Consider the following 109,038-nt stretch of genomic DNA (forward strand, 5'->3'; position numbering starts at 1 on the left):
CTACAAGCCAACCATTACTTCAATTCAGGAATTTTTAATTTGCTACACTCACGATCACACAATTAAGCACCAGGGATGCCATCTTCCCAAAGTTCCATTTCTAAAATTTTCCATAACAAACCACAACACTCTACAGTCTTGGAAAAAACAATACTACCAAATCCCCCATCCCAATTTTATATTTTCTTGCTATGAAAATGCACTGTTGAATTTTTATAAGCGGAGCGATTTTAGGGATTTGTGGTTTTACTCTGATCCTTGTGATTTTACTGTAAATTAATATGAATTTATCCTTGTGAATTTATGCACCCATAGCTTCTTTTTCCTAGGATGATTATATCCGACCATGTAGTAATTTCACATGTATGGGACAAGACTTAACTTAAAAATTGGGTGATTTGTTCAGGTGTTGGAATGACTAAAACTTAGTCTTAGACAATAATGTAAAATTATGGCATTTAATTGCAGAAAAGTACTAAGAATACTTCATTAAACTATCAGAAATGTCTTTTAAAATATTTTAGATGGTGAGAATGGAATTGTTGGTAAACAAAGTGATTTGTCACCATTAATCACTCACAGAACTCAATACATTACCATAAAAGTTAGTTTGTAATGTGCAGAACAGAAAATTGACTATATCTCAGGAATGCATAAAGATATTAAGCTGAAATTTTAACACAAGATAGATGAGCATCCAGTTCCTCGTTTAAGCTACAAAACAGAAAATTGACCAATGTGCCAAAAAGGTAAGTTTTTCAAGATCAGGTCAGTCCGTAAATTTTCCTGCAGCATGAAATCCTTAGTGCACGCAAAGAGCGTATTACCTATTTGTTTGATTTTGTTCACTGTAATTCGTGAATTACAAGATTCAATATTACTATGACCCTAAGTACAATCAACCTCCATGGCATACATCATTGTGTGTATCATCATTCTAGAACAACATTTGTTCTTTTGTACTCAACTTCATGGGAAGTATTCACACCTTGAGTGTGTGGCACATTCCATAGTAAAAAGTAAAACACGCTTAAACTACAGAACTAATAATTTATGAATGAAATATCTTACTGGTAGAATCCGACTGACTCAGACATTTAATATCTGTGCTCTACCATGGTACAAGACTTCAGCTTTGTTTTTTAAAAAATCCAAAAAATATTAGTCACATGAATCTACTTGAGATGTCAAAGGACTGACTTTCCAAAGGATTCCCTTGAATACATAGTATATTAAAAATTATAAATTTAATAATGAAGTAGGGATCCAAGTGATAAAAAGTAATGAAACAAGAGATGAACGATGGTAGCTATTACAGCATACTTCAATGAGAAATTCCTACTTTGGCATGATATAGCAATTAATCTGTGTTCAATGCCAAAGTAGGGATTTCCCACCGAACTATGCTGTAATAGCTACCATCGTTCATCTCTTGTTTCACTACTTTTATCGCTTGGATCCCTACTTCATTTTTAAATTTATATACTAGTTAGTTTAGTTTTTGTTATTAAAAGCATACAGCTAGCTATAAACATGTGATTGTTCTAATAGGGTGACTGCTGTATTAGAGTATCTCGAGTCAGCTAGCCTGCAAAGATGTTCGCTTGAAAAGGGTGTGGTCATCTCATCATGGTTTCGATTGATTATTAGAACATCCCGAGTCAGCCTACCAACTTGAAGGTGTGTGGTCACTAGCTATTCTGTAGCTAGCGTAAAAGGGGTGTGGTCATTGTGGTTTTAATTGATAATGTGTAGAATGGGCGTGATCCTGTGACCTATCATGAAGATACAGGTGGCTATCTAGTACCGGTATCTCCGTACCATATAGTAGTGTGTAAGCGCCTTAAATAATCTTGTGGTGTCTATTATGCTGCTTAAAGAAAGTGTTGATACGGAAAAGTAATGCCTCGATATGGTTTCGTTGAATGAAGAAGAGGACAAGCAGCCTGATTGAAGATAAAAGAAAAGACAAGGCACAGAGGGCACACACTCGTCAGAACCCCAAAAGGCACGCCCTACTGGTGAGTTTGTTATTGTGGCATAAAATGGTGGCAGTATACACTGCTTCGTTTGGCCTCTAGGCTTGCGACTGTGGTCAGTCAGTCTAAAATTTGAGTTTTGGCGATTTAAAAAAATTCTATATCCAGCCACCTGTAAGTATTTTGTTATATTTAATGTTGTATTATGTATTATATGGACTAGTACTATTCCGTAAAGGTGATTTTCGTCTCACAATGTCTCTAGGATGGTTGACTGCCCTTTCTCATTCTTCTGGCACCAGTAGTGGCTGGCTTAAAGCTATTCCTCTTGGTTTAGCTATCCCAGGTCCAGAGTTTATTGTTAGTTTGTGTCTATGGCTTGGAGTTTCACTGTTTCCCATTTCCCCATTGCGTACATGCCTCTCTTCCATAGATTGCTTTGGTGACCATCTTTTAGGCTGTTCCCATGGTCCTATGAGAATCTGCTGCCATGGTGCCTTAGTTAACATCCTTCATCATGCCATATTACAAGACCATCCAGGAGTTCTTAAAGAGCAATGTGCCTCTTTTGATGACAGTTCATGTCCAGGAGACATTTTCCATCCTGATTATCAACTTGGTCGTCCTGCCTATTTTGATGTCTCTGTCTGCAGCATTACTCAGCCTGCTCAAATTTCTTCCTCCACTTCCTGTGTGGGGTGGCTGCTGCAGCTGGAGAGGTGGCTAAGGATGCGAAGCACCTTGCTACTGTGGAGAGGGCAGGAGGTGATTTCATTCCACCAGTTGTGGAAAGTTTTGGGGTATGGACACCTTTTGCATTGTCAGTTCTTAATTCTATTGCTGATCATACCACCACCCGTAGTGGCTTTTCACCTAAAGTGGCCAGAAGAAATCTACTTCAACAACTCTCTGTTTGTTTATGGGTGAATAATGCTCGAATGATTTTAAGGTATTGGGCTCTGCAAAGTAGTGATGATGACTTCCCCTTTCCCAGTAGTTGTATTTTATTTCATTGTGGTTATATAGTTTGTTTTGTAGATTCTAAAAAAATCTAGAATGGTTTTCAAAGGCAGAATTTTTGGTGGCGCACGAAATTTTCACCAGGATCCCTACTTAAACAATACAACTATACCATTTGATCATGTGATGACAATCAACTGGACTATGGCCTTTGTTGAACTTGTTCATAGTCATTACTCAACAAGTGACGTGTGCACTATTATAGTATAACTGTCACAAGATTGTTTGTATGCTGCTATTTATACTAACTACGTGTGGTGGTTGGGTAAAAGTTGAAGATGGCCAAACAAGGAACTGTGATGGTTGGGCAAATACATGCTCATGCCCACCCTCGGCTATATCTATGTGACAAGATTTTGGTATGTATATGAAATTTATGCCTCAGTGTGTTACCTTACAGAACATTACAAACAGCTACTTTTATCCCACCATATAAAGAAATTGATGAATTATATGAGTGGAATACTATCCCAACTGCTCAAAAGGGAAGTGGGGTAGCAAGAGAAGACTTCAAAATGGAGAGGCACCATGATTAAACTTGAGCACAAGGTTATAATGGACAATACTGGCTTCTTAGTGGCTGATATGCAACAGAATCAGCACCAAAAGTATTTAGCAAATTGTATCAAGCCATCCCATAGTGCACCACTGATTCTCAGATCCTTACCAACATTTGCCACACATCCCAGAAAAGACAACTCTTAACTTGGTCTTGAGTAATCTGAGCAATGCTAAGGCATAGTGTGGTAGTGTACAATGTAGCTAGCTGCCACTATTATGTGCGATTTGGACCATTTTTTGAAACATCTTGGTCACATTTGTTATTGTTATTCTGTATGCGATAGGACACCAAAGGGTTTACCAGTGGTTTCAGGAAAGCCCTTTGGAATTTTGCAATGGACACAACTAAAATATGAAAGGACTGGAAAATAGACTTACAAACAAGCTGAGAGGAACTTGCCTGAGAGCATTTATTTTCCATAATAACTCACTGTATAGCTGCTAGGGGAATACTAATTGCAACAATCGTCTGATGTAAACTTTTGAGAAAAATGTTACATCATGCCCAACCTGATATTAGCCCTGCAATTAAAACTAGTCTCTTATTTCTTTTGTGATTAATGAAATGTGCACACTTTGTATTATACATTACACATGTGAAGAATACAATACACAAGCTTTAGGGCTGTTGTTGCTTGGATTTTGTGTTCAGGTTAATTTGTTGTGAATACTTAGTGTAGTTTGGTGCACATTTTCAGGTGACAGGTAGTGATGGGTAGGCTTAACAGTATGTTGTAGTTAATCAGCCAGCAAGGTGCTTGCTACTACAAATACAATTATGTCATTTTGTTGATTTACACTTATGTACAGTACCAAAAGAGACAACTTCAATATCAATTGTACTTTATTAAAGACTTGTTTTAAGCTCATGGTTTAATATTGGCTTGACCAGTTTTTGTAACTACACTTCCTGTCACATATGGAGGTTGGTGCAAGATGTTTGTTTTGGCTGTTATACTACAGCAAGCCCAAATTTAGGCTATTGTGTTTGATAGTCTGTGAGTCCTTATGTTTTTGTCATATCCATTAACAAATTACTACTTGGAAAATTTGAAATTTCAGGTTTTTCTTACATCTAGGATTTGTCGTGAAATACAATGCAACAATAGCCTTTATCTTAGTTAATCATGGTTATAACAGCAACATCAGATATTAGTGTATTGTTATTATAATCATCTAGGTACTCTATTGAAGCAGTCAGTTATTATAATAAAACACTTTACTACAGTACCGCTTAAATGTAACATCATTTTGCAAGAGCATGAGCAATTAAATACTTGCTAAATAAAGGGCATGGCACCCTTTAGCTTGTAAGTACTCATCCTGTTTCATTTGGGATGAATACTTGTAAGAGAAACAGGTGCCACGCCTTTTAATTTGCAAGTTTTTTAATTACTCGCACTCTAACAAGATGATGTTATATTTGAACAGTACTGTAGAATATCCAATTAATTACTTTTAGTGGAAACTCCTTTTCAGAATTCCAATATTCACCCATGGTATATATTTCACTACATCGTCATTACATCACAATGATATAGATACACTAAATTCCCTGGGTAATGACATTTAATGTTGCTAGTGTAGTTGCTTGGCCTGCAAATGATTTATTTGTGCTGATGTATGTATACATTGTAAAAGTCTCTTCATAACATGTTAATCATTTGTTACTCACAGGACTGGACAGCACTACATTTGGCTGCTTATAACAACAAACTGAATATGGTACAGCTACTTGTAGAACTTGGTGCAGACATAACAGTGAAGGATACTGTAAGTCACTGCTGTGTTTAGTACTACTACTGTAGATATTAAGTGTGCTAGTCAATGTGTAAACACAATCACAAAACCTATACTCTCAATTGTGTACATTATTGTATAACTGCTAGTACAAAACATACAAGTCTTATTCAGTTATGTTTCTTTCATCTTGTTATATTATTGTGCTTTTCATTGCTATATCCAATCATCATTAATTTAACCCTTCAAACCCAGAATTAATTTTGGGCATGAAGTAATGTGTAAGTGCAAACTATAGGCAGAGTGTCAGGTTTCTATTATATTACTACAAGTATAAGGAAACATTATTTGATTATGGATCATAGAAATAAAAAGTAGGAAAACAAGGTGGTCACTTACACCTGCAGATATACTAGTGGACATTGTCAATCCCTATTTCAGCCTATACTCATGACTGAATTAGGAATTAAATGTCCACTGGTATATCTGCAGGTGTAAGTGATCTCTCTTGTTTCCCTACTTTTTATTTCTATGATCCCTAATTGAACTTAAAATTCCTCATACTTGTTTGTTTACATTTTTACTAACGTTATAGTAAACCCACGCATACTGCATCAAAAAAAAGGATGGCCTCAGAGTTGATGTTTTCATCTGAACATGTGTCCCAGGTATCAATTACTAACTTGAAAATGACATAGTCATTACGCTTTGCTATAAGCTATGTTCACCCCATTATACAGCATTATAGATGAAGAACAGTAGGAAAAGCACCTCTGCAATCAATCCAATCACCATGAAAAGACAGACAATTGGCAAGCCCTAAACTACTCGAGATTAAACAGTGGCCATTATGCTTCAGTGTCACTTATTTCAATCTGTTACACAGTGTTGCAAATAAAGAACATTAGGAGAAGCATATCTGCAATCAATCCAGTTGCTGTGGAAAACATGAGTGAGATACCAACACAGCCAAAGTGAAGCCACATGAATTGACTGCTTGCCAGCATTGTCAGGAATAAGAACTAGTATGTAAAAGAGGACAAAGGCAAGTCCATGATGCGTGTATTGTACTGTACGTACTGCGGTTGGTGAAAGGCACTTCTTGGGATGAAGCGACGTTGAACAGTGAAGAAATCTAGCCTGTAGTTATATCCATTGTCGAGCTATGCTTGGCTGAAGGCATCAGTTAGTCAGAATAAAAATAATTCTGTTAATTTTTTTTTTTAATTCCATGGAAATATTTTGGAAGGGTTTGAGGTAGGGACCCATCGATTTCGCCATCAAAATTTTTGGCATAATGGTTGGGTAAAAGCAATGAGCAAAATGCTGGCATAATAGGTGCAACTTTTGTGGAGTGGACATAAAAATTGCACAGAAGATCAAGATACTCTAATAGAACAGTCAGACATGCTAAAATATCGACAATGCATAGCTAATTGTTACAGGAACAACAAGTGACAATCGAGATACCCTAATAAAACAGTCACACATGTTAAGCAATATTAGCTGGCTTCTTGCTTTACATGTTAAAAGTAATTTCTGATCGAGATACTCTAATAGAACTTTAAGGTGAAACTGTAGCTTTACACTTGGAAATATTCAATTAACAAAGATCAGTGCTGAGCAAAATTTATAATTCTTGAGCAAAATATGGAGCATAATAGGTGAAAAATAAAAGAATTGCTGGAAAGAAAAATAGTTAGAAAAAAAAAAGCAAAATAGACTGGTCCCTAGTTTGAGGTTAGTCTAAAGACGTTTTTGGGCTTGGCTGTGCCTGACCAATACTGCCAAGGTGTCTTGAAGACAAATTGAGGCTGGTTTTAGGGCAATATTTTTTTGCTGGAAAAACCGAGTTCTGCATGATCCCTATTATACAGTACCACCATACTGTATGATATAACAGGATATTCTTATACATGAAATAAAACCTAATTTCCTACCTTATGTATATCCAACACTAAAGATTACTTTTAAAATGAAGCAATGAATGGAAGACACAGGTGAGTATAAAGAGTGGACTCAGGACCAGGGATCCAAGGACCCTGGGACCGGTGAAGACCCAACTTTCATGGGGATTTTGCAATGTTTATATACATTCTGTACTTTTACTAGACACTTCTGCTAGTCACAGTGGCTAATCTCTCATGGTCAAACCACTTTCTGTCTGTTGCAATTGTTTACACTATGTTTAATTCAATTACAAATAACATATAAGCACCACTGAAAGTTGCCTGCATTGAATACTAGGCTACTGTGCTACACAAAGAGCACACTAGCCTAACATGTCACCAGTTAATAAAGTTCAATGACATGAAAATGGCTTCAGTGAAGCGATTACTGCAAGGTACACCAGCAGCTCGATAAACAATCTTTGTGCAACGTAGCTAGCACATAAAGACAATGACCTGTTACCCTTTTAGAATAAGCCCCTGATTAATACATTTACTGAAGGCGTGAAGAATGAGTGGCCTACATACAAGGCACTTATAATTTCTAGGCAATGTACAAAGAGCAGTCCACAGGACAGAGAAAGAGTGGTCTAGGCTATTTCAGACTGGCCATAAAGGTATCTCAGTAGTACCAGGATAGAAAGTAAGTATGTAAATTTCCTAAAAATTCCACAAAAATGTTGGGTTCCCACAGGTCCTTGGAGTCCCTGAGTCCACTGTTTATACCTACCCTCTTTAGGCTCCCTTTCCTTGTGCTTTTATCTAATCCAAACTTCATTATGGTCAATAAGCTACAAGTCACATGATCAATTTGTGCTGTCCAGACAATGGAGGTACCTGGATAATAGAGGTTTGGATAAGGGAGATTCCACTGTACGTGCATGTTACTGTACATAGGCTAGTCCCTACTAAACTTTATCACATGGTTTCAGTGATCAGCCAGTCCACCTTCAATAAACTCAATTAAAATAGAAATTCAGTACAGTAAATAAACAGCCTTTACTCATTGAATAAATGTTTATTTTCTGTCATCATTGCTGGAATGTAATCTGTTGTATACCACTGGGCAATTGGAAACAGTGGAAATGGAAAGTGGAAATGGAAAACGGAAATGGTCAAATCGTCATATAAATGTATCCTAGAGTGAAACCCTTATTTAGTGGCCACTTCTTAAATTTCACCTTCTTATAAAGACCACCTCTGTACAGAGACCACTTTATAATTAGATCTTCATGGCATACTGACCACTTCATGGTCACCTTTTATAAAGATCACCTCTTTGCAAAGACCACCTCTTCACATTGCAATAATAGCTAGGTTCCAAACATCTTATGTCAGACCGCTTTATCAAAACAGGTAAAAGACTATATAGGCTCTTTGTTGATACAGTATATTTTAGTGTACTAGCTACATTTCACTTGCATGGAATATTTTTGTATGACACATTCAGTACCATAGTATTATCTATGCTGGTACAAACTAAGCGATGATGGTATATGACTTGAGTGAAGTGTGGACAAAGAGATGACATTGATTTGAGCCATGAAATACTGGGTAAGATAAAGTTTTACACATAAAGCAAAATATCAGTACAAATTTTAGTGTGTATGTGATAAATGTTCACTGAGCTTTCATCAATTATTTGCATACAAAAGACAGATCGTTTGTAATGCCTTCAGGGTAAACTAATTAGAATATTGAGTTAATACTCAGATTGTAAATGGAATAGCCGTCATAAAAGTCTCTGGTAATTTTCAATAATAGCCATGCAGTTTTAATGAAGCCAAACATGTGTGTCAGGCACACAATTATGACTACCAGATAAAATGCAATTAGGAATTAGTGTAGTTGGTACATGTTCACCTGAGACCCTGCCAAATATAGTAGTATCAAAGAGGTCAACATGTGTTCACTCCCAATAGTTTTGTACTGTAACAAGCATGTTTTATGTTTTAAACATGTTTGTATACCTGAATTGTACATACTCTATGTATGGGATATTTTTAAAGCCTCACAACTCACTTGTTCTTGCCTGTATCAAAGCACTTTTTTAGTTGGCTTCACAGTGCTACTAAATGTTTGGGCAGCTGGCCCTTGTAACAAGAGTTAGTAACAAGAAACAAGGGCTAGGTTAAGGTGAACAGACTATAGTAGATGTGTTAATTAAAACCATCTCACCATCAAATTTGTAGAGCTTCCAATATACTGCTTCTAAACTGCTATTACTTGTAGACCATACAATATGTTATACGTAGTTAAAGCACCGATGCACATGTGTATGAAAAATACAGTGTGAGGGTGTGTGTCAAGATGCTTATATAGTACAATGCAAAGCCAAGTGCTGTATTTGTCTCGAGACACCCCAAGTACTGTATTTTTCAAATACACAAGCATGGGTACTGCTTTAAGTATTTTATTGCACTTCCTGGCTGCATTTGGTGTATAAGACTAAAAATTTGTAAGGGTGATGAGCACCACAGGTACTACAAACACACCAAGTTTAATCAAAATCCGAGAGGTGACCCTAAATTCTTTGTTGATTTAACACAAAATGACTCCCATCATAATGCCACACATGTAGCACTCTTTTTGTTGTTTAAACTTCTCACTGCATGGGCTCCGAGAAAATATTTGAACAACAGATATCACATGCAAGGGCCAGGCTTGCATCGATTATGCTGGCATAAGTTTGAGCATAATAAGGAATGAAAAACCTAAAGCATAATGGTGGAATAATGGAGCATAATTGCAACATATGGGGTAAATTTCTGCCACAGTGAGTATAACTTCTGCTATAATAGTCACAAATTCAACAAGGGATAATTTGTTTTGAACAGTGAAATTATTCCTGACAACTAGTAGAAACAATGCACTATAGTCTTGCTGCAAGTTTACACTTGACAGAATGAATGCTTATCATTGTGGGTTTAGTTTTATAGGACACATGCAGTCATGTGCCAACTAGCACAAAGGCATGGCATTTCAATTTAGTTGAGCTTCATTCATTGAATTCTAACATGTAGCACCATCTGAACTTTGATATGATGATTATGATTATTGAAAGACAATAGTTATGATGGAAGCTCTTATCTAGTGAATGTCTGGACATTGAGTCTTTGCAAGTCTGCAGTGAGACTGAGATTAACGAATGTGACCGAATTTTGAAAACTGTCGATCTATACACTACTACTTTTGCAATAAAATGCATTTAAACACAATGGCTAAAACAAGTTCCAGAAAAAAATTTTGCAAGTTTTTATTACCTCACTGGTTGGTGAATTGAGACTCCAATGGATAAATCCTGCACATCATATTTTTCTGTTCATAGGGAGTTCAAAAATGTTTGTTTCATCTCCATACAAGGAAGGGTTTCTAAGTTACAAATGTTTGTTTATGTTGTGGGGACGAAAGAACTTACCGACGATCGTTCTTCAGTTAATTCGCCTTACTTCTCAAATACAGAAGTATCTCTTGGGAAAACACTATACCGTAGTGGATTGACAAATTCATGACAAACACAATGAGCCAAGATTCAACTCCGTATGCCATTGTGTCAGTAAGTTATGTAGGTTTATGTAAGTGCCTGTAGATTATTTTCTTGATGGCTTCTGTACATATTGATTTATTTGCTCGTCTGGCTGTCTACTGCTGTAATTCCCACACTGCTCAACTTATGAAGCTGAAACCTATCTGTCCCTATAGACAACAAAGAACAAGTGAAATGAATGTTGGAAAATGTGTGGATATTGATGGTTTTCTAAAATTAGATCACAAATAAAGATCAAGATTCTCTAATAGAACAGTCAAACACTCTAATAAAATAGTTATCGTACATGAAAGATAAAATGAGAACAATTTAATCCAGGATATTAATATGTTCTTGGCATGGTGCTGCAAATGCCAGATACAGATTGTACTTAGCAATTTTGCTGTCCTTTGAATACCAATTGCTACAACTCAAACAATTGATCAGAATTATTAAGAATCCATATTTACACACAAAATTACCATGATATAATGCCTAGAGCTTCTGAAGGACTGCTCATATGCCCACAGATCTCCTGCTCTAATATGCCTACTAATTCTGGAATACATTCCCTTTTCAAGCTTTTGCTACTATTTTGTGTGCTGCAGTTAAAGTGACACTTCTCCATTCACATTAATTTTATTATAATTATGAGGAATTTCTCTGCACAAAATTCAACAAACACATAAAATAAAAGCATAATGCATTTATGATAATCACAAAAACAGGCATAGTAGGTAGAAAATTGGGAAATTCCTAAAAGCATATTAGGTAAAGTTTGGAGAATAAGCCTAGCAAGGACTAAACAGCAATAAAATTATAGGTGCTTCTGGGTTTAATACAGTGAATGGTTTGATAGTTGCAGTTCACAAGAGACATTGCTGTTGCATGATGGTTTCATGGCTTCTCATGTGAAGGTATGTATTTCTGTGCGTGTAGCTTTGGCTGAAAGTTTCAACATGATCTTAAAAGTGGGTACTCCCACCCCCTAGTTCAGATGCCATTGACCCTTCCTGTGCCTGGACAATACAATCTTGGTTGGCCCCTCAAGGTTACTATATAAATCACTTTGTTTTCTTGCACTTGGCATCTAGTAACTACTTTGTGATTAGTAACTACTTTGTGATTAAACCAGAATACTTCATAATTTTCTGTAATTTAGTACAGCACATACTACTTCCAAATTAAGTGGATTACAGACACACTTCATCTACTGTTCTCTGTAACTAAGGTATGTAAGGCCATGTAACAAGCATAGCATAGCTGAAACTGCTAACGTAAAGTGATACATTGCTTGTGCATAATAATCCTCAGTATATACGTAGAATTAGTAATTTAATCACTTTGTTTCTCGAAGAGAAATTATCTGTAACTACAAGTTTTTTTTTGTTTTAATTTTTTATACTATTACAATTACAAACAACTATTACAACTACATAAACTACAGCTAGCTACAAGGGGAAAACTATTACTTAGGGGAAAAGGGGATTGTCATCATCATCCGAGCCCTGAAAGGCCCAGTACCTCAAGATCATCTTAGCAGGTTGCATGGGATGAATGTGTTTTGTATGTAGTGACTAGTTCTGTTTAATGACCACAACTCTTTGAGTTTGTAGAACATCATCTCTTAACTGTAGAGATATCAGCTGGATACATGTTACTTTATAGGGATCAGCTATAAACAAATCAACCTGTAGAAATATGTGTTGGAAACAAAATCATCTTTCATTGTTAAACATACAAATATTTTTAAACAGACAAAAAACTGCACACAACACTTCTTCCTTTGTTCCAATATTCCTGCAGAAAACAAAAAAAAAAACAAGTTAGAAGGAAGCACCAAAGCCAGTTAATGGCTGGCTTTGTGGCTTGCAATACAAAAAGAAGTGATATCTAAACCAAAACAGCCAAGCTGTAAAAAAAAGAGTGCGGCCCCCAAAAAGGCCAGGATGAAAAAAGATATGAAATCCAAGATGGCGGCCAAGAAATCGCTGTGATGGTAGGTTAATGGAAAAATTTTAATTACGACAATTCTGGTGAATTTGCGTTGCCTCCTCCTAGTTGGTTTAGATTTCATTAACAAATCATACAGTAAATTAAATTTCAAATGTACAACCATACATAAGGGTATCAAATCAATACAGTAATGAAATAAAAAAGAATCTTAAAATTCCATGTCTCTCCCTTTAATATGATATTTGTATTCTGTATTGTTTGCAAGTGTAATCATCCACTTTTATCATTTGTAGAGGGGTTGGACTCCCTTAAAATTGGCTGCAGAGAATAACCACATTGACGTGGTCTATTACTTTATAAGGAGCTGTAAACAAAACATTTCACAATTTTCACAGGTAAGGAATGTCTACAGCAACGTGTTACAATTGTGACATGTCTCTGAGGTAGCAGATTTGGGTGCATTTAAGTGTGACTACTGTTACTACATTAATGAATTATTGTGTAGTATTATCCATAGGGTTGGTTCTTACTAAGGCTGGAACAATATTCATATTATCTGATATCCTGATATTACTTCAGTATCCAGATAATAGTTTGAAGCCAGTTGTCAATAATTTAATTAAAACAATTTCTTGTTAACCTTTCTTGCTTTCATGTTAATCATAGCTACATGCAAATTTGATTACTACAGAAATGTTATGTTTGTTTCTGATCTAAAGTGTTGGAAAACACACGTGCTCATTCATAGCGTGATGTCACTATTCATATAGTACCATAGTACTGTATATTAGGGATCATGTAGCTGTGGGCTTCTTGGCTTTCAAAATCGCATGGAAAATATCCTAAATTTACCTTCAAAACAGCTTTGCAGTATTGGTTAAGCATAACTAAGCCCAAAAATTTCTTCAGAGCAACCACCGCCATTCCAACAAGTTTCTATGGAATTAAAAAAAAAATTCTATTTAAGTAAAATTTCTACTGACTAACTGATGCCTTCAGCCAAGCATAAATCAACAATGTGCAAGGCTGCAGGCTTGAGTTTTGTACTGTTCAATGTTTCATCCAGAGACTACCTTGTGTATTGTATAGCTACAGTGGGTTGTATAGTGTAGAAGGTTCTTCTTAGGTATTTATTAGGAATTATGGCTTATTTATCATGTAATATTTACCTGGTAGAATGTTTACAAAGTATTCTGATCACAACACTCAGCCATGGTGTTCAGTAAATAGAAAATGAATAATAGCGAGATAACTTGTACAATGTATATAGTGTCCACTATAGGTACAGTATAACAGGCCGGATCAGTAGTCCATGACTTGCTTGGCTACACATGAGCATCCCAACTTCAATAGCGGTATTGCTACTGTGAGTGGCTACATAATATTTTAGCTGTGCCCCTGTAAACATTTCTTGATGAAATGAAAAGCTGAAGCATTGTACATTAATAGTTTAGCAACATAATTATTATCGCGTAGAAACTCTGCTGTACATTATGAATGCCTGATGAGTTTTGCAGCAACTCTACTGGCTACAGTTAGCTATCTACATACCTATCTTCAATAGCAAACTAATACAGTACTAGTCTGGCATCTGTACATTAACATGCTACAAATTGTGCGTGCTTCCTGTGGCATAATTACTATTGTAAAGCAGACGTAACTGAAGTAGCCACGAATAAACTAACATAGTGAATACAACACTAATAGCCAAAAGTAATCATCAAAGTGCCACACCCAGTGCTATACATGACATCACTCCAGGTGTCTATCATCAATGAAACAGTAATATAAAACAGAAACACAAGTTCATTTGATGTTTTAAGTGTACTAAAGTACCGTATATGACCGTATAGAAGCTCTGGCGTTTATTTCCTATAAATCATTTTTGACCTGGCGTTTAAACGAGACCAACGTTAATTTGGACCCGGGCGTTTATTTCTTACTAGCCAGTCGTTGAGAATGGCAGGTGCCCGTACAAGTACCTACGAAATACGAAATCCATAGCCTATCACATACATAAACCCATTTGGACTCCTCTGCTGGGTGAAACATTGGAAGTCGGGCGGAAAGATGACAATGACCACGATAAATACACTATGGCCATCACCAGAAGAGAAAGCATAGTCGAACAAGACAAGACATCATAAGACTGGTGACGAGACATCACTGTATAGTTAGCAGCTGACACGAGTTTAGAACTCTTTTCAGTGCATATCATTAGCACCCTGGCATTTAAATGAGCCCCGGCATTTATTATGACAGTGCCCTAGCTGTACCCGGCATGTATTTGAGCCCAGCTTTAATACGGTCATATACGGTACTTACTTTACTAGCCATTAGTATACAATGCTAATGGCCAAAGTACCACCCAAGTGCTATACATGACATCGTACCAGGTATATAGTGTCAACCAAAAAAGCAAATTATATAATTATATCATTGGAACAACTCCTTGGAAAAGGCCTTGTGAGTCCAAAGTTGCTTAGATAAATTGTGACGCAGTCTGAGAAAACTGATCTTATTGCCTGTTTAAAAGTATCAAGAAGTGCTAACTATAAGTATTCAGTGTGATGGAGCTCGCCAATGGATGAAGCTATATATACCAAATTTTCACATGTTTTATGCTATATTCCTCATCTTCCAGAGCATCCACTGTACAAGTACCAAACAGCTAAGTGCAAGTAGCTGTTTATAGAAATTTAAGAGGAAGGCATATGGATGGATTAGATTTAAAATTGAAGGACATTTACAACACAGGTCTGTATTCAACACTGCAGAGCTGTACAGCCACATACAGCCATCCCCAGGCTGGCCAGAACTCCATTAGAGCCCCAGAGTGCTTGTACAGATCACCACTGTGCTTGGTAAAAGTAGTCAGCAAAAGCAGACCACTCAAGTCTAGCTGATTTTGATTATGAAATTTGATAGTTTATTTTTGTAGCTTTGTGTTCTGGGTGAAAATCAAATCTGTAGTCATGGGCAATAAAATCGGTTTTCCAAAACCAGTCACAATTAACCAGCTCAGAAAAATTACTTGAAAAACGTTTTGTACAGGGGGTTTGGGGCTCAGCACTCTGGAGAGGCTTAATTCCTCTAAAAATATCTCTAACTGTGATTGAGCAAGTATGCTTGCCTAACAGCTAATGCTTACTTAACTGCAGTTCCAACGATTCAACTAGAGTCCAGGATGTGATGACAAGATATATCTACTGGATGATTAATAATTTTATAAAACATTACTGCTAAAGTTAATTCATGTAATCAGATTTCCATTGTTTGCCAATCAAGTTGAGATAACATAGATGTAACACTGAAGTATTTGGAGTAATCACTAATTACAAATCTAGTGGCTTTCCTTTATACCATCTCTATTTGTTGTATGTTAAATTGTGTGTAAGGGGACTAAACGACTGCTGGATACTTGAGAATGGGGCATGTATATGTTTAATAGTATTCGGGTTATACATCTTGTGCATACTGTCCAATATGTCTCTGAAAAAATTCCAGAGTTGAATTTGTTTTACCAATGACTTTAGAGATGTGTGTAGAGCAAGACAAATTCTGAGAAATAATCAAGCCAAGATATTTTGTAGATGGTACTTTCTGACCTTTCAACAGATAGTGATACTCAGAAGGGGGAGGCTTGTTTGTAACTATACTATTAGATGTTCGCGCTTTGTAAAAGTCAAAGGTAACTACCAGATCTTTGACCACAGAGCTAATTTAATAATGTAATTTTGCAAGGTTTGGGCTGTTAATGTTTTCATAAATCAATACATTATCACCATAAAGCTTCAGTACAGAGTTAATATTGATGAATAGAAGTAATTATAGAAGGGGGGCCCAGCAAAGACCCTGGGGTAGACTAGAGGGCACAAGAGATGGTACACTAAACTTGTTGTCTACAGGTACTTAGCTTGTTGAGTTCTATTGGTGAGAAAGTCACATTCTAAACATGCTCCAGAAATTCCATAATATCCAGTTTCTGACATGGGGTACTTTGTCAAAGGCCTTTGAAGAGTCCAGAAAAAGAATATCACCTTGGTCCCCAGAATTGAGACATATGGCTATGTCATGTATAGTTGTTAATGAGCTGTGTCTTGCATGAGCAATTCTTCCTGAATCCATGTTGGGAATCACATAAGATAGAGTTTGTCTCAAGGTGTTTGTACACTGAACTACTGTACATACTATGTACTCAATGATCTTACATGGTATACTTGTTAGGGATATCAGCCTGTAGTTAGCAAGATTTTTATGTGATCCTTTCTTAAAGATTGGAGTGATACTGGCAGTTTTCCAGTCACTGGGAAGATGATGTTGATGTAGTTATACTTTAAAGCCATCTTATAAGCAGTCCATTTGGGATCTAAAGGCTCTATAGCTTTGTAGCTCAATTTAACCACACCATTCACCATGTGATAATAGTATTGTATGGGGATGCCCCTAGGTCTGGTAGAGTAAAGGCATCCTCCTCAGTAAAGACAGATAAAAAGTGTTTGTTGATAGTGTCAGTCTTCTCTTGTGAGTCACTTACTGCTGACCCATTGATTTCCAGTGGTGACTTATGTAGGAAATCTCATGACAATGTCAAACTTCTAAATACCAGGAAATCAACAGCTTGGCAGAGGAAATGTCCAGACACATGAAATGTTAGGAAATGTCACAACATGTGTTATTTACAGTATACTGGTTTACTTCAGGTCTGATATACAGTGGAATCTAAGCCAGTCACCTTTGGGCCAAGATTTCTTGGCCTTAATAGGCAGGTGGCTGCTTTAACAGGTGGATTAGGGTATACACTTCTCACTAGGGTAATTTAAAGCTGGTCTTTTAAAAGAGGTGGCCTTTCTTTACAGGTGGCCACTAAGGCAGGTTCCGCTGTAGCAATAAAAAGAATATGACTGGAAAATTCAACACTGACAATTCCTGTACATTTCCATACTGATATTTGGTCCAGAAATCTCACCTTTTTTCCTATTGATTCTAGGTTAAGGAAGTAGGAGAGAAAGTGGTAAACTGTGTGTGCTATAACACTGGGATTTATCTTTAAGTTGAGTTGATTGTGTCTGTGTCTGTGCCACTGCACAGACATGACACTCATAACTGTTGCATGACTATAGTACCAGTATCAAGTAGTTACTATGTTGAGCTAAAAAGACGCTCGTTCTGTCCAGAAAGTAAGCTATTAAGAAGCAAGTTATGAGTGCTAGCATTGAGATTTATCCTTCGAGTGTTTTGTGTCAGTGCCACACCATGTCAGACATTGGTACTGGACACCTAGCTGAATGCTAACAATGCCTGTCTTATCCAGAAAGTAAGTTAATAGTAAGGACATTTTGTTTTTGGCTTTGTTTGATAAATGTAGTAAGCAACCACCAGCGAGACCACAGGTTACTAATGATTTAGTAACCCAGCCACAAGTTTCTATTGGATTTAGTAACCTCTGACATCAAAGGAAATAATATGTAAATTTTCTAATGGAATTAGAAATAATCAGTCATGGGTACAGAATCAAGTATAGTGATTAGATGTCCACTAGTACATTTGCAGGTGTAGACAACCTTCCACAATGTACTTTTAATTCTATGACCTTAATGAACCATAAACCATAACATACAATGTACTACATCTGTGTGTTTGCTTTTAGTCATGACTAGAATAATGAGTAATAACCACCTACCTAATCAGTTTTCAAAAATATGAACAAGAATCTTTTAATAAAGTTTCGTTGACCTAAGTTCAAAAGTTCCATTTGCTGTTTTGGATGAGTACACTTGATAATCTATTTTGCTAGCCATCAGTGAACTAAGATCAACCTGCTATGCTAATTATAATACTTATCATCATAACACAAAAATTTATTATAAAATACCATTAAAGCAGTTTCTCCTGTAAGCTGAATTAAAGCAGTATAAACTGTTATTATGGTACAGATATTAAAGGAATTTTGTTAATGTGTGTTCTTTGTACTCTTAATAAATTAGAGAAGTTCCTATTAAAGTTGTGACAGTTTAATAAACCACCACCTCTATTATTTTAGTACAAACAAGTATACATAGGTAGAGTTAAACATTATATAGAACTTTCTGAGTTGTCTTCTTTGGAGCATTTTCTGAAGTATACTTGAACTACTTCAGTTATCATTCCTCAGACCATTACTAAAAGTGTTCATATAATGTTGTTTCTAGTTGTAGGACTAGCAAATAAGATTAGTTTGGCTAGTTTTGATGTTTTAAAGTGTGTTGTATGTGATTAAGCTAGCTATATATCTGTAATTACTAGAGTTGTACTGATAATCGGATTGGTAATCAGTAGAAGCTGATAAAATTAGCTGTAATTACCATAATTGGAAATTGGTTGTAATGGGCTTAGGCCAGCAGATTATGGGCATCTGGATTCAGCGGAATGGAATGGTGGACTGGAATGGACGGGAATAGAATGGTGGAATGGACTGGAATGGTGGACTGGAATGGAATGGTGGAATGGAACAGTACTTTGGTAATTTCAATTGGTGGTCACCTCTTTATAAAGACCACCTCTTTATAAAGACCGTTTTACTTTAATGTTTAAAGTGCTGCTATCTGGTTGTTTTAGAGTGTATCCCCATAGAATGGTCTTATTGATCAGTTGTGCGCCACATGCCTAGAGTGATATCTGATTGTAATATAGCAATATACCCCATGCAAAAACAGTTTGGCTGTATGAAGTGATGTCCCCATCAAACTAAAAGTAACTGACAACTAAAGGAGCTATTATTTGGGTGAGGCCAAGAAATACTGACAAATAACTTGCTATAATTTATAAAAATTTGGTCCATCATCATTCACTCATACAGTCTTGCTGCATTCCTAATTAATTCCCTGTAACTCTAATTGGCTAGTAATTTATTATTATCAGCACTTTACAGTGACCAGCACTGAAGGTCTGACAGCAACATGTGCTGCAGCCTTAGGATTACCTTTACCTAATTCAAGGACTTAGAACTAGCTGCCTTTTTTCTCCTCTACAACACCGAATTATTGAGAAAGGTACCAATTTACTAGCCAATTAAATTTACAGGGAATTAATTCAGTCAGACTGCACAAGTCAATGATAAAGGACCAAGATTATTGTAAATTATACTTAGTTGCCAGTATATATTGACATTCATTTCTAGATATTAGCTCCTTTAGTTGCCAGTTGCTTTTAGTTTTGTGGACACATATTTTTCTGTATAGTCAAGCTGTTTTTTGTATGGGGTATATAGCATGTATTGTATCATAAATCAGATATCACTGGCTTTTCTAGGGGACACAACATGTGACACACAATTCATTAATAAGACTGTCTTATATGGCTCTAAAACAACAATTCAGATATTAAAGTAAAGTGGTCTTGGTAAAGAGGTGGTCTTTGTTAGAAGGTGGTCTTTTAAAAGAGGTGACCACTAATTGAAATTACCTAAGTACCGTTCCATTCCACTGTTCCATTCCATTCCACCATTCCAGTCCATTCCACCATTCCAGTCCATTCCACCATTCCAGTCCACCATTCCATTCCACTGAATCCAGACGCCCGCAGATTATTAGTCTATTCAGCTTCAGCAGCTGCAATACCACTGGAGGGCTGGTGTCAAAGGCTCTGGTATGTACTTGGGCAATTTGTTTATGTTTTGTGGTGACCACAATAGTAAACAGTGGTGGTTCAAGCCCTAGCCCACTTGTCTCACTAACAACTTTAATTGAGATAAGTGTGCAATTTCACAGAGTTGGCTTTACTAGTTCTACTTTTAGTGAGGTGTGCACAAGTATAATTGTAGAGACCTACAATCGGGTATCGGTTAACTATCAGTAAAACGGGGTAAAAATATATCGGATATCGGTTTTCCCTAAAAAGTGGGAATCGGTACAACTCTAGTAATTACTGTACTGTATCCACCACATAACTGTTCTTTCTTAGTTATAGAGTATTAGAGCCCTCACTACTTTATGGCTATTTAAAGGCATTATTCACGTCTTTTAATCTTCCTACAGTGGAACCTCTCTTATCTGGGCAGTCTGGTGGATACTACTGTCTGTATCTCAGAAATATCTGTAACTAATAAGTGGTTGCTAATATGCTGAAGTAACTGTTGTAAATTATTATTATTGCTGTCAGTTTGTATTATACAGTTTGTTGGGTAGAAGTCACTACAGAGCATTTATGGTCACTCCCCTTGGCTGTAAAAAATGTTTTATCACCTAGCAACCAATTATCAGTACAATAAACAAGCCACCGAACAGGTAAACCACCACCTTTAGGCTTCCTCCTTGTGCTTTCATCTAACCCAAACTTCATTATTGTCAATAGATTACCAGCAACATCACTATTTTGGGCTGTCTGGACAACACAGGTGCCCACATAATATAAGGGAAAACAAAAATCAAATACTCATTATGGAACAAGGAATTTGATTATTTGGTTGTTGTTTACACAACTGTAACCACAAATCCATTATTTTAAAGTGCAAAAATCAGCCTATGTGAAACTGCATAATTATGAAATTTTATAGCTGTTCAGTCTAGTATTGTTTATAATAACAAATAAACATTGCTCACCTGTTAGTAGTTGAAATGATTATCTCCAAGTCTGGTTTTCAGGTATTTGACTAAGCGTGCATTTGCATATACACTCAGTGGCGGATACAGAGGGGTTGCAATGGTTTCAGCTGAAACCCACTCTGAGAATAGTGCGCGCCCCAAATTTATTAGTGGGTGATAAAATCACCACGAGTTATACGTAGTGTGTTACAGTAGGGCCGAAACTTTCACTTTTTCCTTTGAAATCACAATTATGGCGTTGAAGAGCAGCAGGTTGTGACCTTTTTTTTTTGGTCTTCGACTTACAGTAGGCTGAAGTTGAATGGAATCTGAAACCCCCTCTGAAAATTTCTAGATCTGCCACTGACACTACTGATTTGAGATGTACAAAAGAAACAACACGTCACTCTAAAATAACAGTATAATCTGTCTCCTTATTGTTTCTCTTCAGTACAGTGTCATTATCACTACAAAATCAAATCATCTACAGTGCTTATTGTCAACCACCAAAAAAATTTGTGATGGTGTCATCTCATCTGCAATAATGTGCAAGGATACCACATGTGCCAAGTAGTGTTGTTCCAGTTCTCAGTACTGGAGCTATATAAAAGTAATTCCAGTACCAGTAATTTTATTCTACATGTAATTCCAGGTATAGAACTAGAACTTGAGCTATAAAGAAAATTAATAAACTACTGGAACTGATTCCTAATAATGTGATTTGTTTATGTGATAACTGTTTGGCACTTTGATACTCCTACTCTAAGTACCATAATTTTGATAACTCTGTATCCCATAATTGAAATTTTAGATCATCACAACAATTGTACATAAATTCTTTACTATGATCCTACAAAGCATGGCACAGTTTAATGGTGGTAATTTTATTTATTTGGCTAGCAAATTGTACTATTCTTTTTATTAGGACTGTTATCTGCTAGCATTATTCCAGTATAATGATTATTGGTGACAATCATGGTAACATACATAATAGATTAAACCTAGTGATGAAGTAGCTTTCATTAGCTGTTCCTACAGTAGTCAGCAATAAAATGTTGTGTAAAGCATTAATAAATGTGACCAGGCCTGCAAAAATAAGGCATGTGAACATGAACTACACTCCATCACATAACAGATCATACAGTATCTCAATACTGGAATGGTAATATCTGCATTCTACAACTGGTATTGTGTAACTAGTTAACTGTTTAATAAGTGATGAAAATTACATGGACTAGCATAATGACATAATAAGTTATGAATCATGAAAGTTTTAATTTTATATGCCCACATGCCCTAATTTCTCAGGCTCAGTCACAAACAAAGTTACACTTTAAATTATATGTACAGTATGACATTAGTAATGGTCATAGTACCTGTGTGCTGTATTATTGTTGGTGTATATTTAATACAGAGAGATCAAGCCAAAATCAATCACATGGTAGCTGAATATGAGAGAGCTCATCCTGAAGTAGTAAAAGGTAAGATCGAACCTCCTCCATAATCACAAAGTATAATATTGCAGTTCCTTTAAAATGTTCACACCACTGTCACTAATCACCATTTGCTTGTCCAATGCTCCCTTCAATACCTCACTGTTTACATAGCAATATTAATGCTAGAATGAGTAAGATCAAGCCACACAGTATAGTATGTCATGAGGCTCAAGAAGCCAGCACACCACACTGTGGGTATATAGACAGTAAGAAACCACAATTTTCACACATATGTAGCTCTATGATTCCAATTTTACTGTAGGGATGCCCACCAGCAGAAGCTCATAATCGTCATTGCTTATAAGCCTCTACCATTACGTAAGGGAGTCCACATACTAATTTTGAAGGAAATCTACCTAGCCGTTCCAAGATATGTACAAGCAACCAAAGTTTTTTGTTTTACTTCTTTCCATAAATTTGGTTCATTAATACAAATCTCAGTACCAATTTTGGTTGAAATATGATCAAGGTTCGTTATGACCAATTATTTGTATAAAATAATATCAAACTTTTCCAAGTGTACAGAGTAAACTACTTTGAGAATCAGTTGAAAAATGGTCTGTAGCTAGTTAGATTAACCTTTATAGGTGTGTCTTTAGTAACCTGAAAGAAGCCAACATTAAAATCACCAAGATACATCTCAAAAACCAACAGTGTGTAACTATGAGATAATATCATGTGAGTAGGTCTGGAAAAACTGGTCTTGTCACCCATGACAGCAGATTTGATTATTCACCAAGAATAAAGATATGTGTGTGTGTGTTTGACATGCTGGCTTGTTTAACTCTAGTTTCGTCTGTTGTTCTACTACTTTTTTGCTATGATCCCCATCAAACTCTAATTTTTCCTTGTACTTGTTTAATATACATATAGTTTTTATACAATTATATTGTATAGCTTTTATGACTTATAACAGTTTAGAAGCAGTCTCTATAAATTTGGTGTGAGAGTTAACTAGACCTGCATAAAATATGTGAAAAGGGGTCTTATAACCTATTCAAGTTTGACGAGTCATACCCCATCATGTGTTTAATCCACTGACTTACAATTACATCCAGGAATAGTGCTACAGTAGGAGTGTAAGGTAACCATATTTCAGGTTGGTACCAAACACACAAGTCACGTTATGGATTCCCAAGTACATACATGCAATTGGAAAGGTGATAAGACCCCATTTTGAAGATCCGGTCAGAAATGTAGTTTTAGGTCTCTGTTGGACTAAGTTGAATTATACTCTGGCTGCTTGTGTGAGCATGTGCATGTTTACAAATACACATCAATTAAGGAATCCGCACTGTGCCTATACACTTGAAAATGTGAGTGTAAGCAGTCAAAAGGCTCTGTGTTGAACAGATGCTAACCACATACATAATTCAGAACACACTATAGAAGTATAGCAAAGCTGAAAAGATACTGTTCTGATTACACATTTCATATTTTATTACTAAGAGGTTATTAATTACCATTTATGTAATAAGCGTATACCGTATAGCGAGTTATTTTTGAAATAGAAAATTCCGTACAAGAAGCAAACTCTGAATTGTGGTGTCACAAATTATGAAGATGCGTGAATGTTTGCCAAAAACTGACTTACTGATAGAATAATTTCCATCCCTGTACACTGGAGAGAGAAGACTGAGGGAATCTCAAGTGGAGTAAGTTTACTGGCTCGATCATGCTTGATTGTAGCTAGCTAGCTATAGCCATATTGTAGACTTATAGAGCAGACAGCATCAATTCCCATTCTGGATCAATCACCTGCTTTCTGGTTATTGACATAGTAATGATACAATTTACCCATTGTCGTCAGGAATAGTGAGCTAAAACTCGAGGAATACACAAGTGAATTGCCGAAAGTTGGATTGTTACTTTCACTTGTGGGAATTTATTTTTGAAGAATAACCGGACATGGGAATTTATTTTCAAAAAGGAGGACCTCTTCAAAATATCCGAAAATAAAAACCTTTCGAAAATTACTAGCTATACGGTATACAAGTTAGACTCCTATATTTCTAATAAATATGGCATTATTTTGTTGAAGAGATTTGAAGAAATTGTTTATTTAATCATTATTAACTTAATTCATATTGCAAAAGAGGTACTTTAGTGCTGTACAATGCAATGACTTCTGCCCAGAATTTTACATGTCTGAGTTTTTCAACTATTGAAACTTCTACACATTACAAATGAAATGGCTATCTCATAGCCATTTCGCTTGCAATGTGCAACCATTTGTCTTGTACCTAGTATAACGTTTGTAAAATCATTTACAGTAGCACATGATTCTAACTTTGTTACTAATGCTGAGACACAACATTGCTAGAATCATACAGTAAGTCAGTACAATTGGATTATCCAAACACCTGTATGCCAGTTCAATCATAAAGGTGTTCAGATAACTGAATTTTTTGGATAAATGAAGCCCATTCATTTATATAGAGAGTTCTGTTCAACTACTCTAATAGAATGTATTCCTCTGCTGAAGAATATAATACATACTTCAGCAGGCAGCTTGTGTTACCATCTCCTGTTCATACAGGATATTTAATGCTTGGGCTTCAGCATCATGGGTTGTACATTGATATAATTGTTTAGTTTTATATAAGTAGCTAGCTACAATTTTTTTCTTCTTTTGTCTTACCAGGGCTGCAGTTATTATTACTTTTTTAATAACTTGGTAACCCTGAGACCCCTTTGTAATTCTATTGTACATGTAATGATCAAATTATGACATCATCATCATCATCACTTACGTATGCTGTTTGGATAATTAAGGCCCTACTGTAGTATATATATTAATATTTGGACTTTTCTAGCTAAACGTATCACAGCCCCACGATACCTTCATGGCATCTTTGAGTATTAGTTAGGTACAACTAAGCCCAAAATGCCTTTAATATAACCTGAAATGCTTCCAATAGGATACTACAATTTTTTAAAGTTATCCTGTGGAGTTTTCTACTGACTGGCTGACTACCTGACTCACTACCTGAGTGATATACATTGTACCTTCAGACAAAAATAGCCTAATAATGGCTAAGACAAATGGGCTTAATTCTTTTAATGTTCAACGTCACTTCAGTCTATGAAATTCTTTTTGGGACAACCCAGTTCATACAATGCATGCTTCATTGTCTCTTTCTTTGCCCCATTTATCTTTGCCAAATGTATTTAGTGGTAGGTTCACATGATGGCTTCCCTGCACTTATAATGGAAATTGTCTGAGGTTTCCATTACAGAGGTACTCGTCATAGTGTTTTTATATTTACGTATTGCTGTGTAATGGGCTGAACATAGTTAAAACAAAGTGTAATAACCACTTCAATATTTCAGTATTTCATAATTATGACATGTGTTCAGATGAAAACAATAAACCTAGTGCTATTGTTTCTTGTATGCACAGCCATAACAATGTTCAGTGACAGATCTAGGATTATAAAAAGAAGGTTTCTGAAAGTTGGCATAGCTGAAAAATAAGGCATCTGAGGACAGAAATTTTTAAGGCTTTAGAAGCACTGAGATTGGATTGTAGGCTGCTATTAGTTAACAAGCACAATAAAACACTAACCTATAAATACTATAGCTAACTGTTGGGTAAAAACGTTGTGACTATGCTGTAGCTTTGATTGCTCAATTAGAGTAGATACTTGGCTGTTCTATTAGAGTATCTTGATTATTTTTAATGCAGTGGGAGGTGATAAGTAGAGTGTTGCTGAGGGTTTAATAGCTATAAATGGTGTTAGTTAAGTGCAACTGCATGCGTGCTGTTGAAATACAGTGGTTTATAGTTGTTTTCTATGACAAATTGTCAATACAAAAATAATGAAGCTAGTAAGACTGCTACTGAGCTAAACTTTAAAGGGGGTTTCTGTTGAAACCACAAAAACTATCTAGATCCACAACTGCTGTTACAAATAAGTACAAAGAAAATTAAGTTCAGTTAGGGAGGAAAGAAAAAAAGAAGTGAGGGGGACATTGGAAACAGTGGAAATTGAAAACTGAAACTGAAAAACTGAAACTGAAAAACTAAAATTGGTCATATTAACAGGTACCTCTTAACAAAGACTACCTCTGTAATAAGACCACCCGTATAATAAGACCGCCTCTAATAAGACCACCTCATTATAGCAGTTATGTCAAGTAGGTCCAACAAAAAGGCTATAAGGTGTACTCATAATGTAATAAAGTATCAATCAATCAGACAGTACTTAAAAGTTAAAATGACAGCTGCAGGGTTGTACATAAGGATATACTATCTTACCATGCAAAGACCTAAAGTCCATGGTCATGTCACAATGAAAATGGGGTAATTGCATGCATAATTTACTCTGCTGATACTGGATTTAATAATGGATTTCTCATGAATTGTGCATGATTTAAGAGTTGCATAGTTAAATTAATGATCTTGGACTTTGTGTCTTGGTAATAGTTAGACACTCGTGATAGGCATCTTCAAGGATTTAAAAACCTGAGGTGATGTCAATAATTACCTATGCCTCAGTAATTACTGATGTCACCTAAATCTTCGAAGATGCTTATTATGAGTGCAGACACAAAGTCCAAGATCATTAATGTTGATTTTGTAACTATTCAACTACTAAATCATGTACAATAATATTCATGAGAAATCCATTATCAAATCCAGTATCAGCAGAGTAAATTATGCATGCAATTACCCCATTTTCATTGTGACATGACCATGGACTTTAGTCTTGGCATGGTAAAATAGTACATCCTTTTGTACAACCCTGCAGCTGTCACTTTAACTCTTAAGTACTGTCTGATTGATTGATACTTTATTACATTATGAGTACACCTTAGCTACTTGACATAACTACTATAATGAGGTGGTCTTATTTTTAGAGGCGGTCTTATTATGCAGGTGGTCTTATTATAGAGGTGGTCTTTGTTAAGAGGTACCTGTTAATATAAAATTTTGAACAACTTTAGTTTTTCAGTTTCAGTTTTTCAGTTTTCAATTTCCACTGTTTCCAATGTCCCGAAGTGAGGTTGTCTACAGAATTCAGACTGTCTACATATCTTCAAAATCCTTCATAGTTATGTGAAAATTTTCAAATCTAGCAATAGTAATCTGTGACTTTTACATCAATTTTTTAAAATGAAAAGAAAGACTAAGAGACATTCCTGAAATTTAAAATGCGAAAATTTAAAATGTGAGAATCCTGAAAAAGTGCATAATTGTGAAATATACATACCATAAAACTTCCTGGGTATACATATGAGTCATGAGAGGTTGAAAAGGTAGGTAAATTTCATGATTTTATGTGCCCATTTTAGCAGGCCTGGTCACATATGTATGTAATTATTTTCAGTTTGTAAACTCTGTTATAGCATAGAAGCCCTTTCATGTGGCCAGTAGCTACCCTTTAAAATGGTGTTCTATCAGTATCAGTGAGTGGTTGATAAGTAATCAGCTCTAAAGTACATTGGTGACCCCAATGTTTGAAACAAACATTGAGAAACACAGAAAAAGAGAAGCAATAAAAGTTAAAATGTCTGGTCATGTTGCTTGATGTCCACTCAGATTTCATAATGTCCTGACAGTACGACAGGATTATTTGAAAAGTTATTTCTCACACTGTATTAAGACATTCAGGACTTTCAACTTAAAATCTGGGCCAGCCACCCATCTTGGTTAATTTCTGGAGCAGTGTCTGAAAGTTCAACAAACTAGTCAAATCAAATAAGTCAGGCAAGTCAAACATGCATATCAATCATGAAATTGAGATCCTCTAATAGAGCAGTCAGCAATGGTGCAATATTTTATTGTCACTACCAGCTAAAATGCTTATTTTACAGACAAATATGACAGTTAGTAATTGGACATTTGCCATAAAAATAGCATAAAATTACCATTAGGCCGGAGTCAAATATGCTCAAAATTTTGCCCAAAATGCTTTCAGGAATTTCCCAAAAATTTCACCCTCTATGCTATTCAGTGCTACCATTATGCTTACATTATGTTCCTATGTTCTTACAATTATCTTGGAACATTTTAATCAGTGAATGCTCTGTAAGCTTTATTAAAGTATTTCTCTACGAAGTGACGGAGAGAGATGTCTTATTTTGTTAAGACAATATACAAATAAGTACAGGGTCTAGACTCAGGAGTACCATGCACGGGGTGGACAGTACAGGAGCCTTGGCAAGACTTACACTATTAAATTACGATGCAAAAATAATAGTTATAGGATGCAAAATTGTTCAGTTTAGGCAAACCGATAGATCCCCATCCAGGGAGGCTCTAGAATTAAAAATTCTGTATAAGCAGGAGACAGCAATGCAGGCAGCCTGCTCAAACAGGGACTGATAGTCTTCTTTGTCACTTCACAATCATTGGCTACTTGGGCAATGGTGTCTGGCATAAAATGGCCTAAATAACCAATCTTGATAGAAGTGAGATTGACAGATAAGCCAGAAAGCTGAAGGTCATATTGTAAACAGCCATACTGATCTTTCTCCCAAGCTCTAGCAGCCAAAAGATGTTGATGGGGATAGTTTGTTCAAACAAAGGAATTATTGGAAACCAACACCAATAAGATTTTTTGGAGTGTTTTGATCTAAGGGGCTATGTACAAAGCATTTAAGTGCTCTGTTGCAGTTTGCACTTTACACTGACTGCTCTATTAGGGAGTATTGATCTGTTTTCAAGGAATTAAGCTCCATAGTTTGAAATATGTTTGCATTATGCTGGCATACATATGCTGGCATGCATATGCTGGCATACATATGCTGGCATGCATATGCTGGCATGCATATGCTGGCATACATATGCTGGCATACATATGCTGGCATGCATATGCTGGCATCCTTATACTGGCATACATATGCTGGCATACTTATACTGGCATGCATATGCTGGCATACATATGCTGGCATACATATGCTGGCATACATACGCTGGCATACATATGCTGGCATACATATGCTGGCATACATATGCTGGAATACATATATATACTGGCATAACATTCCAGCTTATTAGTATATATAATAGGATGGATGCCTGTGGTATTTGGGATTAATAGTGTGAGCATTGCAAACAGAAGGAAATAGTTCTCGGCTTCGCCTTGCACTATTTTACTCCTTCCTGTTTACAATGCTCGCACTATTAATCCCAAATACCACAGGCATCCGTCCTATTGTAAATTAATTCAACAACCATAGCAACTCTTGCTAGGCAACAGAAATTCAAAAATAGCTACTGCAAAACACCAATCGCACTTAACAACAGTTGTCTATCAACCATTGCTACCTAGCAACCATTGTTATGATTTCAAAATGAGATTTACCTTAGTAATAGTTACCTAGCAACCATTGCTAAGCAACCATATCATTGCTATGCCATGGGGAAATCTCACTGTGGTAACACTGACATTTAGAAACTCACCACACTATTTTAGCCAATCAAATTAGTATGATGGATTTTTGTCAAGGGACCTTGACAAACAAGTGTAATACTAATTAATGGAGATATGACACAAAACCCAACTTGTGTCACAATTATGCAATTAATTTTTATGAACAAAAACAACTATGAGTTTTCATGCCTGCCAGGCAAACTGCTTAGAGCAATGAGCTGAAAATCGTGTGTAGCTGGAATAATCATCATGGAAAGTCCTTGCACTAATACAGAAGAATCGGTACAAACCACTGAGTTATGATTCGAAAGGCAACTATGTGTAGCAAATGAGAGATCGAGATACTCTAATAGAACAGTCACCCTAATAGAGCATTCAACTCATTTATAACTTAACTCTATTATAGAATAATTATGATTATGATTACAGTATTTGGTAAAGGCAGGGCCTGTATACCAGAAGGCCTTGTAAAGGCCGGTGGGACACATAGTTCAACTAAAGATGTTTATATTAACTTCACTAAGTATGTTTGAAAAGTAGGAGAAGGAAGAAAAAATCCATGACTGGACCTGGGCAGCCTCGAAGCTGCAACATATTACATTACAAGTTATTCTGTATGGAATTCAGCTACAAACAATTAATCTGATAGACAATTCAACTACAGGCAAGTCACCCTGTCAAGAGTTCATCTAGCGACAAGTCACCCTGTAGAGAAATCAGCTATAAGAAGTCACCTTGTGGCCTTTTTAGGGCCGCACACTTTTTTTTACAGGTTGGTTGTTTTGGATTAGATATATATGTCAAGCTGCTATTGAGAGTATTATATGTGATCCGCTGGGCAAAAATAGCTGTTTTCACACATTCCTCCATTTTATTTTATTGCATCTCTGTAATCTATAGTAACAAAGAGTGGACAGCCAAAGTTTCAGTCTTTTAATATGAATGATCTTGGAGTTTATAGCACTTGACAGTTGGAACAGTGATAAACTCAATTTGTACAGCAACAACACAGGAAATAAATTACAGGCACTTAGATAATTGATCATAACTCACAATTAAAGCAAGCTACAAAGATGGGAATTGGCTCATTCTGTGCACCAAGAAATAGAAAATCAAGCAAGGTGTAATACTTTCCCTGTACTCCTTCGTCTTGACAAAGAAGAAGGCCATTCAAACTAAGAGATGATATCAATACACATCATTTTTACCGTATTGTAAACAAACGCCCATAACTCACGTATCCTTTGCTGTGCAAACACGAAGCAAGGATAGGAGTCTCTTACTCTCCATAAACAGTTGAATCTAATAATCTATCTTTTTTATTTATTTGAATCTAATTTGCTTTGCAAGTATTCATCCCATACGAAATGGGATGAATACTGTGAAGGAAATAGGTGCCATGCCCTTTAATTAGAAAATTTTTTAACCACTTGCAATCAAGTGAGTGCGTTACGTTTGAGCAGTACCATAGCTCTTGAAAAATGGTCTAAGCCTGTGGCGTAGCCAAGGGTGGCCTGGGTGGGCATATGTCCACCCAAATTTCCTTATGACAGTGGCACCCACTCGCTATTGCTGTTACGAACAAGAAAAAAGTAGTGCATGCCTTGGCAGCACCATATTTGTACTGGAAATCAGCAACTGATATGGAAATCTAATCCAAAACAGCCAAGCTTTAAAAAAAGATTACGGCCCTCAAAAAGGCTATGGTGAAAAAAGATGTGAAATCCAAGGTGGCAGCTAAGAAATGGTTGTGATTGTAAGTTAATGGTAAAAATTTTAATAACGATAATTCAGGTGAATTTGGTGCCAAGCTTTTCACCATAGCCTTTTTGAGGGCCGCATTCTTTTTTTACAGCTTGGCTGTTTTGGATTAAATTTCACTTCTTTTTGTATTTGTATACCCCAAAGCCGGCCATAGGCTGGCTTTGGGGATTTTTTAACCTCTTTTTTCTTTACCACAGGAAGAAGAAAAAGATGAAGAAGGTTTTAAATACTTTAACCATTTCTAATTTTATCAGTAAATATACAAATTATATATATATATATATACAACACTTAGGCTAAACACATGCTTACAAATACAAAAAAAAAACAAGTTTATTGCAGCTGACTGCCATGCAGCAAGCTTTACTTTCAAAGTATGCAGAGTTTATACAATTTAGGCAAGAAAACTGAGAACAGGTGGCACCTATGTAGCCACAAACTTTGACAAATAAATTGCATATTAACAAATTCCATTCCCACAGGCAATTATCAAAAAAAGATATGCATTGGTAGGATTCTTTGGTGGATAAACATTTCTGGAGGGATCACCTCTGGTGGGTACTCCATCATTCCTTTAGTTTGCTTATCCACTGAAGAATCCTACCACTTGCATGTGCTTGCAAGACTTTGAGATTGCTGGCTTTCGTAAAAACAAAAGATGTTGACTACTTGTGATCAATGATTACCTTTGATGTAAAAGATCACCAGACAATTTGTCAGGTTTGCTTGTCTGACTTTCTATATTAATTAAGAATTTTTTTATATTTGACTGCCACTATGAAATCAAAAATTGACTACTATGCAGACATCTGTACAAATGTAAACATCAATAAATTTTCAGATTCCTCCTGCTCAAAGCTTCCCAAAAATGTATAGTTTGCTAATCTCCATAAACTTTGAACAAAGTGCATAATGAACCTGACTACGTACCATGTAACAGACTGGAAAATAACTTGCATCTCTTGAGCTGGTCCACTACCTCTATCCTTAATTCCTTAATGCTTCTGTCATATAATGTAAAAAAGGAATTTGAAGCTGTTTTAGTTGTATAAGCTCTCCCATATTGACTCTGTGCATGATGATCTTCCATTTGTCCAATTCAAAAGACTTGAAAGGATTTAGCTTCTCTTTTGCAACAAAGTATAATATGAGCTGCAATAGGAGAGTTTAGTATAAGCATCTGGGAATGCAATTAGAGTGCGACCACTGGATGCTCTGGATGCCCATAAAAATGTATTGAAGCTATTGGGAAAACGATGTTAACTGACAGTAAAACCTATGTTGCTTACAAAGTATACGGTATGTTCAAATTTTCTGTACATAGATATGAGCTACATTGATTTCCCTTTCGTTTTGTGGTTGTCTGTTATTAATAGGATGAAGGGTCAGCGAGTTATACTAAACAAGCACCATCTTGTTCCTTGTGGAATCATTTGATGCCAAAATAATGTAGATAGTTTGGATAATGTACAGCTGAAATAGATGCGCAAATCCATTTTTTTTTGCTAAAAATGGCTAAAATGGCACTAAAGGTTACTTTCTCTAATTTTATGGGACTTTTGATATGTTATAGAGCACATTTTTCTGTGCTAGAAACTGTTGAAACCATTTGTGTTGCAATTAGTTTAAAGTTGACCCCTTTTTTTCATAAACTTGACTACATGAATCCCTTAACACATAAGCCTCCCTTAACTTTTGTACCATCCGTGCATGTCAACTGTCTCTCCTTGCGCACTCTGTTTTATATAGATCTATGATTGCCTACCAGCCAAACTCCTGTCCTGTACGGAACAACACTCTCGTACTGAGAAGCAAACAATGCATTAATCACATTCTTGAGCTAGAAAATTAACTTATTTAGTAGTGAGAAGACAAAACTGTGTTTTACCTGGTGACTGGAATATATTAGCCAAAACATGTGATGAAGTGAGTCATAAGGATTCACAAACCATGGCTATATGGGTCTTTACCAGGATTGACTCCATACATGCCATGGCAGCCATAACTAGCTTTGATCATACTTAAATTAGAAGATGCACCATCACAAACTACAATACTGGTCTTGAATCCATTGACCTGCAAAGAAAAAATTATGAATTTAACTAAACATTTAAGTATTACTCTTGATGCTTTATAGAAGAAGTTTATTTCTTCTAGCAACATTAGAAAGTAAATACAAACTGCCAAAATGCACCACATACTCCTAAATTTGTAATTCTCTACTAACTTGACCTTGTGTGGTAAGCATATTGCAAATTTTTGTTTACTTTCTTATGTTGCAAGAACAAGTCTTCTGTACCTGAAACAGTTTAATAGTTCCATGACACAGGCACAAACCATGGCTGGTTAAGAATAGGCCAACAATATTATCAAACAACAATGTCAAATCTCTCCACAAAAAAATTGTAGGATATAGTTGGTTTGTCTGGTTCAATGATCATTATCAAATAATTGAAACACATCATGCAATGAAGTCTGGTCATCAGAAGACATAGCCAGTCCTACAATACAGGGATTCTGTGAATTCCACATGAGTAACTTTAACTTCAAATATTAGAGCACCATCAGACCTTGGTACTTCTTTATTCTCTATCCTACATGATTCTTGATGAACAGTAGTTACTGACTTGACTTGCAATAGATTCAGAGCATTCACCAGCTTCATGGAGAAATGCCCCTGTGTATGCCTGTAGGGTTGCACGGGAAGGCAGCTGCATGGCATTATAATCTTTCAATGCTTCATATATAGCAGGGCTTCTTACAAACACAGCTAAAGCTATATGTGCATGATTAAATGAATCATAAATACTATGTGTACTTACCAATTCTTATGGTGATCAGACTCCATCTGTTTTCACGGTGGCCATTGCCTAATTAATGTTATGGGTACATAATTTCACACAAAAAATTTTTTCACTATTCCATTGTTGATTTTTGAAAACTCCATCTTTGATTTCCTTAAATCACACTCCAATGTATTTTTGACAAAATTTCCGACATGGTTGTTGTCAGCTTCTTCAAAAAATCCTCTCTAGATCCGGCTTTGCTATCTCCTCGAACTTTGTAACAATGTCCCTTAGCTCATCACTTTGATCATCTTCATGTGTGATATCTAAATCATCTTGTTTCTACAGTTTTGCCTTATCATGAGATCATTCTTGTTGTGTAGCTTTTTCCTCTTAGCAACACTTGCTTGTGAAAGATAAAGAAGGCTGCAGTCTTTTGATTCATTTAGATGGACTAACATCAGAAGACCTCCTACGCTGGTAATCAAGGTCACACACAAGAAGCTTACAAGCCTTGCACAGTCTATCATTTGTTAGTTTCTCTTCACTCTTTGCACTGTGATGCTTAAGGAGGCAGTTCCTTGAGTCGATTTGTCTAAATGGTTTCTCCCAAATCCATAAGGTTTCGATGTGGTAACATAATACCGAATGGTATTCATCATAATACTTCTTTTCAGAAAATCCAGGACAATATTTTTAAAAGCACTTCTGTCTGATACAATATTACAAATATCTGTAAATTCACTGAAATTGGTTGCAACTCCCAATTCAACAATGGTGTATAATGATTTCACAACATAATCCACACAGCCATCACCATTTTGGCTAAATAAAATTCTGGTAACTGACATATACGTAGCTTGCATATGGAATTAAATGAATGTTTTAATTTTAAACTTCAAATAAAATCGCTCCAGCCTCACTATTCTTTCTAAATACTTTAAATCAGTAAATATCTTCTTGCTATATTTCATGGCTGATAGCAAATCCAGTTCACAATGCTTGGTTGCTGGGGTCTGAGTATGGTTGCTGCTTTGTTGTATTCAGTCCTCATTTTGGTCAGGTCACCAGCACGTCTTACAAATTGTAAATTGGTCACACAAGCTCTCTCCCAGTTGAGCCCTTTCGAATGGGAGGAGTATCCACCATCTCTGCATAATGTTGCTTGAATACTTCTGTAATGCCCATGTAAGCAGTTTCACTAGCGTAGCATAATTATTAAGAAACAGCTGCCTAACTATGGGTTTGGGCTTTAACTATGGTGTAAATTGTATCTATTTACAGGCACTGAGTATGGTGCGACTGAGTATGAAAAATTATGTAATAAGTTTACACAGTGCATTTCTATGGGCATATTCAAAGTTCAACACTCTTGTTTATTATTATCCACGCAAAAACAGCCAAGCTGTGAAAAAATGATGTGGCCTTAAAAAGCCTGGGTGGAAAAAAGTTGTTAAATCAAAGGTGGCAGCCAAGAAATGGCTGCAATGATGCCAATGCTTAGAAATTTTAACAATGCACACAATTTTTTTAGCATTAACATCATTGCAGCCACTTCTTGGCCGCCACCTTGATTTCACAACTTTTTTCACCCAGAGTTTTAAGGTCACACCATTTTTTCACAGCCTGGCTGTTACTGTGTGAATATTTATTACATGCCAATTTTTCCCTACAAGATAACTTGCTTGCAGCTGATCTCTCTACAGGATGACTTGTTTCTAGCTGAACTTTCTACAGGGTGATTTGTTTGTAGCTGAAGTCTCTATAGGGTGGGTGATTTGATTGTAACTGAACTCTCTACAAGGTGATTTGTTTGTAGCTCAAGTCTCTACGGGTAACTTGTTTCTAGCTGATCTCTCTACAGGATAATTTGCTTGTAGCTGAACTCTCTACATTGTGTCTAGTTAAACCAGGCGTGCGCCCACAGCCGGTCGAAGGCTGACTGTGGGCACGCACTTGATTTACTGAAATTGTTTTCGTAACAGTGTGTGTTGTGTGTGTGTGTGTGTGTGTGTGTGTGTTTGTGTGTGTGTGTGTGTGTGTGTGTGTGTGTGTGTGTGTGTGGCTACCTATCTATCTACCTATGTTTGTCCATACGCACCGACGTGAGCAAAATTGTTAAATGGAAAAGCAACTTTACATAAGAAGTAAAAGTTAAATGAAGTCTGTATTAAACTTCTGCACAGGTAAACTTTGCTCTGAGGTGGTTTCTTTTTGGCGGTCTGAAATAGGGTGTGGTGACTCTCCTCCGACTTCGTGAATTACCTTCCCTTTAGGTTTTACAGGTGTTTAAAAACTGAAAAACAACTGTGCAGGCCTCATAGACTACCAGGAATAGCCTATCCCTTCGAGTTGGAAAGGGGGTGTATCCCCTACATATGCAAACAAAAATTAAGAGCAGCTTTGAGGCTTTGTCGAGAGAATTTGTGGAAAAAATCATGATAATCAAACTATAAAACAGTTTAGAAGATACTTCTGTGCGTAATGTGTTGATAAAAGAGGTTTGTTTAACAAGCGCTATTTTAGCAGTGCATAGTAACGTAATTGAAGAATTATGAAAATTTTGTGAATTACAAAATACGATAATTACAATAAATTAAATATGAATTTTATTGCACAATCATAAACCTATGTAATACATATAGTTGGTTAATAACTTCATTTCAGATGAGTTAGCTAACTGCATGGCACCTGGTTTTTAGAAGTAGCACAATATCAATTTGTTTCTAGCTGATCTCTCTAGAAGGTAACTTGTTTCTATCTGATATCTCTACAGGGTAACTTGTTTATACAGTATCTGAACTCTCTACAGGTTGATTTGTTTCTAACTGATCTCTCTACAGGGTTACCTTGTCTGTCTAAAGGGTGATTTGTTTTTTGTAGCTGAACTCTCTACAAGGTGGTTTGTTTGCAGTCGAATCCCTACAGGGTGATTTGTTTGTAGCTGAATTCTCTACAGGGTGACTTGTTTCTAGCTGATCTCTCTACAGGGTGATTTGTTTGTGGCTGATCTCTCTACAAGGTGACTTGTTTCTACCTGATCTGGGTGATATGTTTCTAGTTGAACTTTCTGCAGGGTGATCTGTTCATAGCTGAACTCTGTACAGGGTGATCTGTTTGTAGCTGAGCTATCTACAGAGTGCCTTGTTTCTGGTTGATCTCTTTATAGCCAAGGTAACTTGTTTGTAGCTGAACTCTCTTTAGGATGGTTTCTTTGTAACTGAACTCTCTACAGAGAAGTTTATTTGCAGCTAAACTCCCACCAAGGTGAATTCTTCTAGCTGATGTCTCTACAGGGTGACTTGTTTCTAACTGAACTTTCTACAGGCTGATTTGTTTGTAGCCTAAATCTCAATGGAGTTATATGATTGTAGCTGAACTCTCTACATGGTGACTTATTCAAGCTGATCTCTCTACAGGGTGATTTGTTTGTAGCTGAACTCTCTATAGGGTGATTTGTTTGCAGCTGAACTCTCTACAGGGTAGTTTCTTTGTAGCTGAAGTCTCTACAAGAAAACTTCTTCTAGCTGATCTCACTAAATGGTGACTTGTTTCTAGCTGAACTCTCCACAGGTGTAGCTGAACTCTCTACAGGGTGATTTGTTTGTATCTGAACACTCTGCAGTGTGATTTGTTTTTAGCCAAACTCTTTACAAGGTAATGTCTTCTAGCTGATCTCTCTATAGGGTGACTTGTTTCTAGCTGATCTCTCTACAGGGTGACTTGTTTCTAGCTGAACTCTCTACAGGGTGATCTGTTTACATATAGCTGAGCTCTCTCTTGTTTCTAGCTGACCTCTGTATTAGAGTTGTACCAATAATCGGATCGGTAATCGGTAGAAGCCGATAATTAGCTGTTTTTACCATAATCGGAAATCAGTTGTAATGGGCTGTGGCCAGCAGATTATTAGTCTATTCAGCTTCAGCAGCTGCAGTACCACTGGAGGGCTGGTGTCAAAGGCTCTGGTATGTACTTGGGTAATTTGTTTATGTTTTGTGGTAACCACTAAGATATATAAACAGTGATGGTTCAGGCCCTAGCCCACTTGTCTGACTAGCAACTTTTATTGAGATAAGTGTACAATTTCACAGAATTGGCTTTACTAGCTCTACTTTTAATGGAGTGTGCACAAGTATAATTGTAGAGACCTACAATCGGGTATCGGTTAACTATCAGTAAAACAGGGTAAAAATATATCGGATATCAGTTTTCTCTAAAAAGTGGGAATCGGTACAACTCTACTCTGTATTGATTATTGTATAGCTGAACTCTTTACAGAGTAACTTACTTGTAGCTGAACATTGTATAAAGTAACTTGTTTGTAGTTGAACTCTCTATAGGGTTACTTGTTTGTAGCTGACCTCTGTAGAGTAACTTGGTTTATATAGATGAACTCTCTATTGGGTAGTTTCTGTGTAGCTGAAGTCTCTACACGGTGACTTGTTTGTAGCTGAATTCTCTAGAAAGTGACTTGTTTGTAGCTGAGCTCTCTACAGGGTGTTTGTTTATAGTTGAACTCTCTTCAGTATGACTTGTAATGTTCTGAATCTCTACAGCAATATATTTGTAGCTGAACTCTCTACAGGGTCACTTGCTTGTAGCTGAATTGTCTATAAGATTAACTGTTTGTAGCTGAACTCCCTACAGAATAACTTGCAGTTTAATAAAATTCTATAATGGAATAAGTTATAAATGTATCTGATTGCTTTATTGCGGAGACTAGAGAGAACCATCATTATAAATGAGGAACCATGTAAATACTTTACAATATTGATGAAACCTTGGTCTCATGCCACCACAACCAGACTCTTTAAAGAGATCTGTGTAGGTATGGCAAGGTTAAACAACCAAAAAAATCTAAATTATGTGCAAAAATGGAAAATTTGTTACATTATTACATAACTAAGCTGTTCACTCACTGCAATTCCTGGCCAAGAAAATTTTCTGTGAGCAGGATATGTATGTCTTAGCTACATTGTCAAAAGTCTGTCAAATAGAACACTTGGTGGTGGCTAAAGGCCGAATGTAGTCAGCAAAACTCTTGGGGCTGATAGTGTCCTAACACACTAATTTCAACTGTTTTATAATAGTTATCAATCCTCAAACAATCAAATTGTGCAAGTAGCTGTAAGCACTCTGTCTTATTTTGCTTACTGGATCTGTTCTATTAGAATATCTCGATCTTGCATTTGCTACACATAGTTGGCTTTCGAATCATAACTCAGTGGTTTGCAATCCGATTCTTCTGTACTACTGCAAGGACTTTCTATGATGATTATTCCAGCTACCGATTTTCAGCTCATTGCTCTAAGCGGTTTGCCTGGTAGGCGTGAAAATTATTGGTATTTATTTACAAATCTTGATTACACAATTGTTACACACCTTTGGTTTCCAGTCATATCTTCATGTTCTTTATTTCAATTACTTTTAAACCACCAAAAGGCACTCCTACAATGGTTGATCTATCCACAAACTGATTTTAAATTCATCCCATGAAGCGGTTTACTCTGTAGGCATGACAACAAATCAATCTTGTTTTACGCAAATAAATGGTCATAAATTTTGAACTATTTATTGGAAGTGTACCTAATTTGTTACTTGGATTCAACTTTGGACTCCCTTTATGCGTGCCAAATTTCAAGGCTATCAGATAACACGTTTGTGTTTCATAGCAATTTTTGCAAAGTGTATGAAAAGACGAGGAAGAAAAAAACAAAGAAAAATGTTAAAACTTTGGCTGCTCATATCTCAGAAAAGGCTATGGCGATTTCCTTCAAATTGGAATGTGGACTTCCCTAACTGGCGGGCAACTCTGCAGCAAATTTAGTTCCAATTGGATAAGTAATCACCAAGATACAAAGATGGGAAAATGATGTTTTCTTCCTTCCTGAAAACCGAATTCCCACAATCACAATTGTTCTGGCATTGTGTGTAAAGCATGATGACGTAAGAACAATGTTCTAATAGCTATTTATGCTATTAAAACCACTATCAATCATGAGATACTGATATACAAAAAAAAAAACAGGGAGAGTGCTCTGTAGTTCTTTCACCTATCAGGTGAGAGTACCTGGAGTGATATAATATCACATATACCACAGCTTCATCGGGTTTTGCTGATATATAGTTTCTTACCCCTCTTGGGCCTACGGCCCTCATGCTTCAGGTGTATATATCAGCAAAATCCCTTGCAGCCATGGTATAACAATTACTTAATTATATAAGTGCAGTTAATATAAACATCTTAGGCCTTTATAAAGCCTTCTGGTATACAGGCTCTGCCTTTACCAGGTACTTTAATCATAATAAATAGGTAAGTATATTTACGAGTACAGCTACAAACTGTAATTACTCAAGTAACTAATTATTTTATCAACAGGAAATTTTGATGAAAGAAAAAGCTGACAAATTTAATGAATCATTTAGTTCATCAAAATCAATTTGTTAGACATCCGCAAGTGCCTTTAAAAGTACATGTTTAGATCTATGATTATCATCATTTAATTCATCAAAGTTGATAAGTGTGGATTCATCTAATTTTTCTTCCACCAAAATTTCCTGTTGGACAGTACATGTACATAATATATAAGCATACCACAGCTTTATGATAAGAATTTTTTAAGTGTCAGGACAAATTTCCTGACAAAGGTAAGACAAACATGTAGTTAGTCAGACAAGCATGTAGTTGGCTGGACATACCAACTGTATAAACAAAAATGCACTGCTAGGCTTGAGTACATTATGCTTTTTAAATTACCTATTATTCTTTCTGGCAATTCTTTTTTTTTCACCTATTATTCCAAAAATTATTCCCAAATATTCCTGGAGTAATTCCTGGAATTGCAAAAGTTAAATGAATATTTTTGTGCAGCTGAAAATATAACCACTTGCAAACATAAAAACTACACCCAAAGATCAAGATACTCTAATAGGGCAGTCATAACTAAACTTGTCTGACTGTTCTATTAGGGTAAATGACTGCTCTATTAGAGTATCTCAATTTTTTGCCCAATTTTGTGCTAGCAATGATTGTGGATGTTCCTTTACGAATGTTTTTGTGATACTACACAAAAAAATGTGTGAATTCTAATTAATTATTCTGGAAGATCACCCTATTATTCCGGAATTATTCCTGATTCTTTTTACCACCGATTATTCCAAAAATTATTCCGGCATAATGTATGCATGCCTATGTGCAACTGCCTGTTGTGTTGCTAAGTAGCTTGAGTGCTGTTTGATACACCCACAAAACTGCTGCATAGCTACATGGTTTCAGTACACCAGAGGTGTTGGCATTGGTATATTTATGGTCTGGTCCCTTTCTTGGTTTTCAAAAATTTAGCATCTCCTAGCAACTGAATGGTAGTTTTTGTTAGTAGAATAAACAGTAGTGCACAGTTTAGACAGTAGGTTTCCCTTCACACTTTGAAAGGACATAATGTCCTGTCAATTCCAATAATGGTTGGAAAATCAGAGAAATTTATCCATTGGCCAACCATTATATATGCAAATATGCAAGTGAGTTGAAGGTGTGTTGTAAAGAAATAGCCAAATACCAACAAAATTACGTACCAAAATTTTGCATTAATTACATACACTTTGCGTGGGCAGATCAAAGGAAGTTTTGGGTATAATTATTACCCTGTGGTCAGGGCATAGGGCATTATTTTTATAATGCCCTCTAACTCATGAGGTAGTAGTACCACCCAGTTTGTTTTGTAAAAGCTCAGACTGAAATTGATTATGGGAATAAATTAATTATTGCTCACAAGTGGAACTTTACCCACAAGAAGCACTCAGATGGAGGAATTTCATTATCCTTGCCTTTCTACAACTTGGGAAACATTAGTTGAAGGTGAGAACTAGTTTTATTGCACATGCACAAGCATTTTCAGCATATTTTCGGATACGGACCATACCCACATCACAGATAACATGAGTTAACGTTGCTACAATGAAGTTACTCCTTTAGGCCTGTATTATATGTTGTAATTAGTTTTTAAACAACTCGATAGCATTAAAACACTTGTAAATTCCCCACAATTCACAAAAACTCAACTTTTACATGATATCTTTAGGACTTGCTGACAAACTTAGGTGCAACGTTACTTGCTGTCTAGCCACAATCGAATTTTTCAGGCATGTATAAAACAAATCCAGTGGTTACACTCATTTTGACGTGGGTGGTTAATCACCGAAGTGTTACATAATAATTGTAACACGGGCACTCTTTGTCTGCCTGATATGTCCACCCAAAGTGCAGCCCTCATGCTTTGGCTAGACATATCAGGCAGACCACAAGTCTCCATGCTACAATTTTTAATTATTGTACTCCTTACATTCAAATTTAATTAATTTTACAAGCAACGAGCCACACCTACATAATATGACGGTGAAGAATAGTTTTACATATCTTCAATTATAATTGTACAGGCCAATCCACTGGACAATCAGAGGCAAAATTCACTCAGCCAAGCAATCAAGCCAAGAAAGATGACAAGGCACTTACTACAGACAAGCATGGTAAGTTAACAGGCATGACAAAATTGTGTATGTTTATTTCAGATGATTTCCAGTAAAAGTTAGCTTATTATTATGTAAGTGTATTGCCTTACAGGGAGACAAAGTCATTGTCTTGCTCCAATTTTAGAATTTGTGCAGTACACTGTATCCTTCCTATGTGATAAATTAGGCCAAGTTGTTGGTTATTCAGAGCTTAAAGTAAACTGGCTAAAATGACAGGAATTTACTAAACAGGTCTTTATCCAACACCACAGAGCAGTACAACTGCATCCTACCACTCCCAGGTTCCATTTAAGAGATGGCATGTCAGTAGTGAAGGTGGGCTTGTTCAACACACCAGTCTTTACCTTCACATATATACAAATCTGACATCTTTGATAGCGAAATGTTTTAAAATTTAATTGGAACATTTACGTACTACTTTTTTTAGAAAAGGCATTTTGCACCAGTACTTAAGCAAACTAGTAATCTATATCAATGTTTGAGCCACAAGTGGCAATAGCTAATTAGAATTCTTTATTCCACTGTCAGTGAAATCATTACATAACTGTAATTATATGCACTTTACGGCAAGTACACCAGGAATGGTAGGGTCCATGTTTGAACATGATTAGTTAGCCAGGTGAGATATAGTCGAATATGTTTTTCCAGCTGCACAACATTGTAGCAGAAGATAACAGGCACCTCATTACAATCGCTGTGTGGCGTTTCAACAGTAGAAGTAAGACCATTCACCTGGTGATACATGAACATACAGTAGGTTGTGTAGCATTATTTTCATACAGCTGTACCTTGCTATTCTTTTACAGCAGTAGGAGTACAAGGTTTCAGCACACTTCCACACATTTATCCAACAGTACAGTAGTACTGTTTAAATAGGGTTTGCATCAAAAGTGACGCACGCCACCAAATATACCACCTTTAAAAGCCAGCTTAGAAACTTCTTACGTGACGAAAATCACCTTTACGGAATAATATTAGTCCATCTAAAATCAAATGCAGCATTAAAAACAAGAAAACACTTACTGGCAGCTGAATATAGAATTTTTTTAAATCATCAAAACTTGAAATTTTGTCTCACTCACTGCCTGACCACAGTCGCAAGCCTAGAGCCCTAACGAAGCAGCACACAGTCACCATTCTATGCCACAACAACAAACTCACCGGTGGGATGTGCCTTTTGGGGTTCCGACAAGTGTATTCCCTGTGCACCTTGCCTTTTCTTTTATCTTCAATCAGGCTGCTTGACTTCTTCTTCATCCAACAAAACCATATCGAGGCCTTAATTTTCCATATCAACACTTTCTTTAAGCAGCATAATAGACGCCACAAAATTATTTAAGGTGCTTAGACTACACTACTGTACAGGGGTACCCGTACTCCACAATAGGTCACAAGATCACGCCCATTCATTATTCTACGTATTATCGATCTATCGATCGAGACCATGATGACCACGCCCATTTTACACTAGCTGTATTTGTGACCACACACCTTCAAGTTGGTAGGTTGATTCAAGATACTCTGGTCTAATAATTGATCAAAACCACAATGACCACACCCTTTTTTGGGCAAGCACACAAGACTCGAGATACTCTAATGCAGTAGTCACCCTAATAGAACAGTCACATGTTTATAGCTAGCTGTATGCTTTAACAAAAAAACTAAACAAATTAGCATATTAAAAATTATAAATTTAAAAATGAAGTACGGATCCAAGCGATAAAAAGTAGTGAAACAAGAGATGAACAATGGTAGCTATTACAGCAAAGCTCAGTGGGAAATCCCTACTTTGGCATTAAATCCCTACTTTGGCATTAAACACAAAATAATTGTTATATATACCATGCCAAAGTAGGGATTTCCCACTGAGCTATGCTGTATAGCTACCATTGTTCATCTCTTGTTTCATTACGTTTTATCACTTGGATCCCTATTTCATTTTTAAATTTATAATTTTTAATACACTAGTTATTCTACATCATCCAAATAAGTAATGTTGCATCATAAACTTAAATGGCTTTGCCATGTAAACAATACTGATGCACTGACCTTTTAAGTCCTAAGACTAAGCTACATTTTAGGATGAGTATTCTCACAAAAAAAGGAGACATGGATTCCCTGTATTTACAGCATCTTGTGGCCCTCATCAGATAGCAATTCTAATAACCATAAACAAACCTCTGACCACATTCAATCTTGAAGTGTGCCTGAGCAGGTATAAACACTGCACTAAAATAATACAGCAGCTCTTTTTCTGTTCAATTAAAGTTCACTCATTGTGAACATACCAAGATCATGCAAGGTTCAAGATAGATGAAGAGACGTTCAGGTTAATTAGTTGAATCTGCCTGCTGATCAGCTTTACAGGTGACACATGTAGGGATGCGTCTATTATGCTGGAATAATTTTGGGAATAATAGGTAGTGAAAAGAATTAGGGAATATTCCGGAATAATCGGATGAGTTCTAGGAATAATTAGTGCAAAGTTATAAGTTTTTCTTGTAGTGTGATACAAAAATCTTTTGAATACACCACTGAAACAGTGCAAGCATAAAAACAGTTGAAAAGATCGAGATACTCTAATAGAGCAGTCACTTATACTCCAATAGAGCACTCAACTTCGAGTCCATAATTCTAATATATAGCAGTCACTTATGTAAAACTCTAACTAATATGCTTTCTTTTGCACAAATTCCAGGAATAATTTGTATAGGTAATCACACACATTTGAGTGCAATTTTGGCTGTTACGAATACAATTATTCCATAATTGCACGAAAATGCGTGTGATTGCCTACTAATCACATAGTGAACACCCTTCATGGTTTATAGTACACATCTATCCAGTTCTACATGGCCATTAACTTCTACCAGGCAATTGCGTCATCCTTCTTTGTATTACATCATTTGTTGTTGCACTTAAAAGGCTTCACGTGTCAGCAATTATGATTGGTTACTCAAAATGTCTACAAATGTTGCACTTAAAAGGCTTCTATTGTCAGCTCATTTGATTGGCTATTCATTATATCACTTTCTTGTTGCACTTAAAAGGCTTCTGTTATTCTGCTATTTCATTGGCTACTTTACTGTGCAATTACAAAAACAAGGCCATGCGATTTGGGATTAATTGCACTCCTACTATTGAGACTAATGTATGGCAAATTAAATCACTATGTGATTATGGGAATAATAGGTCAATTTAAAAATAATTGCCAGAAAGAATATTTGGAAGAAATAAAAGCATAATAGGCTCCTGCCTAGACACATGATGATGAGCAGGCTTTAAGGCCAAACCACAATGTAGCTAATCACTAAGACTGGCTACTAAAAACACAATTTGTGTTATATTATTTACTATAAGGAATTTATAATCTAATCCAAAACAGCCAAGCTGTCAAAAAAAGAGTGCGGCTGTCTTGGCACCAAATTCACCTGAATTGTTGTTATTAAAATATTACCATTAACCTACCACATCTTTCTCATCTTTCACATCTTTCTCACCATAGCCTTTTTGAGGGCCGCCATTTTTTTTTACAGCTTGGCTACTTTGGCTGAGATATCACTTCTTTTTGTATTTGTTTACCCCAAAGTCAGCCTATGGTCAGCTTTGGGGCTTTTTTACCCTATCTTTTTTTCTTTACCACAGGAAGAAGAAAAAGATGAAACAGATTTTAAATACTTTAACTAATTCTGATTTATCAGTAAATGTACAAATATATATATATAATACATATATTTATTACATGTAAATTTATTCCCTACAGGATAACTTGTTTGTAGCTGATCTCTCTATTGGGTGACTTGAAATGTAACTGAGCTCTCTACAGGATTACTTGTGTCTAGCTGATCTATCTACAGGATGACGTGTTTGTATCTGAATTTTCTACAGGGTATTTTGTTTGTAGCTGAACTCTCTACAGGGTGATTTGTTTGTGGCTGAACTTTCTTGGGTGGCTTGTTTGTAGCTGAACTCTCTACATAGTGACATGTTTGTAGCTGATCTCACTACAGGGTGATTTGTTTGTGGCTAAACTTTCTTGGGTGGCTTGTTTGTAGCTGAACTCTCAACAGGGTGATTTGCTTTTAGTTGATCTCTCTACAGGGCTAGCTGAACTCTCCACAGGGTAACTTAATTGCCTGTAGCTGAAGTCTGGTTTGTTTGTGGTTAAACTCTCAACAGGATGAATTGATTTCAAGCTGATCTCCCTATAGGGTTACTTGTAATGGTCTGAATCACTAGAGTGATTTATTTGTAGTTGCATGCTGGTTGTTCTACTATACTATCTCGGCAGCTGAATGCTCTGTTTGGGTGACTGTTCTATTAGAGTATCTCAATCTTGCTTTTGCTACACAATGCATTTCATTTCATTTTATTAATTAGCAAAGCCCCTAAAGGGATAAAATGCTAATACAAAATTAAGTTAGTTAGCAGTTAATACAAGTTTAAAATCTGCAAGGGATAGGTTATTAATGTTACTGATTTGGAGACTGTTCCATTCAGGTATTGTTCTGGGGAAGAAGGAGAATTTGTAAGTATCACAAGAGGTTTGAATGTGGTAAAAGTTACAAGGATGATTTGTTCTAGTTGATGTCAGTCTTGCAGGTGAGAGTAAATTAGGGACCAGTCTATTTTGCTTTTTTTTCTGCCTATTTTTCTTTCCAGCAATTCTTTTATTTTTCACCTATTATGCTCCATATTTTGCTCAAGAATTATCAATTTTGCTCAGCAGTGATCTTTGTTAATTGAATATTTCCAAGTGCAAAGCTACAGTTTCGCTTTAAAGTGACTGTTCTATTAGAGTATCTCGATCAGCAATTACTTCTAACATGTAAAGCAATAAGCTAGCTAATATTGCTTAACATGTGTGACTGTTTTATTAGGGTATCTCGATTGTCACTTGTTGTTCCTGTAACAATTAGCTATGCACTGTCGATATTTTAGCGTGTATGACTGTTCTATTAGAGTATCTCGATCTTTTGTGCAATTTTTATGTCCACTTCATAAAAATTGCACCTATTATGCCAGCATTTTGCTCATTGCTTTTACCCATCCATTATGCCAAAAATTTTTCCAGCAAAATCGACGGGTCCAAATATTGTTCAGGTATTAATTGAAGACGATTTACAACTTTAAATAGTAGAATCAATCTAAAATATTTATGATGACTTTGGAGTGTTGGCCATTTCAAATCATTTAGCATCACAGTTACACGGTCTAAATTATTATTCCATGGTTTATTGAGAATAAATCTTGCTGCTCTGCGTTGCACTGACTCTAGTTTGTTGATGTCTGTTTGATGGTGAGGGTCCCTAATAGGAGCACAATATTCAAGTAGTGGAAGCACTAGTTGTTTGTATGCTTGTTCTTTCAAGAACAGGCCCTTGAGGTACTCCAGAATTGACCTTGCATGGGGAAGATAATGCACCATTTATAGTTACTTGTTGAGGACGATCTGATAAGAAAGCTGTTAGCCATGGTAAAGTGTCACCAGTAATACCATAGAACTAAAGTTTATGCAGGAGTCATTGGTGGGATACCTTGTCAAAGGCTTTGGAAAAATCAAGCATGCAGGTGTCAACTTGTTTTCTGTCATTTACAGACTTAGCAAAATCATCAATAATAGTTAGGAGTTGTGTTTCACATGAGTGTCTAGATCTGAAACTGTACTGATGTTTCAATAAAATATTGTATGTATCAAGATGATTCATTACATGACTACATATTATATACTCTAAAGTTTTTCAGATTATGGATGTTAAAGAAATAGGATAATAATTTCTGGCATCACTTCTTGATCCTGCTTTGTATATTGGTGTGACATAGGCTTGTTCCACACAGATGGTATGATTCCAGTACTTAGTGAGGATTGAAATAAGTGTGTTAACATAGGTGCTATTTCATTGGCAGCTAAGAAAGCATGAATGGATATTGTTGGGACCAGCTGATTTGTGTGTACTGCAGTCTGATAGTAACTTACATACACCTGAGATAGTAATCTCAATGTCATCAAATTGTGGATAGTGGATGGGCCTTTGTGTAGGAAATTTGTTAAGTCTTCAGTAGTAAACAAAGTTTGAAATTGATGATTGAGTACTTATGATTTTTGCTGAGAGTCACAGACTAAACTCCCAGTTTGAGATTTAAGACTAGTAATGGTTAATATATTGTTTTCTTCTGATTTTTAATGCATCTCTAGATGAGCTTTTTACCATTCGTGTCATCAGAAAATAAGGCATTGGAAAGATAGTTAGTGTGCTGCTGTCTCATTAGATTGCACACTTTTTGACAAATGTTTTTGTATTCTCTCCATTTACAGGTAGTACTACTGTTGTAACGTTTCGCAGCATTATAGAGTTGTTGCTTTTTTTCTGATGAGTCTCCTTAGAGAAGCCAACATCCAGGGATGATTTGTTTTGTTAGATACATATTTACTAGGAATGTGTTCATCGATTAATTTTGTAATGTGAGTGTGAAAGAAAGATCAGTTTTCTTCAACAGTTTTTATAGTGTTTTGGTTTTGTAGAAAATACTGATCTGAGATGGTAACAATGTTTTCATGTATGGCATCTCAATTTGCCCTGCTGAAAAGGTAGGTTTTTCTTCTGTTGTTCTTAGGAGGAATAGTTTGAAGTTGAAATTTTAATAACACTATGTCATAGTCGCTTACACCAGGAAAAGGTTGGCAGGATTGAACCAGATCAGGATCTGTAGTAAAGCAGAGATCTAGTATGTTGGTACCTCTGATAGGGAATGTCACAGCTTGCTGCATCAGAAAGTCATCCATTGTTGTGATAAGGGTGTCTCTTAGTGTAGGTGGTATGTATGATTCAAAACGAGTTCCAGTAGACCAGTCAATACCAGGGCAATTAAAATCACCACCAAGAACTATTTTTTGCACTTGGAAACTGTGATCTAATGTGTTGCAGAGAGTCTCTTAGATTATCCAATACTGAAGATGGTAAATGTGGAGGGTAGTAAACTCAGCCAAGAATGACATCACCCAAAGAGATTGCATGAAGTTGAACCCAAATGATCTCCAGGCTTGGAACTATGTTAACTTCACATGAAGGTTTATCTGTGTGAACAGCAATAAAAACCCCACCTCCTTGCCTGTTTCTGTCTTTTCTATATACAGAGTAGTTTGGCAAAAATATTTGAGAATTTCATAGAGTTGAGTCTTACCAAGTGACCTATATACAGTGGAACCTCTCTTATCCGGGCGGCCTGGTACACACTACTGTCCATATCTCAGAAATGTCCGTAACTAAGAATAACATGCTATTATGCTAAAGTGACTAACTTAAATACAAGTAATGTTGTTATTGCTATCAGTTATTGCTATGCAGTTTAGTGGGAAGAGGAGGAAATCACTACAGAGCAGTTATGGTCACTCCCCTGGGCTGTAAAAATGCTTTATCACCTAGCAACCAAGTGGTAGTTATTAGTAGTAGAATAAACAAGCCATCAAACAGGTAAACAGCAACTTTTAGGCTCCCTCCTTGTGCTTTCATCTAAACCAAACTTCATTATGGTCAATAAACTACAAGCCACATGACCAATTTGGGCTGTCCGGACAATGGAGGTGCCCGGATAATAGAGGTCCGGATAAGGGAGGTTCCACTGTACTACACATATTCGTTTTCAAATCATAACTAAGTGGTTTGTAACCCAATTCTTCCGTACTACTGCAAGGACTTTTTATGATGATCATTCCAGCTACATACTGATTTTCAGCCTATTGCTCTCTGGTAGGCATGAAAACTAATAGTTCTTTATTCATGAATATCGATTGCGTAATTGTGACACAGGTTGGGTTTTGTGTCATATCTCGATGGCCTTTATCTACTCCATCTACATAACAATTTTCAGCTCATTCCTTCTAGGGGTTTACCCTGTGGGCATGACAGATCTTCGACCTTATTTTACGCGAATAATCGGTCATAACTCTGTGAATGTTGATCTGATTCCTACCAAATGTAGTAATGAGATCTGCTGTAATGCGCCCTTTAAATGTGCCAAAGTTCAGCTCAATTGGAGCATGCATTCATGTTTTATGGTGGATTTTACAACATGTGCAAAATGAAGAGCAAACAAAGAAATCAGAACGAAATTGTGGTCGTTCATATCTCGGAAATGTCTGAAGCACTTTTCTCCAACTTTGGTATGTAGACTCCCCTACCTGGCTGACACTTCTGTAGCAAATTTGGTTCCAATTGGATAAGGGAGGACAGAGAATGAAAATTGAGTTTTCTTTCTTCCTTTCAATATACTCATGGTGTGGTGTGCCAGCTTCTTGGACCACACAACACACTACCGTGTGTCTTGATATTATGTACTCTTACAGTTAGTAATCACGATAGCATGATAGTATACTATCAAGATCACAATTGTTACTAGCTATCACAATATTCGATTAATCACCACTATCGCTCAGCTCTACGAAATGTCTCCTTAACATTATAGCAATCCTCAAAATCACTGATTTTTGTATAACGTGAACATTTGTTGTAGTCTACTTGAGGAGTTCAAAATTCTTGAATGTCGATAATGCCAAGAGCCCCAAAAACCAAAGGTACAATTTCTATCTGTGTATTCCAGTTTCCAAAGTGTTCAAAATTCAACTGCCAAATCCAGATACTTCTCTGTCTTTTCCCTGTACATGACGGTCCATCACACAAACAATATCAATAAGTTTAGTACATTTCAGCTGTCTGTCCACCAAGACTAAATCAGGGCGCCAAGCAGTGGTTTTATGATCAGTGTATATGTTGAAATCATAATAATTTATAAGCAGAATTCTCTAACACTGCCTTAGGTTGGTGAAGCCACCACTGGTCTGAGCATGAAAATCCACACAAATCTGACATAGATTCCAGTGAACAGCTGAGGCTACTGTGTTGTGCCTTAATAAATATTCAGATTGCACCAATGCTGGGCAACCAACCACTCACTATATGTTCAATTGTTTCTGAGTCCTGGCAACACCTCCCACAAATATCACTGTTTGTGCTCCCCAGAATTTGGTGACCCAACCAACAGGTGTGCAATACTTAGTCCTGTTTTGCAGTAACCGATGCCTCCATTACAGGTTTAAGATGAGCAGTCTGGAGCCATTTAAAAGAATCAGCTTTAAGTGTGTCCATTAGTTGTGGCCATTGGCCATAAAGTGACTTGTGGTACCACTGCTCGCAGTATGCTGTTCGTATGGCAGACTTACTTAAATTGGAAGAGAATCTGACAGAAAGCACAGAAAAGTTATGAATCTTTGGCGTAATTGGCTCCTCACATCTCTGAACATACAATGATAGTGAATGTTTCTCCTAACACACAGCATCAGAGATTGAAAGCAGATTATTATGTGAAATTAGCACCACAAATGGGTATACAACAATGAAAATTCTATTTACAATATAATGTGTTCTCTAGTTCAGCAAGAACTTTAGAGAGCTAATTAGATGTCTTTGCAGAATAATTGCAGTCTTTAAAACAACAGTCTTTTGTAGTTGGCGAACACTGACATCAGTTACTTGTTATTATCACTAGTATAATTATTATTACTAGGACCATGTTACAATACAACCAAGTACATACACCATCGTGGCAACCTACCAATAGGACATGTACAAACAGTGCCACCATAGCCAGTGGAAATGATGCACATACATGGGCAAGCGGTTTAACTGATATCTGACAATCACAACACTACAACTTTGAATTATTAAAATTTGACAGCAAGTATGCCTGTGCTAGTACGTAGTTGCATTGCATACTTACATTTTTAATAGTTGTATTGTTTACATTGTAGATTTGAGATGTCTCTGAAAATGATTCAATCAAGAAGTGAGGCTATTCACGGCAAGGTGGTGAAGGCCAGCAAAATCAGATTATGATTCCAATATAGTATTATGGCACATTATTAACAGACCCTATTGCCACCACTAGTGGTAGCCAAGACCGGTACATCAATAGTGTAGCAATGGCAAAGTGATGTATACATACTAATGAATAATATTATGCATTCAAACATTGCTACAGCAGATATTTATTTATTTATTTGGGCAGATAGTTCAGCTGGTTTCAGTTCCCAGGAAAGGAAAGAATTATGACAGACAGCTTTGTATTATTGTAGCTAGTAGTGCTAGTGTATCAAGTAAAGCATGGCATTATTGGCAAGGCTGAAGTAGAAAATACTAATTCAGCTATCACGCCAGGTGAGGGATGAAGTATTAATACAAAGCAAACAAATTATGCTAATAAACAAACACTGAAATGATACTGTAAACATACCCTTAATCTTGTTCTGTACACGGAGAGCATCCACTATGTCAACTTGAAACTAGTGTGCTAGCTGGCAATATTTTCAAAAACATATTATTAGTAGTTCTTTCACCTAGATTGCTATTTGAACCCACTTGGTCGATTAACTGCTTTGTAATGGGTGTCTTGTGTGCTAGCTGTTTTGATCGGCATTAAATAGAATCATCATACCGTTTCTATCACCTCACGAAAACACCCACCCATTATACAATTGTCTCTATGGATTCTATTCCTAGTGAGTGCAAAATCTTAGGCCTTGTAGTTTTCTCAAGCATTATTTGTTTATTATTTATCATGTAATTTCAACTGCATTTCTTATCATTCTTAGTACTTGATTATATAATTATTATTGCTAAGCCCGGGGCATGTACAAGCGATAGTACAATCATCAACGCACACCCTACTAATAGGACATGTACAAACAGTGCATGACCAACACAATGTACAGGTAGAAAAGATGTACAAAGCAATACAATTCTAGATGAATTTACTGGCAAATAAACATGAGTGATGTAATAGTATTAAATGCTACAGTAGTACGGTTTAAGTAGAGATCGCCTTGAAAATGTTGCGTGCCGCCAAAAATTCTGCCTTTAAAAATGAACCCAGAGACAATATACGTGATGAAAATCACCTTTACGGAACAGTACTATTCCATATAATCTATAAAACAGCAAATATAGCAAAACTCTTACAGGTGGCTGGATATAGACTTTTATAAAATCACCAAAACTCGAATTTTAGTCTCACTGCCTGCCTCACTCACTCACTGATCACAGTCACAAGGCTAAAGGCCAAACAAAGCAACACACGGCCACCATTTTACACTACAATAACAAACTAACCAGTGGGATGTACATTTGGGGTTCCGACAAGTGTAGGCCCTCTGCACCTTGTCTTTTCTTTAATCTTCAATCAGGCTGCTTGTCTTCTTCTTCTTCATCCAACGAAACCATATCCAGGCATTAATTTTCTGTATATATCAACACTTTCTTTCAGCAAAATGTATAGACACCACAAAATTATTTCAGAGCTGGATTTCAGAAGTGCTTCAGTTCTGGCACTACTATAAGACTAGATATAAGCAAGTTTGTGATTGGGATCCTGTTCGTGATAGGTTCGCAACCAGCCCATTAATTAATATCTAGGTGGAGTGATAGAGTATGGAGACCACACTTCTTAACAATCTAGCCATGTACTTAACAATCTAGCCGTGTACTTAACAGTAAACAAAATGACCTCACCCCCTTTTGGTCTAGCTAGCTGCACACCTCTTGGCTGAATCGAGATATACTGTAATACAACGGTGATGTATGATATTCTAATAGAACAGTCACAAGTTACATTGTTGCTAGCTATACTACACAACAAAAACTAAGCAAGCTAGTATTTTTAAAAATTGTAAATTTAAAAAATGATGTAGGGATCTTTGCAACAAAAAGTAATGAAACAAGAGATGAATGATGGTATTACAGCATAGCTCAGTGGGAAAGTCCCTATATAGTTTGGCACATTTGCTCAGTGCCAAAGTAAGGACTTTCCCACTGAGCTATGCTGTAATACCATCATTCATCTCTTGTTTGACTACATTTTGTTGCATAGATCTCTACTTCATTTTTAAATTTACAAGTTTTTAAATACTATGTAATTACAATCAATATGAATTCTGATTACGAGATGTGAGAATGTGAGATTGCACTTTAAACTGTGAGAATCATGGTATTGAATTTGACATCTACAAGCACACTAAACATCCAATGAACACTTCAGTAAATATTTATGCATTTGGGTCATTTGTACTAGAATGATGATGCTGTGGATATGCTGCAAGACAAAATAAATTATGTGGAACATTGCTGTTTGCAGCAGACTGTAGCTACATGTAATAATAATAGTAAATAGCAAGCACAACCATCCACACAGCTATTATCAGCCTAAGGGCACATTTTGTGTATGTTGTATTTGTTCTCTCCATCACGGCTCAGTACGTAGGATGTAATTATAGCAGTGAATATTTATATAGTTTTCTCAGCCCCATATCATGCAGTGATCAGTCCAAGCACTCCTGGAACTAAAAGGCTTCAGGTGGAGAGCTATGCATCATCACACAAGCTTACCAGCTGAAAATTTCTCCTTCTCTGCACAATAGCCTGCCAGGCGAGGCTTTCACACATCCCATACACAGATGAAGGTGGCCTAGTCACGTGAGACTACAGAAACAAGACCATCAAAAGTGTTTTAACAAACATAAACAGCAACTTCCAATCATGTTGTTTTTTTAGTGGGCATAGCAACTGCTCGTCTTCCAATCAAAATAGTTGCTGTCGCCCACTACATCATGATAGGCATTATATAGGGCAACACATCTGCTTCTTCACCAACACAAAGAGGCCTAAGTATTATATGATTGTGTCTTCATACTTCATGGATTACATTCCCAAGTAGTGTGCAGCCCTAGGCCTTGTAGTTTTCTCAAACATTTATTCATTATTTACTTATGACATAATTTTCACTGAGTTTCTTGTTATCCTTAGTACTTGATTGTACAATTATTATTGGTACTGAGCAGTCAGCACAGCTGGTATGCTCAGGAAAAAAATAATCAAGCATTTACATTATTACAATACACAAAAACGAGTTAAAGTTATTAAGATCAATGAGATTGTGTGGCAATGAATTCCATTCTTGTATTGTTCCTAAGAAGAAATTCTTTTGATAGGATGTAGTTGATAGTGTAGGGAGAATATGGTGATTTGGATGGTACTGGCATGTATGTCTTGTCATTGGGAGATAATATGAGGGAACTGATAGGGTAAGTTGGTTATGAAGTACTTTGTACAGTGTTTCCAATCTAGATATTCTTTATCATGTTTGGAGCTCAGAACATTATAGCATTAGGGTAACTAAGCTATGTCTTTTGTAATCCATATTGCAGCATGTCACTATATTCTTTCTAGTTTTTGAATATCTGCGTTGTAAGATGGATCCCAAACTATCAATGCATATTTTATTTGTGAGTGAACCATTGTTAACTTACGTGTCTCTATGATGGATTGGGATTCTTGAATCCAGCATCTATTTCTATTGAGAAATTTCAGCTTCTTGTCACATTACTGAGCCACTTTCTAATTTTATTCTGGGCCAGGATACTTATCCTGTCAATCTTGATCAGCTATCTCATATGTCTACTACTTGTCTTAATTAATCAGAACAATCTTCCAGTTTGTGTACCCTCTTGAAACCATCCCTTCAGTGTGTCTGGAACCTTTTCACAGCAAAAGGGGAGCTGACCACTGCAGAAGCATGGTTTTACACAGCATTTCATGTTGCCATTGCTTTATGCTATAAGTGGTCAACTGCAATTCACTGTACTTGTAGAAAATCCTTCTCAGTTGATCATGCACTGTCTTGTCCCAAAGGAGGTCTGCCTTCTATCAGACACAATGAGATCAGGGCCCTCACTGCTACATTGTTAACAAAAAACTGTTCACAAGTTGCTGTTAAATCAGACCCCAGTGCCACAGCAGGATTAATCTTCCATCTACCAACATCCAGGAATAAATGTGCTCAACTTCATATTGCAATGAACAGTGTCTGGGTGGAAGAACTGAATGGTGTTTTGTGGCTTCTAATGTATCATTCTCATTGACTTGTGTATAATCTATCTAATCAAAAACAGCCAAGCTGTAAAAAAGGTTGCGGCCTCCAAAAAATCCTGGGTAAAAAAAGATGTGAAATCAAATGTGGCGGCCAAGAAATGGCTGTGATGGTAGGTTAATGGCAAAAATTTTAATAACGACAATTCAGGTGAATTTGTGTTGCCTCTTCCAAACTTCACTAGGATTCGGCACCAAATTCGCCTGAATTGTCATTATTAAAATTTTTGCCATTCACTTACCATCACAGCCATTTCTTGGCCACCACCTTTGATTTCACATCTTTTTTTACACTGGCTTTTTGGAGGCCGCACCCTTTTTTACAGCTTGGCTGTTTTTGATTAGATATCACTTTTGTTTGTATATTCATACCTAAAGCCAACCTATGGCCAGCTTTAGGTATTTGTTTTAACTAGTCTTTTTCTTCACCATAGAAAGAAGGTTATTATGAAGAATATTTAAATGATTTGTTTAGCTACATGTACATTGAGGCAATGGTGTTGATTGATCATAAAGATAAGTCACACAGTTCGCAGCTGAATACTCTACAGGGAAATGTGTATGTAGCTGAAAGTTCTACAGGGAAGTAACTGTACTCTTTGACTACATGGTGAATGATTTGTAGTTGAACTCACCACAGGGTGACTTATTTCTAGCTGAAACACTATATGAAATGTAGATGAATTCTCTCTTGTTTCTAACTGATCTCTCTATAGGGTGATTTGTTTCTTATCTAGCTGACATTTCTACAGGGTGACTTGTTTTAAACTGAGCTCTCTACAGGGTGATAGCCGATCTTTCTATAGGGTGATTTGTTTCTAGCCGATCTCTAGAGGGTGAATTATTGTGTCTAGCTGATCTTTCTACAAGGTGACTTGTTTCTAGCTGATCTCTCTACAAGGTAACTTGTTTCTAGCTACACTCTCTACATGGTGACTTGAAATGTAGTTGAACTCCCTTCTGAGTGGCTTGATCAAGCTGATCTCTCTACAGGGCAATTTGTTTCTAGCTGATCTCTCTACAGGGCTGCTTGCTTCTACTTAACTCTCTACAGGGTAACTTGAAAAATAGTTTAATTCTTTGCAGGTAACAGGGTAACTTGCCTAACTGATCTCTCTACAGGGGGGTTTGTTTCTAACTGAATACTGTACAAGGTGATGTACTTCTAGCTGATCTTTCTACTGAGAGAGTTTTCCATAGCTAGACTCTCCATGGGGGTGACTTAAAAGTAGTTGGGTTCTTACAGGGTGACTTGATCCCGCTGATTTCTTTACCGGGTGCTTGTTTCCAGCTGATCTCTTATAGAGTGATTTTTTCTAGCTGATCTTTCTACAGCGTGATTTGATCTGACTTATTTCTAGCTGAACTCACAGAGAACAGCCGATGAAAATGCAATGGTAAACCATGAAATTTCATGTAGTTTTCATGGACACTGCCTATATGAAAATTTGACAATTAATGGACACTGCCTATGAAAATTTGACAATTAATGGCCACTGCAAACATGAAATAATTTGTCAGTACTATGAAATATCCACGAAACCTCCACTTTTCATGAATTCATGTCCATAAAATGACTTTCATGGCACTTTATGGGAATTATTTTACTATTCATGGGTAATCCATAGGTGTTTCATGGCACTGTTCTCTGGTAGTGCTACATGGTGACTTCATTCTATCTGATCTCTGTACAGGATGACTTGTTTCTAGCTAATCTTTCAACAGAGTCATTTGTTTCAAGCTGCTTTTTTATACAGGGTGATTTGTTCCTTGCCGATCTCTCTACAGGGTGAGTTGTTTCTAACTGATCCTTCTACAGGGTGATTTGTTTCAAGCTGATCTTTCTACAAGGTAATTGAAATGTAGCTAATCTTGCTACAGGGTGACTTCTTGTTTCTAGCTGATCTTTGTATAGGTGAGCTGATTTCTGTACACGGTGACTTCTTACTGGCTGAACTCTCTACAGGGTGACTTGTTTCTAGCTGACTTCTCTACAGCATCCAGCTGAACTCTCTACAGGGTGACTTGTTTCTGGCTGATCTCTCTACAGGGTGATTTGTTTCTATATAGCTGATCTCTACAGGGTGAATTGTTACTAGCTGATTTCTATACAAGGTTACTTGTTACTTGCTGAGCTCTATACAGGGTGATTTGTTTCTGGCTGATCTCTCTACAGGGTGATTTGTTTTGAGCTGATCGCTCTACAAAGTGATTTGTCTGATTTGTTTCCAGCTGATCTCTCTTCATGGTGACTTACTTATATATAGCTGCATGAACTCTCAGTACATAGTGGACTTGTTTCTAGCTGATCTCTCTACAGGGCGGCTTGTTTCTACTAAACTTTTTATAGGCTGACTTGAAACATAGCTCTCTGCAAAATGACTCTTTTCTAGTTGATCTCTCTACAGAGTGATTTGTTTCCAGCTGATTTCTCTAGTGAGAGATTTGCTTCTAGCTGACCTCTCTACTGACAGTCTGTGTGACTTGTTTCTAGCTGATCTTTGTACAGGGTGATTTGTTCTAGCTGATCTCTGTTTGCTTTTAGCTGATCTTTTACACAGGGTGACTTGTTTTTAACTCTACAAGATGATTTGTTTTCAGTTGATCTCTCTACAGGATGCCTTTTTTCTAGCTGATTTTTCTACTAGGTGTTTTTTTTCTAGCTGGTCTCTCTACAGGATGATTCTGTAGCTGATCTTTCTACAGGGTGATTTGTATCTAGCTGATCTCTACAAGGTAACTTGTAGCCAGCTGAACTCTCAACAGGGTGACTTGAAATATAGTTGGACTCTCTTTAGGGTGACTGGTTTCTAGCCGAATACTCTACTGGGTGATTTGAAATGTGCTTTGCAAGGTGAATTGTTTACTTGTTTCTAGCTGATTTCTTTACAGGGTGACCTTTTCTTAGATAATCTCCATACACAGTGGCTCATAATAGTGTTAAATTCTCTACAATACATAGATGAATGCTTTAAGAAGTAATTATTTGATTCTTAGCTGACTGCTCTATTAGGGTGACTGCTCTATTAGAGTATCTCGATCGCACACTTGTTACACCTACATAGTATAACTCAGTAGTTTTTCATCTGATCCTTTGTAAACTACTGAAAGATCATTCTAAAATAATTATTCTATGTACCTCTCTACCTATTTTCAGCTGATCCCATTGCTGAGATGAATGGCTCTGGTAAGGTCTATCGGATAAAAAACGGACTCATAGTGAGGATGGAGGGTCCCTAAACTCCTCCTTCCTTGGTTCTGATTCTTTTGCACCCATTGATTGTATAAGTGATTCTAATTCCTCTACTTCAACAGATGATTCGCCTATAATGAATTCCTTTGAGTTAATCTCAAGCAACTTCCGAGGTTTGCATTCCAAGAAAGCCTCTTTCCTTTATTTAATTGAGTCTGAATCCCCTCAATTTATTTCTGGAACCGAATCCTGGTTAAACTCCACTGGACTCAGCAGGGAAATTTTTCCCCCTGACTATCAAGTTTTCCGTTCTGATAGAACTGACAGGTATGGAGGTGTGTTTTTTGCATGTCATTCCTCAATTAATTGTTCTCGGATCTCACTCCCATATACAACAGAGTCAGTCGCTTGCAAAATCCAGGCAGAAGCTGATAAAACTCTCATAGTGCTAACTGTGTACAGACCTCCCAATAGAGATGAAGTGTATATGCAAAATTTGTGTAAATTAATAGAAGACTTATATATTAAATATAAAGAAGCCATTATTTGGATCACTGGTGACTTCAACTTACCTAACATTGATTGGGATCTTCACTCTGTTACTGATAATGCATATCCTTTAAACATTTGTAATTTATTAATTATTGATGCATTCAACTTGGGTGGTTTCTCCCAGCTAGTTGACACACCAACAAAAGGCAATAACATATTGGACCTTTTTGCAACCAATAGGCCGTCTTTAGTTTAAAACGTTAAGGTATCTCCAGGAATAAGTGATCACGGGGTAATTTGTGTTGAATCTGTCTTAACTGCCACAGTCGCTGAAACTGTTCCTCGTAAGGTGTACCTATGGCACAAAGCTAATATGCAATTGATAAATGACAAAGTAGTTGATTTTTGCAAGGACATTACATCTCATTATTCTATCAGCACTCATTTCCGAGATCTCTGGGAAAGCTTTCAGTCTATTGTCAAGAATGTCTTGATCTTGTCCCACACAGGTTTTATAAATCTTCTACTAAGCAACCTTGGATAAATGCACATATTAAGCATCTTTCTAACAGAAATCGTCGACTGTATAATAAAGCTAGATCATCTTCTCTTAAATCAGATTGGGACACATATAAAACCTTTAAAAGATATACACAGAGGGAATGTCGTAATGCACACAACACATATGTGACCGGATCTGCAAAAAAGGACATAATCGCATTTTTTTCAAATTCCTGTTTATTGAATATTTACAATCTACATAGCCAAGTGTACCTGCTGGCAAAGTTTCAGCTTCATATGCCAATAACTCTGGGAGTTACAGCCCTACAAAGTAGCAACAACAGAAAAATCGATTTGTACAGCAAGTATAGGGAAAATAAATTAGAGGCGCTTACAAAAAACGGTTGTAACATACCAATGGATTGAGGTACAGAGCTACACTTTTCACCATCGTGTTCGCCATGAACAGGGGAATGAATTACTGGGTACGTTTTTCCTTTACTCGCCCTTCTTCAATGTATACAAAGGCGAAATCCGTGAAGAAAAATCGATCGCGTGCGATCGCTTCGACATGATGTAAACAAACACTCATAACTTACGTGTCCTTGGGTCTACTGCAACTAAACAAAGATTTTCTAACTCCTCTTGAGCAGGCGAATAAGATAATATCCAGGTTTGTATTGTTAGTCCTTCCTTCACTAAAAAAATGGGGTTTAACAAATTTATGGAATTTTTCAATAATATGCAAGTATTTCACCCAATGTGTTCAATGCTTTATACTGTAAATTTTGGCTTGTGCGATTATGTCCCTTTTTCGCAGATCCGGTCACATATGTTTCTAGACTTTTTGACATGAACAGTGGCTGTGGTTCTAAGAAGTTCTGGTCATACATTAAGTCCAAAAGAAATGAGCAAAGTGGCATACCATCTCTTGAAAAATGTAACGAATTATTTACAGATAATCTAGCCAAAGTCAACATCCTAATTGAACAATTTTCATCTGTATTCACCATTGACAACTCCGAAGTTGAATTGGTTCCTTCTCTTGATGGCCCCTCCTACCCAGGCATATCTCCTATCCAAACTGACTGTGATGGTGTTTCTCATCTCTTACAGGAACAGAACCCTCATAAAGCTTCTGGTCCTGATGGCATTTCAGCTAGATTTCTAAAAAAGAGACCTCTGTTAACATTGTACCAGCCCTTGCATTGATATTTAATGCTTTCCTCACTCAAGGTAAACTTCCACTTGATTGGAAAAGTGCTTTTATTACACCTATTTTTAAGAAGGGCTCCTGTACAGATCCCTCCAACTACTGTCCCATTGCATTTGTTGCAAAATATTTGAACATATATTGTCTTCATCGATAACTAATCATCTAAACACTTTTAATATTATTTGTAAGAACAGCATCGCTTCCGAAAACACCGTTCCTGTGAAACTTTAGAGGCTGTCAATGATCTTACATCTAATCTTAATACTAATATTCAAACATATCTCCTCTTGCTAGATTTCTCAAAGGCATTTGATACAGTATCTCATAAATGTTTACTATCCAAATTATCCCACTATGGTATCAATGGTCAAATATTTAGTTGGATTAAAGATTTTCTGCTTGACAGGAAACAGCAAGTCGTTCTTGGAAATGTGCACTGCACATCTTGCAGTGTGCTATCTGGTGTTCCTCAAGGCTCTGTCCTGGGTCCTCTCCTGTTCATAATATACATTATAGACCTTTGCGTGGGTGAGATCAAAGGAAAAGTGTACTTTAAATTTCATAAAGTGCACTCTCAGCCGGCCAACAGTGCTTCATCGACCACAAAGAGTGCTTTATTGCACCGCAAAGAGTGCTTTATTTGTTCAGTAAAGCACTCTTTGCGGTGCAATAAAACACTCTTTGTGGGCAATAAAGCACAGTTGCCCACGTGCCTTAGTGCAGGCTAATAGCCTGCGGGGCTCGTTCCAGTACGACTAATCACCCAAGCCGGTGAAGGCTAATAGCCTCATGGCACTGAGTGATCAATCACCCCAGCCAACACGAGTTATACCGCTGGATTGCTTTTATAGATATACCTAAATGCTTCGATGATGGGTGGGAGAAGGTAACATTGCTGTTACGTTTGTTAATGTAAATGGACAAGCCTTGGAGATATCACAGAAATACTTCATTATGTGACTCACAATAGAATCGATTGTGGGTTGCAAGCAAAACCTGCCAAAATACATGATGAATGTCTACCATGCCAAACTATGGTGAACTATGCATGAGTTACTTTGTTAAACTAGTTTGTGTGTGTTCAGGATGCTAATAATTCATGCAACATGTGTTAATTACGAGTCCTAGTGTATGGTGAAGCTACACAGCTAGAAAGTTCCATAAATCTTTTAAAGCATAGCCTTGCTCTTGCTATATGAAAAATAAAGCACTTGGCACTTGGCCTCGATGCTAATAAAGCACTCGGCTTCACCTTGTGCTTTATTAGCATCTCGGCCGTGCATCTCATGCTTTTTTCATATAGCACTCTCGGCTATACTTTAACATATACTTAATGAACTACCTATCTCTATATCCTCCAAGATTCATTTGTATGCTGATGATGTAATAATTTACAGAGCTATTCTTTCAAGTGAAGATGCTTCAATATTGCAAGAAGACTTAAATAAACCAGTCAGCTGGGCTGCAACCTGGCTTATGTCTCTCAACCTTAACAAATGCAAACACCTAGTTAGAACTAGCAAAAACAACCCTTATCAACTACGCACAATATCAGGGACTACCTCATTCGCGAAGTTACCTCAGCAAAATATTTAGGAGTTACAGTAAGCCAAAATATCTCTTGGTCTAAACATATTGACATTATCACTTGTAAAGCAAATTCCATTCTAGCTTTTTTACAAAGAAACCTTAGTCAGTGTTCACTTCATGTCAAATCTTTAGCTTATTTTACATATGTTGGAGTACGTCTCTGTTGTTTGGTCACCATTCACACAATCTAACATAGACAAGATTGAAAAGGTACAACGTAAGGCTGCTAGATTTGTTTTTAATGATTATTATAGATATTCTAGCGTAACTAACATGCTCAACTGATTAAAATGGGAATCCCTTGAACACAGAAGAACTAAGTCTATCATTTTCATGTTCTACAAAATCATCAACAATATTGTTTCAGCTGAATTTTCCAATTATCTTCATAGAAGCTTTACCAGGACAAGAGGTCATCAAATGAGATTTATGACTATTCCTGCTAAAAGAAACACCTACTATCACTCCTTCTTACCCACAGCTATTCGACTATGCAACTCTCTGTCTGAAGAAACAGTTAATTCTCCTAACTTACATTCATTTATTAACTTATTAAGTGTACGTTAACTTGATATGCACGACACTCATATTTGAGTCTTGCATAACAAAAATAAATAAACTACGTATTTGCCTGGAAAGCGTAATAAGTAATACTAAAAACTCGATCATACGATTTTTACGCATGGTTGGAATTTTTGTTATAACTCCATGATTGTTAGAGCGACTTCTTTCAAACCACAAAAGGTTTGCACTACGATAGTTATTCCATCAAAAGACCTATTTTCAAGTTATTGTGTTACGCGGTTTACCCTGGAGCCGTGACAACAAATCACTTTTGGATTTTTGAAAAATTGTCCCTTGTTCTTTGTCTAATCTCTACCAAAATTGGACTACAAATGTAAAGTGTTACGCTCTTACTGCCCTCCAAATTTTAAGTAAATCAACCAAAGCACGCGCGCATTATTACGATTTTTCTAAAGTGTGTGAGACAAAGAAGAAAAATACGAAGAAAATAAGACGAGCTTTGAAGATGTGTAGCTCAGTGATGGATGGGCGGATTCACCTCAAATTTGGAATAAGAAGTTCCCTACCCCAAGGGAATTTCCACAACAAAAATGTTTAATTTCCATCCAGCGATTATCGAGCTATGGATGCATGAAAACAGCGCTTTCTATGTTCCTGTAAACTATACACTTGTCTGTCGCATGCCCGAACTGGCTGTACTTGGCTGCACTACACACTATCGTGTGTCTTGATGTATAATTGATAGGCCCTACACTGAAATAGTGGTCTGGTTACTTAAGACTATGTTTTCATCTCAAAAGTGCTGTACGATCATCAGTTAGTCTACTGGCAATAACTATCTAATCCAAAACAGCCAAGCTGTAAAAAAAGAGTGTGGCCCTCGAAAAGGCTATGGTGAAAAAAGATGTGAAATCCAAGGTGGCGGCCAAGAAATGGCTGTGATGGTAGGTTAATGGTAAAAATTTTAATAATGACAATTCAGGTGAATTTTGGTGCCGCTTGGTCTTGGCACAAAATTCACGTTATTAAAATTTTTACCATTAACCTACCATTACAGCTATTTCTTGGCCGCCACCTTGGATTTCACATCTTTTTTCACCATAGCCTTTTTGAGGGCCGCATTCTTTTTTTACAGCTTGGCTGTTTTGGATTGGATTTCACTTCCTTTTGTATTTATATACCCCAAAGCCAGCCTATAGCAGGCTTTGGGGCATTTTAAACTTATCTTTTTTTCTTTACCACAGGAACAAGAAAAGATGAAGCAGATGTTAAATGCTTTAAATATTTCTGATTTTATCAGTAAATGTACAAATTACATATATAATACATATATTTATTACAGAACTCTCGGTACATGGTGGTTTCTTTGTAACTGAACACTCTACAAGATGACTTCTTCTAGACAGGGTAAATTGTTTGTAGCTGAACTATCTACAAGGTAACTTCTTCTAGCTGATCTCTCTACAGGGTGATTTGTTTGTAGCTGAATTCTGTACAGGTGATTTGTTTACAGCTAAGCTCTTTACAGAATGGTTTCTTTGTAAATGAACTCTCTACAAGGTAACATCTTCTAGCTGATCTTTCTACAGGGCGTTTGTTTGTACTCTACAGAGTGATTTTTGTGTAGCTGAACTCTCTACACAGTGATTTGTTTCTCTCTACAGGGTGATTTTTTTTGTAACTGAACTCTACAGAATGCTCTATTAGGGCGACTGTTCTATTAGAGTATCTCGATCTCGCATTAGCTACACGGAGTTGGCTTTCGATTCATAACTCAGTGGTTTGTAATCCGATTCTTCTGTACTACTGCAAGGACTTTCTATGAAGATTATTCCAGCTACACACCGATTTTCAGCTCATTACTCTAAGCGGTTTGCCTAGTAGGCGTAAAAACTAATACTTTTTTATTCATAAAAATCGATAGCGTAATTGTGACACAGATTGGGTTTTGTGTCATATCTCCATGGTCTTTATCTCGATTCCTTTCAAACCACCACAAGGCACTCCTATGATGATTACTCCATCTACATAGCAATTTTCAACTCATTCCATGAAGCGGTTTACCCTGTAGGCGTGACAACAAATTGATCTTGTTATATGCGAATAATTGGTCATAACTCCTGAACCATTCATCGGATTTGCACCAAATTTGTTGCTAGGATTTGCCTTTGGACTCCCTTTCTATGTACCAAATTTCAAGGCAATCGGAATACACGTTTGCGTTTTATAGCAATTTTTGCAAGTGTGCAAAAACACGAAGAAGAAGAAATTGAAACTTTGGCAACTCGTATCTGGGAAATAGCTGGAGCGATTTCCTTCAAATTTGGAATGTAGACTCCCCTGGCTGGCAGGCAACCATGTGGTTCCAAAGTATCATCGAGATACAAAGGTGTGAAAATGACGTTTTCTTTCTTCCTGTCAATATACCCACGGTGTGGTGCGCCGGATTCTTGGGCCGCACGACACACTATCGTGTGTCTTGATATGTACAACTATTACAGCAGTGTACCATAAGTTTAGTCTGTATTGTAATAACATGCTTTCAAAGCATTGTAACAATATGCTTTCAAATCAAGGTATATAACTTTTTCATTTTATGCACAAATCTTTCTTTTAACCAGGCATGCCCCTGCTCTGGGTGCATGCTCGGTTTACTGAAATTGTTTTCGTGTGTGCACCTAACTAACTAACTATCTATCTATCAATCTATCTATCTATCTATCTACCTACCTATCTATCTTATCTATCTATCTATCTATCTATCCATCTATCAAGTTATGTTTGTCCATACACACCCACATGATAATGTACACATTGCATAGGTAAGATTTTTATGGAGCAGTTTCTTTTTGCCAGTTTTAAATACGGGTGTAGCAATTCTTTGCAAACTTTGTGAACTACCTTCCCATTGGGCTCTTTAGGTGTTTAACCACCAAAAATAAACAACATAGCAGGCCTCTTAGGCTACTAGGAAAAGTGTATCTATTCAACTTGAAATTGGGTGTGTCTCAGACATACACAAACCAAAATGAACAGCAATAACATGGTACGCATACTATATAACAGTTGAGAATACACTTCTTTGCATGTTGTGTTGTTTTAAAGTAGTTTGTTTTGAATATTGCTTCCTTGCCAGCAATGCATAACAATGTAATTAGAGAAATAAAATAAAAATTCACCACTTACAAAATCCTAAATTTTGATAATTCTCTATGTATAATTAAAACAGAAACTATTAGTAATGTAATATACATAGTTGACTAATTCCATCTATACAACTAGCTACATGGTGTCTGGTTTTAAAGTACACTTGTAGTATAACATCAACTTGTTCTCTTACAACAGATTTTGGCAATAGGCATATGAGTGTGAACAGTTCAAAAATATCCTTGTATAGTTTTATATGCACCACTATTATTTTGTATACAACGTATGTTTACTGTCTCTCCATTTTATCTTGTATCACAATAATAACAAATAAATGTAATGATACATGTAGTGTTTCTGGGTATCCTGTAAATGAAATCCACAACAAGTATCATGTGCTTAGCAAAACAAATGGCCATATCTAAGCAGTGCATATAATGGTTTCCTATAAGTTTATTAGCACAAAAAACCATTGTGATGCTTGTTAGAAATACCAAAGTTGTGTACATATACACTGTAGTATTGGTTTTCTGCAATTAAAATCAATGTTATTTGTGTTAGTTACAGTGTTGGCGTAACACGTTACTTAATAATTATTACTTTTGTGGTAACGAAACAATATAACGAAATACGCTATAAAAACAGGTAATATAACTAAGTTACTTTACTTACAAATGTAACGCATAACATAAGTAATGAAGTTACTATAACAAGTCTAATATTGAGTAATATTAAAAGTTACTAATCTCATTACTGATTTGCTGAGTAACGCCTAGCCACAATGAAGTAACGGAGCCTACTGAATGAAGCTTATTCACAGGCTTCTTACTTATAACCAATGTTTACGCACAGCAATCATGTCACGTGATAAGGTGGTGGTTACACACGTGATAGCTTAATGCTGTGGACACAAAGTAATATAATATGTAATATTATTATGGTTACTTTATTTTATGAGTAATATGTAACTGTAACTAAATAGTTCTGTTGCAAGTAATATGTAATATGCAACGAGTTACTTTTAAAAAGTAATTTCCCCAACACTGGTTAGTTATAACTAGGCACATGCCTAAAGCCAGCCACTGGCTGGCTAGCAGCACTTACCTGATTTCTTGAAACAGAAAATGGAAAACTGTGCTTATCCTTTGGCACACCCATGAGCAAAAATGATGTACACTAAAACTGCCTGTGTGTTAGAAATAAAAGGTTTGGCACACACATGAACAAAAATGCTGTACATTAAACCTGTGTGTACATTAGAAATAAACACCTTCCTCATCATACTATTACCCTTACAACCAACCACAACACAGCACCACATTGGATTGTGTGCCACGAAGCGTGGGCTACTGTTAATGACTTTAACACACACTAGGGGTTGTGTGCCACGAAGCGTGGGCTACTGTTAATGACTTTAACACACAAAAGCACACACTAAAGGATTTACACTGCACAAAGCTACTATTACAGCTCATCAGTTTTGTACATGTTGCTGTTTACTATACAAAACAGAGGAGTGGGGGTTAGCCATAATCATAATAAGCTAAACATAAATTTGAGACTGCCCAGCCCAAGGCAGCCCATGGAAAAAACCTGGTAGGCTTTTTTTTATTTTAACCTACCAGGAAAAACCAAAAATTGGCTCCACTCATGTTGTGCATTAACTAAAGTTCAAGTAAACAGGAAATCCATGATTTCATTCTGCCAAGGTCTTCAAGTTCCATCAAAATTACCTACAGAGAATCAAGAACAAAATACCCTAACAGTATTGGGAGGGAAGGCGGGGTAACCCACTCATATACAAACACATGACGTAGAATGAATTGTAACACTTTACCTTACCTTTCATACCTACTGTCATGTGAGAGAGGCTCACGTGACAACCATATAGTATTCATGCGGGAGCTTATTTTCTGTCTAATTCATTACATTCAACCGACAGAAAATGCACCTCCCTCATCATACTATTACCCTTACAACCAACCACAACACAGCACCACATTGGGTTGAGTGCCACAAAACGTGGGCTACTGTTAATGACTTTAACACACACACTAGGGTAACAAAGAAAGCATTACAGTAATACTTAATTGAATTTATAAGCCCAATTGCTTGGTGACAGACAATCTACTCTCCTCCTTAGAATTAGTATATCACTGAGCCACTGGCTTCTATCAGCCACATATGATTTGGTACACCTGTGTTAGATGGTTTATCTCCCATTTTGCTGAAGATTACGTTTTGCTTCCTGGCCAGCAGGGCCCTAGAACATAGCATGACTTGCTGTGTGTAATCTCATCAGATCTTAAGAAACCTGCAGAATACTAGACAAACAAGAACTTAACTATGTATAAATCCGACAAGAGAACCACATCTCCCATTGTCTTGTACTGTAACTGCCACCTGGCTTCTATGTGGTTGTAAACAACCGGATATTTCTTTACTGCACTACAGGACCATAAATAACTACCCATTGTGGTTGCATGTGCCTTTATCACTACATAACAATTATAACAGAAATATGGAGTAAACAATATGTTGACTTACTGACACCTCCTTTCCAAAGCCCTCATGGCATTCAGGTTGTAAGCCTCAAAGTGAGATCCTTTGTCTTAGGTAACGACACCATAACCACTTTCTCAGCTCCAGGCTGTGAGACCATTCCATCTTTGGTCATACATATCACCAGGCTAAGACCATTCCATCTTTGGTCATACATACCAGCACTCCAGACTGACCATCTTTGGTCATACATACCAGCACTCCAGGCTGTGATCATTCCATCTTTGGTCGTACATACCAGCACTTCAGGCTGAGACCATTCCATCTTTGATCATACATACCAGCACTCCAGGCTGTGACCATTCCATCTTTGGTCATACATACCAGCACTCCAGGCTGTGACCATTCCATCTTTGGTCATACATTCCAGCACTCCAGGCTGTGACCATTCCATCTTTGGTCATACATACCAGCACTCCAGGCTGTGACCATTCCATCTTTGGTCATAATTATACCAGCACTCCAGGCTGTGACCATTCCATCTTTGGTCGTACATATCACCAGGCTGAGACCATTCCAGCTTTGGTCATACATACCAGCACTCCAGGTTGTGACCATTCCATCTTTGGTCATACATATCACCAGGCTGAGACCATTCCATCTTTGGTCATACATACCAGCACTCCAGGCTGAGATCATTCCATCATTGGTCATACATACCAGCACTCCAGGCTGTGACAATTCCATCTTTGGTCATATATACCAGTACTCCAGGCTGAGACCATTCCATCTTTGGTCGTACATATCACCAGGCTGAGACCATTCCATCTTTGGTCATACATACCAGCACTCCAGGCTGTGACCATTCCATCTTTGGTCATAATTATAATATAGTACTAGCACTCCAGGCTGTGACCCTTCTGTGTTTGGTCAAACATACCAGCACTCCAGGCTGAGACCATTCCATCTTTGGTCATACATACCAACACTACGGCTAACCATCTTTGGTCATATGTACCAGTACTCCAGGCTGTGACCATTCCATCTTTGGCCATATACATACCAGCACTCCAAACAGAGACCATTCCATCTTTGGTCAAACATACCAGCACTACAGGCTAAGACCATTCCATCTTTGGTCATGTATACCAAAACTCCAGGCTGTGACTATTCCATCTTTAGTCATATACATACCAGCACTCCAGGCTGTGGCCATTCCGTCTTTTATCATATTATTATACCAGCACTCCACGCAGGCTATGACCAATCCATCCGTGGACATACCTACAGACCATGACTATTCCAACATTGGTTGTACATACAGGCAACCCTCTTAGGCTGTGGCCATTCTGTCTTGGGTCACACATACATGTATCGACTCTATAGGTTGCCTTGGCAATAAGTTCTAATTCTCTCAGACCATTCCACCAAAGGTAATGCATACTATAGCCCTCTGGATGTGACCATTCGGTCTTTGGTCAATTTCCAAAGCTCTATATCTATTTGTCAGAAGCCATGAGTTTAAGAAAGCTATGCAATATTTATATATATAAGGCTACAAATTAAAGAAGCACATCTAACATTTCTCATTATTTACGTTCATGCAGATCCCTTGGAACTTGCTTCAATCCCAATGATAGTATCCTAAACTTGAGGTCAAATTTATCAGTAATCAAGTCTGTACCACCTGTGATTAAACTTATTCAAATTTAATTTGTTCATTTTTGCAAATGCTGATGTTATCAATTCCATTCTCTTACCTGTTGACAGCCCTGACTTGTCAATTGCATTGCCAGACTATTTGGACTTCCTAATTAAACGTTCAATTATAGCTATATTTTGCTGCTACCATTTTATCAAACACAATGACATCAAGTTAGGGAGGGGGTTATTTTTATGCATACATACTTCCACTTTAGTTTATGTATTTTAAATCTATTTATTTTTAGAATTTTTTTTTAATAACTATACCAATAATAATTTGAGCCCTTTAGCCATGCATGCATATGCCTACTATAAGAACATGAACAATAGGTGATTGAGCCCTTTTGCTCAGTACTGCTATCAACCCATGAACAATATAGCTGCATGAGCCCTTTGCTCAATCATGAACAATAGATGGTTGAGACCTTCGCTGAGTACTACTATCAACACATGAGTGTAATAGGTGGTTGAGCCCTTTGCTCAATACTAAATACTATCAATAAATGGTTGAGCCCTTTGCTCAATACTAAATACTATCAATAAATGGTTGAGCCCTCCGCTCAGTATTGCTATCAACACATGAACAATATAGCTGGTTGAGCCCTGTGCTCAGTACTGCTTATTAACACATTAACAATAGATTGTTGAGCCATTTGCACAATAGATGGTTGAACTCTTTACTCAGTACTACTATCAACACGTGAACCTAACCTTTGCCACCAAGTACAAGTAATACCAGTGAATATCACATACAGTATAATAAAAAGCATGCTCATAACATGATAACTGGTTGTAAATTTGACTTTGTATATAGCCATCTTAACTTGGCAAGCCCTATCCATAGATTGTGGTGTTTCTTTACGCTGGTTCCTTTGAACCATTAGCCAAAATGTGGTGAATACTCCATTGGAGAATTGCATCTCCAGTATAGCTATAGAGGATCCTGGAGTCATGGTTTATAATGGTGAATTGAATTCTTAGAAATGCTATGTGGCCACAAACTTACTATATTAAACTCCCTAATAGAGCATTCAAGTTTGACCGAATTTCTTCCTATGGTTCTTCTCAAGCGAGATGCACCTTCTTGTCTTCTTCTCCAATATAGTGCATACATTACACATGCACTTTTATATTTAATAACAGCTAACAGCACTATAAACTGAGGTACTACCCTGGGATTGCTCTGTATGAACAAAAGCTGACGGTACACAAATTATTCTATTTACTATTCAAATCTGTGTTGAATTTGAATTTTGCAGGCATACATTTAGTGTTAGGAAAAAATGTCTTCCCCCTACTTGAGAACAGCAACAGGTCAACTTAACTACCAAGAATTCATTTTCCTTTATTTGTTATATAATTCTGTATCAAATCACATATAAGGATGCTTTAGACACTTTCTGGTACATGGACATTAATTTGCAGGGGCAGTTCCAAGAGTTTCCAGAAACCATATTTTCCTCTTTTTTTATTCAAATTTATTTATTTTAGAATCCACAACCACATGTTCTAATAGATGGGATAGCTATAGCAATCTGAATGCAAACTTTTGATTAGACAGTAACATTGGACAATGTAAAGTTACTTTTAAAGATCAAATGAAATTTGTCATGGAACTTCCTATACCTTCTAAATAACACAATATAATTTCTTATAACCAGGGAAAGAATTCTATATATAAACAATGTGCTTCAGAGTGGAGCCCCCAGTTTTAATTGTCTGGATAACTATTCTATAAGAAGGGGTTCACCATGGCTATTTAACACAAAGCAGCTGCTCTTCTACTTTGGAGTTCAAAATAGTGGTACATTTGAAATCAGTAAAAACTGTAACCCATTTCAAGGCATCGGAATGTCATGACTGAGCATTTAACTCAGTACTGGCTACCAAAATGTGGACTTACGATTGAGCCCTTTATTCACTACTATCAACACATTAGCAACATTTCCGTAGTGATATCATCACTGTGACATTAACTGAACATTGTGATTGAGCCCTTTACTCCTAGTACAATACTAGTACAATACTATCAGGTAGTACTACCAACACAAGCTCTTTGCTCAGTACTACATATCAACACGAGATTAATTTGCTTGCCCAATCAACACATCTATTGAGCACTTTGTTTGTTCTATCAACATGTGGCATTATTTATAATATTACCGGTAGACTATCAGCATGAAGGATATGGTTGCTAGAACTTTGTGCTGCCAGTGTACTTTCCTCTTAACATTTTTCTTGATCTTCACTGAGCTGCCTCAACCAAGTGCCTCCTCTATATCTCCTCGACACCTCTTAGCAGTAAGCACCTTCTTTACAGCATCTTCAGAATCAAAGTCCACCTCTCTGCTAGTGTCTCGGCTTTCACCATTAAAGCTCACCAACCTAGCAGCTGTGTTCTCCATTGCCGTTATTCGTAGTCTAACTTGCTGTAAAAGACACATTAGCGCACTCATACAAACACGTGGTGTAGAATGAATTGTAACACTTTACCTTACCTTTCATACCTACTGTCACGTGAGAGAGGCTCATGTGACAACCATATAGTATTCATGCGGGAGCTTATTTTCTGTCTAATTCATTACATTCAACCGACAGAAAATACACTTTATGTCAAGTGGCTTGTTCATGAAATACATACACGAGTTTCTGAAAGCATTGTGAAATGTGTTTACCAATGGGCTCTATGAGTGTAAGAAATCCTAAAACAATCAAGTTTCTCACGCTACTAAGAAAATTGCAGAGTTGAACGGGGAATGTCTCTTCTGCATGTAGCTATACTGTAATATAGAGCAGCTTTGAAACATTTTCTACAAAATTTGTAAAAAAGAAAGGATGATAGCAAACTGTAAAGCAGTGAGTAGATACTTCTGTGCATAATTTGAGGGTTAAACTCAGTCAAGTTATAGCAGTGTGTACCATGTAATTAATAATATATCTAATAGTATTAAACTAGGTACCTAGGATTTGGTGCAGTGCAATTATTCAGACATCATCTTGCTATTACAATAATATTATTGTCATGCCATTATTTCATTGTTGATATAAATGGGCTTACTGTAAAACTGTGTTTCTTCACTAGATGCTCTCACTGATTTTGAGAGGATGGCATATGCTCTAGCACTTCGCGATGGCAAAGCCAAAGCATTAGGAATGAAGCTCTTACTCTTTGGTCCTGAGTATGTGGGGAAGACTTGTTTAGTTTCCACCCTTGTTGGGGATCCTTACCAGGAAGAGAGAGCAACCGAAGGCACTGATGTCCGTATCTGCAACACCAGTAATTGGAAGAAGATATCACCGCAAGATGCTCTGCAAAAACTAGAGAAAAAATATTTTACAAGTTTGAAAATATCTGCTGACAGTGTAAAATCCGGTTCACCAATGCAACCCCCTGTTTCCACAGTTCCATCATCCACCACTCCATCTACTACTCTTTCTCCTTCTATGGCCATGATGATGGATCATACCAAGAAATCAGCAAAGGTCCATATGTCAATTCCTCCAATTGATGTTCAAGAAGTCAAAAAGGCAAAAGCTTCGACACTGCGTATTGATAACACTAGCATAGACTTGACAATACTCGATTTTGCTGGCCAGTTGATGTATCACAACACGCATTCGGTGTTCATCAGAAAAGACAATGTCATAATGATAGTCTTCAATGCTTCCCGGCCTTTTTCTAGCAATGTCAAAGTGCGATCCAGCACACTGAGATCTGATCCTATGACCAATTCGGAGAATGTACATTTTTGGATGAAAACGGTCCATTCAATCTGTCGTGTTCCTGGAGACAAGAGTGATAAAGCAGATCTACTTCCAGTAATCCTACTCGTAGCAACACATGTCGACTTACTTGGAGACTCTGCTGAGAAAACAAAGGCTGAAATCATCGACCAGCTATCTAAAGAGCTAGAAGGCAAGCCATATGCACTTCATCTGGCAGGACATCGGGAAGGAATTGAGAAGGCTCTTAAGAAGTACTGCATCTTTATCAGCAACAAATTCAGAAATCCTGCTGTCACAGCCCAGTTACAAGAAGTTGTTCTTCAAGTGGCACGTCCAATCCTTTCCAAGGAACATCCCCTTGTGTACCTAAAAATTGAAAAGCGTGTGCTCTCTATTGATAAGGGTGTGCTTAAATTGGCTGAGTTTCATAGCATAACCAAGGAATGTGGTTTTGTTGCCTCGATTAGTAGCAGAGAGTTTTTGGGTGTGCTTGAATATTTTCACCATCGGGGAACCATACTACATTTTTCAACAATCAAAAATTTGCAGAACCTCATTGTGGTGTCAGCACATTGGCTTACAAAATTGCTATCATATCTACTGATTGCCCATCCATATCATCGTATTGGTGGTCGCCATGACAGGTCCTTCCTTAAGCTAACCAACAAGGGTATTCTCCGTGGCAGTTTCCTCAACTACATGCTTGAACTGTTCAACAAATCTGAGCAACACACAGGCTTTGAAATCTTAGGGAAAGAAGCAATAGATCTTATGAAGAAGTTTGGGTTTGTAGCACAGATCAACACCAATACACATCTTTTGGAGGATGAGGATGATTTTGAGGAAGAGGCACAATTATTGATTGTTCCATCACTTTTCCCTGGTGATATTTACAATCAAAAGCCAGTACCCAATGAGAATGATGACCCAAATGTCCTTGCAGTATATTATTTCTTCCCTGATGGCTTTGTTTCACCAACAGTTTACAACAATATGGTTGCAGAATGCATCAACAGGAACACTGAGAAACAAGAGGATTTGATGTGGTAAGCAAAAAGGGATATGAGTACAATGTACATGATTTAATCATGCTTTACATTCTAGGCTTAGGAAAGGAAAAGCTAAGCTGGTGCTAGGTAATGGCCAGTACTACTGTCTCAGTCTGTCTGAAGAGAAGTCTAGCATCAAGCTCTCAATCATTCTACTGCCTGACAACCAGCACTCTTCCAAGGAACGGAAAGAATTACTGGATTATGTCCAGTCAAAGCTTGAAGCAGTGATAGCTGATTTCTTGCCAGCTACAAAGAAACCAGTAGCATACATACCATGTTGCTACTGTGATCGTATGCATGTTAGACTACAGCTGCTACTGGATGGAAAGCAACAACATTGTTCTGCAGTTAAAGACAAACCATTGCCCAAGAATCATTACTGCCATCTTGTCACTGACCAAGGTGAGTATTCAATACCATGTGCCCTGTATTGCCATTACATACCTCTACTTATTGCAGATGACCAAATAGCCACCAGACCTCCTAAACAAATCAAAAGTAAGTAATTCACATAATAATGATGATTATGGCATGTCAAATAATTATTGATCATTCACTTATTACTTACGTATGTTCTTAAAATTTCAATTTCATGTATGTAAGCAAACAGATTATAAGGTGGTGCTGGACTGATTAAGTGCAGCCATACAATACAAATTTGTTCGACCCACATGCTTATTGAGCTACATTATGATGACCCAAAGTTTGCTAGTGTACTAGCTCATTTTTTGCTAAAAAGCATTTGTGATAGCCTGTTGCGTGGTTTAGTATACAAAGTTTTGTATGCCTTTATAAAGTGCCTATCTAATTTTGAAGTTATTACAATATCATGTGAACAACGCAGTGCCAAGCTAACTCAGTTCCAAACATCTCTCACCGTCCAAAACAATCTTTTTCTGATAACAGCATGAAAACTAGCGAAAATGCACAGCAGTGCATTGGCTAGCAACCGTATCCAATCAGAATCTCGAAATTCTAAGTACCGTAATTCGCTTTATTTTCATGCAAAAAATTCTGTGATAAAAATTTTTGTGTAAAAATATTTTTATGTAAATAACTGCTCTATTAGAGTAGTTCAATCTTGTATAAAAATTTTCGTGCAAGAAATTTTCATACTAATTTTGCATATGAACAGGGGCGGAGAAATAGGGGGCAGGGGGGAAACTGCCCCTCCCCAACTTTTACAAATGGAGGGGCAGTGCCCCCTCACTTTTTCCAACGCCCAGTTGCCAAAGTAAAACAACTCTTTTAGTCATTAGCCAACTTACTTTGCCTTTATTTACTGGGATTTATGCTAAAGGTCATGCAAGCATGGAACACTGCATGAATCAGTACTGGGAGTGCACGAGATCGATATACTCTAATAGAGCAGTCACCTAACTACTCTAATAGAATATTCAGCGGAATCATTATAAGTTTACCCTGCTATATGCAATTAATTCAATATGTCTTCACTCAAGTCCCACTTCTGAAATCATTTCATTCATAACTAAATCCTCATACACTGCACTACCTCTGTCCCTGTAGTCGGTGTGTTACTGATCATTTCTCGATTAACTACACACTGTTTTAGACAATTTATCATGTGATCTTTTTTATCATTTTGTAATTACTACTTTTGGCTGTAGGCACGAGCCTACAGACCTTTAGTACACCATATGTATTGTCAACCTTGTATCTGTGTGTGTACCTGAGCTCATGCTTGTGTGTGTGTACTATAAAGCATTAATAAATAAATAAATAAAAACATTTATAACTATATGAGTCTATCTGCATGAGTCTATCTGAAATGCCTTCATTTACTGGTGTATCTAATTGTACTGTGTCTCAATGATAGTCATTGCATAGGATATTTCAACTACACATGTTCCATTGAAATACTCTGAGATTCAATCTCAAAGCATCCAAATGTCAAACTTTTCCTGTAGGGGCATGCCCCCAGACCCCCTTAGTATTGGTGTGCTTCACATTCTAGAGTGCAAAGCACACTAAGGTACAGTTAATGATTTTTAAACACTTTGTAACTTACAACCAACCCACATGACTTGCTCCCGCACTTTTGAGTACTGTTCTCTGCCCTGCATATGAAATTATTTTACAACAAAAAAAAGCAAATTACAGTACACTATTTTGGAAACACAATTACCGTATGCCTCTGCCAAAATTTTGATGGTTGTAATGCATGAATTAAGTGAAAAGTGAGACTGTATGGCAAAAGTGAGCTATTTGTGTTTGTTTATGTTGCAGTTTAAATGTAACTTCATAGTCACTTTTTCTATGTTGTAAAGGCCTTTTTGTTGAAAACATAGATGGAAATAGGCCTATAAATGCCCAGTTAATGGTGAATAAAAGGATGCAAGCAGTGGCGTAGCCAAACCCGGGCAAGCCAGGGCATTGCCCGGGCATCAGACTTCTTTGCCCCACCATCAGCTCCTAGAGTAATTATAAATACGTTGGCTGGATAGCTCGAGATTTTGCTAAAGTTACTTAACTAGTCACTGCACAACTTATACAACACTCACCGTGCCATTTTCGCCGATGGTTTCCTTCTTTTTGGCTAAACAGAGATGGGGTTATCCAAGGGATTTTCCCTGCGAGTACCTTGATTGTGCACAAATATAGGAGGCAATAAATAGAAGCAAGATCACGTGATTACAAAAAACCGCGCAGCATTGTGGCAAGGAGTGAAGTACAAAGAATTGGTTTCACTATAGTGGGCTGGACGGTTTACATTTGGATTAAGTGATCACGGTAGTTATTGGTGTGGTCAAAACTCGGGAGGCAAAATAGTCTAGAGGTATTTGTGAAATTAACACCCATCTATCCGTGTGGATACTGCTCAGTTCAAACGGAATGGAGTACTTGTTTAGTCAGCAGTTCTTTTCTTTTTGTTTCCACTTTTCTAGGCTAACAACTGTAGTGGCAGAGCATAGTCATCACGTGATAGAGCGCCTCGTGCTTTAATTCAAGAATCTTTGTAGTCTGGTATTAAGACACATGTAGCTAGATGTATGTAATATGTTAGAAGGCCAATAGCTATCTAGGCGTTCGCTTCTATTAGGTTGATATTAGTCATCTTGCATACAGTAGTGTAGGATGATACATAATGCATTTTAAAAATGTTGTATTGATGTCCATATGAAGATGGACATGTGTACTTGTGTTGCATGGGAAATGGCTTGCCCACCCATTGCCCAGGCATGGCGAAAAGTCTGGCTACGCCACTGGATGCAAGTCCCAACTCCATAGCTTGTTACACTCCTGACTTATGATCAATTAAACTAGCACCTGTAATATATTTTCCATGCAAGTGCTGTACGAATCAACTGTTTTGCTCAGTGGCATGCCAAGGGGGGTTTGGAACGCCTACTGAAATTGTCAGTAGCTCAAGGCCAGTGTGTTGCTGCTGATTTAAATTGTTGGCAAACATAATATCAGCATGAGTACATCAATCAACAGTATGCTCTATTGGGGCACAGTCTCCCTACCCAAGCAACTCCTCAAAAGAATATTATGGCTATAAAAGATCAAGATACTGTAATAGAGCAGTCAGTGAAATACTCTAACAGAACAGTCACCGCATAAAACACTTTTCTACAGTTGCTTAGTGTGAAAACTTGTATCTGCAGCTCTATTCCATGGGTACTCTTAACCTTTGAAAATCCTAGGTATGCCCCTATTGCTCCTCTTGCTGTCTATGCTATAAACCCAAAAGTACTCACCAGATAAACCAGAGCATTAAATTTTCCTCTAACAAAGACATAATTTGAGAAACTGCAGGTTATCACTCAGCAGGTCACAAATGCAAAATGATATACATGCTCATGTACATTCTATTAAGTAAATCTGTGTATAAATCAACTGGTTTCACCAATTCACTTATCTAAACACTTTGTCTAACTCTACAAAGAGAAGGCTGAGAATCCACTGTATCTGTCTTAGTGGCCTTCAGTAAATACTTACAGATGAATAATTTTAGCTGCATAATAGTACGTATATCTCATTTCTAGGGTGCTTAATGCTTCCTTATATATAATTAAGAAGAATTGCATCCAAAACTTCCACTGCTCATTATACATTATGTAAATGAGCAGTGGAAGTTTTGGATGCAATACATTATACATTATGCTTATTATCCTAAGGCTGCAGCACATGTTGCTGTCAGACCTTCAGTGCTGGTCACTGTAAAGTGCTAATAATAAATACTTTAGGTTTAAGGAAGAAAATCCATCCCTCCTGGAGGAAGACTGAGTGTGGCCCCGACTAGACATTGGGTTACCTGCAGTTCGAATCCTGGGGATGGAGGGATTTTTTTTTCCTTTACTTTGGCCCCTTTTCTGTTACACCTTATCAGTCAGTCAGTAAGTCAAGTCATTAGGTCTAAGTCCCTGAAATTAGGTTAGGTAATTTCTAAGGCTGCAGCACATGTTGCTGTCAGACCTTCAGTGCTGGTCACTGTAAAGTGCTAATAATAAATACGTATATAAACAACCTATAATTGTGGAACTATAGTAAAAACAAATGGTGAAGTATATTATGTGACCGAGTCTAACAAAATGGGGCTTATAGCCGGAAAATGCATGTGTTTGCTTAATAATATGTATCTCCATTTCTGTGTAAGCTATAACAATTCTGTAAGTTTCCCATAAATTTCTACATAAGTGATGAAAAGGTAAATAGTTATCAAGTCCACAGAAAATGTTACAAAATTTCAAACTTTGAAATTATGGTCAAAATTTGACGGGCTATAAGCCCCATTTTGGGTCACATATAATGTTGGATTTAGGACAAGCTTAGGTAATAATAGTTGCAACAAGGGTATGAATGATTTTTCTGAAGTAGATACACTAACATGAGGCTGCAGGCCTGCATGCGCATGTGTACATTTCAAGAAAATTACAAGTGCCCACGTTGCAACTAACATCATTTCACTTGGGTGACTCACCTGCAAGCGTGGGCAACTGTAGGCATACTTTGCAGGTGCATTTATATGGGCAATGTGAATTTCAGTTGTGGATATATAACATACAACCATGACAAGGGATCAAACTTAAGCATATGGACATGTATGCAATTAACGGCTTCCAGTATACCACCATCTTAATGCACTTAAAACATTCTTTTTAGGTTAAAATTCAAAAATACTTATAACCAATGCAGTTCTAGCACACAGATCCTACAACTCACACATGAAAGTCAGGTTGCAGTTGAAGAAGTAGTGTACCCTATACTCATTGCTGCAAGTTCAGAGAAGTAGGATCTTCACTTGCCGAGTTATACCATGTGTTAAATGTGCCTTTGAAATAACCAATAGCATCAGAATTGAAGGAAACACCTATAGATCTGTAGTCACAATACCATACAACAGTATAGCCCATGCAGAAACAGAGAAATGTGGTTAGCTTTCAACCCCCAAGAGCTACTAACCATTATAATTTTCATGGTATTGCAAAATTATGAAAATATCATGAGCAAAATTTGTTGCAACAATAGAAGCCATTTCTTTACACCACTGGTTACTACGCCTACATAATTATATAACATAAGCCAGCACAAAGCTATAATAACAATAACAAATACAGAGGTCTTACTCAGTAGTGTACTAGAGAAAACTGATGCAGAAAAGCTGCCCTCGTCATTAAGAATACTAATCATATCATGCTAAAACCACAAATTACTGTTGCTGCCAAAATTTTGAGCACCTTAAACTAAGTTCCTACACTACTTTTTGTATTTGTCAAACAATAATACCGCGTTTACACTTAGCCTGGTTCAGCCTGGTTCTAATGTGATTAAAAGTAAACCATGCCCAAAACCAAGCTGGCCCTTGTTTACACTATGAAGCACAAACAGTGCTGACCACAGAAACCCTTCACGTGTTATATCCATTTTTAATAATTTACTGGTTGTTAAATGGCTGACCAAATGCAACTGTTATCACTACTACTCTTTAGCGACTTGGATTCACACAATTTTACACCAATTCAAACTGTGGCCAACTTTAAAACCCAAAGGGAGACAAGACTAAGAAGAAATAGATTGAAACACTTGAAATCTAGACGGAAAGCAGTTATATTAATAAGTTGTAGCATCTTTCTTTTATTAAGAGTATTTACACTGCGTACACCAAGGCAACTGTGGACTCTGCCGAGGTACAGTATGTATAGTTACCCTTGTATGTTGAATCCTTGCAAAGCTATTAAATTACAAGCTGCCACACAAATTTATGTTTTTAGGTCTTCTCACTGGTGGGAACATGTTGTGTTAAGGACTTTTACTGCTACTGATTGGCTGGAGAATTTTCGCATGAGTAGAGAAACATTTACTTAGTATGTCAGAAGCTTAAGCCTCTCGTTCAAAGGCAAGATACTAAACTGCGTAAGGCTATCAGTGTAGAACACAGAGTAGCCATAACATTGTGGTGTTTAGCCACATGTGGTGAATATCGCACTATTGGTCATTTGTTTGGTATTGCAAGATGCACTGTATGCGTAATTGTCCATGACACTTGTACAGCAATAGTTGAAAGTATGATGTCTCAGAATAAGTGTTCCCACATGGTGATGAGCTCAAGGAAGTAATTGATGGCTTTGTTCGTAAATGGGGATTTTTACAATGAGCTGGAGCACTTGATGGTACTCATATTCCTGTAAGAGCACCAGCAATGAATCATACTGATTACTACAATAGGAAGGGGTGGTACTCCATCATTGTTCAAGGGGTTGTTGATCATAACTATTTGTTTCGCAATGTGTATTGTGGATGGCCATGGAGTGTGCATGATGCCCGTGTGCTAGCTAATTCATCACTGTATCATAAAGCTACTTCAAGAGAAATACTTCAGCAACACTCATTAACTATTCTGGGACAAAACATACCAGCATTCCTTGTTGCTGATTCAGCGTACCCACTATCTACTTGGATAATGAAGCCATTTCCACATAATTCATCTTTATCAGCAGCCCAAAGAACCTTCAACTACAGGCTTTCTAGAGCACGAATTGTGAGTGAAAATGCATTTGGGCGGTTAAAGGCCAGGTGGCGGCAGTTATTGAAACAAAATGACATGTCTATTGCAAACATTCCAAACATCATCATAGCTTGCTGTATTCTCCACAATGTATGTGAAGTCCATGGAGAAACTTTCAATGAGATTTGGCTAGAAGGTATAGGTTCTGATCAACCATCAGCATCAGATAGTACAAGTGCTGTTTCATCTACAGCTGAAAATATACGTAACACGCTAGTGCAGTATTATAGTAGTTAATAACTCATGTTTTGTTAAATCATGTTATAATCACATGTTTTATTATAATCACATGTTTTATTAAATCACAAAGAAAGATCACCTGTAGATGAAAATCATAATCGAATCACAATCCTGTAGTTTTACAGCTCACTAGTTGTCGCAGTTTCCCGGCCACTCATACATCGGATCAATTCCGGAAGTGCTACTTGCACTACTGGAGCTAGAATTGTAGTAATATTGAGAAGGCATCATAGGTTGTTGAGTTGGAGTAGCATTATTACTATGCAATAGTGTAAACATCTTCAGTTGAAACTCTCTATCCTCTCTTCTTCGGCGCTCTTCTCTTGCTTCATTTTCTTTAATCCTGTCATTCTCCATCTTCAGCATCATCTTATCTAATTTAATGCGCTTTTCTTCAAGATTTATAAAACGTTCATCACTGCTGCTCAGAGCTTTGGCCATCCCTTTCATAAACGTGTCTAATGTTTTCTCAAGCTTTTCATCTCGGGATCGCTTTTTTGATACTGGTTTTTTTTCTACCCTTTTCTCAGCAGCTTCATCTTTGTCATTAACTTCACTTGATTGCTTCTCCTCAGCTTTCCCATCACCATCCACAGAACCACCACTAGTGAGGCTATTGTTTAAACTTTCTTCATCATTCCTCTGGTATGCTTCCTCATGATCTGATGATTCTGTTGTAGGTGTACTGAACGTATCTAACAATACAGGAGGTGCTATTGCTGGCTTGGTCCCCATTACCTCATCTAGCTCTTCAAAGAATTTGCACATCTTCCTATTATTTCCAGTCTGTTTCAAGCCATCTTTAAGTTTCTTATATTCTCCTTTCAACTTTTCACCTTTTCACGACATTGTGGACCCGTTCTAGTGAAGCCAGCCACTGCCATTTCACGAGAAATCTTATCAAAAACTTCACGATTTCGCTTACAACCCTCTAGTTGCTCCTGTATTGTTTGTTCACCCCATATTTCAATCAGTTTTAATACTTCTTTATCACTCCAAGACGCCATGCCTTTGCCGCAATCAAGCGCGTGAAGTTATACGCAAGTGCAGTCCGGTTTGTAGTGGCGGTTTTGTTTACACTATCACAGGAAACGAGGCTGATGCGTGCTGGACCGTGCTGACCCTGTTAAGTAAACCAGGCCATTGTGGCACGGTTTAGTTTGGTGTGGTTGTGTTTACACTTCAAGCAGGAAACAGGCTGGCCCACTTTAATGCGAGCTGGCTCACTTATGATTAGTAGTGTAAACGCGGTATAACATTAATCTTGTTCTTACAATAAAACCATGCACTTTACCATGCAGTATGGCCATATTATTATTGCTTAAGCATAATGGCTTGATTGAAATGATAAGATAATGGCTTCTTCTAATATGTCTTTCAATTTGATGGGTTTTCAGTATACCACAACCTTAAGATATACAGTGGAACCTCAGTTATCCAAACCTGGGGTGGTCTTTAAGTCTGGAAAGTCTATCTCTGAAATTATGTTTAAATAACTTCAATTGCATGAAGAAAACTTTTAAAAATATCAGTATTTTAAACTACTCTAATAGAACAGTCACTACTCTAATAGAGCAGTAGTTTAGTTAACTGAGAGTCCAGATAAGTGAGGTCTGGATAACTGAGCTTTCACTGTATACTGTACTATCCATGAATGAACTAATGTACAGAACACGGTGCTATAAAGGACCAAAATGTTTGAGCACCAAGCTCAGTGCTATATGTATAATTGTATCAGGTGTCTATTGTCAATCAAAACAGCTATATAAACTATAGTCTGTGGCCTTCTTCATTCAAGAAAACATTTCTTTACTTACTAAGTCCACAGTTAATTCTGGCTCAACTATAAAATCAATCCTGAGAAGTGTCACTATAATAAAGTAGAGGAGATAACACAGTTTCGTCAAAGAAATTTGGTGAATTCTGAGAATGCATGGAATATATTAATGAGAACTGGAGATAGTAGATATACTCCCTTTTAGCTGGGCTTTATTGCTGATATACTACCTCTGTTTCTTGTTAATGCATTCCTGGGTTATACACCTTCTCTTCCCTATAAAGTGAGGTGTGAAGTATAGCATAGGTAATACATGCAGTGCTAAGATTCTTTCATGCAAAGGAATGATGTAACAATCCAACAGAAGCTAAGTTGATTATTACATTATTCCTGAAAAATAAATATCTATCACTGAAGAATTGTGTCTTAGTTAAGTACATTATGACCTATGTGAATTTGTGAGGAATATATAGTATGCAATTTTTATCTAAGTAGAGCATCTGCATTAACAGCTTTGTGTGCTTTTAAAATATCAAAATAGTCACTAAGGACACTAGGACTGAGACGAAGCTTCGAATATTTCGTGGGTTCGAAACTTTGAATTACAGAGTATCCTTCGAAGCTTCGTAATATGTAGGCACAAAGAAATTTCCTGCTTAGATCTTAGATGTGTCATAACTTTGTATTCCATTGTTACTTGGCCATGCAATTTTCAACATTTATTAAACAATTAGTTGGCTGTACGGTACAAGTTACAGATTGAAAATATTTATCCCAGTATTGATATATGAGATGTAGTGTGCATGGCAGTGTGTAGTTTGTGTCCACATGCCCTAATTTCACAGGACTGGTCACATAAAAATTATGTCTGTCAGATGATGCAAATCAATGTTATAGCAGTATTACAAAGCAAATTTTCATTAACTCGTACATAATATATGTGACCGGATTCGCGAAACTTTTACACACAAAATTTGACCCATTTTTTGAACTTTGATGCTTCATAATTTATTTATCATCACACATTTATATAGTTATTTATCATCACATATTATATAGTTATACAACGGGCACGAGTGCTCTGCCTGATATAAATGCACAAGCCTGAGGGCCATCAGGCGCGAAGGCAAGTGCATTTATACAGGCAGGGCATGAGTGCACGTTGTATAACTGTTATGTACCACTCACCTAATAGGTTGAGAGAGTCTCACAAGACAGCTCTAACTCTTATAAAGGCCAGGTTTCTAACATTGATTGTGGGTGATCAAGCCGAACGTTGTGACAATGTTCCCTTTACAGTACTGCAGCCACCTGAGATATTGAAAGCTAGTACGCAATAGGCTATATCACTAACCTGCATTCGCTGTTCGACTCTCATCATGTAGTTCTCAGCATGCCAGCATAATCACTGAATCGCCATATAGACTAAGCACCAGACTAATCGTCATAATGATTCTCTCAAGCGAAAAAAAACAACAGCTAATAGATGGTTTAAGTAAACAAAACCTAACTACTAAACGATACTAGTCTAATTCTTACTATTCACACTGGCTATACTCAAATCTGGTGGCATGAAAAAAACTGGTTACCACAATCGAACATAAAGGTGAGTATTATTAAATATAATAGTTTTATTGAGTCATTGTTGAAGTGGACTACACCTCAGATGGCACCAGACTAGTAAGGTGTATAAGTACGTTTATATATATATATGTAGACTAGAGTTGTGGCCACCGCATTGGCTTTTTCGATTGCCATTGGCTGCTTGGTAAACATTATACGTATTGGTGACGTTATGGCCCACAATCGACATTTACATGTCAGGCTATAAAAGAATTCGAGTGATCTGTGAGGTGTCTTTCCACCTAATAGGTGAGGTGTCTTTCCACCTATTAGGTGAGGTGTCATAGCGGTCTTGGCTGCTGGCACTTGTGCATTCTGCACAAAACCGCAGCCAGTGCAATATCTTTATATTGCACTGCAGTCGGTGCATTATAACTTATAATGCACTTGTTGTGATCTGCAAAACCGCAACCAGTGCATTATAAGTTTTTCTCTTTTTTTTCATTATAAGTTATAATGCACTTGCTGCGCGTTCTGCAGCAGTGCCATATATAAATTATGGCACTGCTGGCACCTTTGAACTGCCCACGCAGAGTGGTACATAATTGCCTAAACTTTTCCATGAGTGCAGCTAAATTATCTGGCTGCATTTTGAAACTAAGAGCATGTTAATCAGTATAAGGAGTCAAGTGTTACATCATTTTGTTTGCTGGCATGTAAAATGTGTAGAAAGGTACCTTTTTGCAATCCGGTCACATAATATAATTATGCAGAATATTGTTATTTTTAATAGAGGAGCTGTCATACCCAGAGTTGATGAAGTGGCTTAAGCTCACATCAGACTGGAAGATGATAGCAACTTTTCTGCTACCTGAGAGCACTGCAGCTGTTGATATTGAAGTGATTGAAGACGAAAACCAAGGAAAAGTAAGGAAATGCCAAATGGATTTGGCTAAGCAGTACACAGAGAATAGCAAAGTTGAGGTTTCTTGGCGTAGAGTTTATCAAGCTTTTGTTGATTCTGATCATCCCAATATTGCTAAAGGCATAAAGCAAGCACACCTCTCAAAGTGACTATATGCAATTTATGTTTTAGAAAACTGAATATAGTAGCATGCACACAGTAGTTGTAGTTTGAAAAAACAATGGCTTAGAACAGTTACATTAATGCTGCACGCACTAGCTGATAGACACCTTATTGACTGCATTATAAACTTTATTTTCTTTTGAAGTTAATACATTAATTTTAATGTTTGCTGAACAGATTGCATAAACGCAGAGTAAACAGTGTATGCATGTGCGGTTGTTGATAATAGGCCACACCATCAGTCACATGAAGAGTAGGCTTGATTTTATTTTTACCTATTGTCCTTTTTTGCAATATTAGCCTATTATATATGCTCATATTTATGCTTTCCATTTCCAATTATATATACCTCATTAAGCCAACCATACAATGCTAGTTGTTACATAAAGCACAAAATTTCATTAAGAATACTTTGTACCTTATAATATGTTGAATAAACACGGGTACTTTTACCCTTGGAATTAAACTTTAGCCATGCACCACAACAGTTATGTATTTTTAAAACATTGATACAGATTTTTATGTTCAGTGCTAATTTACTGCAACTTCTTCCTCTGTATAGAGGAGCTTGATAATTTTATAAACTTGGATAGTTGGATGCACACTTAAACAGAGTACTATGGACATTAAAATGATTTTAAGCTGCACAGCTCTCTTGCCTTGAAACATTGGCTGCTAAAGTTTTCATAAACCTGCCTAACTGTAAATACCGTAGATTCCCTAAAAATTCAGCAGAAATAAATTAATTCCGTTCGTGTCTGGCCGAACAATTAGGAAAAAAATGTACCAGCCCAGGGGCGGATCCAGAGTCTGGAAAGAGGGGGGGGCACCTTGCTGAAAAAAAGTTGAAGAGCAAAAAAAAAAAAAAAAAAGGTCGCAACAATAATAGCTAGTTATCCTTTACCAAATATATTATATCACGTATGTTATGTAAAATAAAATCCTATTTATAGCTTCATAAATAAGCTGCACTGCCTCATGAACATTGTGACTGCTTTATTAGAGTAATTGACTGCTCTATTAGAGTATCTCGATCTTGTATGCAATTTCTTGAGAGGGGGGGGGGGGGGCATTTGCCCCAAATGCCCCATCCTGGATCCGCCATTGCAGCCCGTTGTTATTGTCGAATTTTTAGGGATCTATCCCTAATACAGTCTACACGCTTCATGGCTATATCTGCTTACTGGTTACTTTCTGGATTTATTTCTACAGGGACCAACAGGAACGCCTTGTGGCGGAACTGGCGATACCGGCCGCAACACTCACTTCGCTGCAGCACTATATACCATGATTGCCTCCATTATCCAGGAGAGATCAATGTCATTACTGCATCGCTTTTGTATACAGTCACTCGACACTAATAATAACAGAAACCACAATCAGTACTATTAACTAACTATCTCGTAATAATTAATTAAATCTCGCTAGCTCCCAGTTGCTACATGAAGTGTTCCATGACTAAACAGAGCGTTATATCTGAGGATGTATCATGTTTGTGGGTTCCAGGAAAGATGTTATTCTGTGAACAGAAACGAAGATCGTTTTGTGGTAGCCGTGATGTCACACGATGACATCTTTGGGCACGTTCGTTCCGTGAACAATTTCACACTTTGTGCTCAGGCAGTTCATCCAGCATCGAGGTAGCATAATAAGTGAGGTCACTGGGAATCCTCAGTACTAAAGAAACCTTGGTCAATTAGTACTCCAAGTGCCGAAAAATTTGCGCGTTTGTAATAGAAACTTTCTTTCCGCTTGCCGAAATTTAGAGCACATTGCGTTCAAAGCACGGGAAGTGCCGAATATTTAGAGATGCCGAAATTTTAGGGAATCTACGGTAATCAACAAAGAAGCAGCAATAAATTTACATGTTGTCTTGACATGAAATAATAATTATGTAGAAGATATAGTACACATGCAGCTATGAAATTTTGTTCATGGAACAACAGCTAGCTTGATCACATAATATGTGAAAATAAAACTACCCGACTAATCATAGCTGTTCGCTATGTGGATGCAAACTGAAAACTAATAGACTGATGGTCAATAACTGCAGAGTTTGAGTACTCAATATGAACACTATGACAAGCTCATGACTAGATAGTACAATAGTAACACTTATAGTACCACTTGTACTTGTATGTATAAAACTACAGCACTGGGAAGGATGCAGTGGCGGATACCAGCAGGGAGGATGCAAATGTTTCAGTTGAAATTCCTCTAAAAATAATGCACACACTCCAAATTCATTTACAATTCATGTGGGTGATAAAATCACCAAGAGTTATACCTAGTGCATTAAATTGGGACCTTTTACTAGCCGAACTTCATACATTTGCCTTTGAAATCGCTGAAAATGCCATTATAGTGTTGTCTACCAATCATACAGTGACTACCTCCTGCACTAGCAATCATTGCTAACCCTTAATCTCCCAAGTATTGCGCATTGCACAATCATTACACTACTCCACATATTGCGTTATACCTCCTACATGCATTTAGCAATAATAATGAAATTTCTGGGCATAGTTCTCTACTGTCCAGGGACCAATTGAGAACATTGGCCTGATCATGGAATAATCCACTTGAGATTGTGGTAGATCTAAAATGTAATAAAATATGTTCTATAATTTTTACTAAAAGTATGGTAGGTTTATTGACAGTCTTTGGTGTTTCATTGGATAGCCACACTATTCAGCTACAAGCAGAAAAAAAAGTGGACTGAGAAGGATGTTGTATAATGATTTTATGACAAAATTATTCATTGGTGCATGAAAGAATAGGAATATAAATGGCAATTTATTATAAACAAGATCCTAATATGGAAATTTATATTTCTAGCTTTTGCTAAGAAGTTCCTAAACTGATAAAAATGGGTGATTTAGACAAAACTCTTTCCATCCAACTATATACAAAAAATGTTTCAATTAGATGCATAAATGTATGGGGAAATAGCTATAGATGATGGGAGATTAAGGCTAAGCAACAGAAATTTGAAAAGTAACTGCAGCAAAAGACTGATCACACTTAGTAACCATTGCTAAGGAGCAACTGCTGCTGTGGTGCAAAATGATGTTTACATTAGCAACTGTTACCACTGCTAAGCAACCAACAATGTTGCTATGGGTATATACCACTATGGCAACACTAGTTATCATTTATCAATTTGAATCACACCGGTTAGCTACTGATCACTGTTCAAACTTTGGGAGAACTTGAAATAATGATACCAAAATGGAGTAAAGACCTCAAAGCAAACAAAGTAAAATTAATAATAATATTATGGTGTTCGTATCAGTCAATAGCAGTATGAGTTTTGCTGTGTTAAATTACCAAACTAACTGCATACAACTATACATAGCTAAGTTACATCATTCTACATGGGATAAAAGCAACAAGTGTAATTTTTCTTTTCTTACCTCAACTCTGGTGTTTCTTTGACTAAAATAAAAAATTTCAGGAAATAAAATTTTCATTATTCATGTTAAATTTTCTCACTGGAATATGGCACATTCCTCAAACAGAAACATAATTAAGACAATAGCCGTGGCTTCAATTATGTTTTTGAATATTGAAAGACAAAATACCATACAACCTATAGCCATGTTTGCATTTACCTATAAAATATTATAGCTTTCTATTCAATAATTATACAGGCCATAGATATACTATACAGTGTATATAGCCATGGTAGTTAGGGTGCTAAGACCTTTTTTGGGGATATTGGAAACAGTGGAAATTGAAAACTGAAAACTGAAACTGAAACGGAAAAACTGAGACTGAAAAACTAAAATTGGTCAAAACTTCATATTAACAGGTACCTCTTAACAAAGACCACCTCTGTAATAAGACCACCTGTATAATAAGACCGCCTCTAATAAGACCACCTCATTATAGTAGTCATGTCAAGTAGGTCCAACAAAAAGGCCATTAGGTGTACTAATAATGTATTAAAGTATCAATCAATCAGACAGTACTTAAAAGTTAAAACTACAGCTGCAGGGTTGTACATAAGGATATACTATCTTACCATACCAAGGCCTAAAGTCCATGGTCATGTCACAATGAAAATGGGGTAATTGCATGCACAATTACTCTGCTGATACTGGATTTCTCATGAATTGTGCATTATTTAAGAGTTGCATAGTTAAATTAATGATCTTGGACTTTGTGTCTTGGTAATAGTTGGGCACTCGTGATAGGTGTCTTCGAGGATTTAAAAACCTGTCAATATTTACCTGTGCCTCGGTAATTACTGATGTCACCTCAGGTTTTTAAGTCTTCGAGAATGCTTATTACGAGTGCCTAACAATTATTAAGACACAAAGTCAAGAATCATTAATGTTGATTTTGTAACTATGCAACTCCTAAATCATGCACAATAATATTCATGAGAAATCCATTATCAAATTCAATTATGTATGCAATTGCTCCATTTTCATTTGTGACATGACCATGGACTTTAGGTCTTGGCATGATAAGATATATCCTTTTGTACAACCCTGCAGCTGTCATTTCAACTTTTAAGTACTGTCTGATTGATTGATACTTTATTACATTATGAGTACGCCTTAGCTATATTTTTGGACCTACTTGACATAACTACTATAATGAGGCGGTCTTATTATAGAGGTGGTCTTATTATAGAGGTGGTCTTTGTTAAGAGGTATCTGTTAATATGAAGTTTTGACCAATTCTAGTTTTTCAGTTTCAGTTTTTCCGTTTCAGTTTTCAGTTTCAGTTTTCAATTTCCACTGTTTCCAATGTCCCCCTTTTTGTGCACTTTTGGATAAAAGCATGAAACTTGCCACATAGTTTGTATGTATCATAAAGGTTATTTTTTGATAGGGAGCCACCTTAGATTTGACCTTTGGTGACCTTTACATCCAATTTAATGCTTAAAATGGTCAGTTTTTCATCTGTCTCACCTATAAAAGGTTTAAAATTCACAAACTTGGTGTCAAATTAATGCTCTTGCTCTGAAGAGTACACTAACATTTAAAGAAAGTCCATAGCTTTTCCTATTGCAAAGTTATAGCCATTTATAAGAGCAAAAAGTAGCCCTATTTTCTCCTGCCCATGCACACCATCCAGTATGGTACTCACACATGGTGCAGATTTGTATTTCCAACATTATTATTAGATGCTGAGTTTAGTGAGTTAGTAATGTGATATCATTGATTGATTGATTGATTATTATTTTATACTCACAACAATCGGCACAGTGCCGTTCCTCCTTGTTAGAGTGATACAAAAATACAAAAACAACAACAAACTAAGCATACAAGAATATACAAGATAAACACAAAGCAAGACAATGGTATACATTACACCACCCACACATACAAGTACACAAATAACACAGAATTACATAGTTGACAAAAAATGACTTTTCATACAGCCATGAAAATCTCTAAATGAATGAAGTTCTTTAATATCAGATGGCATGGAATTCCACAAATGAGTGGCTTTGTATTGGAAAAATCTTTGCGTAAATGTTAAATTACACCTGATCGTGTTGGCAAAATAAGGAGCAGTCCTAGTGTTGTAATTAGTCCTGTTACCAAAAATTGGAGGGAGAAGCAGAATCCCTCTTGTGGAGTGGTACTGATGAAACATAGTACAAACAGAGCTAAAGTTGATAAGGTGAGGAAACTTCAACCAATGTAAACGGTTGTATATAATATTCCGTAATATGGTCGTATGTGTGTAGACGATACATTAAACGAACAGCATGATTTTGTAACTGCTGTATTCTAGTCACATGGCATTGAAGCAAGAAGGGGCCCCACACAGGAAAAGCATAATACAAATGAGATGATACCAGTGAGTTCATTAAAAGTTTGATGATTTCATCAGGAAGTTCTTTCTTGTAGCAATTTACTAGGTGGATATAATACGACATCTTCTTACACACATTCACAACTTGTTCACACCATCTCAGCTGACTATCAAACACCAGCCCAAGATACTTCTGTTTGTGTAGTAGTACATAATGTGATGTTGTCAAATTTAATATCTGGAAAGGGCTGTGAATTCCTACGTCTAGTGGTGCTGAACCACATAACACAAGACTTCTTGACATTAAGCTGCATTCTATTATCTACCAACTAAGAACTAATAAACTGAAGTTGACAATTAAGTTTATATGCAGCTTCTACTGGGGTTCTGCCAGAACAAATAAGTGTGGTGTCATCTGCATATTGTAACAGTACACCATCATCAATCGCAGAGGGAAGCGTATTCATATAAATAAGAAATGACAGAGGCCCTAAGGTAATTGTAAGATGGAACTTGTCATATAGTGACCACCTGTGTTAAGAGACCACATTTCTATAAAAGTTAACTTCAAGACATAGAATGTACATTGTATATTAAAACACACTGCAAACTTAAGATAGAACACTTGGCTAAAATGGTGCTAATGTTTATGGAATATAAAACAGCCAGTAGCTACACTTATGCATGCAGTATGTGTTTAGTTGTCACCCTGTAACAATGCCCCTTTCTATATATGTGTATCCTTAAGCTGTATACACAGTATACCAAGCAATATGTTGGTGTGTTGTGATTGGTAGTACAAGGAACTAGCATTAAGCAGTGCTTACTATTCGGGTGCAATAAGACAGTAAAGGAATTGGTAGTTTATTTACAATAGTAGTATAAACACCACTATAGACAAACAGCATTATAATATCTGCACATATTGATCACCCCTATTGACATTACTCAGTAAACTGTGCAAATAAGAATTAAGAAAACTAAAAACTACTAAGTTACTACATTCTAGACAATTAGTTTAAAATGTACAACACAAATAGTCACACTACGGACTACTTTAATTTTGGACAAAATTAATGTTTTGATTAACACATTAAAATCTGTACCATGATCAGTACCTATATATGGTATGTATGAGCAATAAATCAATTTTACTTAGTTTAGTTGCCGGTGTACAATTTTCCTACTATATATCAGTTACCATATCACCCATTACTTTGTTCAAAAACCTGTGTGGGGATGTTGGATTATCAAGCAATATCAAACAGACTAAGTCTTATTTTATTGGTACAGCAAACGGTGTCAGATTACAGAGATATTCTGGATTAGACACAGGTGTTGAATTAGAGAGGTTTCACAGTAATAGCTTTAAAAATATAATAAGAATAATTATAGTATGATATGCACTAATATACTGAGTTACTATTGTATAGGGTGGTTTCAAATATTCTTCAATATAGATACTAAACATTAGTGATACTATATATCTAATCCAAAACAGCCAAGCTGTAAAAAAAGTGTGCGGCCCTCAAAAAGGCTATGGTGAAAAAGATATGAAATCCAAGGTGGTGGCCAAGAAATGGCTGTGATGGTTGGTTAATGGTAAAAATTTAAAAAATGACAATTCAGGTGAATTTTGGTGCCGCTTGGTCTTGGCACAAAATTCGCCCGAATTTTCATTATTAAAATTTTTACCGTTGACCTACTATCACAGCCATTTCTTGGCCGCCACCTTGGATTTCACATCTTTTTTCACCATAGCCTTTTTGAGGGCTGCACACTTTTTTTACAGCTTGGCTGTTTTGGATAAGATTTCACTTCTTTTTGTATTTGTACACCCCAAAGCCGGCCTATGGCCGACTTTGGGACTTTTTTAACCTATCTTTTTTCCTTTACCACAGAAAGAAGAAAAGATGAAGCAGATGTACTTTAAATATTTCTGATTTTATCAGTAAATGTACAAATTATATATATAATACATATATTTATTACGGAACTCTCCATGGTGGTTTCTTTGTAACTGAACACTCTACATAGTAACTTCTTCTAGCTGATCTCTCTACAAGGTGATTTGTTTGTAGCTGAACTATCTACAAGGTAACTTCTTCTAGCTGATCTCTCTACAGGGTGATTTGTTTGTAACTGAATTCTGTACAGGTGATTTGTTTACAGTTGAGCTCTTTACAGAATGGTTTCTTTGTAGCTGAACTCTCTATAAGGTAACTTCTTCAAACTGATCTCTCTACAGGGAGATTTGTTTGTAGCTGAACTCTCTACAGGTGATTTGTTTGCAGATGAACTGTCTAGATGATGGTTTCTTTGTAGCTGAACTCTCTACAAGGTAACTTCTTCTAGCTGAACTCTCTACATTGTGGTTTCTTAAATTAGGGCTCAAACGAATATTCGAATACCATTTCTGGTATTCGAATATTCGTTTCAAAGGAAATATATAACATCAGTGGTAGAGTACATGGAAATTCTTGATCCTACATAAGCATATCTATGACATAAGTGATCGAATCATGTTGATTCTGAATTGTATTAAAGAGACATCTTGTACAGCCACAGGATTATTGATATCTCATCCATATCAATGCTGAAAAAGAATATTCGAATATTCGGTAGTTGTGAATAAAGAATATTCGAATAGTAAAAACCACTATTTGTTTGAGCCCTAGTTTCTTTGTAGCTGAACTCTCCACAAGGTAATTTCTTCTAGCTGATCTCTCTACAGGGTAATTTCTTCTAGCTGATCTCTCTACAGGGTAATTTGTTTGTAGCTGAATTCTGTATAGGTGATTTGTTTGCAGCTGAGCTCTTTACAGAATGGTTTCTTTGTAACTGAACTCTCTACAAGGTAATTTCTTCTAACTGATCACTCTACAGGGAGATTTTTTGCAGCTGAACTCTCTACATGATGGTTTCTTTGTAGCTGAACTCTCTATAAGGTAACTTTTTCTAGCTGAACTCTCTACATGTTGGTTTCTTTGTAGCTGAACTCTCTACAAGGTGACTTCTTCTAGCTGATCTCTCTATAGGATGATTTGTTTGCAGCTGAATTCTGAATAGGTGATTTGTTTGCAGCTGAGCTCTTTACAGAATGGTTTCTTTGTAGCTGAACTCTCTACAAGGTAACTTCTTCTAGCTGATGTCTCAACAGGGTCACTAGTTTGTAGCTGAGCTCTTTACAGAATGGTATCTTTGTAGCTGAACTCTCTACAAGGTAATTTCTTCTAGCTGATCTCTCTACAGGGTAATTTGTTTGTAGCTGAATTCTGTATAGGTGATTTTTTTGCAGCTGAGCTCTTTACAGAATGGTTTCTTTGTAACTGAACTCTCTACAAGGTAACTTCTTCTAACTGATCACTCTACAGGGAGATTTTTTTGCAGCTGAACTCTCTACATGATGGTTTCTTTGTAGCTGAACTCTCTATAAGGTAACTTTTTCTAGCTGAACTCTCTACATGTTGGTTTCTTTGTAGCTGAACTCTCTACAAGGTGACCTCTTCTAGCTGATCTCTCTATAGGATGATTTGTTTGCAGCTGAATTCTGTATAGGTGATTTGTTTGCAGCTGAGCTCTTTACAGAATGGTTTCTTTGTAGCTGAACTCTCTACAAGGTAACTTCTTCTAGCTGATGTCTCAACAGGGTCACTAGTTTGTAGCTGAATTCTCTACATGGTGGTTTCTTTGTAATTGAACTCTCTACAAGGTAACTTCTTCCAGCTGATCTTTCTACAGGGTGATTTGTTTGTAGTTGAACTCTCTACAAGGAAACTTCTTCTAGCTGATCTGTCTACAGGCAGATTGGTTTGTAGCTGAACTCTCTACAAGTGATTTGTTTGCACCTGAATTCTCCACATGATGGTTTCTTTGTAGCTGAACTCTCTACAAGGTAACTTCTTCTAGCTGATCTCTCTACAGGGTGATTTGTTTGTAGCTGAACTATCTACAAGGTAACTTCTTCTAGCTGATCTCTCTACAGGGTGATTTGTTTGTAGCTGAATTCTGTATAGGTGATTTGTTTGCAGCTGAGCTCTTTACAGAATGGTTTCTTTGTAGCTGAACTCTCTACAGGGTGACTTGTTTCTAGCTGAACTCTCTACAGGGTAACAAATCACCCTGTAGAGAGTTCAGTTACAAAGAAACCACCATGTAGAGAGTTCAGCTGCAAAAAAATCACCCTGTAGAGAATTCAGCTACAAACAAATCACCCTGTAGAAAGATCAGCTAGAAGAAGTTACCTTGAAGAGAGTTCAGCTACAAAGAAACCACCATGTAGAGAGTTCAGCTGCAAACAAATCACCTGTAGAGAGTTCAGCTAGAGACAAGTCACCCTGTAGAGAGATCAGCTAGAAACAAGTCACCCTGTAGAGAGTTCAGCAAGAAGAAGTCACATTGTAGAGAGTTCAGCTACAATGAAACTCCCATGTAGAGAGTTTGGCTGCAAACAAATCACCCTGTAGAGAACTCAACTACAAACAAATAGTCCCTGTAAAAAGATTAGCTAGAAGAAGTTACCTTGTAGAGAGTTCAGCTACAACAAAACCACCATGTAGAGAGTTCAGCTACAAACAAATAACCTGTAGAGAGTTCAGCTAGAAACAAGTCACCCTGTAGAGAGATCAGCTAGAAACAAGTCACCTTGTAGCGAGTTCAGCTAGAAGAAGTCACATTGTAGAGAGTTCAGCTACAAAGAAACTACCATGTAGAGAGTTCAGCTGCAAACAAATCACCCTGTAGAAAGTTCAGCTATGAACAGATCACCCTGTAGAGAGATCAGCTAGAAACAAGTCACCCTGTAGAGAGTTCAGCTAGAAGAAATTACCTTGTAGAGAGTTCAGCTACAAAGAAACCACCATGTAGACAGTTCAGCTGCAAACAAATCACCCAGCAGAAAGTTCAGCTATGAACAGATCACCCTGTTGAGAGTTCAGTTAGAAACAAGTCATCCTGTAGAGAGATCACCTAGAAGTATCACCTTGTAGAGAGTTCAGCTACAAACAAATAACCTGTAGAGAGTTCAGCTACAAACAAATCACCCTGTAGAGAGATCAGCTAGAAGAAGTCACCTTGTAGAGAGTTCAGCTATAAAGAAACCACCATGTAGAGAATTCAGCTGCAAACAAACACCCTGTAGAGAACTCAGCTACAAACAAATCGCCCTGTAGAAAGATCAGCTAGAAGAAGTTACCTTGTAGGGATTTCAGCTACAAACAAATCACCCTGTAGAGAGTTCAGCTGCAAACAAATCATCCTGTAGAGAGTTCAGCTATGAAAAGATCACCCTGTAGAGAGTTCAGCTAGAAGAAGTCACCTTTCAGAGAGTTCAGCTACAAAGCAACCACCATGTGGAGAGTTCAGCTGCAAACACATCACCCTGTAGAGAATTCAGCTACAAACAAATCGTCCTGTAGAGAGACCAGCTAGAAACAAGTCACTCTGTAGACAGATCAGCTAGAAGAAGTTACCTTGTAGAGAGTTCAGCTGCAAACAAATCACCCTGTGGAGAATTCAACTACAAACAGATAACCCTGTAGAGAGTTCAGCTAGAGTCAAGTCACCCGTTAGAGAGAATCCTGTATAGAGTTCATCTATGTACAAGCAGATCACCCTGTAGAGTGTTCAGCTACATTTCAAGTCACCCAGTTGAGAGATCAGCTGCAAATTATCCTGTGGGGATTAATTGACATGTAATAAATATATGCTCTCTTTTTATATTATGAACTCTTGATATATGCATTATATATATAATTTGTACATTTACTGATAAAATCAGAATGAGTTAAAGTATTTATAAAATCTGCTTCATCTTTTTCTTTTTCCTGTGATAAAGAAAAATATAGGTTAAAAAGCCCCAAAGCTGGCCATAGGCCAGCTTTGGGGTATACAAATACAAAAAGAAGTGAAATCTAATCAAAAACAGCCAAGCTGTAAAAAAGGAGTGCGGCCCTTGAAAAGGCTATGGTGAAAAAAGATGTGAAATCCAAGGTGGCGGCCAAGAAATGGCTGTGATGGTAGGTTAATGGTAAAAATTTTAATAACGAAAATTCAGGTGAATTTTGTGCCAATTGACCAAGCGGCACCAAATTCACCTGAATTGTCGTTATTAAAATTTTTACCATTAACCTACCATCACAGCCATTTCTTGGCCGCCACCTTGGATTTCACATCTTTTTTCACCATAGCCTTTTCAAGGGCCGCACTCCTTTTTTACAGCTTGGCTGTTTTTGATTAGATAAGGATTTTCCTGAAATATCTCGTTGGGTGTACTGGTGTTATAACCAGCCTGCAGAATTACGTTTTGGTCACCGTCGTATTCTTGCTTCCACTGGTGTACAGCAGGGTGATCCACTTGGTCCTCTGTTATTCTCATCAGTTTTGCTTCAGTTTCTTGGTTCCAATCCTCTTAGTGAAAATTGTCTCCTAAGTTTGTGGTATTTAGATGATGGCACTTTTATTGGGTCTAGGTCTTCTCTCCTTGCTTTACTATGTCTGGACCAAGTTTTGGATTGCATATCAATCTATCCAAATGTGAGTTGTATTGGCCTTCTGGAGATAGCTCTTTCCCTGAATTTCCTCATGCAATAAAACGAATTAATCCTGAAAGCAGTGGTTTGAAGCTTTTAGGATCTCCTGTGTGGGGACCACCTACTTTTTTTTATTCTTTTTTGTCTAGTAAACTTGAAAAAACTGCATCTATTCAGGATAAGCTTGCAGAACTTGGAGATCCTCAAATTGAATTGAATTTGCTTAGGAGCTGTCTCAGTGTTTATAAGATCACTCACATATTGTGCTGTGTCCCTTCTTCATCATTAGGCTGCTTTCCATCTGTGTTTGACTCTAACCTACGCAACTGTCTTAGTAGAATTTTGTGCTGTAGCATCTCTGATAATGCTTGGTCTCAAGCTACTTTGCCATTCCGTTTAGGAGGGTTGGGTTTGCGTGATTGCCAACGCTCTTCACATCCAGCCTTTTTGGGTTCCTGTAACTCAGCCCGGATTTTGGTGTCCCGTTTAGCACCAAAATTTAATTTTGATGTGACTTCCTTTTTCCAGGTGAAAATTGTGCTATCTCCTATTTCCAAAGTCTATCCATCTTGCCTTCTAACTTATCTTCCCAAAATGACTTACAGGCTTCCCTTGATGATCAATTATTTGCAAGCATTTTCAACACCTCCACAATCCGTGACCAGGCTCGTTTACGTGCTGTTGCTCATTCCTCTGGTGTCAGCAGTGGCTGGCTGAAGGCCATCCCTCAACCAACATTGGGTTTGGCCTTTTCTCTACAAGAGTTTGTTATCGCTGTCCGTTTATGGTTGGGTGTTCCTCTTTTCCCATTGTTACCACTTTGTACATGTTTGTCTGTCATAGATCAGTTTGGTGACCATCTTCTTGGTTGCTCTCATGGCCCACTACGTATCCAACGCCATGATGCTCTTGTTTCTATAGTACATCATGCTCTAATGCAAGATCACCCTGGTGTTCTCCGTGAGCAAAGCATTGCCTCTGATCAATCTCGTCCTGGGGACATTTACCATCCTGATTTTACTCTAGGCCGTCCTGCTTACTTTGACTTCTCTGTCAGGTGCACAACTCAGCCTTCGGTCCTTTATTTCCGCTGCTGCATCTAAGGCTGGGGTAGCTGCTGCTGCCGGTGAGGAGGCTAAGGATGACCGTTATTTGGAAACTGTTAATAACCATGGTGGTTAATTTTTTCCCCTGGTTTGCGAGTCGTTTGGTGTTTGGACACCCTTTGCTTTATCAACCTTATCCACAATTGCCGACCGTACCACTGTTAAAAGTGGTATTCCCAGACAGTTTGCAAGGAAACAATTGCTTCAGCGCTTGTCAGTTACTCTCTGGCGATATAATGCCAAAATGATCCTGAGGCATTATGGCTTATGCCCAGAAGATGGCATAGACTTGTTGAACTAAGTTATTAATTAAGGTTGTTTTGTAGTTAAGGTAGCTAGTTTTGTAGTTAAAGTACTTAGTTTGGTAGTTAAGCTAGTTAGAATTTTGTATTTAATATATTTAATTTTACTTAATTGTGGTTTTCAGTAAAGCATTACATATACACTCGTTTATCTGGTATAGGCGTGGCAAGCAGTCGTTTTTTTATTAGCTAATCTCGATTGCGTAATTGTTACACACTTTTGGTTTTTTCGTTGTATCTTCCTGGTTTTTAGCTCGATTTCTTTCAAACCACAAAAAGTTTGAGGTTCAATAGTTAACCTATTCACCCACCGATTTTCAGCTTCTTCCCATACGCGGTTTACCCTGTAGGCATGACAACATATTGGTGTTATTTTTCGTGAATAATCGCTCATAACTCTTTGCCTGGTTATCGTATTCCAACCAAGGTTGGTACAGAGATGCGCCTTTATATCCCCCTTCTGTGTGCCAAATTTCAAGGTGATCGGATATGGCGTTCGCGTTTTGTAGCAGTTTTTGTAAGTGTGCGAAAAGAGGAAGAAAAATATAAGAAAAAACGAAGAAACTAAGCCAATTTTTGAAGTCGCATATCTCGGGAACGCTTGAAGCGATTTTGCTCAAATTTGGAACGTGGAGTGCTGAAGTTGGAGGACGTGTGTACAGCAAAAATCGTCTTGTTTCATCAAGGCAGCACAGAGCTACGGAGGTGCGAAAATTGCGTTTTCGTTCTTCCTATCAATATACTCACGGGTGTTGCGCGCCGGCTTCTTGGGCCGCATGACACACTACCGTGTGTCTTGATTTGCGAGTTCATATAAAATCTAAATAGTCTACAGCAGAAATTTCTGCAAATGCAAACTTTAGTCTACAAAACACAAGCAATTGTCTTCACTATGACGATTCAATAAAAGTAAAATCCAGAAAGCTTAGTCGAAATGTGTGAATTCATACAAAAGCATGCAGCTAAAAATTAGTGGGTCAAGAATTTTCGAAATTTGCACAAATTGTACCTCATACATAAACCTGCTATTCAGAATAATGACCTGCATGGGCATGTAACCCATGGCAGTCAATTGATCTATCCCTAAGTATCATGCCTACTTAACATGTCAAATTGTTATACAGAATAAGTACACTTTATGTAACAAGGGTGTAGAACCAGGTGTCCTACAGACCTTCAGCACTTGTGCTGTTATAAATATACTAATGTTCATTTGGTTCCACCTGGGGTACTTTGAGATAATAAGTCACTCTCTAGAGTTCCTATGGATACATACATAATTACATATATATATATATATATATATGAAATTGAACATCCTGGCTGCCTGGCAGACTCCCATAAGCGTTTGAGCGTTAATCAGATGGCTGCAGGTTTGAGGCTGCAGCTGCCTAGGTCATTCCAATCATGAATTTTTTCTCCTTTCTCCACCTTTTCAAACACAACAAATTTCGACAGACTGTAGGACCAGGTGTCCTACAGACCTTCAGCACTTGTGCTGTAAAGCCTTAATTTAAAAAATAAAAAGTATTGAAAAAGTAAAATTTCTTTCTGTACATTTATCAAAATTGTGCGTGGGCGGGAAACAATAGTGGCATATTTTACCACAAAAGTCATTGTAACTTTAGAACAGAATAAGTTGTAGACTTTCTGTAAAAACCAAATGTGACTGGGCCTGCGAAAACAGGGCATGTGGGCACATGATTTTTGCCTACTTTTTCAAACTTCCTTGATTAATAACTTTTAATACCTATGTGCTATGGCAATGAAATTTTTACCACGTAGTAAGCATTTAATTGGGTTTATAATGCAAGTTACAGAATGCAAATATTCTGTTCCAATACTGAGATATGGCCTGTAGTATGACAGGGTGTAGTTTGTGCCCACATGCCCTGTTTTTGCAGGCCTGGTCACAAATTATTCTTTAGGGCAAATGCTTCAATTTGACACCAAGTTGGTGGATTTTGGATCATACAAGCATGAAATAGAGACAAAACTGACAGTTTTTGAACATTAAATTGCCTTTAAAGGTCACCAAAGGTGAAATCTGAGGTGGCTCCCTATCAAAAAATAATCTTTGTCATACACACAAACTTTTTGCCAAGTTTCATGCTTTTATCCAAAAAGTGCACAAAAAGGCCTTTTTAAAAGTAAAGTCTTCGAGCAGGCTGTAGGACCAGGTGTCCTACAGACCTTCAGCACTTGTGCTGTAAAGCATTAATAACTAAACTAGTGTCCATTTGGTTCTACTTGGGGTACTTAGAGATAATTATAATGAGTTACTCTCTAGAATTCCTATGGATATAATTACATGAAAATAACAAGGAGAAAACATCCTGTCCACCCGGTAGACTCCTGTAAGCGTTCGAGCGTAAATCGGATGGCTGCAGGTTCGAGGCTACCTAGGTCCAGTCATGGATTTTTTCTCCTTTCTCCAACTTTTCAAACACACCTTAAGTAGTTAAAGTCTAAGTAGCTAAAGTCTTTGAGCATGCTGTAGGACCAGGTATCCTACAGACCTTCAGCACTTGTGCTGTAAAGCATTAAAAATAAATAAAAATAAAGGCTTACAACCCTGACTATGGTGGCTAATATACGTAATAATTATTGTTGTGCAAATTATTTTTGTGATTGGCAAGATGCATGAAATTCTTGCAAAAAATCAATTCACAGATTATGTTTTTGAGTTTATGTAGCTATGGCATAAATTATAACAATAACTTTAAACTGTAAATTTGACCAGACCTGTGGCATGTGGGTACAAAATACACCCTGTCACATACAATTATATATCAATACTGGAATAGAATATTTGAATTCTGCAACTTGTAGTATACAGTTAATGATCATAAAATGTTTGCTAATAGCTGAAAATTGTAGAGTCATAAGATAATGAAATAAAAAGTTATGAGTCATGAAAGTTTGAAAAAGTATACAAATTTTATGTGCCCCACATACCCTGTTTTCACAGGGCAAGTCACACATTGTTTTGTGACTATAATCAAGGGTGGATTTAGGGGGTGCATGGGGGCTGAAGCATCACCTCCCTCCAAAACTTCACTATATATTAATTTGCTAGCTAGAAAGATAGCAGAAGCTACAGTACAGGTGTAGTTTCATATATACACGGGAAATAAAAGCAATATGTATATTTCAGCTAGGGGTAAAGCTGCTAAAAAAAACTGCTGAACTTTGAAATACTCTAAAAGAACAGTCAAACTACTCTAATAAAACAGTCATCATTAAAATTCTTCAAGCTATAAAGAACAAATACCAACTCCTAGACCCCTTGAATGTCACAGTTAGTAATTATAATAACACTTATAATTAGTTAAAGTGGATTACAATGTTTATTCAATAAGGTTCAGTCAAATTATTGCCAAATTCAATCTCAGAAAGCTAATTATAAATTTTCAAATTTTCCTGTGAGAGCATGCCCCCAAGATAAGGCATGTTCCTCATGCTGAGTGCGCTTCTCACACTGCACTTAATCTACTATAGAAAGAAAAACATACAGTTCCCACTATAGATGTCCCTAGCATAGCACCACCACTTTGATTGGAAATCCTAGATCTGCCCCTGTATAATTACTGTGGTTATAAGAAATGTAGAGGCTCGAAGTATTACTTTCAAGAACTTTTTTTTTGTTTCATGTATATATATCAGTACTGTATAGATTCAGGCGTACATGTACAACAACAAAAAAGACTCATAACTACATGTTTTGGAACATGCATTTTACCAAACAGGTGGTTACAAATCTTTTTTGTTAATTGTTGTTATTGTTTGAGCTATAGCGGTCATCCTACATACCTTGTAACTGATGAGCTTGTAAACTGTGCCCCTGAGGAAAAGCTTCACTTTTGTGATGCTGCATGTCGATTGGCTAGTACCAGTTGCAATCCTACATACGCATAAGCATTTTAATCACAATTCCACATTTCCACACTGATGGCTCAAAGACTTCAAAGTACAGTGGATTCAGAGTTGTATGTCAATTTACCTGCAGATCAATTTTACAATCGTTTGATGGTGTATGTGTACAACCCAAGTTTTACCCTGTATTTCTTAACCATTCCACATACTGCACTTTATTTAGTGGTGCGTTACTGCAGTAAACCACATACTCTTTCCTAGGGTTGGATGGAGTGTAATCAAAAAACTAAACTTACCTAAACATACAGTAGGACAATCCATGTAATATGGTCACAAAGGTTTTGCACATTGTCAATAAACAAAACTCAGTATTGCCATAAATTTTCAAAGAAAACACCAACCTCACCAAATGGCTATGGCAACGCAGCTCCACACTAAGCTATGGTACTCCAGAGTAGGAGTGTAGAGAAAGAAATTAGTACTGTTAGTGTAACATAAATACAGTGCAATGGTTGTAAAATGTCAAACTATAGCTATATAGTTCAATCAGTTTGTTGCTCAATAATACAATAACAAATACTTGAAGTGGCTGTACACTCAAATAGTTAAACAGTTTCATATACATAGTTTGATGTGACTGAATTTGACAACCAATGTGTCCATAATGTTACACAATAAAAATTCAAACTTTGAGAAACTGATGGCATATTCTACATAAATTATAGTTATGATCTGTCAAATTCAGTCAACAATGACAACTTTTGTGAATATCAAGACACACGGTAGTGTGTCGTGCGACCAGGAAAGCCGACGACCACACCGTGAGTATATTTACAGGAAGAAAGAAAACAGCTTTTTCATGTGTGCATACCTCCATGGCCCCTTCTCCAAAGCACACCATTTTTGCATTATAGCTGTCCCCCAGGTAGGGTACGCTACACAGCAAGTTTGATTAAATTCGCAACAGCCATTTGCGAGATATGGGCGTTCAAAATTTTCTTTTACTTTCTTCGTTTTTTTCTTCTTATGCCGTATCGGGACATACCATTAAGGAGAGGAATTTTCCATAACACGGAGTTAGGATATTACTGTATACTGCTGTACTCTAAATGATGCACATTTTCAGTAGCATTACACAGTTAGGCAGTTAACTCATTGGAGTGATTGGAGTGATCTAAGTGATTGGAGTGATCTGAGTGATTGGAGTGATCGGAGTGATTGGAGTGATCTGAGTGATTGGAGTGATCTGAGTGATTGGAGTGATCTGAGTGATTGGAGTGATCGGAGTGATCTGAGTGATCTGAGTGATTGGAGTGATCGGAGTGATCTGAGTGATTGGAGTGATCTGAGTGATCTGAGTGATTGGAGTGATCTGAGTGATTGGAGTGATCGGAGTGATCGGAGTGATCTGAGTGATTGGAGTGATCGGAGTGATCTGAGTGATTGGAGTGATCGGAGTGATTGGAGTGATCTGAGTGATTGGAGTGATTGGAGTGATCTGAGTGATTGGAGTGATCTGAGTGATTGGAGTGATCTGAATGATTGGAGTGATCTGAGTGATTGGAGTGATCTGAGTGATTGGAGTGATCTGAGTGATTGGAGTGATCTGAGTGATTGGAGTGATCGGAGTGATCTGAGTGATTGGAGTGATCTGAGTGATTGGAGTGATCTGAGTGATTGGAGTGATCTGAGTGATCTGAGTGATTGGAGTGATCGGAGTGATTGGAGTGATCTGAGTGATCTGAATGATCTGAGTGATTGGAGTGATCTGAGTGATTGGAGTGATCTGAGTGATTGGGGTGATTGGAGTGATCTGAGTGATCTGAGTGATTGGAGTGATCTGAGTGATCTTAGTGATTGGAGTGATCTGAGTGATTGGAGTGATCTGAGTGATTGGAGTGATCTGAGTGATTGGAGTGATCTGAGTGATTGGAGTGATCTGAGTGATTGGGTGATTGGAGTGATCTGAGTGATCTGAGTGATCTGAGTGATCTGAGTGATTGGAGTGATCTGAGTGATTGGAGTGATCTGAGTGATTGGAGTGATCTGAGTGATCTGAGTGATTGATCACTCCAATCACTCAGATCACTCCAATCACTCCAATCACTCAGATCACTCCAATCACTCAGATCACTCAGATCACTCCAATCACTCAGATCACTCCAATCACTCCGATCACTCCAATCACTCAGATCACTCCAATCACTAAGATCACTCAGATCACTCCAATCACTCAGATCACTCCAATCACTCAGATCACTCAGATTACTCCAATCACTCAGATCACTCCAATCACTCCGATCACTCCAATCACTCAGATCACTCAGATCACTCCAATCACTCAGATCACTCCAATCACTCAGATCACTCCGATCACTCCAATCACTCAGATCACTCCCATCACTCAGATCACTCCAATCACTCAGATCACTCCAATCACTCCGATCACTCCAATCACTCAGATCACTCAGATCACTCCAATCACTCAGATCACTCAGATCACTCCAATCACTCAGATCACTCAGATCACTCCAATCACTCAGATCACTCAGATCACTCCAATCACTCAGATCACTCCAATCACTCCAATCACTCCAATCACTCAGATCACTCAGATCACTCCAATCACTCAGATCACTCCAATCACTCAGATCACTCAGATCACTCCAATCACTCAGATCACTCAGATCACTCCAATCACTCAGATCACTCAGATCACTCCAATCACTCAGATCACTCCAATCACTAAGATCACTCAGATCACTCCAATCACTCAGATCACTCCAATCACTCAGATTACTCAGATCACTCAGATCACTCCAATCACTCAGATCACTCAGATCACTCCAATCACTAAGATCACTCAGATCACTCCAATCACT

The 109,038-nt window shown here is 37.1% G+C and overlaps 1 protein-coding gene across 1 annotated transcript; it reads left to right on the forward strand.

Moving 5' to 3' along the window:
* Positions 1–13,030: 13,030 nt before the first annotated feature.
* Positions 13,031–88,727, forward strand: LOC136246774 (uncharacterized). The gene is made up of 7 exons (XM_066038336.1): positions 13,031–13,126; positions 22,707–22,773; positions 43,154–43,243; positions 75,172–76,861; positions 76,920–77,269; positions 77,327–77,365; positions 88,271–88,727. The coding sequence occupies exons 2-7, from the start codon at positions 22,731–22,733 to the stop codon at positions 88,549–88,551; spliced, it is 2,493 nt and encodes an 830-aa protein (XP_065894408.1). The 5' UTR covers positions 13,031–13,126; positions 22,707–22,730; the 3' UTR covers positions 88,552–88,727.
* The last annotated feature ends 20,311 nt before the right edge of the window (positions 88,728–109,038 follow it).

The sequence above is a fragment of the Dysidea avara genome, chromosome 2 (assembly GCF_963678975.1).
Source record: "Dysidea avara chromosome 2, odDysAvar1.4, whole genome shotgun sequence".
Classification (NCBI taxonomy): Eukaryota; Metazoa; Porifera; class Demospongiae; order Dictyoceratida; family Dysideidae; genus Dysidea; species Dysidea avara.

Excerpts from the sequence above, each read along its gene's own strand:
- LOC136246774 (XM_066038336.1), top strand. The coding sequence starts at position 22,731 with ATGGTAGCTGAATATGAGAGAGCTCATCCTGAAGTAGTAAAAG. Across the intron at positions 22,774-43,153 it reads TCATCCTGAAGTAGTAAAAG|GCCAATCCACTGGACAATCA; the intron begins GTAAGATCGAAC and ends ATAATTGTACAG. Across the intron at positions 77,366-88,270 it reads ACCTCCTAAACAAATCAAAA|AGGAGCTGTCATACCCAGAG; the intron begins GTAAGTAATTCA and ends TATTTTTAATAG.